Source organism: Athalia rosae, chromosome 2, assembly GCF_917208135.1.
Source record: "Athalia rosae chromosome 2, iyAthRosa1.1, whole genome shotgun sequence".
Lineage (NCBI taxonomy): Eukaryota > Metazoa > Arthropoda > Insecta > Hymenoptera > Athaliidae > Athalia > Athalia rosae.
The window spans coordinates 3178172-3322350 of NC_064027.1; the positions used below are offsets into that span (position 1 = coordinate 3178172).

At 48.6% G+C, this 144179-nt stretch overlaps 3 protein-coding genes across 6 annotated transcripts; all 3 read right to left on the reverse strand.

Moving 5' to 3' along the window:
- Positions 1 to 725: 725 nt before the first annotated feature.
- On the reverse strand, positions 726 to 28301 carry LOC105691894. Of its 2 annotated transcripts, none has more exons than XM_012410702.3 (6): positions 27736 to 28301; positions 24771 to 25134; positions 5438 to 5581; positions 2897 to 3228; positions 2504 to 2778; positions 726 to 2383 (listed from the first exon to the last, which is right to left on the reverse strand). In XM_012410702.3, exons 2-6 carry the CDS (start codon positions 25081 to 25083, stop codon positions 1669 to 1671), a joined length of 1779 nt encoding a protein of 592 aa, XP_012266125.2. In that variant the 5' UTR covers positions 25084 to 25134; positions 27736 to 28301; the 3' UTR covers positions 726 to 1668. The 2 variants fall into 2 exon arrangements, with proteins under 2 accessions (XP_012266125.2, XP_048505273.1); XM_048649316.1 differs by having other exon boundaries at positions 24771 to 25163.
- Positions 28302 to 39403: 11102 nt separating this feature from the next.
- On the reverse strand, positions 39404 to 41788 carry LOC125500094. Its single transcript, XM_048651450.1, has 2 exons — positions 40985 to 41788; positions 39404 to 40889 (listed from the first exon to the last, which is right to left on the reverse strand). The coding sequence occupies exons 1-2, from the start codon at positions 41382 to 41384 to the stop codon at positions 39583 to 39585; spliced, it is 1707 nt and encodes a 568-aa protein (XP_048507407.1). The 5' UTR covers positions 41385 to 41788; the 3' UTR covers positions 39404 to 39582.
- Positions 41789 to 52344: 10556 nt separating this feature from the next.
- Positions 52345 to 97654, reverse strand: LOC105691958 (nucleolar protein 4-like). Of its 3 annotated transcripts, none has more exons than XM_012410814.3 (9): positions 96514 to 97654; positions 68292 to 68346; positions 66658 to 66879; positions 62224 to 62561; positions 61364 to 61567; positions 60649 to 60795; positions 57365 to 57579; positions 57052 to 57233; positions 52345 to 56724 (listed from the first exon to the last, which is right to left on the reverse strand). In XM_012410814.3, the coding sequence occupies exons 1-9, from the start codon at positions 96556 to 96558 to the stop codon at positions 56558 to 56560; spliced, it is 1575 nt and encodes a 524-aa protein (XP_012266237.1). In that variant the 5' UTR covers positions 96559 to 97654; the 3' UTR covers positions 52345 to 56557. The 3 variants fall into 3 exon arrangements, with proteins under 3 accessions (XP_012266237.1, XP_012266229.1, XP_012266245.1); XM_012410806.3 differs by having other exon boundaries at positions 57043 to 57233; positions 96514 to 97653; XM_012410822.3 differs by lacking the exon at positions 66658 to 66879 and having other exon boundaries at positions 57043 to 57233; positions 96514 to 97653.
- Between the last annotated feature and the right edge of the window lie 46525 nt (positions 97655 to 144179).

Consider the following 144179-nt stretch of genomic DNA (forward strand, 5'->3'; position numbering starts at 1 on the left):
CGCTCGGAACCTCAAGATCTCTCGAGATAAAAGTGAAATCCGAAACGCGTAACGTGTTACTCCGCGCAATCCGAACGACCATGAATCTTTTGTGCTTGTACACCTGTAATATATGCATACGAACGTACGAAGAAGTTCTCTGCCAAGGAAACCGCGAGTCACAAATTCTACACCAACGGCTGCCAGGGGGGTACAGGCCACCTGTGGTACTCGCGAGTAATTGAGACTCGCTTACCGAAGTTAAAATTGAGCTACTCAGCTTGAATCCTTATCTAGATTTACTTTGCACGCGATGTTGATAGCGCACAAATAAATGCCGTCGCGTCATCCCATCGACTGGAATATGCGATCGAATTGGGGGTACGATGTCGAATTTTTTAAATAAATTAATTTCATTGCACTTACCGTAGCAGCCGACGGATCGATCGACGAATTGAAAAATATCGCAGCGAGTATAGTTCGATCCGTTATAAGGACGAAATGATTTTATTTCACAACTCTGTCTTGAATATACATAATATACAAATATTACAAATTCTAAGATGAAAAGGGTTAGAACAGTGTTAATCATGAAGTGCACCAGAGCGGATGATATTGCAAATTTATTGCTGTTACTAGCGATGTATACCTGAATTAAAAATTAACATTTACTACCTCGAGTAACCCGGAGGCATTTTTATTTATCGATTCGTTTTTTTTTGTTAGTTTTTTTTTCTCTTCTTATTTTCTTTTTCTTCTCTCTCTTCTTGTATCGTACGAATTTATCCATACTTCGGCAGATCGCACGTCGTCCCACTGTTAGTTTCGAATAGATTCGATCTCTCCAAAGGTTCACCGCTGACTCGCAACGTTATTTACTCGAAATCAATTCGCTCATGGATATTAATAAACGTGCTCATGTTCAGGATGATTACATAATCGTATCAATCACATACAGATACATATATACGTTGTATGCACATTATCATTGTATACGTGTAGAAAAATTTGAGCAGAACAGTTTTAAACACAACGAAAGCCGTCCCGTCCCGTACGATGTAGTCGAAAAAAACAAAAAAAAACAAAAAAAAAAAAAGAAGGGTAAAGGAAAAAATGATTTCTGAGCCCGGTTCAACGCGGTAGTTGAATTTAGAAAAAATCTACTACGGCCGCTAGGTTGATAAACCTACAAGACACACCGCGCAGCTATCCGTGTACAAATCTTCGATACACATCCAGGCGGGGAGGCAGAAATCAATTCAGCCGTGGGACCGTAATCTCGTTCCACACGCACACACAATCTCGGCAGAGGTACGTACGTGCGCTCTGATATATCCAGGCGTAATTATACGTGCACGCATTGCGTGGAGTAGTTCTCGGACAACCGGCGAACACGGCACTCCTATGCGCCGTTAGTTAGTCGTGCCCAATTAACGGGGCGTTTCACAGTGCCAACGATTTCATTCGATTACTTATCTGTCCCGTAACGCACCGCGGCTCGTCTCATCGTCGCCCGATACCCCGACACCCCCTCGCGCCGCTCGAGTCGAAAAATTTTCGTCAACCCGTTCGGCGTCACTCACCGCACGGGAACATCTCGTCAACGATTCCCTTCGTAGTGCGAACGTTTTTTTGGCGCTAAAACACTTCAGTTTCGTCATAACAAAGAATTTCTCACCCCTCGGGCCCTCAACACACCGTGTTGTAAATCCCCTCTTCGTCCTCCGTGCTTCCGGATGTATCGGAGATCGCGGAATGCGAGGCGAGCTTCACGTAACCCGTGTCCCTCTCCTTGGTCCCTTTTCTACCGGGTGGCGGGTGCTTCTCCTTGGGCGTGTCGTGGATAACGCTTCCGGTCGGCTCGCATATTTCCGCATAAATTTCCTCCGCTTTCGGCGGCGGAGTGGGCGGCAGAGGGGTGAGGCTGTCCCTGACTCTCGAATAGGGGGGATCGAGGTCCGGATGGTTTTGCACTTCCAGTACACTGGTCGACACCGATCTCTGGACCTGTTGTCTGTTCAAAGCGGCTCCCGGTACCAAGGAATGCGCCTCTGACTCCAGACTCGCGTATCTCTCGGGCGACCTCATGCCGATTTCCGGTCTCACAGCGAACGTGAAAGACGCCGACTTTTTCGCGGGGTTTCTGCTCCTCCCGCCGTGCGCTATCCTCGAAATCCTCTCCAAGAAACCGTTGCCGCCGTTGCTGTTGTGTCGCGTTTGGCTGCGATCCCTGATGGTCGTCTTCTTGATGTGTTCCAGACCTTCCTTAAGGCTTTGGAGGATCGGTTTCGTCTCCGGCTTCGATTTTATCTCCTTCAGATGAAGCTCCTTCAGCTCCAGGTTAGTCGCCACGGGCTTCGGCGGGGCCACCCTCGGCTCGGTCGCTCTCTGGTCCAGGGCTCTCCTGCGAACAAACGGACGCACGCGCGTCAAACGACCCGAACGTTAATAGCCTCGGGGGTAACGACGAGCCCGTTATTCCCCCCTGTCTATCCTCGAGCGGCGGATTCGATAAGGTTCTTACCTGCAGGCTGATAAGAGTCGCTGCATCTTCGGCGAGGCCAGAAGTCTGGCCTCCGAGGGGCATCCCAGTCTGGCTCTTTTGACACGAGGTGCCGTAGGGCCCGTAGCGACGAGTTCCAAGAGTTCCGGGATCGTAGATCCCGGCAGCGGCCTCTCGGGCATCAGAGGAACGGCGCAGCCCAGGACAATCGGCCCTCTGGTCGCTTCTTCCAGCTGCATGAGTCCCGTGTAATCGCGGGGAAGAGGAATCGGCAGGGGTCCGGCTACGAGGCGAACCTGCACCGCGGGACCGATAAGAAAAAATAACGCAAAAAAAAAAAAAAACATTTTTTTTTTCCCCGTCCCCTTCGGAATTTTCGACGCTCGCGAAGTACGTCGAGTTCCGTTACGTTACCTTGAGAGGGAGGTCTCTCCTGGCCAGCTGGTGAACCCTGTACAATACCGCGTCGCTACCCGTGTCCAGGTTTCCACTTTGACAGGTGGCGTAAAATTCCCCCCTGGCAGACAGAGGTGCGAACAATTCGTGACCGTGAGAATCCAGGCATTGAGCGTACTGATCCCTCTCCGATGACCTGGAACTCTTTCCCTCGGGCATGTTGCCGATCACTCCGGACACCCCCGTCGATATGGGGGCGCGTCGGGTGTCCTGAAATACCGCAGCCAATCGGAGAACCTCGCCAGCGCGAACCGTGGTTTTCGTGTAGTGGGCCCTGAGGTTACCGTTTTCTGTGAATGGAGAATATCGCCGGGGTTAAGAGGGGTTAAAAAGGCCAAAGGAATCCGCCCCGTGTCGCCGGTGGTCACATCGGTATTCAGCCGGTGCCGAGGTGCCGTTCGGATGCAAATATCCCTCGGTAAAAGATAGTCGAAAGATAGGGATCTCGGTGGAAGAGGTTTGTTCGTTCAAGTTCGGTAGTCGAGTACGTAGTAGAAACTCGAGGTATCCTTACGCGACACGCGGATAGGCAGTCGCTTATTAATCATGCGGGCTGTCCCATTTGAATATCTCGCCACAAATATCTGAACGACGCGATCAAGCGTTTGAATAGCGTGCGCGTTTTACGTACGTACGTACGCTTCGAGCGTAGCGAAATGACGTATTTATACAAAAAGGCGCTACCTGAATATACGTATACACGTGTGTGCGTGTGTAGACGCATCGGCGAACGAGACGGCGTATATCCCAGACGATCGAAAGCCTCGAGCCGAGAATCATTCATCTTCAGGGACTCTTTCTGGAATGCCAATTAAGTGAAATTCAAGCCATCCTTCGCGCTCCGCGTGTCTTTGCTACCATATACGCGCACAAATGAGCGTATATACATATCTCTTGTTCATTTTATTATTCATTGAAAGTGAAAGAGATGAAACGCCGTTCGTATCGCCGTGGAGATCTAGATTCCACTATGGAATCGCGATTCCAAGAGATTTTCAATTAAAAATAACCGCGTCCTCGATAGGCGTGATACCCCTCATCCCCGAGCCCAGGTGTCATTGGCCTTTGATGTACGCGCTCGATAGGCGGTTCTATGAAGTCCAGCTTTCGCGACAGCTATTAAGTCGCGCGGGGGCCTCTGCATCGACTTTCGTGTCACGGCGAACATCCGCGGTGCTACGAGGTACCTACGTACAACGACGAATTGCCTACCGCCAACTCCAGCCTCGGGATTGTCTTCCGCGCGTGACGGAATCGCCGTGTGGCGAATAAGGCGCAACGCGCATTCTCCTCGCACAATATTTTCCTACGTGCGTTGTGCTCGATAAGTATACCGCCGCAGCGGTTGCTGCAGGGGTGCAGCGACACCCGCGGCCGGCCCCTACGGTCCGGACGAATCGTGATGCGATTCGAAAATAAAGACACCAAATGATTGATTATCATAATTCTCGAGAACGTTGAATTTTCGTTCACACCTCACTCATTTACGAGTCAATCCCCGCGCCGCGATTCTCGGCAAACGTACATTCCGAGCTCACCGCGTAGGTGTTTCCTTCCACGTTTCTTTTATTTTTTTTTTTTTCCTTTTATTATTTCTCGTACAGGACGACAAACCCTCTTCGCCCTTTCCCGATTACGGTTTGCGGTCGCAACAAAGTACGCGATTGATGTGACAGTCGAGGACCCGATCCTACCCGTTCCCTCGGGACTCTCGAAGCGCGCGGATCCTGGAAGACGGGAATCTTTGACGATGTTGCTGCGTTAACTCGTAAACGCAAGCCGTTAAAGATAAAATAAGAACACGGCGCGCGGAGAGCTTCGAGCGGAATACATTACCGCTCGCTTCTTCGGCTTCGTCCTCGTAATACCGAACGCATTTTCTATTCCTCGAGAAAATTGTATTACAGGTGGTAAAAAAAATTCCGTAAAATCGATCGCGTACCCTATTGTATTTCGGAGATACAGGTAGGCGGTTACATTCGACGCCGAGAGGAAAAAAATCTTCACCCAATCGAGAGCACAATCGATGGAACGAAGGTGATGCCGGTGCGAAGCCGGTGTTAAGTCACATTTCAATAGACTTATAGTACCCGATAGCGGACACCTCGGCACAAGAGACGCGAGGCAAAGGTGTCGCCGGTAACCGTTACGCGTACGCCACGGTCGTCGATCAAACTTTGAATAGAAGTTTAACGAGTTAGTTCCCGGGTTTACCAGAGCTATGAACTTTTCACAATGGTATCTAAAATTGCGTCTAACTGTCGTTCGTGAAATAAAGAATTACGCACAGATACACGCACATACGTATACTCGTAGCGACGGTTTAACGCGTGAGTCACTTCGTAGAAATTGTGCACCGACCACCTTATAAGCGCGACCGGGTACCTACAGATCTCAAGCATGAATTCGAGTGGGCAGGGCGGATTGACCAGACACGGAATAAAGCACAAAAATACGTGTCACTTCACGATTTCAAAAAACAATCAATCAATCACTCACCCATTTTCGAGTGCGTGAGGGTGTAAGCTCGGAGAGGTTTAGCCAAAAGAAAAGCCGGAACACCGGCGCGCACCAGAGCACCCACTCTCCTGTATACTCTCGCACTTCCGGTTCCACTGCTCGCCGATACGACTGAAAACCACCCTGTAACAGAGGCAATGAATGAAAAAAATAAAAAAAAACGATCGTCGTATAATGCGTGTAAAGTACGTATGTACGGGTTTTGCGCGCGTTGTACCGGTCGTTTCCGATAAAATTCTCAGATTCCTTAGGACTGCTGTTAAAACTGAATGCAAAGGTTATTGTACGACGGTATGGTATAAATGTAGGTATACCTATACCACCGGCGTACATTATACACAAGATCTCGTACCCTGGGTAATTTAAATAAGAAATTTACTACCAACGTACCACAACTGAGACAGAACAGGTCAAGATAATCGCGACGTAATTTACAATCGAAGGTACACATCCGTTTCTTGTCATTCCTATTTGCTATTTGGTATTAGTATATTTACAGGGGGGGCATACGTATAAGATATAACTTCGAGGGACCGATTAGCGAAGCGGACTTGCGGTTCAAACCCTATCTTCGGCCATCTTGGATTGATTTGTAACGCGGATCGGAAATGAATTGCGAATTTTTTGGAAAATCGGAATCATGTGCGATAAATTGGACCATTGTGGATTTTCATTGAAAAATCTGGAAAATTGCATCGATCGAATTACGAATGAGAAGATTAGAGAGGAGTCTTTCGGAGCCAAGGTAAACGCGCCCGAGGCGTTGCTGAGGTACGAAAACTTGGGGAATTTCTAATTGGCTTGCACAAGAAACCGTGCGGACTCCGTATCGCTATAGTTGGTCGAATCGATGTCGAGTGCATGTCGGATTACGTTTTAGCATTTCGTGCCCAGCTGCACCATATATTCAAACGAGGGTTGCCATAACCGTTGGGAAATTCTACCGGTGCGGTGTTGCGAAATGGATGGAGAGAGAAAGAAAAAAAAAATGAAAAACAAAAATAGAATCGAATTAGAAAAACAGCAAACGCAAATATCTCCACCTTCGTGAACCATTTACCCTTATTGGCTCGTGATAATTGTCGAAGATAACGAAACCGTATGTACGGTATACCTACACACACGATCCCGCTGAAATAAATAGCTTTGACTCAGTGGCGCGCACAGTCGCTAATCAATTCCAGCTTAATTGCGAGCGCCAACCGAGTGTTTCAAATATTGGTGGTTATATGGGCAGCCAATCAACTTGCAATTTGTGCCGCAAAAAGCGCACGTAGAAACTGTGCCGATACACGAGTATAATTCGCATAAGCATGGAAATCCAAGTCGCGCGGTACAGGCGCTGTCCCATAATTTCCGAACCCTCGGGACAGGGGGATGAGCGGGGTTGTAGCGGTGCGCCTCGATGTCACCCGGGAGGATTGGGTTATCTATCCCGTGGGTAAGAAAATGGGCGTGACTTTTACGGTGGTAGTTGGCAATTAATTTAATTGCTCGAGGTCGACCAACAGCGGGGTTCTTATTCAAAGATAGAAATGTATACACATGTACGCGGTCGTACGTAGCGTAGCGTATAGGTATATATATAGGGTCGGAAAAGAGAGCCGTACAGTCGGACGATAGAGCGAACATCGGAGAAGCTCTTGCAAGCGGTGGAGCAAATCCGCAACGGTCAATTTTTACGCTGTCGCTAACAAGCTGTTATAAACTTTATACAATCTCGGTGTTTATAGCTCGGCAAGTAACTTTTACGAGGCTCGAACTTTGCTATCATTTATTTTTACGACTCGTTGTATACGCTGGAAGGCTTTAAACGATACACCGCGTATATACGACCCGGTACAGCCCCGTATTATACATATACCGACGGTGGTCGAAAGTATCCGCGATGCGGGCGCGGTGCCGCCGTACGCGAGTTTCGCCGCATTAGCGAAATTATCAATTCCCGAGCTGGCGGCGTCAAAATCAAGTTCAAGCTCTTGGGAGATCCGAGATCGATCCGGCGCGTCGCCGAAATCTTGTTCGCCGTATCTCGAAACGAGATTACAAAACACCCACGCGTCAAATAAGAAAGAGAGAGAGAAAAAACCGTGATCAGCGTAGGCGACGTACGATCGCTAGATCAAAATGCAGATTACCGTCTCGAATGGGATTTCTGTCCAGGTGGAAGAACCCATTAACGTCGACCAGTCTTTTTGGCGCGCGGAGAAAACTATGTATATATATATATATTCAAATCGGTAGGGCATCGTTGTGGAACAAAAAAAAAAAAATGTCAGACAAAAAGAGACGGTGGAATCAAAGAAAAAAGAAAATAGAGAGAGAAACCACCTATCCCGCGAGATTGATCGATCGTTGATTCGGACGTTCGTACGCATAATTTATCCGGTGCGCGGGGGGTACGTTTTTTCACGGGCTATTCCGTGAGCGGTGCATGTCATCGCCGATTGTCTGCCCCGCTTGGCGCACCTTACGTATAGTCGCGAGATAGTCGCGCACGTAATATACATATAAGCCATAGGTTTTCGCCTCGCAGCTTATACGCGCGCGATATCGGGTGTTACGTCCGCATGTAATACGTCCGATGCATGAATACACACGAATCGAAGGTGTACGATCGACCGGAGGTAGGTATACGTATACCGTATAACGTTACGCGTGTAGACATCGAGTCAACGGCTCGCGACCAAATAGACTCGAGGAGGCTCGAGGCAACCGACTTTTCAATCACGTTAACACAATGAGATACCTGAATCTGGGTCATTAAGTAATACTCCCCGGTTTTGCTCGTCGACTACCGGCTATTACTCGGGGTTCTCTCTCTCTCGGACGCGCCGCACATATCCGCGTCCGACACACCTACGGTGCGGCGGTAGCGCGAAACCGATTTTACAACGACTAAATGCACGCCACGCGGCGGTTATAATACCCCGTGGTAAGTGTAGCGTACACACGTATACGTATAATGTAAGATAGACGCGTGGATCCCTAGGAGCAATGGGCTTACGTAACGGTGTTGCCTTGTAATTGGTTAATTGTAAGTCATCTAATAAGTTAGTTAACGGGGGTCTTAATCGTTCCCCCGTGTAAATTAACGACGACAGACCGGACAAGTACGCGCTGCAACTTCTCGCTCCTTGTTATCACTTCGGTAGTACAGGACGAGTTACATCCACGAATACACGTATGTATATCTATATGAATATTTACCGGCGAACGGGCAGCCGAGATAATTTAGAGTCGACTGTGAGTTTGTTTGGCCAACCTCAGTTTCGGCGTGAAGGTTTTCCATAAATTTACAATGAATCACGCCTTTATATATGTCCATACCGTATCTTCTGAAGACGGAAATAAAGTTTTCATAAGTAATTTTTTGCTCCTTGAAAAGCAGCCCGTAGGCCGTTCGAACTACACGGTATTTTTAACGTCTGTTTTGCTGCTTCTCGTACGGTTCTCATACTTTTTTTGCTTCTTCGTATACGCTAGAATCTAAATGAGCGAGAAATGAAACTCGCATGAATTAGACCCGCTCGCGGTACACGTAAACGGAATTTTTGCCTCGGAAGTTTCGCGCTATCGAGAAACGTGCGGAGGCAATTCACCGTGTTTTTACGACTTCATTTGCTCGACTCCGCTCTTACTTACCCGTAACCGTGAGCTTGTCACAATGGTTGAAAACTTTCGCTGCTCGTCAAACTGTTCCGCGGGATCGACTCCCCGATTCACTCTCGCGGCACAAATAAGCGGAGATCGCGGTCGTCGGAACTGGTCGGTTACGAAGTTCGTATTGTAATCGAACTAGTCGAAACGATCGTAAAGCGGATCTCGAGGATCGACGAGTCATTCCGGTTGAGGAGAAATCGCCGCAGATTCGAAATGCCTACGACGAGGATTTGACGGACGAGGGTGCAGGTCTTAACGATCCGCGGAACGCCACCATATTGTACGGTTGTTAATAAAATATTTTCACTCGTAGTGACGTTACGCAATTTATATTGTTACGTCGATCATCCGTGACGAGTGAGAAGCGTTTAGTCATGTTTAAGGTGGTAGAAAACAATTAGCCTCCAGCGGTCACGACGATCGGACGAACGAAACTCGATTTTTCAAACACGTGGTCGCATTATCGGCGAACGAGACACGGTTGGCCGTCGCGGGATCGTGTTCGGTAATCCACCGTGAGAGCTGAGAAGATGGAGAAGCAAAAAAAAAACAAAAAAAAAAAAAAAAAACTCGAAAAACAAAAGAAAAACTAAAAACGGTCGATGGGAATCAACTCAAAAAGCGGTATGTATTAATCTAATGATTTACGACGTTATTAACGCCTCGTCCCGCTCTAATGAGTTCCTCAAAAAGTTTTAGAAAAAATACCGGTCATATAATTATAAGGAATAATATAATGAACTTTGCGTAGAGCAATAAAGAACTATAGATATTGCGATCCGATATACCCGCCGAAAGCTGCCGTTTAGGAGCATACCGAGCTAACCCGTTTCTCAACTTTTATGTATTATGCAATAGAAATATAATAAACCGATGAAAATATATCGGGAGATCGGCAACGGATCGAAATTTAATTCGCTTGTAAATGTCGATGCGAACGATGCCATTAATCAGTTTCTTTGTAATGTAGTGGCGAGTGACGAAATGAAATTGATAACAACTTCGTCTCGATATGTATGTACATATATATGTATACGAATCCGAATGCTCGTGTACGCAGCTCTATACCCGAGCGCGAGGTAGGTATGCAATAGATACAATTTAATATATGGTTTACCGTGGGTATAAATAAAAACGCATTTACGAGCCATGATCGCGTACGGTTATATGGAAACATACACCTCTGTTACATGCGAGTTAAAAGGAGTGAAAAAAAAAAATCGAAAAATATGTAGTCACGATCATATTCATCGCGGTCTGGATGTTCGTGGCGTAACCTTCGGTGTTTTAAGATTAACCGGTAAATGGACGAAAATAAATCACACTTTCTTACAATATACCGTGTATTGTAACAGCGGTCTTTGTAAATGTAAATCAACCACGGTCAGCTATGTAACTTCGCGATGCCAAATTTGCGATTGTAATTATTGCGAAAGAAGCCGCCGCACCGACCGGACTCGCACCGGCTACCCGAAATGGGGATATTATGAGCAATTCGACGCGAGAATATCCACCTCAATCCTTCCATCCGAGAGCTTCGAAAACATCCGAAGTAAAACCGGAAAATGGTGTAATGGTATCGCGATCCATTGGGGCCACGGTATCGATTGCCCGTGCAACCAGAAGGTTATACATCGCATACAACTAGGCGTTCCGTACGTCTCGATAATCACCTAGGGTGGGTACGCGTAACTATACTGTATATATATATACCTATGTATGTACGTACATCGTTGCATCCACGCGAACTGCCTACCGGTGAAATACAGTTACCGTTACAGTTTGCCATTAATATGCGATTAAGTATGTACGGCGTGGCCGAGAAGAAGACACGCTGGATAACTAACCACGCTAGCGGTAAGAGTGTGTTTGACTTTTGAACGAAGCTTGAAGACGCCGGTAAGAGCCGTTAGAAAATTGGAAACGGAAGACGCAGAGGCGCAGCCAGGAAGTATACACACACACACACACACACCTATCGTATATCCCGATATGCGTACGCGTGGTGCAGGTCTTACTTTCGACGGAATTTACGGACAGCTGTATCCTATGTAACACACATCCACCGGCTCTACGGGAGTTTCTCTGTACGTACGTACGTACGGTACGCGTATCGGTGGACGAGGCACCGAATTACAAAACCTCCGGCGATATAAGCTTGTTAAATGATTCCTTTCGGAGAACGATCATGTGTCCATTACAACAGAGCGCGAGCTGGGGTACGCGGCGGAGCTGCGGAGGTCAGGGCGATTGGCGGTGAGACTAAATTCCTTCGTTCACTTTCTCGTTGGGAAATCGTTGCAGCCGGCTTATTACATGGCGTACGTACGTATACATATACACATACGCGAGGGTAAGAGGACACGAGCCCGGTGTACGTACGTACGTTTGTTTTTTTTTTTTTTTTGACCGAAGGCGAACCGCGCGAAGATGAATAAATTTTTCCGGGTCGATCGGTAACCCGGCGATTCCGGCGATGAACTTGAAAAGTGAATCGTCGCGAATGGAATCAGGCGACGTCGCGACGACGATCGATCGGTTCGCGATTGGAATTGTAAGGTGGAAAATCGCAGGCGAACTTTGCGACACGGTTGTACCGTGCATCGTTGCGGTTGCGAAATTCTGATCGGTGGATTTTATTTAAGCATTTTTGAAGAGCTTCGGCATGCCGCAGGTGCGCGTGTTCCGTACTGTGTATAGGTCGAAGCAACAGTGAAAATGGGATGGCGGTGGTTCGCGAGGATCGATCGCGATCGGTTTATATCGCAAGGAGATTCCTGGTAGGTTTGACCACCTCGTTAGATGATCGTCGGTTGTGGGTAAAACAATTTCTTTCATAAGCTCCCACTTGGAAGATCGGGATCACGTTGAGCGCTGCCCACTGTTCGGTAGTATACGCTTATTGCGTAAGATCGTAACTAGTCTCTCTCTCTCTCGCTCTTTTCCTATCTTCCTCTTACTCTATTTGTCTCCGAGCGATTTAAGCTACTTGCGATTATGGTATGAAAAGCGATTTCGTATGTTAATTTTGATTCAGTATGAGAATGGAAAAAAAAAAAAAACATTTCGCCTAGGGGCAAGCGGAACAACCTTGGAATTTTACGATGCGGCAAGTCACATAACATTAAACCGTTCGAATGGAAATGTCAGATATTCGTAGTACGAAACCAGTTAAAAGGCGGATTCTAGGCTGGTGTACGTGAGTATCGGGAGCAGGGCGACGCGAACGTGTGCCTCAACTTGTCGTATAACGTATGCCTTTCTAGGAGGAATGGGCATGCCCGTGCATTTGTGCCAAAGGAAACGCACGCAATACTCCAGAGACTGAAGCCATTGACCTAATTTTAATGGAAAGTGGTTCGACCGCCGCGCGACAGTTGTAGAGAAAAAAAAAAAAAAAAAAAGTTAAATAAATTTAAACAGACGAGTAGAAGCGGTGAAAAAGAATACATAAATGAATAAATAAACGGAAGGTACACGCTTAGACGCGGAACGCGTTTAATTGAGACTACAAAATAAAATTCTTACAAAAAAAAGAAGGCTCCCAGTAAGGTTCAAACGTCGCCGAATACGGTTCTCGAGTACAACTCGTCGTGAAGCATAGCTTGTATCTTGATTCGCATCCTGATTCGTTTGGACGGCGGCAAACGCGTCATCTGCTGGTACAAGGACAGTAGAAAATGATAATCTTCGTCAAGGTGAAGGGGGTCGTTCATAGAGTTTGTTGTCGGTCTTTTTATTTCGCGGATTTCCAGAATTTCAACCTCAGGATCTTCACGTGGTAAAAATATGACTTCGTTATCGTTATCTGCTTCGCGATTCTTTACTGAAACACAACGCACTTTTCTGTCACTGATTGACCGGAGATCCCCAAGAGTTCGAGATTTTTCATGCGGAGCAGATTCCGTTGTAATTTCGTTCAAATTCCGTGCCCTTTTGCGTAGGTCCGAATAGACATTCTCGCTGAATACGGCGTCTGCCGATCCTTGATCTGCAATAATTTCTTTCGAGGGGGAAGACTTACAATTAGCCGAATCAACGCAATGCTTATTACCGCAATTTCCTTGGAAGTAATTTTTTAGTATATTCGCACAAATTGAAATTCTTTCATCTCGAGAAATTTCCTTCACGTGACGTTCCTGATTTTTCTCATTTATGCTCAATGTAGGAAATGCTTCCGAATTGCCGTTGTTCGCACCAGAAAAATAGACTCCTGTTTTCAAAAACCCTACGCGCTCTTTGCCAACAATTCCGATATCGGAAAACAAGAGCAGCAATTTTCGCTTGGCAAACTCGATTAGTTCGAAAACGGAATGTATTTCGGATGGCGAATTTTCACCGTCGGAGTCGTCGACTTCTAAAATTTCTCTCAAGTCCGGGGCAGCCCGTTCTTCCGAAACAGGATTCGGAGGGTTCAGTTTTTCTGGATTAGAATTCGTGCGACAAAAATTGAGACCACGAAGTTCTTCGTCCTTCATAGTTTTTGGAGGAGCCAATTTTGATGCAGCGGATCGTTTTCTAGGCGGAGACACGGCCGTCATTTTCAATGTAGTTCGGGTACTCCTTTTCCTCGTACGTCTTGAAAAGCAACCTTTCCAAGATCCATTTTCGTTTATATTCGTTGCCGAAATCGAGGAAAACTTCGCATCGCGTCGCGAATCAGAATCCACAGTTTGACCTCTGGTAGAACGTCTCAACGTGAACTCTGACAAAGAGTTAAGAATTTTACACGGCGTGACGTTTTCTCCCAGCCGGATGGGGGCTCGCAATTCGGGAGATGACGTCGATGCGGAATAGTTTTTCCCAGTTTCCTGCATGGAATTCCCACCACAGAGAAGCGAAGAACTGGTAGACTTTACCGACAAAGAATCCAAGGACGTATCACCGGGATACGTGGACGGCCGAAACGCGTCGATCCAATGAGAATTTTTTACGGCATCTTCCTCTAATCGTATGACGGACGAGACGACGCATCTTCGAGTTGATCTCCGTTGTGGTCTTGCCCACGCTCCGTCGCGCCTTAGAAACTCCAAATTTCGGTAATACCGACAACCGGACGTACGTCGAAATTTTTTTCTCAATGAAAGCTCTCTGGCGTGTGATCTGCGGATGCTGTTCCAATTGTTTCTCATTACTTCCGCTGAAAGAGAGTAAGTCGTTGACTCTATCGGCACTTAAATACCCATATATGTGCAGGTGAATCTGAAAATTTATTTGCGAATCGCCGGGGTACCTGATTGGTTCAAGGCGACGGCTATGTCCGACCAGGTGCTGTCGCGTATAGTACGATTTTTGTAATGCACGTGAGCGGGGTCCCAAAGCACGTTTCTTTCCCTGACCTTGGCGATGAGGTCAAGGTTTTCTTTGGGGGTTAGAAAGCCTGACATTTCACACGATAGTTTAAAGAAGAGAAGGTCGCGACGATGCGGAGCGTGAACTAAAAGATGGCTGCCAAACGTAGAAATAGAATCGAGCGCAAGCGGCGCAATGACAATCAGATCCGAGCTCCTCCTCTGTTTTTATAAGAGGTCTCGTTTCGCTCCATGTTTTATTGTCTAGTCATAAGGTGGTGTTGTAGCTCTCGTTGTCTGGTGCGAAGTGCACGCTGCAAAGATGCAGTGTCATTTGTCAACGTCGCCGCTTGAACCGGACTAATTGCGGTGTCAAGATTGCAGCCGAGGCGTTTACCTGTGTCACGCGAGCCGTATCTTGAAAGCCTCTCACATCTCAGTCTCGAGCGATCGTTTCCACTTGAACAAAAGCTCTCGGCATTGACGCTTGAAAAAATACCAGACATCATCGCTTACGGTCCGAGAGATTCAGCGCTAAAGCTACATACATCTACGTTTTCCCAGTCAAGGACTTCGACGCGTTACGTGACAGGGGTGCGCGGCGAACTTTTCAGTTGCGTAACGCACGTTCGCACGCACACCCCGACTTCCTAGTTAACCTCTCGCGTCACCTTGTGAGAGCGGGGAGTGCATTGTGCGTACCCAGGTTGCGTGGGTGTCTCGCAATAACGCGCTACCAAAGATCGTCGAACTTCGATTTTACGCCGCGCGTACCGAGACGTGAATCCCAACGATAGACGGTCCAACGAAAGTTTCCGCTTTCGAACGGTCTCCAAACGGCTTAGATCCAGTTTGAGGAGCGTCGACCAAAAAGCGAGGATCCAACATTCGTTGCCACGAGGTCACCGGTGCCGACCTGAAAATTTACCGTAACGGGCCGCTTCTTTCTTTCGCGAACGTAACGAGTAGAGATACGCGGTGCAGTTCGTGCGGAGGCGATCGTGGGCTGTTTTGACGCTCCACGAACGAATAGCTGCCCCGCGAGGCTGTACGGCGTTTGCCCGTGACATAACGTTGTGATCGGTCGTTACGAGGTAAAGATTTTTATCGAGGCGGCGGTAACCGAACGTCGTTGTACACGCTAAATATACTTTCTCCCTCGTGCAGCCCGGAGCCAGCTCGCGAGACTTACGGAATGACCTTGTGCCTTCTCCGCCTCTCGTTGCGCCACTTTCCATTTCTTCCGGGTAAGCCGATCGATCGGTCTTCGTTCTCGCAACTCACGGCGCAACGCCTTCGCCGCCTCGCTCCCAACTCGGGGGGGACTTTACACCGCTCTTCCGAAGCCGCTCCCGACGGAGTTTGGGTTGGGTTCCCCGTAATTGGTACGCCCGAGTGCCACAACTTGCGTCGTTCGGGCGTACGAGAGGGAATGAAAAAAAAAAAAAAAAAAGAAAAGGGGGAAGAAAAATATCCCCCACGCGTTTCGAGAGGGATCGATCGCGTTCGGGGATCTAAAATTTCAGCTCCGTTTCGCCTCGTGGACCACATGATCCGGGATTCCGAGGAGCGGCATTAAAGCGTGGAAGACTTTCCTCCTCTCGGGAGTCTCCTGGATTCTCGTGACTCTGTCGCCGTTCGCCCGGAGCCTCGAGTGCAGGCAGGCATTTCTTAGAAAGCGATCCGGCCGCAGCGCGGTGGTTACGCACGAACAATGCCGCCGCCCTCGGCCGATCTCGAAGGAAGAACCTCCTCCGGTACCTCGGACCCCCCCCCCCCCGTTTCCCTCGCCGGTCGGCCGCCGATCCGGACGTACCCACTCTTCCGTTCCCCTCGACCACGGGGGACCCGTTCGGTTTCAATCTAAACAGGATACTCCGGCCGGCGCCGTTTTTTTTTTTTTGTCCTCAAGAGGCCGTCGTTCGTCCACCCTGGTAACTCTCGGCGAACCGACTCCCAACGATTACGAATACGATGCCCACGAGCACGACGTGCTCCGTAGCGTTCGTTCGCATTTACATTTCGATTATACCACTGCGGGTAGGTACGTATATACGGCGGAGGAACAGCACGCGGATCCTCGAGATCCCCGCGGTATTCTATATACTTAAGCGTTCCCGCTGGATACCTTTCTCAAGTACTTATTCCGCGGCTCCTCGATATTCCAGACTTGTACATACATATATATATATCTATATATCTGTATGTATGTATACGTCTACCGAACCACTCGAATTTTCTGAAGCAATGATAGACTCGGTAGACTCCTTCCTCCCTGCCGTGAGCACAGATAAAAGGATTGTGCCTCGGTACAGCACACGGTTTCGCATGGCGAATAGAGGCTGTCTTAGAAGCCCGAGGGAACTTCGTGCCATTAAATGACGCCCGACCGTATGGTTTTCTCGAAAAGCAAACAGAGCGCGGTACGAAGCTCCGAGACTCGTTTCTTCGCAAACAAACCCTCGGCCTTGCGAGAGTGCACATTTTTGGTGCGGATCGTTCGAAGCACAAGCGGTAAACAGTGCGTAGATTATATACACTCGGCTTACAAGCCAGAGTCGAGAGTCGAGAGCGAAGAAGTAACGTTACTTCTTCGCGTTGTGGGTCCGTACGCGAGACACACACGTTGCCCGTGGAGAGAAGTAGAACCGGAAGCGACGACTTGCCGCTAGGTGAGCCGACGCGTTACACCGTTGGTCCGCTACCGTTGCCGTGGATCGTGTTCACGCGGTCCTTGCGGCGCGTGCCTAACGGACGTGAATTGAGGACTTCGAACAACCTTGACGATACTCCATGCGGTTAGCGCACACGCCCGGAAAATTGTTACCATTTTCGGGATGGAGCGGAAGTCGTTATTCTCCGCATACGAGTGGTTCGTAATTTTATTAAGTCATCGGCGACGCGCTTCGCATAATTCGACTAGCTCGTGATTCTTTCGGACCACAGTTCCGACAGGTTGAAATCAAGCGTTAGTCATTGATACAAGTTCGATAGGAGACAACATGTTCGAGGTAGCCCTGACATCGCTAAACTGGGACAGCCCGTTTATTGAGCGCGTATGACCTCCGTCACGCAAATAACCGATCCGCCGAAAAAGATAATTAGCGAACACACCGAAACCGGAAGCCGTTGGAGATAAGAGCAGATTTCGAGAGAATTGCGATGAAAAATCGAGATGACTCTTTTTGTCGATTAAAAACTCCTTGTGGACTTTGTGTGTCAGGGTAAGCCGATGGAAACGCGTAGATAAAAAGATGTGAGAATGTCGGGAACGTAGACACCGAACGTGTAGGTAATATGCCTACATAGGCAGGTATATACATATATGTATACCTTTACACGAGTCACGATCGACGAATGTAATGCACGAATTACCATAACCACTCCCTGCGCCATGACACAGGGCGTGACCAAAGTAAATTGAAGTTGCCCAACTTGGTGGATTGATCGATTTTTTTTTTCTTTTTTCTTGTTCTTCGTTTCTTCTTTTCTTTTTTCAGGATTATCACAGTCAAGGACCTTATCAGAGCGCCACACGTGCCATCCGAGTCACGTTTCCACACACGGGCGTCAGAAGATTTCTTCCGAATCAAGGTTCGATGACAATCGGGCGGGTATAATACCGTGAAACGTCGACGTTTATTTCGTCTCCGTCGAACGACGTCGATGTCGAGAGGATTAACGGACTCCCGAATCGAATCGATCCTCGAGATTGCCCGGTGGAACTAATAATTAGCGGTGGTTATACGGAGGGACGAATCGAACGATGGTTATAACGAAGGTCGATCAGTTTCGATCGAGCAAGTGGACGCAATCTTCGTATACAACGAGATAAGAAAAATAAAAGATCAAGTTCGAGGTCGATGTGATCTTCTACATTTCGAGTCGCTAGGCCGGCTCTCGACTGTATTCGTTCGATCGCCGTGTAGTCTAGTTCCAAGTATTCCTCTGGCAGAAGCACTTTTTACACGATCCTCGGCGATCCTCTACCACGTTCGATGGAGATACTCGGGGCCGCTACTCCGTCTCTTCTTCTGCCGCGTAGACGAAAGAAGTTGTTGTCCTTGCGGACGTGAGCGCCAGAGCGGAGATCTCCTTTGTCTGTAGGTCAACCATTGTCTCCCGTTCCTCAATTTGCTAGGATATATTCTTACATCATCGATCGTAGCAAATAGCTGCGACAAACAATGAGCCTTTGCAGCGTACGGTCGTATCTTTCATTCTTCGACCTCCGTCCGATATTTCGCCAATTTTCCTAACGTCTGGAGGGTTTTTCCGCTGAAAACCGATAGAGTTGAAAACTCAAGAAGGAGTATACGAGAGACCTGCATTCGGATGACTTTTTGCGCGGCTTCTCGGTCTCGATAGTCTGACGCGTTACAATGCAAACTCGTATTATACCTCTCCAGCTCCAGCTCTGCAGAACTCGGTAAATAAATTATCGTGTCGTGGAACGTAAAAGGTGCGGCTAAGGTTATGCAATAACAATAACGACGGAATCGTGGCGATTCCGTATTCCGAGCTGTTACATCGTCGTCGAAAGCTTCCCGATTAGAAGTGAGAAAAAAATCTGAAAAAAATCGTCGATTCGGCATTTCAAACACGGAAAACTATAACTTGCTGTGCGCACAACTGTAGTAGATAGAATGAAAAAGAAAAAATAAATAAACATATCAGTGATAAAAGGAGGGGAGAAAAAAAAAAAAAAGAGAGCGCGGTGTAATGCGGGGATTATTCGAGTTCCCCGTTCGAGGGAACACGGTCTCGCTGGTTGTACCATGGGATGTACTCGACGTCGAGCATAACTACACGGATAGGCGAGGGGCATACTGTATACGTGTATCCATTATTTTCTCGGGCGTATTCGCAACAGATGTAAATACCTGGGGGGCATAAGCCATCTCCTATTAAATATACGTTATCGTGCGGACAAATTGCTCGCGCAGCCTAGAATAATTAGCATGGGGGTTGGGGCAGGTCGGATGTGCCCACCGCCGTAGCGCCGTAACGTAGCGTAGCGGCGTGATACTCTTATTGTGCGACGAAACCGGCTGCATTTAATCAACACACTGACTTAATATATTAGCGAGGCTGGTTAAGAATGTAATTTAATATGTGACGTCTGCCTGGCAGATTCTGCCAGCTCGTGGTAAAGGCGGATTCTTAAACGGCTTAAAATGCTCAAGGGTTCGCCGTGCCGAGATATCCGCTCCGCGTCCTCTCCGCTCCCCTCCCCTCTGCAGCTTCCCGCTCCTTCCGAAGTAGTATCCACTACCTGCAGCAGATATCGTTGCTGTTATTATACCGCTCCGTACCGCCTGCACTTCTCCCGCAGTTGGTGGTTGGTCGGTCGGTCGGTTCGCGGTTGTTGTTATTATTATTACACTTTGTCTTACGAGTTATTTCTGCATTAGCACGAACGTGGCACCTATAACGAGGCGTGTAGTCGGCGCGGCGCAATTAACTGTTGCAACTTTTCAAGAATTTATCCGCTACTCGGGTTGACTAGATACCGAGATAAACGGAGATCGATCGGTCGATCTTACGCCAAGAATAGCGTCCGCACGCCATCCGATACCTCCGACTTCGGCGGCGACGAGACGCCGAACGGATTCGCTCGGCAACGGAAAGTAACCATACGTACATATTTCTACACCTAGTTATAATTGAAATTCGGCTCTCGACCGAATTAAGCACTCGAAACCGAAAGCGAGAATTTTCTTTTTCATTTTTTTCTCAGAACAGCATTTTTCGGTTTCAGGCTTCCTCTTCCAACGCGGCGGGACTAGAAATTTCGCCGGTAGTGATCTCAGCCAATTATTATCGAACAGCTGGCCGGTCGGTTCGGTGGTTTTACGAATCGGATCGGCGCGGGTAATCCTAGACTGGAACCGAATCCTGAGTTACAGACCGGAGCCGTGTTCGCAGCGAAATTGCGCAACGGGGCGAGAAACGTTCGCTCCGTAGGCTATCGTCGGGCATCGGAACGTCGAATCGTCGATGTTATGGTAAAGGGTACGCGGGTACCTCGGTACAGATGCAAAACGACTCCGAATACAGGTGAAATTGCGGAGAGCCGCGGAGGTTTCGATCGTAACTCAAACTCGGCTCGCTCGTTGCGTCGGGTATGCCGTACCTTCGCGCGTCCTTTTTCCTAGCGACGCGCCACGTCGTAAAAGTCCGGTGCGGCGGTGAGACTTTCGATTTCGCGCGCCTCCCGGGTTACCTGCGCTCTCCGCGCTTCTTACGAGCAGACAGTGCGGCGAACCAGCCCAGGATTTATATGCGAATCCTACGTCGGCTGCTCCCGCGCTCCCGCCGTTGCTCGCGCTCGAGCGCGTTCGACGTTATTTTAAGCATCGCGCTTCACGTTACCATCTCGCGTCGCGCACACGCGAAATATATGTATATGCATTACCCGATTCCCTAGCTCTACGTGGCAGCGCGCGAGGTATGCGGCAGGGTGTTCGCAGCGGGTACGCGGTATAAGTAGCCGTTGTGGGGGAGGCGCGTAACAGAAGGGCTAACCTACTCTCAGCCGTACGTTTCTGGTTGTAAATCAACGGTTTATGCATAGGAGGATAGCAGCGAAGCTGCTTCCGCAGCGGAGTCAATAGTCGTTTTCACCCATGGATGAACCTTGGCTCGACTCTCCGCCGCCGCCGCCGCCGCCTCTTTCACCCCCGCCCGACTTGTAACGCGCGCCCGACTTGTACATCGTCGATCGCGCCGGTCTTACAAGCTCTATCCATTCTCGACACGCTCTCGCATCGGTCGCATACTACGCCAGGGTAATCCTATCCCTGGGAAAAAAAGGTAAAATTCAGTCGTGAGAAATACCGCGATATAATGAAAAGTCGATTTTCGCCCCAGAATCGAAGGGAGTTCGCGAGATCCGGTACCGCCTCTTCGGATCGTTTGATTAAATTGGTATCGCCATTAATCGCGTGTATACGTGAATAATTTTTCGCGATATATCTCGCTCCTCACGCAAATTCAGCGAATTGAATTAGCGGAGAATTACAGTCAAGTTCTCAGCCGCGATGCGAAAGACGAGACGACAGCTGCCTTAGAGGCGAATACTGTCCGGACCATTTGACGTAAGGATGTGCGTGCCGTCGTTAAAGCAAACCCCCTGGAACGGCGTAGAACTCGGGATAGACGGTGTACGTGTATAGTATAGCATATATTCCTACAAGGTACGCGGTGCGCTCCGTTCGCCTCGGGCAAACTTCTGTTACACGTGAACTTGGATAAGTACGTGGCAAACTGGCCTATCTGTTCCACCGTACGTCACGCCCGGTGACCGGTCTGACGTGAAATCAGCCCAAGGAGGGAAATCGCTTTCATAATGCCAACTCGCGGATCGCGGTTACGGCGAAGTACCGGGGGTTCCGCCGCGTCGGAGAGTCAACAAATTAGTCGAAAGTATCCCGGGTCGGACGGAGGTGAAGAATTAGCGGTGTATTAAATTCATCCGACGTAATTTGCCTCCGTAAATACCGCGCTGCAATCCGATCGCTATCGTTCGTCCGTAACGTCGATCTATCCGGCTGTTAAAGGATCCAAAAAGCGGAGCGGAAGAAATGAGTAAACCAAAAAAAATTGAAAAATGAACGGCGGACTCGGCCAGGTCTGTCTGAGTACAAACATAAAGTTGAAGGCACATCACAGATACGAGCCCCAGCTCCGACTAAAAAAATACTAGGGGATCGCAAGCGATAACGTTTAGCTCGGGTGCAGCGCGCTATGTAAACCCGGCTGAGTGGAGTAAATCAGTTTTCAACGTTCGTGGAAAGTGTTTGTAAGAAATTGTGACTAAGGTCAGAGAACTTGGCTTCGTGTTCTCCGGTATACCGGCGTACGTGTGTATACGTTACATATATACTTTACGAGGAGAAATTTGTTGTCGTAGGTCGTATATACCATACAGTTGCCGGTACGAGCGTTTCGCGCCCATTTGTCCACGCTCGCGTTGAGTCGTTGATCTCTCTGAAACGGTGGTGAGATTTTTCTTCTTTTTTTTTTCTTTTTTTTTCTTTTCTTCTTCATAAAATTAACCATCGCAATATTCATCACGCGAACACATTCGTCCGATAATATCCCGTCGCAGTCGCAGGTATATATTTTCTACGTGCGAACGTTCGCATAATAATAATAACAATAATGTAACGTTCCCCGTAGTCGGTAAAGTGCGCGAGAAAGCCATCGTTTCGCAACGTTATTTATAGAAATATGGAAATGATTTCAATTAATTCGACCGCCCACCATCGCGCTGCCGTTGATTTATATTTCATTCATTTTCATTCACCCGTTCACCCGTAAATAGTCGGATACAGGGGACTCCGTGCGCTCGCGGTAGAGAGCGGGGTCGTTTCGTCCGTCCGCCAGCGCTCACCTATGTAAGTTTTACGTTGTTCGCGGGCAACGGTGAGTGTAAACGCGATGCTAATATGATGGCTTATCCCCTTATCCTTTACCCATACGTCACTGACCACCTACCACGTACTTCCACACGACTGAACAGCGGATCGCCGAGGGAAGATATAGAAGTAGGTACGTCGGTGAGCGGTGGTTGCAGCTTGTGAATATTCACTATATCAACATATGGAAGTCGACAATGCTCGTTCCCGATATTAAATTATAATTCATGACACGCTCGCTCACGTTACCTCATACTTTCCTTCCCTATTTATAGATAACACGCCCGTCCGCTATATGGGCGTTTTCTTCGTAACTCACCCGCGGATATAGTAGCGATGGCCACGAACCGGCGAACGCGCCCCCCCGTGAACTCAGCTTCTCCAACATCTTCTGGTCACGCTAGAATTCCCGCTACACGTACGTACGTACGTACGTTATCGCGGTATATCCCCCGGTGTACACCCCGCAACGTCGCGTCGCGTCGCCGCGATACTCGTAGGAACGATTAAAATCGGTTCGAGTGCGTGGGCGACATCGGAGAAACGGTCGACGATACTTGGGGGAAGGTCGCGTTCCGGAACCACGGACGATCTCGAATCTCAGATATAATTCTTGCGGGAGGCGCGTACGAGTCCGTCGAAACGCGGAAGGTGGACGTAAATCATTGTAATCGATGTTTCCTATCCGTTGATCGGGATCGCGCGGTGCTCCTTTCCCTCGCTAGTAAACGTATAAAACGCGGCACGTACGTACGTACGTACATACGTTGTCGCCCCTATCGTACGTACGTACGTACGTACGTACAACTTACGCGTATACCTACGTCGTATTCGTTATACCGGTATACACACGTATAATCGTTCGTTTATATCCGTTTGTTCATTCCTCGTGATCGTTCCGTATTTCATTATACAAACCTTCGCCGCGACTCCCACATCCTTTTGTACGTCCATCCGCAGCTACTTTCGTCCCGTTGACTCGGGTTAAATCCGTGCCGTATACCTACGTCTAATCTACCGGTTGTCCGCTACAACGGGGTATTCATCTCGAACGAGAGATACTTAGGACTCTGTAGTGTACTTGTGCGCGAGCCTCGACGTTTCGTATGCAAAAACTCATCGACGTAGCGAATCGCGGCGCGATCGGATTTTCGAGATCGGCAGCGGATTTTAAACGAAACACCTGCCGGTCTTCCGTACGTTGCCCAAAGGTTATCCTTTGTAATTATTATTTGGTAGAGAGTTAATCTTGAGTTTGATCTAAAAAAGAAACTAAAAATGAAAAAAAAAAAAAAAAGAAAAACTAAACCGACGGGTGTGTATTATAACAATGCTTACGCAATGTGTCGATGTGTGTACACCCGATTCTTACGGTTGTTAAAACAGCTGCGCGCGTACAGTCGATAGTTTGAATCGGTAGCGAATAAACCGTTAATAAATTGTCCTTCTACGGTATTAGTTTTTTTCATCGCGACAGCTCTATTCATCTCCGACTGTCTCGGATTTACCCGCACAACGCGAACGCGGCCTATTTGTTGTATACAGTTACTTTTAGTGCCGGAGCTTTGATAGTCGGCGGATCGGCTTCCGTTCAATGCAGATAGGGTAGCTCTATACACGGAGGAACGGACCGTCGCTAATTTCTTGTCAAAACGAATCGACTAGCCTTCAAAGAGAAATTACCATAGTCCAACACCTCGTAATAATCGTACGTATAGTCTGTTTTTCTCCAAACTTTTTTGCTTCCTTCTCATCTTCCTTTCTTTTTTTTTTTCGCTTTAATATTACATCGAGTCGATGAATTCCGGAGTGAAACGGTTCCCCGAAAATTTTTTGTGAGAGGACCCTTTCGAAAACGGATGGTACGATCATATTTGTGATTGAGAAAAAATAAAAAAGGCAATTAGAATGGGAAAAAAACAAAAAAAAACTCACCTGGATATCCCTCGGGAATGACGATTTCCGGGCCAACTTTGACGTCATGACGATAACGGTGCATCAGTAGGGTCGCGGTCACTCGGAGGGAGCGTTGCTGCTGTTTGTAAAGGAGGATCGGTCTGCCCCCGGCCCCTTCGATCCTGACGACTCTCGGCAGTGAGAATCGGTCGAGAAATTCGCGAAGTGTAACGTAACCCCCGCCGGAACCCACGACTTCGGCGGTGGCTTCCCTCGAGCTCGGAAGCGAATCCTCGCCGGTTCCCGTTGCCTCGCCGCTCGAAAGGGTTGAAAACTCCCCACTCGACGACATCTCTCTCTCTCTCTCTCTCTCTCTCGCTTATCGGATCAACTCTCGTCCACACTGCGTTAAATTAATCTCTTCATTTTTTTCTGTACGTCGATGAACATTTTTATGAACGTTCGTTGCGTCGAGACGCTAATTGGTTATTTCGGATCGCAAAGAATCGGTGTAACAACGCAGTTTTTTGGTATTACTCCGATCGGTAGTTACGTATTATACGTATATACGTTGGAAAAAAACTAATTTACCGATGAAAATGTTCTTTCTAACTAGATCAACGGTTTTTCTTATCGCGGGAGCGTGCGTGCGTGGAAACTATACATATAGACGGGAAGGTAACGCGGTAATTTCATTTTAATTTTAAAACTGTTGTTCGCAGGCGTTATATCGTAAAAATTTTACACGGCTGCACGGACACCCGTACGTCAGTCTTCAAGGTTTGATAGTTTTCTATGGAAGAAAAAAGAGAAAAAAAAATAAAATAAAACGCTGTCCATGACTGGTCTGGAATCTACGTGTATGCAAAGGTTGTGTAACATCGTCACGCTTGAAATCAATACTCTTGCTCGATTGGCCGCTTTCATTTGTTAGATTTTATCGAACGAATCACACGACGTTATCGCTCGTATTAACTGCACAGTTATGAGAATGATTTTAATATCCTACGAACATATTTACGGGATCCGCGGTGCCTGACGGTGGCCAGAGTCCCAAATAATAATTTTGGGCAAGGAAATTGGAACAACAATTTTATATCATTAATCATTTCGCACCCGCCGTAATTACTTTCTCCGACTGTGTATAGTCGGGTTCACCTAGTTCGCCGCCTCTGGCGGTAGCCCAGCGCGAGTAACGTTACCTAATTTATTAATTACCATTTAATTTTCTGTTGCACAACGCCGATCTACCTGCGCACAGATTTCCGAAACATCTTTGCCCCGAAAACTAGACGACGCTGTTTTCCGAATAACTGACAATGAGAAAATCGTGGAACCGATTACGCGTAACAAAAGTTACCGCACCAAGTTTTTCAATTCGAACGTACCCGTTCGAGCTTTCACTCCGCAGAGTATACGGACCCGATGAAAAATATGAAATTCAATACGGGTGTGTATTCAAGTATTCAGGTCTTCGAGTCTTCTTTTCAATCGTGAAAATCACCCCTTGGCAGCTGTCCGTTGAGAAAGACGATTCTCCGCTGGAAAGCGAGACGTTACCTCGTTCTACCTCATTTCAATTTTATCAAATCCTCCTCACAATCGATCAACTGTTTTGTATTCTTCGCGTCAACGGTATTCCGAAGTTTTACCTGCATTCAACAACTGAATTAAATCGCTCGGTGAATAACCGCTGCAGCTCCGTTCGAAGAAAACCAAACACTCGGACCAACATTTACGCAATCGTATCGGGCTTCGGGGAAACCCCTGGACATCCTGCAGATTCGCTAAAAATTGAGTACATCTCATCGCGGAATTTAAGCAAGGCAAAAAACTCGGTATCTAATCTTCGCAGCAGGAAAATCTGATCGCGAACGAATCTTCGTGATATTCGAGAATGGTATTTCCGAAAGAAAAGAAAAAGAAAAAGAAAAAAAAAAAAGGGTCGAAAATGTGGGATATTCAAGTTGGTCGAGAAAAAGGGCGATGCGTAAAAATCAACCTACTGCGGGCTACGTCAGCTGGGTAGTTCACGCTATGATAACCCGACCGCGGTCCCAACGTCTACTTTTTATCACCCACTTGGACCTGCCCGCGGGGGCTTCGGACCTTAAAGAACTAAGAACTCACTTTCCGCGTACACCTATAATTTAAACTCCTTCAGTGGAGCAAAAAAAAACTCCCCGTAAGCCACGACAACGAGGCCCGTAGAAAATTCCACGGGAACAAGAAAAGACGTAGGTTACAAGCGTTACGTGAAAAAGAGGGGAAATATTCAGGTACGAACACCGGTGTACCGCTATTATCTTTATTCAAATTGCTCGGAAATTAAGTAAAAACTTGATCCGTCGTCAAGAGGTGCTTTTCGAAATCTCTCCCCGACATATACGCTCTATGATGTACCTTATAAAAAGCCTCCAACAATTTGCAAACAATTTTTTGGTCCTTTCTCGATTTGAAGTAAAAGAACAGCGAACAACAGTTACTCGGTCGATGAGGCTGCGAACTGCCGGTAACGTGAAAAAAGCTTCCGTTCCATCTCCGATGAGAAGAGGGGGTAGCAGAATTTTCGAATCTCGCGCCGAACGGAACAGTTCATTCGGAGCTTTTCATTTCGGGGCGGGGGGTAAGTTCGAAGTGGGTATTATTAGATGTTATAACGTACGTGACTATTTGCAACTATAAAAGAGAAGTTACGATTGAAGTGGTGGGTAAATAGTTAAATACGGTTTTCCTTGTATCGACATTTACGGAAAGCCGTAAATATTTTTACGAGCGTAGCTGTCAGCCCCGAGCTGCCCAAGCACGAACCTTTCTGACGCAATAAATCGGCATCACCCGTCAATTATCCGAATGAAAACTTGGCCATGTTAAGAGTATAACCGTTCCGAGCAAACCTAATTAAAAACGTCAAGTATTTACAGTCCACGGCGATCCGTTACACCGGTAATACCGCGCCTCGCGTTGTCACGCACAATTCTAGTTAATAAAATTTTAACGTTACCTCGATATCTCTCACATCCTTGAAAATAGTATTGAAAAGCTATTCGCTGCGACGTTGGTTATTCATAAAAATGTTCAATAATTATTCACTATTTTACAACAGCTATCGTTCAACGTACAAACTTTACAACTGGTGGCTAACAAAATTCGCAAACCCCACGATCGAAGATTTGGTCCATTTTCAAAATGGGAGAAAAATAATAACCGATCACCAATGAATTACGACGGGGGACTTCCTTTTACTGAGCCCACAGATCACGTATTTTTCTGCGTTTTGTTAAAAAGTACGAAACTCCGTATAGAATTCGATTATACACAAGCCTCATTAACGATCATTTAAAATACATGTTACGACTATTAGGAACACAATTTTCAAATGACTCGTTCGGCGACAATTAATCACGTAAACACAGGAGCTCGGTATCGATGAATTTTAATTTTTAGTATTGTTAATCTTCTTATTTTTTGTTTTTTTTTTTCGTCAAAAAATCTTTCCCGATTCGGAAAGCGCGTGTTGTACCGCGACGTCGGGCGCCTCGACGCCCGGGACGAGATTGTGCGACTGAGCTTAGAGGACGCGAGTCACCGTGACTACTACCTCTGCCCCCCACTTTCATCTTGCGAACCCAACTAAAGCGTGATGTTCAGGTAGACACGTGTGTACGCATTACGTGTTTACCTGCCCCACGTATAAAAGGTACTACTCGGGTACTTTCGCGAGGTATAGCGCGAACCCGCGCCGCAAGGACTTGCCCAAATTTGTATTTAAATATCCATTACGTCCGATCCGCCCGTTCACCTTGGTCACAAAATCTCCGCCGTCGCTACGAGGGGAGTCAGAGAAAACTCGCCAAGTTCTTCCGATAAGAACGACCGTTTCTCGATCGGTCGGAATCTGTTAGATTTTGGAAAAACCAAAGTCGATCTCCTCACCCGAAATACCGCGAATCGCGGTATCCCGACGCGCGGAACCAGTCGGTCGGTTTTTATCGCAAATGCAAAATATTTTTGAGTATTCGAAGACGCGCACCGTGACTACGAAAGGTTCACTCGACGCGTCGTCATCTCCTGACGATAAAATTGGCAAAACATGGACTTACCCGGCTCGCTGCGAAACTAAAGAGAGGTACAAAGGTCGGCACATCTTCTAAGGATGCGGTAGAGGCACCGTTGGAGTCGGACCGGGATTCAGTGACGGATTATCAGATAAGTCGATCCGAACTGGTACGGCGCCTCGCGGCGCGGTGCAGCCTCGCGAGCTCCAACAGCATCAGCATCAGCAGCGGCAAGCAGCAGCAGCAGCTGTTGGATACTCAAACGAAGCGCACCGGTCCCTGACCTGACGCACCGCGTCGAAATGCTAAGCTCTGATATAATGACACATTTCATCACCGCGGCCTCTACGCTCGGGGTAGGTATCCCTGGCACTCGGCGAGGTGTAATCAACGACCCGGTAACAATATGCACCGCTCGTCAATTACTGACATTAATTCTATTCTTGCGCGTCTCCGTTAATTATTGGCCATTACGGGGACAGCTCGACCATTCGAGGATACCACTGATTAACGAATACCTCACGTCCCCGTCTATACGTGCCCCCGCGCCCGGTGATCCTTTGAGCTTGAAAATTCAGGCGCGATTTCCCGGACGTATCAGGTTTAAATTAGCAAATCCAACGGGTTCTCCGGCGAATTGTCACCGGCCTTTTTTTGTTCACCATGCGGTGGAGGGTGACCGGATCTCGTCAACCCTCGAAGACGTGATTCTTCGGATTCTCGACACATATATTTCAGCTCAAACGTACGATAAGAACAACCACCCTGCGAATATCCAACGCAGTTTGATGACGCGAGTCGAGCTTCTGTAGGCCGCACACGTTACGATCGCTTATTATCGAAGTGGCGCAGCACCTGTCGCTGCAGAAGAGAACGACATATGGTGTACAAAACCACAGTTTCTTTGGTACACGCTCTTCGTAAGTCCTGAATAACCCACGGCACTGTTTTAACTCATCTCGTACACACTAGCGAGTAAAGTGTTAGGTCGCGTCTTCAGTTTTACAGCTAATTGCACGAGAATCTAATTTATATAAATATCGCCTCGATTTTTTCTTTTTTTTTTTCACCCTAAAGTACCGAACGATGGTAAAACGACGTCGACCTTCTTGAATATCGTAAAGATTTCAATCGAAATGCAATTATTTGGGTAAATGAAAAATACGGCTGCCGATTTTTACGTTGGCGCGGAACGCGTGTGGTTCGTGAAAGCATGGGCATCGGCATGAAGTTGGAGTGTTCACGTACAAGTATGTATAACAGTACAGTGATCCCGAGTGGAGTCCCGAGCGACTAGAAACATACATAGGAAGGTGTATATATAATATGGAGGTCCGAGCGTGCGATTCCAGCAACGCGTAGAATTTCAATATTTACCATAATCGAGCGTGAACGCGGAATACGCTGCGTCGAACATCGCTGAAGATTCATCGGTACCCAGAATTCAAACTCGAGAATTCGTGATCGCGCGCGCTCTCGTACGTCTTCCTGGGCCGAAGATCAAATCATCCAAATAATTAAATATGGCCGCGTGCGAGCTGCACCGGCCAAGTGACCCCTGCGAAGCCGTTACGAGTTCATTTTTACCCCCCAAAAAAAAAAAAAAAAAAAAAAAAACATTCAACTCGTTATTGAAAAAAGTAATCGGGAATTGGGCGAGGAATATATCGACGGAGGAATCGACCTTCCTAGGCGTTCCCGTATTTCCGATCACGCGCGTAAATTATTGACGCTCAGGTGTAACGTACGACGCGCGTTACGTTCGAACCACCCATGTCTTCCGCTACGTGCGAAGGTGTATATGAAGCGTGAGCAATATTGTAACGTATACGTGATAGAACGACATGAAATATACAGATAATATGAACGATTTGTCCAACTTCCGCGTTGCTAAGGCCGGTCATTAGCGGGCTTCATTAATTGCTACCGACGATGATTCCGCCCGATCCCAATTAAATTCTAACCTACTATTTTTAGAAGAGAAAAAGAGAGAAAAAAAAAAAAAAAAAAACTCACCTCGCTACCGCGCCGCTCGTACTCACCGATCGAGTTCCCGCATCACGCAGTGGGTGCCCATCTCATCACGTGGGAGTATATTAATAACGTTCGCGGCTGGTTTCCTCGCTAAGCGAATGGAAACAATGAGAGTATCTCGATCGGTGATCTTATCAACGGTCTCTCAACTAAGCCTGATTGGAGGATGAAAGACAGAGAAATGGCCTTGAGCAGACGCAGAACTTTTTCGAAGCCTTTTCCGATCCACGATGATCGAACGACGCGTGGGCGACGATCACCCGGAGCCCCGATCGTGCGGTAACTATCGCGCGTTGTCTTATTACCTTCCTTGGATCGGCGGATCCGAAGTAAAATTACGTTATCGTTGCCGGTCACGATACCGAAGAGTAATCGAAATCGATTCCGGAGAGTGACGATTTTATTCGTCGATTTATTCGTTTCTATTTTCATACCGAGACGAAAATCTTTTTTGCACCGGTTGCGATCTGTTCGATATTGTTCGATGCAGCAGTTCGACTTCGATGGAGATTTCATGAATTCTTTTTTGATCTCTTCGAATAACTCACGTTCCAGACTGTTCGTTGCGCGTGTAAACTTGTACGATTGTTATGTAAGGATTGTAAAAAAAAAAAAAAAAAAAAATCGAATAAATGGCGACGTGCAATCCGACGGATCGATAAAGAGAGAGAAACATTTTCTGGCCTTGGATAATAATCGATCAGAATTACGAACTGATTTTCATCAGCGGCTGTATTGAGATATAATCGCATTCTGCGAGAGAAGAGAACAGCGGGGGAAAAAAAAAAAAAGGATAAAGAGACGATAAAAACGAGGACACGACAAACGCCCAGCAGCAAACTACCTAAGATGTATATGTATAGTTATGCGAACCTTCGTATTGTAAGTACGTAACAATATGCTGCATCTCGTAAAATCTCAATACGGCGCGGTGACTTTTGCAATATCTTCGGTAGCCAATCGACGAGGTTTTTCGCGGCCCCCGTCGATGCCCTTACTCTCGAGCGATCCGATATTTTTTCAACGTTGCGCGTAACGCGAGTGGAATGAATAATAGTTGAAAAATGTTGACGGGGTAATGATAATTCATCGGGACAAGTTGTCGTAATTCCATTATATCGGATGAAAAACAATGTGTACGGGAATGAAAAAGTGTTGAATTGATTTTTTTCAAAGAACGTTTAAACGCCGCAGTTCTTTATTCTTCGGCATCCGACGTCAGGAAAATTTGCATCTCGGGAACGGAGCTGCGGCGCAGTTGCATTCAAAATGTCGACTACTTTGAATATCCCGGCGTCCTCAGACCTTAGGGAACAATTGCACCGTCTGTGGGTGGGTAATTATACAGTCTCCACAAAGATTCCTCTTCCTTTGTTTCGACCGTCGTCGGTACTGACCGGGCGGCGGTCGTTGCGGTCGTTCGCCGCCTTGTATTCCGGATAATTTTCACCTCCCTCTTCGCCGAAACGAAATTTCTACACCTCCTCCCGCGGCCTGCGGTCTCGAGGGAAAATAATCGGAGTTCGAAAGCTCGGGGGAAAAAGAAATCATCGGCTCGTAGAGCGTTTATAATTCAAAAGTGCGTGTTCGCCGATAATAAAATAGGATCGCTACCTCGCCCCCTTTAGGCGTTCATAAATATTTAACTCCGAATGAATTTCTCTCCGCGTCCGCCATGTTTGGACCGTCGAGTAACCCGAAGCGAGTCAAGTGCATCGTTTCGGTCGCGTTAGCGTTACTTCTCCGGCCATGGACCGCGCGGACTTTTCGCTCGTTCTTTATCGATTACCATTTCAGCGTTCTCGATCGCTCTTTTCTTTTCTCTTCGACGCGGCTCGTCGAAGCTTCGTTAATTCCGTCGGACCGCGCGCCGCGATCTCACTTCGCAAAGGTCGAGCACATTTGACCCCGAGTCGACGTACACCCCTTTCCGAGTAATCGGCGAAAAGGAATTCGGTAACAATGCACCGATTACGTATGATTAATACGTCGATAAAAAAAAAAAAACCCCCTACGGAATATTATTTCTAGCCGTATTACAGCGATTCTATCTTACTCCGATTACGTAACGGGGTGACTCGGCCGGACAATAATCGGGCAGCTTTTCCTTTTGCTCGAGTATTTTGATCGGCGTTTTAAGATGCCGCATATCGATTACCGGGGGCCACCGTTCGCATTCCCAGGTGTCACCTCAGCTCGCTTGCGTGAGTCCGACAAATCGGGTTGACCGAGTAGACCGTTGTGACCGAGTAAGTCGGAAGCTGTGTTTTCGACAACTGTGCATTTCGACGGAGTTTGATCGATCGACCAATTAAGACTACCGGACGGCGTACGGAAGCTACGGTGGACATTTTCGCTGCGCACCGAAAGCTACGCTGCGGATCCTCTCGACGAGGGGGTAATAAATTCCCCGTTAACCACGCGGAATTGTAATAGTTTGAAAATTAATTGTATCGCAGAAGCCCGCGAGTCTCGAGAAAGTTGTACCGAGCTTTGTATTACCACAGCTACGTTGAACAGGTATATTGCTGTATATTTTGACGTCAACTATTTACGATGTATTAATTATGCCGATATGCTCTTGATCCCCCGTGCAGTACTGTAACGTAATCGGTTGTCTCTGACTCCGGCACCATAACTATATACCTTCAGAAATAACGACCGAGCGGAACAAAGTACCTTACATATATACCACCGACAAAACGGGGAGACATGAGACCGGAGTTGTTCCGCGTGCTCCGCGTGTCTGGTAACCAGACGGCCGTACGATATCGTACTTGATCTCTGTCTGTCCGTGACTACGATTCTGGGTTCACGTTCGTAGGCATATCGCAATAAACTTGGAAATATTTATAAAATACGCGATCGTCCGCTTTGATAAATGTGAAAGAGGTGGAGGGAGAATTTTTCTTCTATTCACCGGCGGCGTACTCTGTGCCTCGTTAGAAATTCGGACGGTTTCTGATAAATTTGACGAATTGGTAGGCGAAACTCGGCGATGCCCCGTCACGTTTTTTTTTTCGCAAGTGACCAGAACTCGGATGTACCACGACCGTAGCACGTATTATAAACTCGTTGAAGTTGCCGGGACACGCCCTTTGACGCTAGTTATGGATATTCTTTATTTGAATATTCCCCACCCCGCAGCCGTATTATAAGGAGGTATATCTTTACGAGCGTCTGGTATTATACCAACGATAATTTGAAGCAGGAGATAATAATACTTGTTCTACGGAAATACAGCCTATTTTCTAAGTTAATAACCACAATTGTATCCTCACTCTCAGTTGACCGCAGTCAGCCAACGCTGCAGTTCGTACGTACACGCGGGTGTACACCTGTATGTGGGGTATTCCACATCGAACGAGCCATTTTTTACCAAAGATTTTTGAACTTGAAACAGTATCGACGTTTGAAGGGCCTCAGAAACCATCGTCCGAGTAAAAAATTAAGGATATCTCGATGAAATTTTTTTCTGGCTCCATTTACTTGACAGATTCGTGTTTCTGAGGTCAAAATACGTTAGAAAAGTGTCATTCGATCGATTTTAAAAATACTTCATTTTTGGCCCAAAAATCGAAAATATCCAAAGGGGTACCCCTTGAAATTTTGTCGATTTTGGGTCAAAAAAAAATATTCTATTTTATATGGTATTTTAATGTATTTGGATCTCAGGAATCCGAATTCATAAGTTAAATTGATCTATCTAGACAATTGATCGAGTTATCGCCAATTTTTCACTTTTTGGAGCAGAAAAATCGAGATAACTCAATGGGAAAAATTCGTAGCTCAATTTGAGCAACGGATTCGTGTTCCTGAGGTCAAAATACGTTAGAAAAGTGTCCTGCAATCGATTTTAAAAATACTTCATTTTTGGCCCAAAAATCGAAAAAATCCAAAGGGGTACCCCTTAGATTTTTCTCGATTTTGGGTCAAAAAAAAATATTTTATTTTTTACGCTATTCTTGTGTATTTCGACCTCAGGAATCCGAATCCGGAAGCCAAATTGGTCTATCTATCAAAATGATCGAGTTATCGCCAATTTTTCACTTTTTGGAGCAGAAAAATCGAGATAACTCAATGGGAAAAATTCGTAGCTCAATTTGAGCAACGGATTCGTGTTCCTGAGGTCAAAATACGTTAGAAAAGTGTCCTGCAATCGATTTTAAAAATACTTCATTTTCGGCCAAAAAATCGAAAAAATCCAAAGGGGTACCCCTTGGAGTTTTTTCAATTTTGGGGTCAAAAATCAAAATTTTTTTCATCGGAGTTCTTAGGGTGTTCCGTTGAATTCTGATCTCAGGAATCCGAATCTGGATGCTCAATTGATCTAACTGTAAATTTCTGAGACCCTCGAGTCGTCGAAAAGGTTTCATCGAGTCCACAAAATGTTTTGCAAAAAAGCGTCCCGTTCGACGTGAGAATGCCCCATGTGTATCATCCATATAACGAAACAGCGATGACGGTTCTACCCTTCCAAGTTCACCTTTTGAACTTGATGTGTGGTATTACCATCCGAATTGATACCGTATATATTAGCGGGATTAAATATATCCGTTCCGTAAGCCCAATCGATCAGTTTCAATTGTGCCGAAATCACAAGGACCGTAGAGGGACTTACGCTCGTGTAGAATCGATGAACGTTGTATATCGGATAATGTTCGATGGTGATTAATGTCGAATTCTAACGCACAGCACGAGCGCGAACGTCAATTTTTTGATGAAGTATCTACCTGGTCGGAACACGTGACACCGCAGCTGGTTAGCTGAAACAATCGAAGAGTAAACTAACGGTATCAGAGTCGTGGCGCATGTCGGTATAGTCTTCGGCTACGTTACACGAGCATCCCCATGGAATTGAATTTTTCAAAGCACATCCAACATCCCGGCAAAGGTGGCGATGCTTCGACCTTTTTCGTTACATCAACGACTCGTAGACGTATATCAATTCCTTCGACAGATTCTCATACCAATATGATTCGCCCGATCCAGCTGTGCCGGTAGTTCAAAGACTCGGGTATTGATCTCGCCGAAATTATTTGGCCCGACGATGTATTATGCAATACACGTCTTATTGGCTACCAATTTAACGAATTGTGACACAGCAGTTTCAACGTTGTGGACAGCGTCGACGTGTCATGGATCGATCGGAGACCGGTCGAGTCGTAAGGACTTGATCCGGTTGCTGGTGGAAAATTGATGGAATGTTGACGATGCATGGATTCGTTCGCGATCGTATTATCTCACTCACAGAGTTAGGAGAACGCGAGTATCCGATTTACCGATTTGGTAAATGGGACTGCAGAATTCTCGGTTAATACTTTGCCTAGAAATCGTCCCAATTGTAGCTGAATAAAATAGTAATTAAATCGTAGGTTGAACGTCGAGCTCGTGTTCTACCTTGAGACTCGATCGAACGCCGGTTGCACGTGATCTTAGACCGAGCGGGCATCGACGTGGCCGGTCTAAAAAAAAAAAAAAAACCGGCGATCGGTCCGCTGAGTTCCTTTACGGCAGATATTCGTTAGGCGTACATCCGACGCAGCGTCAGGGGGTTCGCGATAGCGGTGGCTTTGCGCGGCATAGGGTGAGGCATCCAGACTCTTCGAGACTCTCGAATCCCCCACGACGATGCTTAAATCAATCAATGTAATTAACGCTCGCTTTGTACCGCTATAGAAGTCGGATTAGAATGTTCTTATTGCTGAGACGTGTACGGAAGGATCTCTGCGATACCGACGCGGACGCGACTGATATCAGCGCGGAGATTGTCCTGTTGCACCGATACGCGTACACACCTCGTACACCTACTCACTGATACCAGCGGGTTTTGCACGTGGGAAGCAGTCGTATAGAATCTGGCGACTCGGCAAACAGTAAAGAGCGGGAGGCTGCGGCGGGTTTCGAAAGAAGATGCAGCGGGCGACGGAGATGCTGATGCCTCGAAGATCGCCGAGGTGACTTCCTCCCGGGTGAAGGTGTCATGCTTGGAATACCGTGAGCGGTTTCCTATACCGCTTCGTGCGTGCAACATGCTCGACCACTCGTGGTCGGTTCTTCGGGTATAATAAAGTCGACGGCCCGCACCTCTGGAAATGCACACCCCCCCGCCCCAAGTTTTTCGCCGCGCGGAATAAAAGACGAAGAACTTCGCGTCTCTTTTTCAGGTTCTCCTCAGAACGAATGGTTGGAAAAACACCACTTTAAACTTTACAACCTACCGAGCTCGTTTAGAAATAAGGTCTCCCCGACGACGCTCCTTACAACTCGCGAGATGAACGAGGTGATTTACCACTAACGTCATTCTCCAAAGTAGAACACGTGCTTCGCAATAAACAGCACTAATGCGTACCGCGTGTTTCCGCTAATTGGAACAAGGGCTCCGCACTTGTTGCACGGTACCATGGAAATGGTCTATTCCATCATTCGAGAGATACCGCGCGCGCTCGCGTTGATCCGGTCGACGCGGACGGTTTTCTATCCCCGTTCGCCGACGAAAGATACTTCGAAAGACACTGCCGAAAAGACGGATACCGAGTGCGCGTATCTGGGGCGCGAATGGTGCTGATCATTTTAATTGCAAAATCTTTATTACTACCGGGCTGCTTTTTACCCAGGCGAGATGAAAGGAAGCCCCCACTGTACATCCGAGCGCAATTCCGAGAGCAGATCGCGGCGTCGCCTAAAGAACCGGTTACTTACACGCCATGATCTCGGATTTTCTTACATTCGAAGGGATCTTCTGTCCCGCGCCGTGGAACCGACAACGAGGAGAGTCTGGTATAGGATGGCCAGATGCCTCGATGGAGTAACCGGCAAAACAAACAGTCTAGCCAGTCCAACAAATTACCCACACTTAGTCCTATACGCGGAGAGACATCTTCATCCCGACGTCGAGGATACTGAGAATGGAGTCTCCCAGTCCCGGTGTCCCGTTGCAAAAGGTTTTTCCCCGACACCACTACCTTGTCACGTTCGTCGCGTTACCTCGCGATCTTCAATAATCGCACGCGAGTCTCGTTATTTCTCAAGGTTTACGACGTTTCGGTACCGTTTCGTACACATTCCCACCTCGTCGGAGAATATTCGGTCGAAATTAACCCCAATCGAAGATATTCTCCGGCTTCCTGAAAATTAAACGTTACTTTTCGAATGTAGATGAAATCGATTCTGGTGAAAAAGAAAAAAAAAGAAAAAAAGGGGTAAGGAAAAAGTCGTCGGAGAATATCCTCGCGAGGCAATTAAAAAGTACAATTACCTCGTGAGATTTCAATCTGTAGATTGGAAAAATTGATTTCACGTGTAGATGTACGTACGCATCCGCAGTTGAATCGCGCGCTTCGAAACGTGTTCGAAGTTCATTAGCGATCGATAAAAATGATAATGATTCTGTCAAGAGAATAAAAATCATACAAGGCTGTAATTGGATTGCTCCATGCGCTGACCTTTATTGTAATTCATCCTTGAAATGAGTACTTAGTACTCAGGTATTCGAGGCATCGTGGCATCTGCGCATGCAGCCGCGATACATCATGACTAGGAAAACCTGCGAAGCTAGGAGCTGCAGCGCCTCGTTCTCCACCTCCGCTAAGCGAACGCTCCCGCCCAGTACCGACCACCTCAGCCCACACCCGATCCGTCGAATACCGGCCAACGGTCTCGGCGAATTGCTCAGAAATTCGCACCACCAAAAATCCGACCGCTACCTTCGCGATACGAGGGACTGAGAAACGAATTTCGTTCGACACGTGAGTGATAATTTTCGCATTGCGACCGTATAACGGCGTGACAGCGGTCAGTGCGCACACGATATTATTCGTTCCGTATAAAATTTCTCTGGAGGAAAAAAATAAAATGACGATGCAATGGGAGGAGAACGGGTCATGCTTCGCACGTTCGAGTCGCGCCTTTGTAAATGGAACGAAGTAGTTCGTAGCGTAAAGGTCACCAACCGGTGTCCTCTTCTCCTCCGCGTTTGCGAGCTCGTACGAAACCCCTCGATACCGGTGCCTAGGTCGTTGAAAACCACACGGTTGTTACCCTGGCTAAGTGGGCAGCCGTTACCCCGTCTATAAGAGCTCCATATTCTACACCCGGTGTACCGAACGAGATAATACTTGATGCAGATGGCGAGCTAACAATTTCATGCAAGGGTCAAGCGTACCACTTATCAAAGTCACTGTCCGAGTCCGACCTCCTCGGTGCATAGTTTAGCGATGATGTATTCGCTGCCCCGTAAGAAAAGGAGTACGCTGAGAAAAACTTTCGACGCGTGTGACCGTCGAGATCTTTCGATAAAAATATATCTTCTGCTTACCACCGGCGAATGATCGTTGGCGAAACGAGGGCAGAAATTATACACCCCGTCATCTATGACCGAACAGCATTCCGCGTTAGTAAAATCGATCGCCCGAACAACGAATACGTACATGGTCAGCGTGTATCGCATGTCGAACCACGTGTGAGACAGTTATTTTTTTCTCGCTTCACTCTGCATAATTAGCAATCTGGGACACGGTGGATGAGGTTTATAAGATAAAAGAAAAAACAACAACGACAAACCGTTGCAGTTTCAACGGAGACTACACGGGTGCTTATATATTTATACTCTCTTTGCGTACATACCTACGAAGGTGCGAAAACGTACAATATAATGTAGTCCGAGGACTGCGAATTCAATCGCACATTAAGCCATGCGATATACCATAACACGTGAAGTGGCCCACGTAGACCGTAATCCTGTACAGTCGAATTCCTTTTCATCTGGTGAAGTTCGCGGGATTTATTAAATTCGACGTACGTGAATTTTTAGCGGCGGGAATTATCCGTGGGTTTGACACTCGTACGACTTTTTTACGGTGGACGAGTAATTCTATTACGAATGCGAGGATTGCGAGGATCCAACCGATTCCAATCAGCCAGAAAACGTAGTGAATATCGTCGAGATCGATGTCCGTCACAGTAAACGCATCGTTGGATTCGCTTCGTATCATGGGCAGGACAGATTTGACGTTGTCGTACAGGCTCTTCTCGCCGTAGAAGAGTACGCAGCCGGATTCCACCAATCTCAGCAGAAGGGTGTCGAATCTTTCGATCAACGACCAGTCCGGCTTTGCGACAAATCTGCTGATGAAATCCGGACTCCTCACCGAAGCGAGATGGAGCCTTTTCATGTGTAAAGCTCTCACCACGAGAGTTTGACAATAGTGGGTACAAGCGGTATGTTTGTCCCGGTATATGTCTCCCAAGCATTCCTCCAGAGTAGACGTAACGAAGCGATCTCCGTCGCCGATCACCGTGCCGGAGTATTCTTTGAAAATGACCGGACCTTGTACGACGTACTCTGCGGGCAAGTCCCTGATATCCTCGATATTCTGGCTACGCAACGGATTCTTGATGAGAGAGAGTATTTTCCCTTGTATAGTCGAGTTGAATATCAGGGGTACCAATAATACGAAGAACAAAATTATCCTCAATGGAATCCTCGGAGGAGGTCTGAGGTACGCCGAATTGTAACTTACTCGCAGCATGTTCAACAACGCGAGCGAATAACGACGCCTGTCGAAGTAACCGAATATTATCACTCCCATGAAAATGACAAACACACCGCACGCCAAGGTCCACACATCGAAGACCATCGATAGCGCGATCAGCCATGGAACGTATCCGCGATCTTTGGTTACGAAGCAAACGTTCAGCGACGTGTGCGGGTACGTCGTTGTCACTTTCCATATCGGCCCGAGAATCATACTGTTCAACGCAATGTCAAGCTTTCCCGAAGCGATGTCTATCATGTTTCCGTAAAAAGTCCCGTTTTGGCCGATCCAGCCCGCGATAGTATTATCACCATTGTTTCCTGTACCAACATCGACCATCGAGGCGTTCAGGAAACTCCAAATCGTTATCATGAGCCATCCATCCTCACCGGAATACCTAGCGGCCATATTTGTTTCGTCGGTTCTGATTGACAGCAAAGGCGGAATCTCGTTGCCGCTCACAAAAATTGGGTAACCGCCGAGAGATTTGGTTTTATCAAAGTATACTTTTCTGCACGCGATACGGCGACCTGGAAACACGACGTAACGATCCGGACTCAGAAAATGGATCACGATCGTCGACCGATGATTGACAATAATCGACGAATGACTTGTGGCTACTTACCGTCGAATTTTTCTATTTTGAACAAATTCCACGGGTGTCCTTGCAGTCCTTTTACTTCGCGAACCATGACCCAAGGCTGAGGAGCGGTGCTACCGAAAGGATTGTAAGAGTATACCGCTGGGGTGTTATCCTGTTCCTTGCACATGAATATCGTCGACAGTAAACCGTGCTTCCAGGCGAGTGACAAAAAATCATAGGCGTTGGTGCAGTCCTCGCCGGGAGCGGAGTACTGATTGATCAATAAAAATCGCGACTTCGAGTTCCACCAACGAGTATTCTTCAGCCTGTTCAGCTGGTCTTCCAGATGCGTCACCGCTACGGCGACCAGTAACGCACCTTGAGATTTCCAGGAGAATCGAAAGCGACGCTCGTCTAGGTAGGTTGCCATACTGGTCTGCATAGCTTTGGCGTACGAATCGTCGGCAGCTAATTTCGATGCTGCTATCGACGTGATGCTCGTTTTCTCCAGACGGTGAAGATATCTCAACAAGATGTCGGGCGATCTCGGGGTCACGATCAACGGTTTGACATCCTTTTGAATGATGCACCGCCGCGCAACATCTGCCTGCAAGAATTACGCGTATCTACGATTAACTGGAACTATTTTACGAACGTCGGAGAACGGCGGGCTCACCGTTGCTCGAAATTTCGAATCTTTTCCTTCCCTTTCGATGTTTCTCAAAATGTCTTCCCTCGTAGCTCGGAAGCCCGGTGCGAAACTCGCGATAAGAACGGCAATCGCGAACGTTTTCACCATCTTGTGCTCGACCATCGTCGTTCGGTTTTTTTACCGCGAATGAAATACTGCTCGAAGAAAAAACCGATCGAAAGTGAGATATTGTCCGTCGTATCGGAAGACTCGTCAAATTTTTCAATAGCTCTCGCGTTAATAACCGGTGTCGGACAACTCTGGCGTGTCAGCCGACAGTCCGTACCCCGAGTAAAACGATACTTTTGACTGCCCCCGAGCAATTTTCTCAATGTACCGCAGATTGCACATTTCCTCGCACTCCATCGGCTGAGTGCAGTCAAACAAAAGCTCGCAATTGTAAGCCACCTGAAAGCGCGAGTATATCGACTCGTCCGGAGACATGATCCAAACTGCCTGATCCACTTTCGACGAGTGAATCCAAATGGTTGTGCGACCAGTTCTACCCCAATCAATATTTCGAGTAAGAAATGAACATGTGCAACGAACCTGCTATCTGTAGCGAAACGAAACGGTCTCGACATTCCGTAGATATGTGAAATACGTCAAACCAGAGGCGAAAAAAGAATGCGGCGGCGTTGATTCTCACGCGGAAACGTTGTTGCAGTCGACGATAATAAAATTGCGAGATTACCGCACAGTCAACATTTCGTAATTCATTGTTGTTTAATCGTGAGATTGACCCGCGCGTAAGTATACACAGTGTACGTCGGATGAATAAAGAAGTCATTGTCTTTTTACCAGTTACGCAACGATTGTCGAATCGTACGTTGAGTTCTTACACATCATAGTTACGCTAAGAGTGATTATCATAATATCATTCCTTTTAGTCGGCGCGATACAAATTCACATAATTGTTACACCGAGGCATGCGACTGGGTCACATACAACGAATAGAAACTGAAAACTAGGTAGAATAGCGAATTCGTCACGACACCCCGCGGTTCGTTGAAAAATTGGTTCGGAAATCTTGCATCAGCTTGCAGTCCAACGCGCAAACGTATACTCCCGATGTTTTAGCCACCAAAAAAATGCACAAACTAGCGCATCATACATGTGTCCATCCTTTGTGATCCGCGCAGAAATTAATAGACCCTCGGACGATTCGTCATCCGCAGGAGACTCGCGGTACAACACTTCCTGATCCATTCAACGGATCTCGCAGGTGTTCGGTATATATATAAATTGTCTGAAAACAGAAAGGAGATATTGGCATCGAAAAATGACGTTCTCGACCCGCTTTGAGTTTGAATCCGTTCGGAATTTCGCGTTGCACTCTCATATTAGTTGCACCGTCGTATGGATTACGGCGAGCGTCAGCATCACCTGATCATTTGTTAGGTCAGTTTCTTCAATTCCGAGGACATTTGTCTGTCTCGTTTGAGAAATGCTGGGACGTCCGACGGCGGAACGGCGTGCACTCAAGGTTGTGGTTATACCCGATGCTTCGCGTGGCTCGGTACTCTACTTGGTACGCCATGTATACTTGCGGTAAATTTCCTACGACTGGCAGTGATTGATCTGGTCAGGGTCGCTCCTGACACATTTGCTCTTCTTAACAGGCAGGTACATTATGCCGCTGACAGAGATGCAACGATTTTCTCAACGTCGGTATTCCACTTTTGCGCAGATTTGTGTATTTCGAAAATTTCAGCCATTTTTTGAGAAAAAAATATCCTCCTCTCATAAAATGCGTCTCTCGTACACCGTACCACTAAGGCGTCGTGCACGCGACATCGAAACTACACCGTGGCTTCGGTTTTCATCGAACGAACTTGATACGCGCGCTAGTAAGTCGTCTGGACGATTCCGAAGCGATAAAATCTCTACGGTCCGTGTGTTTTATTCATCCTTTAAATGGTACCGTCGGTCGTCCGTGCCGTATAAAAATGACATCTACTTATGATTCTTATTTCGTTGCATCCGTCATTCGCGGAGATCGCCGATACGCGGTACGACCGGAGGATGATCTGGACGAGATGTTGTCTAATAAGATTAAAAAAAAGTAAAACTTATCTTCTACCTATTACCTGCCACCTTTTACCTCTTGGAGTCATCGATCAGCTGACCAACGCTGTACACGGACCGAAGGTCGTAAAAAATCTCAGCCTACTAATAGCATCACTTAGTGCCGATACCTCGGACGTTGCCTAGGAAACGACGAGAAAAAGGAATCGAAGAAGACAGGTAAAAAAAAAAAAAAACAAATGAACTAAAAAAGTGGAAGTGGACGAAGAAGGAGATGAAGAAAACGAAAGAAAAAGCTAAGACATAAGACGAAGAAAATGAAGAATCCGAGCTCGGCGGACTACCGCCGAGCGAAGCGACTCGGGAGTAACAACGGGCAACACACAACGGGAAAAGCAATGGAGCATCCACACGGCGTCCGAACATCGCTTGGTTCATGGGACTCGGCCGCAGCGATGGATATAGTCGGCAATGTGCTTCAGGTTATATGTTTATTTACGGAGCACGGTTGCACGTGAGTTCTACGTTCGCCTCGGTTCTCCGCCGTCTATACTACGTACGTACGTAACGTTACGTACGTACATAACGTACACGCAGAGGTAACGTCGAAGAGCCTCACCCGCGCGGTGCCGCGATCCCGGGGGCCCCTTGGGCGGGGTGGATGCATTTTACAGTTAGGAAGACTGCGGAGGATAATGAGCAGAGCGTGTTGCCCTCTGGACTCGAGTTTATGAGCGTTGCATCTTGTCTTTGACGCGTCACGCGTCGGCTTAATTTCATATATCCCTCATCGGACCGAATTCGGAACCTCCTGCGGTATGATAAAAAAGACGGAGGAGGAAAAAAACGCCTCGTCCATCAAACCGGGCCGTTCACTTAGCCCCTCCAAAATTAACTTTGCACTCCTCTTGTTTTTATATCAACTGTTCCAGCCGTTTATATACCTTTTAATTTTATTACCTCGCGAATATTCTCAAAATACCGCCGCGCTGATTTATGGAAAGGTCTATGCCGCCGACCCGCTCCGGGTATAACGTTGATTCGGAACACCTGGAGGTTCAGAAGTTCGGAGGGAAGCTCAAATTTCACAACACTTTCGAAATGCTCACGCGTTTCTCAATGCTGCTGGTACAGATATATATGTATACACAAGGTATACGAATCCACCGTCGCATCGTTAGTCTCATTTCTACTCTCACATATCATTCGACTCACGGGTCGCTGCTGGGATCAGATGCCGCATATGCGCGGGATATACAGAAATGTATGAATTCGATGATATTTTCACTCCGCCAACAATTAATCCGATCGGTCTCGGCCTCTCCGCGGCGGCGGCGGGGATCCGGAGAAAATGATTACGTAAGTAACTCGTACGGAAATCGAGTTCTCGCAAAACTTTTGCCGTTTTTCAACTAGAAAATATCCACACAAGATATTATCGCGTAATGTATCCCGATGCGGTGAAACATTTGCATTAGAGCGTGAATTGCATGAGAAGTCATCGGGTCAGTGCAATTCTCGGGGATCATTCCTGTACCTTAATTTGTTCGTTCGAATCCCTACTTCTCGGAATTGGATCTTGGTTTTTTTTTTTTTTTTTTTGATTTTTATTTTTGATTTTTTTCATCCGGGCGCAGTGTGTTACGTTGAGACGTGTCGTACTTTTCGCGAAGTTCGCATAATAATTCAACTGATGCACAATCTGCGATACATCGGGTTGCGGCGCAGCGGATATCGATGGGAATATTTCGAGTGCCTCGCATTCCGTGGTACGTACGCGGTGCAGGGCTCCTGTGAGAATCGATTGATTGCTCACGATGCAGCTTTGAGCACAAAGGTAATCAACAATCTTCGGTCGTACGACGTACGGGAAATCTGCGGATGGCTCCGCTTCCTGCCCGCTCCGGCTGCAGAAGAATTCGCTCACGTTGTGCGCTGCCTCATATCGCATGCACTTACGTACGTACAATCGGAGTACACCGAGAACCGGTAGGTAGAGCCAAACGGTAGTGGAACGGATCAGCCGCAGTTAGACTAAATAATAATTCGCCGGCGAATAAGCGAACGATGTTGCGGTAACGTACGAATATATGGTCGCGGATGGAATCTGGAACTCGCCGACGCTATGGCCGATTTCTTTGCGGAACACATTCATCATTCCTATACCTATAATGAATTACAACCAGACGGCCGTGATTGACTTTTAGCAGCGTATGGTATCTACTGTGTATTTACGGGTGGATATCTCTGCGAGCCTCGAATACGAAAATAATCACCGTTTTAATTCACAACATCGAGTCAATTACCCGGTGAATTATATCGACATCGATCAGTAATTATTATCGATATTATTAAGTAATGTGTCCGGACCGTGTTTCCTTTTATTTCCCATACGACTGCGACCTTCGAATAGGTCGTTCGCGATACGACGATAAGGGTGGTCCGCCGCAGAGCTTATGGACGACACAGGTAGGTATATACCGGTGAGGGAAAATTCCACGGATAAACTGTATGTGGACTTTGAGATTATATTCGTTGCGAAATTTAACTTAAAACTACCTGTAAAAAGGGGAGCTGCTCCACTGTGAAGTTTATTGCGAAATAAAGTCCCGCAAAGATGTATAATACAATACGTTTAGCACTGTACATGTGGTACACGTTCGCTAATGATTCCGTGCGACGCCCGCGTTGACCGAACGCAACCATAAAACCTGTCATTAACGTACGTACGTATGTTACATCAACTGCAGCTTCATAAAAATTCCCCACGGCATTTTTAAATATGATTAACAAAAAATCAGACAACCGATCCGTTTTGGCAAATTACATGTATAGTTACACGGTGTATCAGCATTTCCTGCTGCATGATTTGATTTTTTTTTTTTTTTTTCTTTTTGTGTTTTTTGTTTTCTTTGAGTCTCAAGCGCGGTTATATAGGTTTCGAATCCCGTCGAAAATCAGAGTACGGTGTATGGTATATATATATATATATATAGAGGCAATTATTTACTACTTCGTTTAAATACTAAAACGTTTTTTTTTTTTACTCCCATTCTTTATGATACATACGAAGCAAATCCCAGTCGGGAATCAGGAAATGGTGAAGCAATTCATTTTACGTTATACAAGTCAGTGTATTATACCAAATGCGTCCTCGGTTAAATTTGCAATTAAACTTGACTAATAAAGCGTACGCAAATTATTTCCCTCAAGTTATATTATTACTTTACGCTACATACAGATATACTTGGTATAAAATATACCCTTCTGGCAATACGATTCTTTACGGTAGACGAGTGTGAAAGTGCTCACAATTAGACAGCTGTACTCCGCTACTACGCCAACCACGTCAAACTAATACTCTCCAAGATTACGCCTCTAATTAAGTCACTCTTATATTTCCCTCTTTACTCAAGTTTAATGAACGTATATACGCAGCAGACGTATACACATATAATACGTGTACGTACATATGTCTGCCCTCCCCGTATCCCATAAGGTACCCCGTTCGCCAGGCAAATATAGGCAAGTTACGAACACGCGTGTCCCTCACTTGTGCGTGTAACGCACGCAGAAATTATGCGAACCTACGACCCGAGGTTCTATTCGTGTTCTGTCGAAAATGTTTGCTCAACGGGAAACTTTATACCATAGCCTACGACCTTATTTATAATGTTCACGTACGTTGCGGGTTCAGTGCCATATAAAGAAGTACTCGTACAATTTGTGTAGAAAAAATTTAGATGATATTATATAACAGGGAATTCACCAGATTTGTCCATCCAGTCGCTGTCTTTAGCTAGCAGAAACTAATTAGTATAAATATTGGTGTAATTTTCGGATGAGGTACATAAGAGCTATTCACTATATGTACATTTGCAGTAAAATCTTCAATTGCAAGAATTATCCCGACCGATCCTTGGTAGCCGTACCAGAAGTAAATCCTGTGGAAGTCGGTTGCTTCGCGGTGCCTGCAAATAACCCGAGAATCATTACTGCCACGCCAAGATCGTTGAACGGAAATAAATGAAAGGTAAAGATGGGGGATCGGCATACCGTGGAAAAAAAGCTCACAATACCTACCCTCGAAAAAATCAAACTTCTACTCTTCTAATCGATTCTCAAACGGAGGTATATCCTTCTTTCCTCGAAGTTATACTTTATATGAAAGTAACGGGGGGGGGGGGGGGGGGGGGGGGGGGGAAATAACGCAAGAAGTGGTAAAAGATTGGTAGTCGTGCCGTTCGCGTGGACTTTTTTTCGTTGTACAAAGTACCCCGTGTGCGCCAGGACACGCGATGCGAAACTCTCTAAAATTACCGATCGGTCATCTCACAATCGGTATACAGATTCGAGCAATGGTAGGCCGACCTTCGCGTTGCTGTAGGTCCGGACAAGCCGGGGCGGTAACGGAAATGGTTCGTTAAACCACTGCGAACATGTCAATTTGAGAAATTGCCGTAATTGTGGTAATATTTTCATCAGTTTTATCGAGCCGACGGAGAGATGCGTTACACAGTTCGCAATTCGTGCTGAATCGCGATAAATCCGAACGAAGAATTATTCATAAAATGATCAAAAATCGACGGTTGTTGCGCGGCGATATCGTTACGCGATCTCGATCGCGTCTTAGATCTGATTCAGACATTCCGTCGTGTTAACAAGCATCGGAGGCGCCAGACTCGATAGATTTGCGAAGAATATCTCCACCGCGGTGCAGTATTCGCGGCGAAGAAAAACGAGGGGATCCATGCACGTGGAAGGTAATAAAGCATGAAGCAAGATTTAACGAAGAGCATCGCGTTCGGTTAACGTGATATACGCTGATTGGCCTTTGTAATGGATTCTCCATATTCCAGCTCCCCCCTGTACCATTTTTTCTTTGTTTTCTCGCCCTTCCACAACCGGGTCATTTTGATCGGACAAAAAATTAGCAAAAAATATCTCATTCCTGCCACTTTTACATCGACTCGTTCTTTTTTCTCGTTCTTCGTCGGACCCTGCAAGCCGTACACCGACTTCGAATTTCACGCATGCATCGTGAAAGGATAATTCATGAGTGTTTAGTTTTAAGCGTGCGGTCGAGCTCCTGGCCTCTGAAATTCAGGTGAGCTTAGCGCAAAGGGTATGATTATAGTGATCACGTGGTATTAAAATGCAAAGTCTAAGATTCCTCGGCTCCCGAACTCGCGAGTATACGTATAAGGTCCGCGATCTGCAGCCTCAAAAACTCACCTCGTAATATGACTCTCGCCCGAAGGGGCTTCCCCGACGCATACGTACACCCGTTAAGCATACCCGCGCGTTTGGATATAGTTCGCGGAGCAAAACTTCGTATCGAGAAAAATCTCAAACTTTTCCTTGGGCAGCATTTTCGATCGATTTTAAATCGAAGGGCAGACTTTGCGGATCGATCGAAGGGTCGAGATTCCCAGACCGATGGAATGCGAATATGCAAGAAATAATCCCCGTTGAAGTCGACGTTGAAGCAAGAAAGGAATTATCACCACAAAGACATTTATTATAGGAACCCTTGGTGGCGTGGCTCCGTCATTTCGTTTCTCGGTGTCTCCGTGAGGCGCACTCTGCACTTCGCCGGTCGCCCCTGCAACGACCATTCAAATGCAAAGTCCCTCGTAAACCTCCGTCATCGGGTGAACGGAGGAACGGAACGACGAGAGGAAATGTTTTACGACTTTCGGAGGAACTCCCTACGACCACGCCGCGCACTCCGTAGACACCGAACTCGTTCCGCGAAGCGCGAATGAAGTAGTTATCGCCTTTTTCTACTTCGGAATTACATATTTTGCCTGCGATCTTTTTCTCCCCTCCAAATGACCGCGAACGCAAACACCTAATTTCTCTCCTTGTATTTGAAATTTGAACAAAACGGCCCTCGTATCGGCTCAAACACGCGCGTACGCATAAATGATTTTCATTGCGCCTTGCGTACCGCGTCCCGGACCCGCGGATATAAATCCGCATTTTTTTACGTGCGCAGTTTATTTCGTGCACACATAATCGAATGACTCGATATACGTGTACACATCGTAGTCGGGGTAACTACGGACTGTGTATTACCGTCGTAAATATTTATGATACGCCATCATACGAATATAGGTACGCCACGATCTTGCAACTCTGCATCGAAGCTGTCGGTCGCTGCCGGCGGTAGCTGGGGTATGTCCTTGGGCAGAATAAAGTACGCCGGAGTCCCTCCTCTGCACCGAAATGCTAAGAAATAACGTAAAACATTACGAGGAGTGGTAAATCCAATGCGTGTGGATATCGGCTGCCTATAGGAGAAAAAAAAAGGGATACAAAAAATCGACAAGGGAAGGAAATCTCAAGGAAATATTTCTTCTCGCCGTACCGTAACAATTTCTCGTTAATTTTTTCTTCCGCATTTATCTAATGGAATATCGTACACGTAAACCTTTGCGACCATGCGATGTGAAGAAAACACACGGCTCCGTGATCATTGACGTTTTTTTATTTGGGAACTGGTTTCATTTCGCAATGATATCGGAATTGTATCGCGCAAGGACCTCATTTGACTTTCTATTGTTTTTGATCCGGGATGTTTTGCGTTTACGTTCACGTGTTCGCCACGTTACGGTACCACGTGTATTACCGAGTGCCCCAGAACCCCGACATTAGCCGCATTGAAGAAAAAAGAAAAAATATTATGCACAATTCCGCTTCTTTCGCTACGTTTCCCGTATCCCCGTTTCGTAGAGGGGTAAATAGACGTAGTTATCGGGATAAATAATGCGAAAGAAGCAAAGATTTCTGAGAATTTGCGCCGAGTTTAATAATGGGAGTGAAGTGATTCGTTCCTCATGGGATTCGAATGTTCGAATACAACGGTCAAGTGTCAAAGATCAACGGCAAATGTTCGACAGCGCCCCGCAACGGAGAGTCGGTCGCACCGCTATTTTCGCAAGTACAATAAGATCTCTAGCTCAGTGCTCCGGGGAACCTGACAAGCTGACAGTCGCAAATCGGCCATTAGCGAAGTTACACTGTTCCCAAGTGCATATACTCGAATACAGCTATACAATTTCCATACATAGAAAACATTTACCGTTTTCACTCAGGTAATACACTCCACACATACCTATACATTGATTTGTTAGCCGATCCGACTTCGAACACGTTTGGAATTTATTTCTCGACCGAGGATCCAGGAAACTAACATCTGGATCTCCGTATCTCTCTCTCCAACCGATTCGTATGTCAACACAATAGAGTGACAACTTTTCCACCCTAATTAACGATTTCACGATCCCACTAAAAATCGAGAAATCCTTCCTGGAGGAAGAACAATCTTTGAAAGTCATTAATCTTCGTTGCCCTCTTTTTTCTCTTCGAAACTGAAATTCCGAAAACAACGAATGATCCAGACATGCGATGCCAATTGGTTCGCAAAATAGTTTCGAAATCAAATAATCGATGTATCATACGCTCCTCCTTGTGTTCCACCTAGTCGCAGAACGGGTATGCTAATAACTAATTACGTGGGAACGACCCGGCCGGCTAATTGCGAGTAACCTGAGATCAAACGATGGAGGTGCTAATTGTCAAGATTTAGGCAATTTGTACGCGTGATAATCGTCAGACTAAATTGAGTTATAATCCCCACGTATTAAAATCGACGCAGGTATTTAAGACCTCGAGATTGCCCGCCCACACGCATAGATCATCGCTCTATGCCTCTTCTAATAGCTCCGAAATATATTTCAAAGAATTTTATTCGCAAAATGTCCCGCAGCTGTTTCGTACGTATCATAGGATAATACCATACCCGCATGATGTACGTCTTAATCTTCCTGTAATTGAGTCTATGGGATGTGTATCCGAACTCCTAATCTGCACGATCGGCGATTCTAATCGCAAGGAAATGAAACCAATCAGAACTCCCTTTCCTACTACAGCTGGAGCTGAAACGGCATCGGCATCGGCATCGGCATCGGCATCGGCATCACCGGCAGCAGCTCTCATTATTTGTTATTTTCCGAGGGTAGTGATCACGACTCCAATTGCCCTGGACGGTAACAAGTACTCCGCGATTATCTTTATGCTACTAATTTAATATCAGAGATGAGCTTCAACTTTTGATAGCCGGAATAGTATACCCCCCCCCCCCCCCCCCTGCACATGTAATAAAAACGCTCTCGAATAACGACAGAAATTAGTTGTATTTTCAACCGACACTCCGACCTGGAGATAGCCGCGACCGTTGCTATAGGTCCGTCCGAGTCGTTTTTTATTCAAAATCGTATACCCAATCATTCATAGGTGAGCTGCCGATGTTGGAATTCGCGAAAAAAAAAAATACCAACAAAAAATAGCAAAATGGAACGCAACATGTCAGCCGAACAGTAGAATAAGTCGCATTCCGTCTTGGCAATCCAATTCGAACGGCAAACGCGGCGTGGAAAATAAATCGACGCTGTGCGTCAGTCGAGTTGAAATATAATATGTATAGCACCGCATTGCAACAGATGTAAATACTTACCTGTACCTGTTGCACTCTGACGAATACAATTGATTAATTGAAACGTTCGAGTGACTCGTATATGTCGCAATCTCGAATCATACCAGATTATAAATTGAACGGTGTCGAGGAATCGTGCGGATTTTTCCGCTGCGACAGGTCTATGGAATGATGAGAGTTCAATTTATAAGTTGAATAGTCGATTATATTTGGTAAAACATTTACAAGGTAGTAAGAGTTTTTTTTTTGTTTTCTTTGTTTTTCATTCAACGTTTTGTTACATTTACAGGCAAGGCATCATCAAAGACCGTACCAACTCTATAATAATATAATCATAATATTATAATGTTATTTATATAACGTACCATCAAATTATCATTACCATTATTATTATTATTATTATTATTATTATTATTATTATTATTATTATTATTATTATTATTATTATTATTATTATTATTATTATTATTTCTCAGGAACAAATACAATTTTTATTTTATTTTTATTTTTACGTTATTATTTTATTTTATTATGTTCTGTTCTTTTTTTTTTTCATTTTTCTTTTAATTTCTTTATCAATATACATCAATTCGCAATTATTATTCATACGCAAATACTATAACGAGCGGTACGAGACAATTTGAAGGAGGGGGAGGAAAAAAGAGAAAAAAAATCGCATCGAAAATAGATCGGTATTGGATTATACGCTATGACCGAAATCGTTTCGATATTACGTACATAAAAATGCCGCGTAACACTCTTTACCATATTTGTTATACTTAATTAGGTATTACTAGTCATGGCTATTTAGTAAACTTGAGAAAAAGCTTTACGATACAGCTCACGTGAAAAATGCACTTCTGATTTTGTTTTATATTTATGTAGAAAAAACTTTCTCACATAAAATACGTGAGATAAGTAAATCTGCGCTCGAGTGGACCTTGAATTACGGGAAGTTTTGTTATAACTTTGGAGGAAAATGGGCAAACCTATATAAGAAATGGTAACAGCGTATTTCACGTATCGGTAGTGAATTTTTTAACTTCGCGCAAATATCGTCCCTCAACTAATCGATGGGTCGATTGGATCCTTCGATCGGAAAATTGCTCGAGTGAGATTAGCGAATATGATCAACAGAATAATTCGAAGCCCACTCAATTCGCTTAAGCGAGCCAATTAATACTAGATGAAAATATGTTTAACGTTAAATAAAAACTAAAATATGGAACGTTCAATTTCATATTAATTCACCAACGTACCCGAAAACCAAACACTGTTAATTCTATATCATTTTTTTCGCAGGTGATGAGAGTCGGAAGATGGAGACATAATCAACGAAACAAGTTCCGGCGATGCATCGATGCATGAAAACGATTCGGTCCTCAGGTATGTTTAAAAAAAATTCTGATTTCTTTTTTTCATCGAAAAACAAACAACAAAATAAAAATTTTACTCTTTGAATGCCTCAAAACGAAACAAAAGTTATTTTTCAAATATTTATCATTTTTTTTTTTTTTTTACTTTTTTTTTGGAAATATTGTCTTTCCTTTCCGAGATGGAATGTACGTTCTCCGTGGCCAATTAATTTTCATTATTTTAAATATATATGTGTATATATATTTATATGTATTTTTTTTTCTTATCATCATTTCATAAGCAACTTAATTATTAATTCAATATACTTTAAGATATAACTTATTTACAAAACGACATTTAAAACTAATGTACATTTTTATGAAACGAATCCCAGTGTAGGTCGATGTTAATTTTACTTTTGTTTTGTTCCTTCGTATTTGTTTGAATTCTTTTTTTTTATATATATTGCAAGTGGGACAGCAAGGGGTGATTGCCCGATACGCGGGAGCATGGGTTTCTATATTTTATTTCATACCTTTTTTATCTGTGGGAGCACCATTTATCGTCATTACGTTTACGAGAGAAACGTAAATAATAAACTTAGCTTTTTTTCTCACGTGTCAAAATCGTCAGGAATCCGATCAATCTAAAGATTCGTGATGCTGTACTGTGCCACTTGACGATCTACTCTATATATTAGTATTCTTTGGTAACTTGGTGATGCTACATTGGAGACCCTACACGATCAAATCATGACACAATGCTACCACCTCGTAATCTATCACGCATCGCAAGTATGTATTCCCGAATTATGTTTTATCGAGCAATCGAGTCTAGTTTCTAACAATGGTAGCAGCATTTTGTCACGCCAAGACGGTGCAGTTTACACATTGTGCCACTGCGAAATCTATAAAATAATATTCTACCTTATCATACAGTAATTTACGCTATATACAATGTGACTCAAAAACATTGGAGTTCTTTTAAACTTGAAATATTACGTTATTTTAGCCTGCAGCTTGTATTTTTCATATTTCTTTTTAACATCTTTCTTTTCTTTTTATGTACTATTATCGCGCCCGGTGCGTAATTTACGCATAGCGCTATTTCACACACATATTATGTGTTATTTCTTTTTGCAAATATATGTGTACGATATACACACGTAACTGAAAGACATGGATGAGATATCCATTGCGTCGCGGAGATCCAGTTTTCGTTATTTCTTTTTCAAGCCGTCGTTATCAATTATTTGTCATTTTTTTTCTCGACTCTTTGAATTTTATCTCGCGATTTTATTAGCGCGAGCCCAGCTGTAATTATCGATAAGAATTTGTACTTAAAACAGATTTTCTCGATCTTCGCGACACCGTTGAGAAAATCGATTATTGTTTTAATTTATTTTATTTTATTTTTATTTTCTTACTCGTTTTGTATATCTATATTATTAGTTCGTTCAATGTTTTGTGCCGATCGTATAACTTTTTAGACTCGTTTGAAAAATACTAGTACTTTCGAACCTTAATAATTTTGTATGATTTATCTTTCTTAACTTATTAATTAAGTAAATATTCATAATTCTTTTTTCTTTTTTTTTTTTTTTTATATACACCCTGTTTTTTAAAGTTTTCTTAATCAATTGTTAATGATAATAATAATAATAGTAATCATAATAATCATAATAATCGTAATAATAGTAATTTTAATAATAATAAATCATTAGTAATTCATCAATAATTCTTGCGATTTCATACTATATAATATATTTCAATAATATCATTTGCAATATTATAACTCCTATAGCTTACGCGGAACTCTTTTCTTTTTAGGTTTATATATATATGCATATATATATATATATATATTTTTTTTTTCTTTTAAATTTGTTTTAGTAAATCGTCGTTATATAATAATAATAATAATTCCTTAGACGCTATATGCATGTAAACAAATTTACAACAATATAATAATAATTATATTCTAAAAAACTCTTCTCGATGCAGACAAATTCTCATAATTATTTTATATTTTTTATTTTGTTTATCGCGAACGTATTAGGCATGTGCATTCAAAGAGTTCTGGTTGCCAACCGCGAAGAGCACAGGGGGCAGTTTTGGTCGATAACACAATCATATTTTAGCGGGATGCTATTCACAAACCTCACCAACAATGGTTTCAATCCTTATACTCAGTTTAGTCACTTCGCGTACATCGACGTGACCGTTTCCAACTTGACCGCAGATGCCCTCTGCCCTCGACGCGAAACGATAATTCGAAGAGGTTTTGTGAGGACGGCCACCGTAACGGCGCCCGATGCGTATAAATTTGTGAAAATGAACGTCGCGTATTGTTCTGAGATCGATGAGATTCGTGTTTCAACAACCACCTCTATCGAGGGGTGGCTAATAGTTGAAAATAATATATTTTACCGACTGGTTTGGGACTCTGAGAGCTTAATTCAACGTCTCATTTTCGGCTTCAACTCGTTCGTTACGTTATTCATCTGTAGAATAACTCGTTGAATATGGAATCATTCGAGAGTTGTTAATGAAATTGTTGACAAACGAGAAACGAAATGAAAATGAGATAGATATTAGGTATTACATTAGTTTCTCACGTTCTAGTAATAAAGTGTCCGTTCTTCGAGGGCGCAAGCGATAATTGAGGGGATGGTCGATCGTGTCACGTGCTTTTGTTTGTTATTCGTTTGGCTGCGATCGGTATAACGCACAATCATCGGCGAATTTTTCAACAATATTTTCGGATTTTATCCGTCGCAATTCCGCTGATCGTAATCGTTAAATCCGAGGCTACGCGATTGTGCGAAAACGTCAGCCTGCACCCCATGAAATAAATTCCAGAGGAAGTTTTCACGATCAAAGTTTATCACCGCTAACTCAATGTTTTTTGTTTTCTGTGTTTTCCTCCAGCTGCCGCGTAGCACACAGCGGTAGCTGCTGTGGTTTCGGTTTAATAATAATTAGGGTTGTTGTGACAAAAAACCTAGCTGTCGCATCGACGCTGTATAGATCGTATAGTTCTACGGCTGCTGGAGCAAAAGTTGTTCCAATTCATCCGCAGATCTTAGAAGAAAGGCGGCTGATTCTCGATATCCAGTTATCAGCTGTCTCACCGCCGTCATTTCCGTCGCGTTCAATTTGTGACTAAGCAAGGGTTTCGTGTTCTTCATACTCAGATCTGTCGGCCCTGAAAATAGAAAATAAAAAATCCTGATTAGACCGACGTACAGCGTAAAACAGCGTGTACAGTTCTTATCGAGGTGAACATCACAATTGAAGGAGGTTCGGGCGTGGTACGAAGTATATCGAACCAAACTCAAAAATCGTGCGATTTTCAACACAAAAATTGAAAGAATGATGACTGGATGCAAAATTTAATTTTTTACTATCGAATCGGAACAAAGGTAATATTGATAGACAACAAGAAGAGAAAAAAATAGAAAAACGAAATTAATGAATGCCAATTAAATTCTATAAGAAAAAAGACACCAATAATCAGTATTACTTTGTGTACCGTTGCTGAGCAGCCCGGAGGTGAAACTCTGCGTAGGGTATAGACCGGCGGAGAGGGTTGGTGGGACCGTTGTTGGCCCCGCGCGTTGGAAGGCCTGACTGAAATTTGGCCTGTACATAGCCGTAGGAGCTCCTCCACTGGCTACTCCGTTCACCACCGACGAACTGACTATCGTTGCTTGGCTGAAAATCGTAATCAATGATCAGACGTGACGAATTTTTCCGATTTCCCGGTGATCATCGTCTCCGTCGTTTCGCGCGACGACATTCGACGCGAAAAGAGAGAAAAAAATAAGATCGCCTCGGAAACTCACCTCATGAGCCCCTTGTTGTCGGTAGGTGTAAGTAGCTTCGATGCCGGGGTAAGAGACAACGGTGTCGAAGCGATGGTGCTGTTCGGTAGGTTGGCTAGACTCGTCAATGGCGCCAAGGACGTCAACGGTGCAGGTGGCGTGTCTTCTCGTTTTCCTGGTAGCGACTTGACGGGCGTGCTCGAAAAATGGTCCAGACTGGCGCGTACGTCCGTTTGCTGAAACACGCGATTATAAAAAGGTCAGTCGGGGGGTATTTATGATGGCGGGTAAATGAAATTCTCGGAAGGTTCCTATACGTCTCTCAGCTACACACGCTTACGCGAAACACATCCACATCAGCACATGGTGTGACTAGATTTTACACGTGAAACCCCCCCGCCCCGTCCCCTCCCCTACGTAAGTCATCATCTCGCCTGGTAGATAGAAAATATTTTCCGGAGTCAGAACTTTAATCTATCCAGCACGTGTTCGCGCAACCGTGTACACGTACAACGATTAGCTTGACACGATTTAGACTTTCGAAAAATATTCAAAAAGTAAAAACAAAAGCGCGACCATGAAATTAAGGATAAGAGAAAAAACTTGAAAAATGTTGTATCCAGTGAAAACAACGCAATATACGAGTTTTCTTTCTTAATTCCTACGCCGAACGGATCTAATCATTTTCGTCGAGTACCAACGCCACCTAATATATTCCTAACGAGGCCAACACCGAACGAAAAAAAAAGCTCTGTGAGCAATCCGTTATCAATCGGCGATGCAAAGCTCGCCCGACACTTTCGGCGCCAGGACCAACCGTATCAGATTTTTATTCGCATTCGGTTCAATTGGTTACATTCTAGCGCTCGTTCGAACGAAAAAACAACTGTAACCAGTTATAATTCGACGCGTTCGTTTTCTGCCTATAAATGATAATTATCAGTTCGTGTTTGCGACTCTGGTCGCTGTGTGTCCACGTATAATATTGTATTATGGAAGTTTTGCGGAGCACGTGCATGCGCGCAGAGTTAGTATTTGATACAGGTGGGACGATGAAACGGTTGAAATGAATAATAAGAAATAAAACAACGGTGATAATAATATTTGATAATATATAATTAAGACGCTTTAAGAGAGTGTGATGAGGTACCTGTTGAATCTGCGCATGTTCGTAGACTTGCTTGTGAATTACCCTGAGATTCTTCTTTCTCATGTTGAATCGTGTGTACGAAATGACACCGCGAACACGCTTGGGTATACCAAAAAACAAACTAAAACTCCCGTATCGTTCACTGAAATTTCTCATATAAAAGAAATATACATATACGACAGTTTATCGATCACTTGTCCATCGTTCGAAATAATTAAACTCCGCAGCACGTTTGAAAATCGCGATTGTTATAATCCTTAGTTTCTCGTACCCCGTGAATTATGGAGGTTGAATGATAAAAAAAGAGGAATAGAACAACGTGTAATATCAGTTGTTCCCGCAAGCGCGAAGCCGACGCGGACGTCGTAAGGCGACAAAACGCTCAAGGCGTCGCGACGACGATGAGGACGAAGACGAGCACCGTAGATACAGAAGAGACCCGAAGCAAGAGCGGCTGAAGTTTGCCTGTTTTTTCTTTCCTAGTTTAATTTTTTTTTTGTTTTTTTTTTTTGTTTTTTATTTTTTCCCTCCTTTTTCTTTTTTCTTTTTTGTTTTCTCGCTTTCGGGGAGGGGATTTTTGTTTTGCTTTTTGTTGTTTCCTTTTTGTTTTGTTGTTTTTATTTTAGCGCTTCGCCGCCGGCGCGGTACCAGATGTGTAACCGTGTAGAGCCGAAGCGTGAGTAAGACTATCGAGAATTCAGAGCAGACCGTAGGGGGGAAAAAGAGGATCCAGGGAGACAGGGGAGAGCGGAGGACAAGGGGGAGGCCGGAGGAGTGCGGGTGGTAAGTGGGGGGATAAAATCTTGGAGCGGATGCAAGGAGGTGTTTTTATGAAAGGCAGGCAGTGTGTGTTGACGTCAATTATATAGGTGCCACGGGAGATAGCCGCTTCGACTGCGTAGGGAGATCTTTTTAATGGGTTACGTTTGGGTCAGCCGGGTTATCGCGGCCTTCTCAGAGGGATTTTCAAAGTAGATAGCTCCGCTCCCGGTCTAGGGTGAAACGCGTCTATACTTCGACGATCGCCACCGCTACCGACGTACACGAGTACGAAAAATGATGTTTCGCCACGAAAATTGGACTTCCGCGATCGAAGGCCGACGCGGGAAAATCGTCGATTGTCATCGCGTCCGCATAATCGAACGGCGCGTACGTTAATCCGCGATATACGGGTGGATGTGCCGCCTCCTCCACCTACCGCAAAGCTCGTCTCGATTACGTACGAGCGAGCTTACATATTATTATGTACGGTCGAGGCTGTACCCGAGACTCGTTAATTATAATAATTCTTATCTCATTGCGAGAGAAGAAAGACGCGCATGATAGCAAACGGTCGAGATACGTTTGGCACGTGCCGAGAAGCGAGTTTTGAACAAGTAAAACTGGTAGTTTCGATGTGGACGAAGCTTTAACGGTAAGAGAGGTGCGGCGACCTCAGGGTTATCGCTGTAACTCGTCCACTACCTATTATCAATCCTAGCTAACTTACTCCCGATTTATGTACGCACATTTTTCACTCGAAACGAGTTGAAAAGAACTTTCTGCTCGGTATATCGCGTAATATGCGCGCCACTTACGTCCGACGATATCTAGCTCGTTAACCTCACCCCGCTCCGTTAATTCTCGTCACAGCGACCCCCCCGCATTTGCCAAGCTGCCGGGGACGTCCCATCCCCGTGTTTTTTTAATCAATTAACGAGATTAGCCGGCTTTGGGTTATTGGCTTCTGGGAAGACAATCGAAGTGTTTTTTCTAGAAATTTAGCACCCCTGATCGACATCCTCTCTTTCTCTCGCGTCGATATCTTTGACTCGGTTATCTTACCACTTGTTGGTGTCGGTGAATCGATCGTTCCGCAATTCAACCTTGATACTAATTTTTCTCTTTATTCGTTGGATCCGTTCGAAGGCGGAGGGGTTGGGAGGAATCTCTCTACTTCGTCGATACGTCCGAAAGTATTATTTTACCGGCGTACGGTTAACGGCCGACAAATTGTTCGGTAGATTCGTATCCGAAGGGCGTTCGTCATTTCTAATCTGGTAGTTGAAATCTACCCAATTAGCAAACGACCCGGAAATTGATGGGCGTTGATGCGGTAGGTATATATAATAATTCCGCGGCGCTACCGTGGAGCGCGTAACGTTTGTGGACTTACCGTTGCTGCGGGCAGCGTTGGCATGGGTTGAGAAACTGGCTCCAATCCGACTCTCATCCGCTTTGCGTTGTCGCTCTCGTTCTCGCAGGCGGTAGCCAAGATTTGTTCCGCCTGGACCGAAGTCAGATGCGCTGGTGTCGGCCGAGCCTACGATTTGAATAAACAATCTTCAAACTATGCTAATTAATTATGAGTAAAACGAGCGACTGATGTCGGTTCTCGGTTAAAGAACCGTAACGTCGTTCGTACGTACAGCCGGACACGCGGCGGTAGGAGGCGTTACGCCACGTGGTAAAATACACGCATACGTATGTTACACTATCGGTATAGATGCAAAGAATCGAACGAACGACACCTCGACATGCGGATGCTCTTGCGTTGCACTTGACCAACTTTATACCGCGGCAGTTGTGAACATCGCTATAGTCGAAGAAGGGAGGAGGGAATCGTGAGAGGAGAAAATATCGAGTGGCCGAACTAGTACGGGGTGGGGGTTGGGAAGAGGGGCGCGAACAAGAGGAGGAAGAAGAAGAAGAAGAAGAAGAAGAAGAATAAAGGGAGAGAGAAAAAAATCTGTTGGGGACTATTACGAAGTTAAACGCGTTGCGCGACGAAAAGAATCGAAGGGTCTGAATACCCCCCGCGGCGCGATGACACTCGGAGATGAAAATTAATATGCTGTAAAAGGTTAAGGGGGAAATTTAAAAGGACTCACCGCGTCCCAGGGCGCACCCTCCCGCCCGCGTTTGTTGCGCCTACAGCTTTTCAGGTACGTCCTGATCCTCTTGCGCGCTCTCTCAGCGAATTCGGGAAATTGTCTGGTGCAGCTGTCAATTATGGCCTGAATTTTTTCCTTCGGTTGCTTGGATATCGGCACGATGCGGTCCAGGTTCTCGTCGACAAAGAGTCGCACGAACATCTGCCAGGAGAAGAATAAAGCAACGATGAACAAGTGGAAGTTAGCCTGCACGGTGCTTAAGGAATTAAGAATTAAGCAGACAGGAGGGAGAAGAGGCGAAGGAGAAAGAGAGAGAGAGAGGGAGAGGGAGAAGAGAAAAGGAAAGCAAAACGGGGCAGGGGCGGGGGAGGGGGGGGGGGGGGGGCGGAGGTTGGCATAAGGGGTCTATTAAACTAATTGTAATTAATTAAGAAGCAGCCGTTACGAACGACGAACGCGATACGGGAGAGGGGGGAGAGTGAGGAATAAAAAAGATGGAAAACAAAAAAAAAAAAAAGAGGAAAAAGATACGGTAAAAATATACGTTCTCCGAAGCGTTTCTGCGCGGAGTCTCTCGTCCTCGGATCGTAGAGTCCGGCGAGGTACGCGGCCCTGCGACTTGCGTCAACGTCCCTCGCGACGGATTAACTCGGGACATGAATTATACTGAAATTTATTAAAAGGGGACAGCGCCGAAGGACTTCCCCCGGGCAAAACGGTGACCCAATGCGCGACGCAGGGCCGTATACGGGGGCTCCGACACTATTCTGGAGAACGGCGAACCGTCTCATAGGTGCACGTAGACCGCACCTACACTCTTTCGCATCGAGAATTTATGCGCTTCGTATTATACTCACGTTGAACGCTTTGAGACGTTCCGGATCGTGGTGTCTGGGGTCCAACCTCTCGTCGGCATCTTCGTCGTCGTCGTCCTCATCCTCTTTGTTTCCACTGCTGCTCGTTTCGTCGTGAGCGCTTCCGGTACCCTCGCCGCCAGCTGGACTCGATTCCCGGTCACGATCCATGCGTGACGGAGTCGCGGACGGGGCTGGCGGCGGTGTCTTCTTGAGACCCATCGCGTAAGATGCCCAGAGAGAGGCCATGTCCTCGCTACCGACACCGGCGACCGATCCCAGGCTCGGTACGTTCCCCGAGCCCAGTTCTCCGAGCTCGCTGCATCCGCCGTTTCGCGAATCTGGAAACAAACGTTGAATACCACGGTCAGGATTGCGACAAAGTTAGACCAACTGTTCCGATGCTTAGGTCAGGCGAATCGATTTCTGCAATATTTGCACGTGTTCACCAGTTGCAATCGGTACGACGACAAACCGGTGCCATTGCGAATCGAAGGTCGGATTTGTTGTTATTTATTTCATTTTATTCGATATTTCAATACGTTGCATTGATGTGTGTCGCGTGGTACGACCTCTGGCGAACGGAGCCTTTTACAGATTCGCTGCATTACGTCGTGGGAAACTCTGTACCGCTATTAAAACTCTCGAGTGATTTTCGAAAATTTATTTTTCATCCGCAAATCAACCGAGAGATCTCGAGATTTTTCTTTGACTCGATAACTCCGTCTCTGGATCAAGCCGAGCCAACCGACCAAAAGACGAAGTTTTTCGGCCGAATCGCCTGTTGTTTTTTTTTTTCTCTATCATCCGGCGACCGAAGTCCCTTAGAGTTGCACCCGGATCGACGGCGAGACGACGCCAACGCACCGTCGCACACGGCCGACGATTGCGCGGCCACGCGTGGCAGATATTTATACACGTGATAATAACAACAATCTTAATGGTCGATTGCCTTGCGTGACGCAATTGATTAAGGAACAGTCGGCGCTTAGGAGTCACCCGAGAGTTCGAAGCGAGTCGTAGCACACGCTCGGAGGAGGATTGCTGCGGCGATCTCTACGGATCGGATCGTTTCGCAACCGAGTCGACCCCTCCCGGTGCCCTTTCACCATCCTATCCTATCCTAGCCCTCCTATTCTCGTCACGCCGCGGCTCGGTCTTCCTACACATTTCAACGATCGTAAAACCAGCCGGGTCAAGATTGCATCCCCGCAACGAAGCGGACGACGCAGGTTCCCGAGGCAAATGAAAATTTCAAAGAACTTGTTCGCCCGAATCGTACAGCGACGGATAATTTCTGTTTTCCGACAAAATCTAGCCCGCTAATTGGACATAATTCGAACGAATATGATATCGCGGGCGTATAAAGACGTGTAATCGCACGTCGACTGGTGAAAATATAATCGCTCGAACGCACTTCTTGGCTCTACCATACGTAAACCGGAGTCGAAGAGAAGCTGGGTGTAGCGGCGAAAGAAAGGAGGGAAAGAGAAATATCGAGAGAGAGGAAACAAGACGGTGAGAGATCCAGCGCGCGGAGCTTCAGGTTATTTCCGTATTCCTCCCTGCGCAATGTATCTCCAGCGGACGGGTTTCCCATCAAATTAATGAGGAACTCGCGTAGCCTGATCCCCGTAGCTGTGTGGCAGCGCCGAGAGCCCAGGGGGAGGCGAGCCTCTTTCCCCTTCTGAAACTCAAGTCGTTCGGTCCTTCTACTTCTACCAGGACGAACGAGAGAGCTGCGCGGTCGTATTATCCGGACCGCTAGAGGCTCGCAGTCGCCGATGGGGGATAGAGCGGAGAAATATCTGCGCAAAACAGGACGAGGGATCTACCGCGGTAAGGAGAACGTAGAGAGGAGATGGGGGAGATGGCCGCGAGGGACCCTAACGAGGATACCTGCCCGGTCGCCTACTTCGTTCCTCGTTTCGCCTCGCTTCGCCTCTTGGGGGAGCGAGGGGACCCGCGTTCCGTTAACGCGTCGGTAGATGAAAAAAAGAAGGAGAGTCGGAGGATAAAAACGAGGCAAAAAAAAACAGCAAATAAAAAAAACAGAAAAAAATAAAAAGAAAATGAAACGGAGAAAAAACTATGTGCGGTACGAACGAGATTCTCCTCGGCGGGGGCTCCGACGCGGGATGTGCACAGGAATAACCTGTTCCAAGAGGATCGCAAATTCGCGCGACGCGGCGCCGACTACCAAGGCTAATATTCTTGTTTGCGTAACTTTGTCTCGATAACGGCTCGGCACGCAGAGCCATCCCGCCGATATACACGCGCGGCCGCGTAAAATTCCCCCGTTCTCCGTAAAAGCGGCCGCGAGGATAATTCCCAACTAGCGCGAGCGACTCTTCCGCGGCGTGCGGACGGTCCCCTCTACCTTACGCGGGATCAGCTCAGTTAGCGGGAGCTAAGCTTAATTAACGGCGGTTCCCGCAAAAGTTATCGCACCACCGGTAGCGCGTATATCTGCTCTATCTCTACCGCGGGTGTAGCCGAACGAAAGTTGCGAGTGGAAAACGTCGTGGTACGAGCGACGTTTCGAAAACGTTGAAATTCGATCGCTCGCAATAACTACTGCCTACGTACGACACGACTACGGTGGGAGTTGATACGCGAACGCGACGATGTTGTTTCCGAACGTCGAATATCCAGCTGTACGTCAGCGACGTCCCGATGCGCTACGTGGCGGCGGCCGGGTAATCACGGTGCCGTTGCGCGCGGTGGGCGAGCGCAAAGAGGACCGGGACCGGACGGTGCTCCGTTCCAAAGCTAAAGAACACAGCGAAGCCGGCTAGAAAAGCCGGTTGTGCCAATTCCAGTCCCCGCGATCATCTCTTTCTCTCGCTCTCTCTCAGCGGGGGCAAGCTCGACCTGAAATGATGCACGCAACACGATACAACCCCTCCCTCCCTCCCTCCCCCCCCTCGATCACCCGCACCTCGCGAGACTGCAATACGTACGGTACAAAAAGGCGGCTACCCGATGTCTTCATCTCCGGATAGCTATGTATTTCGTCTCGTTCGCTTCGAATACAAATTCCACAGTAGTTACACGCGCCTCCATTGTCGTGTATGTAATGCAATAGCGGCGATATCGTAGGGATTAATTTCACGGACGCGAGTATCGTCTGATTCGAGTCTCTACGTCTATCCGTTCGTCGAAACGGAGAAGAACGCAAGAGATCGTTTAAAACGAACAGGTGACGCGTACGCGGCTAATCGTACGGAGCTCGGTTATAAGTTAGTTCGTAATTTAGCGGAGATGTGTGCGTGAAAAAAACAAAAAAAAAAAAAGAAGAAGAAGAAGAAGAAGAAGAGGAGGAGGAAACGTCGGGTCGCGGGTAGACCGCAAAAGCCGGAGGCTCGCGAAACGGCCGTTACACAGGTCGGTGTGATTTCATTCCACCACTTGGCGTCTGAGCGTACATGATGGATACGTGATACCTACACCGATACGATACACCCGAGGAACGTCGAGATACATAATGCATGAAACGAGCGAGGGGGCAAACGAATGACTGCTGGGTCACAGCTGACAATTCATCCGATGGTTTTACCGGCGTAGCTTTCGAAGGTGCGTCGAATCTGTTCGCGTCCGTGACTCACATTTCTCTCCTCCTCCCGACTTCGTAGGATGGCTGCTGCTATTTTTTTTTTTCTTTTTCTTTTTCTTTTTTTTTTTTTACTTTATTTTTTCTTCACTCAAAGTCGCAACCCAACGCGTCGAGAAGTACCGTTCGCATGATATCCCGAACGTCGAGCTACGTTCGCATGGGTGCTTTTCCTCCCCCTCCGCTTCCCCCCTGCCCTGCCCTTCCGTCGGCCCCCCGTTCCTCGCGAAGTAACTTTAACGCATCAACCGCACGATCTGACTTTTCCGCATCGCACGATCTAGTAGGGAGTTAAAAAGCGAAGCGGGATGGAAGGACGAAGGGACGCGCAGAGACCGCTGGAATAGAACGAATGAGTAGAAGAAAGAAAAATAAGAGACGGAGGGAGAAAAAAAAAGACACATGCGCCAAGTTCGTGACGAGTGGCATTAAACGGTATAGCTATGTACGCTGAAACTCTTGTTACCTACGCAGCGCGGATGCAAACTTGGTGCTATAAACCTGAGACCCCTGAAATCTGCGGACCCTTAACGATTTCCTCGCCAGAGAAATTATGCGAAATAAAAGTCAAATGAAAAGGGAAGGGGGAAAAATGAAACGATAAACTCATCGAACGGGGGTTGTACGGGGGAGTCGGGCGAACAACGCAGGTGACATTGTGGTTTAGTGAATGAAATGAGAGAGAAGAAACAAAAAAAAAAAAACCAAAGAAAAGCACGATTCACTTTCATTTATTGATTGATTTTATTGATTGATTTTTTTTCTTCTTCTTCTTCTATTAGCGAACAAATTAAAACGATTGCCGGAGAATTAATGCGTGTTACCTGTAAGTGTGGAGTTGTTAATCGTGTTGTTTGCCGTGGATATGACCGATTGGCTGGTGACTGTTGTGGGACAGCCAATTGTCGAGGCAGTCGTTGTTGAAGAATTATTTGGCGAGAGAGCAGCCGTTGCCGCCTGTGCCTGTGCCTGCGCCTGTTGTTGGAGATTATAATTCCACGCGAGCAGCATCAGCTTCAGCTTGTCCGCGTCTTTCATGAGCGCGCCTGCCGAAATTAAAAGTGCCAATTGGTTTTTTTCCTTTTTCCTTTTTTGTTTTTTTTTTTTGTTTTTTTTTTTTTATCATCATCTGTCTTTTTGCTTCCAATGTGTTCACAAAAAGTTTACGATCTAACCCCAATCACAATAATGGGAAGTCCTTGCTCGTACGATCATATATATATATGTTAACACAACTTTATTAGCATGCATAAGTAAGGAGGAAACTTGTGAAAGCACTTCGTTCGTTCGCATGAGAAATTCAAAGGTCATATATTGATTCGGAAAATACTTTATTAAACTGTGCTAAAAATTACGAATAAAGTGAATCGAATCGAATCCGATCGAATTATAGAGAGCGACGTTCGCTTCGAAAATTATCGATGAGGTTTAATCGGGTTTAAATTTTAAATCGCCGATGACTGAACTGTACGGCGCTGTGATGGAATGTGTAGTAAAATTTCGTACGAGTAAAGACTTCCAGTTGGAGATAATTCCGAGCGTTACCAACTTACGGTTAAACTAATTTTACGATTTGTACTTTAAGCTTTTTCGATAATTTTTTTTTTTTTTTTTTTTGGATGCAGGCAAGCTCATTGAAATTCTGCAGGCAGATTTTAATCGTTTGCTGTTTCTCGCGGTTGTCGATCAAAAATATTTAGCCAAAACTATATCTCGACTATTTTTCATCACTTTTTCATCTCGCATCCGCGCGGATTCGATGAAGTTAATTGTTTTGAGATTTTGCAAAATCATTGCGGCACCTGCGAGGTCCGAAATCATTCACCGTATCCAACGACGTAATACGACCTCGTGTCATAACGTGTACTGCAGGACGGGCGTTTAAAAAAGGCGTTGAATTGAATTAAACGGGTCTCTGATTTTTACTAATGAAAATTCATTCGATGAATTGAGCAGCGTTGGATCGTTAATAGAGGATATATGAGTGAATGAATGAAGCTGCGGAGACAATCGATACGGTATTTTATTGTTCGAGTTTTCATGTGTGATGAACGATGATGACCGGTCATGCCGCGTGTGCGAGTGTGTAAAATATAATTGTGAGCAAAGGATTAATATACTGAGGGTGATAAAATGAGTGACAGGTTGCGACCGATGATAATTTCATAGAGTATATAAACCGACCGCAAGTCAGTCAAACGGCGATCGCAGGAATATAAGAATTAAAGAAAAATAATAAAATTAACGACATACGATGTCGAACAACCGCGAGACTGTTCGGAGCTCGAGAGCCGTATGATCGTACATGTTTAAGCGGTTACGCGTTGCGATATACACGTATACATATGTACATATATATATATATATATATGTACCTATGAAAATGCAAAGCCACCTTAAAATATTAATTCTAAGTACCTCACCGCCGGTGGAAAAAGCGACTCAAATATTTACTCACTCGAGTAATGGTCATCCTCGGAGATGTCCGATGGCTCTGGGGTGGAAATATTCTCCTGCAAGCAGAAAAATGAAAATTTCATTAAAAAACTGCGACGAAACATCGATCGAATTTCGTATCGACGAGCTTTGAGGAGGTTGATGATCGAATGACTCGCGAGCGTCCTTTTTACTTCTTAGCGTTCAACCGTCTATCTCCGGTATACTTCGGTGGTGAGTAATGACCGTCGATCGGTAGAGATGAGAACGAGAGGAGAAAAAAAAAAAAAAAAGGGGGGGGGAAAAATGAAATCGACGGGCAAGAAACTGCGATTAACTTCGTTTCTATCAATCGTCGAGGAGTCGGACGGGTAGGTATGTAACGAGTAACGGGTGTCTCGTTCGAACGAATGACTGGAACCAGATGGTTTCATAACGTGAGCGCGTAAGTTGCGGTCTCACGGCGGACGGGCGCAGTTTTGTATCTGTGTCAGGTCTCGTGTTGCAACCCGAGAAGGTCGACTGGTACTCCGATGGGTTTGTGTATAACGTAGGTACGAGGATATACACGTAATAACGTGAACGTTAACGCTCCTACGTGTACACGACGTACGTTACATACACCTAATATTACCGACTCGCTGCACGCCGTGGTCAGTAAATCGATATTACATTATTTCGGCAGAGTTTGAAAAATAGAATTTGATTTTGTAAAAAATATACCTCTCGCTCGCTTAAAATTCGACGTTTTTTCACGGAGGGATGAGAATTCGTCGGTGTTCCGCTTTTATCGTTTTACGTCGTCCCTTACGATAAAGCCGGCGGTGTATTCGCGATCTTGAACAAGCCATCGCAAGCAGTGCGGAGAAAACTCAGAATCTGTTTAATAACCGGTGGAATTTATTGGGTGAATTCCCTACCCAGGGGTATACGTGTACACAGAATGAAATTTAACCAGCTCGGGATGAACGCGACATCCCCCCGTCATCGGCACCGTCGTCGTTGCAGTTGCGAAACCCCCTTCGCTGCGAAATCCGTTATCGAGACCGAGCCCGCGCGTCGTCGCGCCGGTAGAAAATGTTATTCGAAGAATTTTTCATCCTTTTTCATATTTTATTTTTCTTGCAACGCTTGGTTTTTTTTTTTTTCTTTTCTTTTACTCCTCACCCCAGAATTTAATATCACGTGATATATTCTCGGTGTTGTATCAACGCTGCCTCCTATAACAAAGTAATTACGCTAATGGCGCCGTGAGCAAAGTTCTGTAATTAGCCTAATGGAATATTTCGAACCCGACCGAATTGTATCGCGTCTTAAACTTTTTTCGTACACGCGCTTATAGATCTATGAAGCGCCTAATCGTAGGTCAGTGAAAACGACGTGTAGCAACGCTGCGCCGCCAATGACTTTTTACCTGGGCAGCGCGCGTTTCCCCGTTCTACAATTTTTCTTCACCTCTTAATTCCGCTACACGTTACGCCATTCGCCGGCGCACTGATACGCGTACCGTAGGTACGAATGATTTATCGCAGACGCACAAACGTGCACGCGCTCGCATTGTACAGCCAGCACATCGCCCGAAGGAATTATAATTCATATTCACGTACCGCCGCGCGCCAATGCCTAGTGCCGCCGCCGCCGCCGCGCCACAATGCGCTTCTCCTGCACAGCTGCAGGCAGCTCTTTGGACTTTAGGGCGTTGAATGACCAGACTTTACCGACGTCATTATAACATAACGTACGTTCATGTAAACCGTGTGCGCGCGACCTGGTCACCACGATAAGAATTCATGTGCACGGAACGAGCGACGCTCGACGCTCGACTCCGACTCTCACCTACGCAGCGAGGAGAGGCAGCGGCATCAGCAACCCCACGTCCGCCGGAAGGCACATGATAAGCGAGAATCTCTCGGTACACGCGCTCCGTGCGTTCCGTTCCGCGCACCGCTCCGCAGCCCCGGCCCATCATCGCACACCTACAAATCACCGTAACACAATCGGACGCTCTTCATCCTTGGCTTCCTCGATCGCAACAACGTTACGCCCGTTCTTTATCAGTCGTGCGCGCGATAGATATTCGAACGAAAAAAGGAAGCGGCGAAGCGACGGAGGAGTGTCAAATTTCTGGTACGGATCTACGACGTCGGACGGGGGGGAAAAACCTCCCAACCGCGACATCCCGCGAGTCGTCGAGGTGTAACCTGCGCTAATGCTTTGAATAACGATTTTGGAAAAAGAATTCGAAAGAAAGGAGAGAAATAGAGAAGACGTCGGGGTGGTATACAAAAGGGGGAAAAATACATCAGGGAAAAGTCAAGTGAATTAGGAAACGGAATTAAATAGTAGTGTATGTATAGGTGCGGTGGCGGTGGTGCGGCGAGCACGAAGCATCGCTGTACGGGGTTACGGGAGAAAAGAAGGTGGTAAGGGGAGACACCAGGGGGAGAAACGGAGAACATTTGTTTAGTTGGCAGCAATTAAGCCACTTGGCGGCAATTGTTTGTCGCTCAGCAAAGAATTCCGCTCCCACCGTGACGCGCGTTGTACGTACTGGTGCTGAAGCAGGGGGTGGTGCGGCGTTACACGGTCTCCTCTACGCCGCCGAGAGAGAAAAAGTGAGAGAGAGGAAGAGAGAGAGGGAGAAAAAAAGAGATAAACTTTACGAGAGAAAAAGAGCGAGATGAAGACGGAGACGACGAGACAGCTGAGAAAGAGACGGAGAGGACCAGCGCGGACCGACACACAACAATCGAGGCGATAAAGGCGAACGAGTTGTTGGGGTTAAAGTTCAACTCCTCCAGTAGCTGACCGTTCCTCGGCCAATCAGCGCCTGCGGCTACGGCAGGGGACGACGAGAGACGATAAACGAGGATGGGGAAAGTCCCGGGGGCCGTAGCTTCGGTGAAAATAACATATACGAATACCGCGCTCTTTTTTTTCTATTGCACCTCGTAGGTGAACGATAAAAAGCACGAAATTATTTCGTTCGAACAATCTTGGGAAAATCGAGATGGACGCGTACGTCGCGTCGCGTCGCAGCGTCGGGGACGAAGCGGCCTTCGCGTCGCTTATTTGTTAGCTCCGGCTTTGACTGGATTCTTAACGAAGAAATGATTACAGACTCACCGACAAACAAGCGTCCTGCTCGCTGATTGTGGGGGAGAGAAACCTTCACTGACTCATATCACCGCGGGTACGCCTCGCGGACCGTACGACGTAGATACGCTAAAATGTCCGTCGAAGGGAAATTTTCGACGTTATTTTCCGCGAGTTGAATTCATCGACGCGTTCGGTGCAATTTGTTTTTTGTTTTTTTTTCTGTTGCGTCGCTGAAAAACAGTGTACCTGTAACCGTATACCGGTGCAGTGTGGAGTAGAGGTACACGCAAAGGTATTCTCCTCGACAGTGCAGCTCTTCGGAAAATACCAATCGAATATATATTGTTATACTTTTCGAATGATTCACGGTCCGCGTAACCCGTGAATAGCTGATCGGAATTGGGTTAACGGTACTTAAAATGCACCCGTAAAACGTACTCCAACCGGTATATTCCAATGCTCATAACGTGCAACGCGATATTATTCGCGGATAATTGTCATCGATTCGTTGAACAATCCGATCCAAGTTTTCATCTGGAGCAGGCAGAGTCTAAAAGTCAAGTTTACTTTGACCCGACCTTACGGAGCACCAGTAGGTATAGAATAGCGTTTTAACTTTATCTCGCATATTACGAACCGTCAATATTGCCAACTCCTATTTACTGTGTCTCGTTTCATTCCCAGTTTCTTTTCGGGGGTGCATGTTATACGGACGTACCAACGTGTCGCGATAACGGCGTGTACGCATTATCTAATAATAACACCCCAGATGTTGTTGTTTAATTTATACCGATGAAATATTGTCATTATATACCAACTTACGTACGTCAACAAGCGATATACATGTATATATATATATATATGTATATACGACATCTATGGTAGCATTATCATAATGATCGTATCTCTCGACTCCTCGATCGAATCATGACCCCAAACCATATCGTGCCGTAGGTAGAATCTCTCGCCACCGAACACATGGGGTCTTTTTTCATTCTTTTTTTTTTTTTTACCGAGACACAAGGGACCAAGGGCGAGGGTGAGGTATAGCCGAAGGGATGCAGCGGGGCCGAAAGAAGGAGAGGGGATTTTGTAGTATCTGGGAACCCGATTCTCGCTATAGGTGGCTAGGGTCGTACACGTGTGCAACACAAGAAGAGATGAGAAAGAGAGAGAGAAAACAAAAAAAAGGAACGAGAAACGAAGAGAGGAACGAAGAGAGGAACGAAAAAAAAAAAAAAAGGTTCGACGCAACGAAGGGCGATGGAGATGGACGTTGCCGCCTCGAGTCTTCGAGTGCAGGTCACTCTCTCTCCGCTTGTATATCGTGAGTTGTAATCTTAATTTACCCTTCCACCTTTTCTCCTTATTTAGATCTTATATGTACGTAAGTAGATGTATATGTATGTATGTATATACATCGCGGTCCGCGGGCGGCGCCAAATCAAAGCAGCCTCAACGGCAGTCCAAGGGGGCGCCCACACGGGCAACTTCCGGGAAGTCGATGCCCGGCCGACCCCAGCTATGCCGCGAAAGGTCCCTTTATTCTGGGAACACGGGGTACATGAGAACATGTAGGATCCCGCAGAGTATTGTACGCGGGCTCTGGATACGGCGATGGTGGTGTCTGCCGTATCTGGCTACCCGACTACCTTAGTTGACCCCTTCGCAACGAGGGACAATTGGGTGTAACAGTCTCCCATTCGTCCGTCCGCTCGCCCGTATATACACGTCTGGACGTTCGTTCGTTCGTTCGTCCGTCCGGCCAACCGTCCGACGTTCGCTCCGTCCGTGTTTCACTGGATCCTCTCTGCCGTGTGCAACCGACGCGCGGTCCATTATGCCCGTCACGTGTACGATAGTGCGCGTGTGCGCGAGCGAGGCGAGGCGAGGCGAGGCGAGGGCAACGCGAGGTTACTTCGCGTCGCCCGTTCGAGGTGCGGGAAGAGGAGACGAGAGATCGGGGGGTGGTTCGGGGGAGCTACGGAGGAGAACGTTGGGACGAGGACGAGGCTGAGGGGGGTCGTAAGACGCTAGACGTGGCGAACACATGTGGCCCCTCTCTCTCTCTCTCTCTCTCTCTCTCTCTCTCTACGCCGTGCAAGCTCCCACTTTCCTCCTCCTATTCGCCGCTCCCTCGCCGCCTCCCGCGTTCCTCGCACCGTTCCCGGGGTTCCTCCTGTTCCTCGGTACACACGTCGTTGCACCAGGCCAACGAACGGATAAACTCGTTCCTCTCCCCCGGGTTCTATGTATCTCGTTTTCTCGTAGCGAACGCAAAAACCAACTTGGATAAGGCGATCCGAGAGAGCGGGGGCTCCAGCCGAGCCCTGAACACAGCTATGATCGGGCGAAAGAGAGGAAAATAGGTAACCGGTCTCTCTTTCCTCGCGATTAATAAACGAAGAATTATTACGACCCTTTACGAGCATCGGCTTTCTCGTCACCGCGTGTATGTACCGTTGGACGTCCTACGTTCGAGGGTTGGAAAAAGAATCCTCGACAAGCGTGTCGCGGAGGGGGTGACCGAAGCCGAACCCCCCCTTTGCAAAAAGAAAAATAGGATCACAAAAAAACAACCTCTCGTACTTTTTTCTATTGTTTCTTTCTTTTTTTTTTTTCACCTCCGCGGTTCCCCCCTTTGGGGAGAGGGGTCCTTCCCAGAGGGGCGCAGAATGCGGGGGCCCTCGTATACCTCTTCGACTCCTCGTAGAGCCGGACAGAGCGCGCGAGTTCGGTCGCCCTTGGCTATTCCACGAGAATCCGGTCGGCTCGCGGCTCACGGCGTCAGGCAACGACGACGACGAATGAGAATAGGAGACGGGGAATATTATACTCGGCGATGACGTAGACGCACCGCAAGAAGACCGTCATCTTAGATCGAGGTAGGTCTCTCCTACAGATGTGGGTACGTTGTGTGTATATATATATATTGGCGCGAGACTGCCGGAGTAGTCTCTTGATGTTGTACACCACGTACGGAGGAACTGTTAGAGAGACCCGTGGTTTAATCAGAGCGTACCATCTACCCCGACGATCCGATGCCTTTGTTTTCGTGCCGGTACAACGGTAGGTACACATACGGAGGAGGAGTGGTGTCAATCTGCCGGGGCTGTAAAACCGCGTGTTCGTTCCACGTATATACACATGCCGCCGTCGAACACCACCCGAAGTAGGTACGCACATACCGACGTAAGCTACGCGATATACGTATAACTACGTACCTGGCGTCACGTACAATTTTCAAGCGCGGACTAACTGTAAGGTAGATAATGGCCTCTGTGCACAATTTATATATATACTTATATATATATTTGCGTCGAGTTACGTAATGAGATGGGCGAAAGGAATCCTGGAAGGATATCTGTTTGAAATATTTTCATGCTCGAGGCGCGATGGGCAATTTTTATCCCAAGAACGGTGGAAAACTATAGAGTGTACATAAATGTGATGATCGCGTAAGGCGTAGCGAGAAGATACACGTTCGACACGATGTTTCTTGAACACGTTTGCGACAACCAAGACACGACGCCCCTTTCTTTCCCTCACCCTTTTTCTCATCTCTGGCACCCTCGCTGCCGGCGTGTACTTCTCGGTCGCTTTTTGTAGCCGGTCTGTTCCCCTGGGTTTTTTCAATTAAGCCTTTTGTACCGACGTTCGGTCCGCTGCTCCGTTCGGGTCCGCCCCGCGTCCAAAACTGAACCTTTCGCATAGGGGTAGAAGGGTCGTTAAAACACACGTGACGTGTCTCTAACAATTTTCAAACCATTTCTATTCCTATATAAGCGTTGCCCCGCTTCTGCGGGGAGAGAAGAAACGGAACCGGGGGAGGATTTTGACTGCGGGAACTTGACGAGCGACGATTAGCGGGGACACCTCGTGGCGAGAGAAAAATCTCCGGCTGTTGAATCGCCGCAAACTGATACGGTTTCGATCATTTTCATACCGAGCAACATGATAATTTAGCAATGCGAAAGAACAGCGGAGAGAACGAGGATGAGAAAAGAGAACGGAGGGAGGGATCGCAATGAAATCGGATAGAGTAGCTTGGCTGTTCGCCAATCAGCTGATATTGTCCACCCCCTTTCTTCGGTGTACCCCGTTGAGGCGGAGGAGACACTTGTATTATGTATACGTGTAAATAGGGGTGTATACAATCCCGTATGTACTACGCGTTCATATATACCGGTGTTCGCGGGATCGTCGTGACGTTCGTCGTTAGAAAAACGACGGTCGAAGGCTGCACATAGTTTAAGCCGATGCCGATGCATTCTTCGCATTCCTAACCGTTCAATTTGTTTCGCACCCGCTTGAACACACGATGTCTATACTCCCACCGCATCTCCCCGAGGTATTCGACGACTCCCCACCGCCTGTCCTCCTCCGCGACGACCGCTCCCGTTTTCCTCTTCTCGCCTTTTTGGACGAACTCCAATTCCCGACTTTCCATTTCTTCTATTGTACGGATTTTGCTGAAACTCAAGCCATACCGGGGACTACGAACACCGACGGTTTCGAGTACATATATACGTATACTTTCTACAGCTAATAACTCAATTACGCGGCTATAATCTGCATCTTCCCTCGGTTCTTCATTTTTTCTTCATCACCTCCGACCGATCGTTCGAGAATCCACTATCGCCGTAGTCCCTGATGCCGACGAATATGATTCGTAATTGCTTTGGGTGAGATCGGTTCAATTACAGAGCGGAGCGATATACCCGGATTATCAGTATCAGCGAACACGTGGCAACCCGCTAGAGGTTCGCTTTTTTTTCTATGTTGTTATTATTATTTTGTAGATTTTTATTATTTTTCATTTTTACGCGAGCTTATCTGTCGTTCGCGCTTCACCGCCTCGTGAAGAGGCTTCAACTTGCACGTCAGCTGGCAAAACCTCTTCGGAAAATCTCGACGAACGTCGATGCCAACCGTGTGTACCATGGCGTCCCTTTGTTTTTTGTTTTTCTTTCGGAACAAAATTACCCGCATTTATTGTTCTACTCTGGCAACTTTCGTTTTCGAAAAACATCCTAGCATCGTCCTCGGGATCCCGTAGAAAAAATGGCGATCAGATTTGAATACAAGCTTTTACACGCGAGTCCGTTGTATCGCGTATATCGTCGGGAGAGAGACTCGCGGGATTCCGTTACGAGCCGACGGTTGATCGATCCTCCGATTAATGGATTATGAGAGATCGATGGAATCGAGATAGGGTTCCGTTACAGCGAAGCGCGGCGATTATTAGGAAAAGGCGCGCGGGTGACCGCGGATCGTCAGGTGGCGAGTTTCGGTTGCGTAAATACCGTGCGAAACACGTCCACGCTAAGGTTCCACACAACGCGTACATCCCGTGGAATCGTGTTCCACCTCGGCAGTTTTCCTCCGCAACTCCGAGGGCGCTCTAACGGTTCGCCTCTGAAGATTCTTGCCGCAATCGCTGCGGCAGTACTCCTCAGTCCTTCTTCGCCGCGCGCTACCGCGACGCCCCTGGTAACCGGAACACAACTCGGTACGGTTGTCACGCCCCCACCTCCACCCCCCCCCCCCCCCCCTGGAACGTTCCTCTTCTCTTCTCTTCTCTTCTCTTTGGTTCTCTCCGCGCCGTTTCCTCCCCCCCCTCCCCCCCCCCCCGCCCCCCTATCGCAGCCCTTCACCCCGGGAGGGAATCTTTTTTTTTTGTTTTTTTTTCTCTCTCCTTTTTTCGTTTCTCTCGGAGACCGCGACGAGACCGAAGTCGACTCGCACAGTCGCCGGGCCCCGTTCCCTGTGTATGTACGGTACGTACCGCGCCTTCGCCTCTGCGGCGTCTCGTCGTCGTTCTCCTGCCAACGTCACCCACCTCACCCTACCCGTTCCGGCCCCAACTGGCGTCTACTCAACTCACACCCACGCACATACAAAAGCACAGAGAATCTACCGACACACAGACTAACGCCCTCACACATCCACCACACTTACGAATACCGCTCTCTACAGCTAAGGTCGATACACGCGCTACTCCGCTTCGCCTTACTTACGTTCTATAGAGAAGATACGGTATTGAACTAGCGATGGAAACGAGCCGCTCGTGTTCCGAACAAGGAGGGTAGTTCGATCGGCCAGGTGCGCTGCGAGGATTGACGAGGGTACGAGTCGTCCCCGGATAATGGCAAATGTTGGATGGTGATCGGAGTTATTTCCAAGGGCGAAAACATCGAGGTTCGACGGCGGATGAAGAAGCGCGAGAATCGGGGTACGGGAGCTTTTCGATTCCTCGCCCCGAAGTCGCTCCGTTCGTAGCTATCGCTGGGTACAGCTGTACAGGCATACAGCCCACGGCGGCTTTTGTGTAAGAGCAAAACACTGAAGGAGAGTTTAAGGAGTGAGGACCGAGGCGAGCTCCGAGAGAGATCATGAGAGAGAGAGCGAGAGAGCGAGAGAGAGAGAGAAAGAGGGTAGAAGTGGGAGTCAAGAACCCTACAAGGAATTAAGAGCTTATTCCTAACAGGCACCAGGCACCGCGACGTTGATGCTCGACTACGGGGCGCTCTCACTTAGCAACTCGGAGATTCCAATGAGGTAGAAAAAATTAGTTGCGTCAAGTCGCTCGTTACCCTATATAGATGTATACGCGTAACTCCACCTCCGTAGGTGCACACGAATCTACTCGGACGGACCGTACGATCTACGGCGCGTCGAATGTGACGCGAGTCGCGGAAGCTCGATATACCTTCGAATGACCGCGTGTCACCTATAAGTCGAGGTGTATTTCGAAAACGGTAAAAGCTCCCGTTTCGTTAAACGCGTACAGATGTACGCGAAAGCGTCGCGCCATCGGAGCCAAGACAAAAATATACAAGACACTTTGGCCCCTAGCGAGTCAAAGTTGGTACAGAGTATAAATCTCATTACCCAGTCCCGCGTCGCCCCAGCCCTTTGGACACCTAGCGTTCGTTCTACTTGTTTACGAAAATTTCAAACTCCGAGTAGCGACGGAAAGGAACAAGCGCCCGATCGGATCAAAACCGTTGCCCGCGTTCCGAAGACGCTGAGGAATCCAGCCGGTTCCGAGGTAGGGGAAACCGGCGAATCCGGGAAACTTGGAGGTGTACCGTTGTACGCGAACCGGGCCTCCGAGTAAGTGCCGCATAAAGGCAAGATCACGGGCAGTTTGCAGGAGATGATCAGTCTCGCGGAAGCGTAACCGGCGACGAGTTACGAGGAAGGCTTAAACTTTTACTGGTTTCGGAGCGTCAGCGTCTGGGGCTGGGGCCGTCCCCTCACGTTTCCCATCGCTTCTTCCCTCGCCCCGACCCCACCTACTCCGACCTCCGTCGCTACCTTCGTTTTTTACACCCGACGCCCCGCACCGCGTTCGCCGCGGCCATCGGATGGCGAACGTCGCTCGCCGACGAGGTATATACGAGATGAAAAAATAAAAAGGAAAAAGGAAAAATGAAAAAGGAGAGAGAGAGAGAGAGAGAGAGTTGCGGGGAAGGAACGAAAACTACTTCCTCTCGTCGGAGGGGTTGCATCCCCGGATGCAGAAACGAGGGGTGGACCCTCGAAGCGTCGAGGTTAGATTTTTATAGGAGTTTATCTTCCGGAAGCTAAAGAGTTCGGGGAGAATAGAGCGCGAACTGTTTTAGTTCGTGCTCGTAACCGGCTTCTAACCCTCGAAGATTTGTAACGGGGAAAAACGGTTTACGAATCCGCGATATGAATGACGCGGAGCGTTCCAATTTCCCCTCGATATTGCGGGTGATGAAATTGTTTATTTTTTTTCGTTTTGAAGTTTGCTCGTTCGCTCGTTCGTTTTCCGTGAAAATGAATCGACGCACCGACGATGGCGCAGTGTCCATTCAGTCGAGCTTTGCCGAAGGATAAGAAACGGTGCGGGGACAAAGGACGGACAAAGATCTGGGGCTTCGGGCATGTGTCATCGTCCCACACTCGGAAGAACGCTGAGTCGCCCGCAGCCCGCCTTTCGCAAACTCTTGCACAGCTTACACGACCTACGTGAGAGCGGGACGTACGCCTACTCGATCTGGTTCTTGGCTTCGCCGGTTTTCTCGCGACTACGACTACGACGTTGCCGGGCCAAGGGCCGAAGTAACACACTTGGGAAGAAGGGGACCGAGAAATAGGGGAAAATATAGAGTAGGGAGAGAATATATAATATACGTGCGCGCGGGAGATGCGAGCTGCGGAGGTCGATGGGGAAAGAGATGTGTATATATACGAGGGGAGATGAAGATAACCCGATGATCCCGAAGCGCGTGTGATCATTCCGAATATATATATATATATATATATATCAACGCAGGGAATATACCGTCGGGGCAAAAACTCAATGAACTTCTATCGATTCGTTCGTCATTTGATTTCAATTCGAATATCCATCCCTCTGCTCTACGAATGTTATGATACGATAATTTGGAAGAGGGGCAAACATTACCACCCACTCGTAAAACAAATCCAACCGCCGTTCAATTTTACATGGCGACCGCCGCGCACGGTAAAGCCATCGGGGCAGGTGGTCGCGATCGACGCCGACTTCCATTGAGTATGGACTGAGAGAATTAACGAGATTCTATCGCCGATGGGCGGGGGATGGGGGGGAGAGGGTGGGGGGCTAGAAACGTGGGCGGGGGTGGCAGGAAATTTAACTAATTTGAGATTTAATTTAACAAGCAATTGAACGATTTGGACGAGCGCCAAGCGCTGCGCTAAGGAGAGGTCGCGATGACGAGAGAGAAAGAAGTCGAGAAAGAGACGACGACGACGACGGCGACGGCGACGTGGAAACGAACGAAACGGGAGAGGAAAAGGTGCGTTGGACTCGAACAAAGGAATATAATTAGAAGCGTTTACAGTGGGGAACGTTGGAAAGGAAAGAAAAAAAAAGAAAGATACCCTCTGACAAACGAGAGAGGGTCGCTCCTATCCTGACCTGTCGAGTATCGGGAGGGGAACGGGAACCGAGTCATCGGCGTTGAGTCCGTGCGTCGACAAAAGCTTGAATATGAAGAAGTCGGGCGTCCGACGTCGTCGGGCTACGAGAGTCAGATAAATTCAAAAGCCCGACGTCGCACCTTGGCACAGGTTTTCAAAGAAACGCCGCGCCGTACCGACTCTCGTCATCGTCATCAACTGAGAGAAATTACGCCGCAGAAACACACGTGCGATAGGTACGAAAAACACAACGACCGAAGCGAGCGCCGATCTTCTCTGGCTCCGCGATGCTCGAAATCTCGATTCAGGATACCACCACCTATTTGCGGATGAGCTGGGAAAACCGTGCGGTCATCGGGTTACCGTGTTCCCCGTTATAGACTAGATATGTTGACATTGTCGCCCGACTTTTTTTCCCCCTCGACGCCGAGAAAAATAATACGACCGAGTGCGTTACGTCCACCGTTTCACGGGCAGACTTGTAACCCCGTCCACCGAGGGTTGCGGCCCAAATTTCTCTCTCTATCTCCGTTTCGTCTCACCCCCCCCCCCACCTTTTCGTTTCGATTCTCTACTCGCCCTACCCCTGCTACGGACGTCGGCGAAGAACTGATGTTTGCTCATATGGCTTCGTCAATATTACTTTACGGATAAAACGCTGTGGGGTGGGCGATATACACAGAGAGGAATAGATTTATTATATTCCCGATGAATATCATTAACTCTCGCGCCTGACCCACATACATGTAAACTTGAAGACATGTTGGCGGTCGCAAAGCGGTGGTAATTATCATCAGATGTACCGCGTCGAGTCGTACGGGAGCGTAGTTAACGCTCGGGTAAATGTCAGGTAACGCAATTAGTACAGGTATACCCGAGTGTACCTGAGTCTCATTGACGAGCGGCGACCTTACCGTTCGCGTGTATTCGGCCTATCTACGTAACGAGATATTCGATCGAACGGGTACAACGCGATGAATTCTTAGATCCGAGAAACTCTTCGAGATCCTCGCACAGATATGAGAAATCGCCGGTATAACTCGCGACTCGGTTTCCGCGCGAGCTAGGAGCTGCGCTTGTCTCAGTGCTTCTACGTGTCAAACATTCTTCACAGCCATGTCCTACCCCACTGCGGTATATACCCGTTACGCGTGTGCGCGCGCGCACATATATATCGCACGTATATATGTGTACGGTATATGGGTGAAAATTGCGGAGGGTGCCCGAGGGCAAGGCAAAGACTGAAGGAACTCCGTGCAGTCCCATCCCGAAGGGGAGAAGAAATGCAGGTCAAAATGAACGAAACTCCGTTATTACGGAGAAAATAAAGCTCGGTGTGGACGAATGCGGACGGCGGTACCGCGATATTCTGCTTCTTTGTTGTTGTTTTTTTTTCTCTCTTCTCCCACATTTCCCGTTCCCCCCCGCGAAATCGAACGAGAATTATTTTTCATTCATCGTCATTTAGCGTCAACTCGACGGTCGTAAGAACTATTCAATAATTTTTTGTCGCGTCGATAACGTTGGTACATAACGTATGTATATACGATATTTTCGGCTGCTGGCGTCGGATTAGATAAAAACTTGGGGGTTTTCGGTGTAATGACGCATAGGTTTCAGGTCGACGTGACGAAATGTTGACCGGAATAATCGCTCGCTCTTCGTGTGGGTCTCACAACGGTGTGTACGTTGCGTTTATATCGCGTCGCCGTTGCGACGCCTTATATCGATCCTATTTACCGGAAACTGTACCGTGGGGACGCCTAGGATAGAAAAGCCTACGGGGGTCCGGGCGACCCTTTCTGCGGAGACGTACGAAGGGCGGCCCGAAAACCCGGAACACCTCGCCGCCGTAGACCCTCGGGTGAAAAAATATGCTCGGACTGGTTTTTCGCCGTGAGCGAGCGTGTAGCTCGTCTCACGTCGGAGCGGAACGATCGCGAGAGTTTCCCCATCTACTAGATGTATTCCACATCCACGTGGACGGACGCGGTATCAGAGATTACGCCCCAGGGTCTGCGGAGTGTGGGAATTTCGTTGTAAATCGTCGTCGTCGTCGAGAGAAATCGAGAATTTTTCGACGACGACGAGTGGTGTACAAAATGAATAATTGGATAGCGAAGATGCGAATAATCGATTTATTCGCCGGTCGTCGAATGCAGCGACGAAAAGAAGAAACGCCGACTGTGTGTGTGCGCGCGCGTGAACCTCGGTATTCGAAGATCGGCGAATATACGTGTCGAAGTCAACCCCCACCTCCTCCTCTCGGGTGGCGATGCCTTTACGATAACGAACCAATTTCGTTAGGCGGTAATTCGCTGCGGCGTCGTGGCGCAAATGATAGGGGAGAAAAAAGAGAAGAGCTGGGAATGGGGGAGCGGGAACGGCAATGGAAATGGGAATAGAAATTGGAGGGAGAGGGGGGAACGATGCCTTCGAAAACCGCCAACTTGATCGCAAAAGATAACTGCGCGGTATATAATCCGCGGTATCTCTGTAACGTCTGTAAAAGACGGATTATTCGAGTTATCGTGGTAAAACAATTAGCGATTGCGATGATCAATCGACTCGTTTACGGGGTTCGGGAGGTATATCAGCCGTTGCAGTTCACGGCGGCGTGACGGATGAATTCGGCGTACCCCGTTATATACTTTCACGGGGACAAGTACCTCCCGCGTCTTCTCAACGACTCGGTCGCCCGAATTCGTGCACGCGCTTTACGCGTCACCCGGTAGTTTTCTTCCCGGGGACAAACGACGGACGTGCGATGTCTTCAATTATTGCCTATTGTTAACGTCGGTGTTTCCAACGCTTCTTCCGCGAACGAAAATGAAAGCAAAAAAAATTCACACGTATACGTATACTTGTACACAAATATATGTACGGCTAAAAACAAGCCAACCGCATCAGCGGTGTCACCGTTCGCGGTCAGAGATCCGAGCTCGCCGGTTTTTACGACCGACGATACATGCAAACCACCGTCGACTCTCGTACAACGGAATGAAGCTTTACACGTCCCTTTAATTTAACGCCGGACCCTCCCCCTCCCTCTCTCTCTCTTCCCCTTACACTCGCGTCGTTAACGCGTGGATTATTTTTACGCATCGTTTAAATTAACATGGAGAAAACGAGCGACGCGTGTGTCTTTTTTTTCCTGGACCACGTGAAACAGGACTCCGTGCGTTGGATGTATAGTTACGTGCTGCAGGATCTCTCGTACCTATACCTAATAGCGATTACTGTTAGGAAACTTGGCAGTGGGTATAGCCGGCTACCATACGGGAGTCGTGTGTAGTCGCATCGTGAGGATTGCGTGAAAATTAGTTTTTCCTTTTGCGCGTAGACCGCGAGCCGCGATAGAAAGTCCGGCGACCGGTCGCTCGGTCGGACGGTATCCTTGCAACGCGAAGTGGGACGAAAGGAGGACCGCCGATCGGATCGTACCTCTGCATACCCGCGGCGTCGAAGGCCTCGACGACGCCGCGGCGTCCGCTCGAACGATCGCGGTACGGCGGCGGCGGCGGCGGCGGCGTTGGTTCGCGCGGTGAAACGCGGCCTTCTCTTACGCCGGGGGGGAAAAATTAATCCTCCCGAAGATGACGTTCCCACGACAATTACACGTCAATCCTCCGCCTCCCACTCGATCCCTGGTTACGTACGTCCGAGAAGGAACTTCGATTTCGCCTCAAACGCCCGCGTGTGGAATTCCACCTGAAATTTCTTCGCTGTTGTTGATTACCTATCGGACAACGCCAGTTTTTTGTCCCTCTGAATGGACCAAACACATCGGTGGAAAAAAGGGATCGCCGAGGTCTCTTAAGGATCGCACGCTCTCCATTCTTTCGAACTCGCCTAGGTATGGGAGCTAAATACTTTCCGGGTTGATACGTCGGGGGGGGAGGCGGGGGTACGAGAGGAGTGGAGTATAGCTTCGGTCAAAGTTATGCAACAATTTGTAGTTCCATTAAGCCGACCAGTAGCTCGCGTCGTAGAAGCATCTCGCGCGCCTTGGACGAGCGCCACTAAGATTTCAATTAACGGTAATTATTTTGCCACCGTACCCGCTTCGCACTTGGACTTGTCTGGCATCTACCAAGAAGTTGGTGTACGAGGACGCGCGTCTACGTAAGAGGAAGGTGGAGTTTGAGGTAGAGACGAAGGTGGAGGTGGAGGGAGGGGTACGACTCGGTGGCAAAGAGCACGGAGGGAAGGAGGGGAGGGAACCGAGAGAAATCTCGTTGCCAGGAACTTTTCGGAAGAGCCATTTGGTCGCTCCTCGCGCTGCCGCACCCTTTCCCCTTTTTTCCTCGCTCCGCTCGTTCCACTCGTTCCTCCCGTTCTCCTCTCCACCACCGCCACCACCCCCCTACCCCCCTACCCCTCCCCCCCGACGGTTTCGCCTTCTCCGGGAGCGATGGTTCCACGGAGAGCGCGGACTTAATACCCGCTCGAGGATTCTTAAGAATTGGCAGGAAATTTCAAGTTTTTGCAGAACGAGCCGGGGCGAGTAGTAAGTACCTACGTGCGGTTGCCAAATCCTAGATTATACCTACCTACACTGCTTGCTTGCTTGCTTGCTTTCGCAGCCGTCTCACTTTACGCCCACTACTTTATAAAGGATCTAAAAGTAAGACACGCGATCGTAACCGCAAATCCTTCTTTTCTTTAATTAGAATCACGACCGGAGTTCGTTTTCTATTTTGCTTTTTTACTTTACCCCACCCATGAAACGTTCGACTCACGTTATGCACCGGAGCGGCGAACTATTACCCCCCGCAGAATCGTCCGACGATCTTCGCGATTTTCGCAAGTTATTTAACCAGGTATATACATACATATATGTACACGGATCTACGAACACACCCATGCACACCCGCGATGTATAATGGTGATTGTGCGTGCGGAGTACCGTACCGGTAGAGATGCGCATCATTCACCCGTAGCCGCTCCCATAAGGACCAGATACGTACGTATACCTGCCCGTGTTTACGTCGTGTACATCCGTGTCTCGCTTATATGTACCAGGTGTACACGTATACAGGTACGTGGCAAACGATATATCACGCGCGCCCCTGCGGTACCACCGAAGCGGGGTAAGGATTGTCAGCTGTGTGATATTCGCGAGAGCGGGCGGGTGTCGTTGGGATATGAAGACGACGTTCGTATATAAGCACGCCGAAGTTGCACGCACGCGGGCGTGTGCGTGGTACACGTCCTACGTGAATACGTCATAGCTGCGCGTGTGTGGTGTATACCGAGTGAAGTGCAGCGGCATTGTTCTCCTCGCACACAGTCGGGTGGACGGCTCGGCATACGTGAAATAAGTCCTCGTGGTTTATTAGCGATTCCAGTCTCGCTGCTAAATTGTGACGAGTATTACGGGAGCGCAGGCTACGCAATGAGCGCAGTATGGAGTGATCGGTGATCGGTGATCGGATGGCTGCGTGCGCTGGGAAATTATGTTTGTTTCAATTATATATTTCAGCGAATTTTCGGCGACGCGGTTCATTCCGAATGCAGCGACAACGGTCGACTCTTGATTCCGCCCGATGCGGTATAGATAAAAATAATGGATAATCGAACTTGAAAACGATCGCTCGTCACAGCTCTAGACTACATTTGTTTCCGCGTTCGCGGCGCCGAAGGTTTGAATTTCAAATTAAACCCCCCCCCCCCCTCGCGGACCGACTCGGCTTCGTAGCGCGAGATCTACACGGGAGGTCAAATGTTATTAAAATTTTAAATCAGCCCGATGACACGTGGTGCCGTGAAGTTTTGCTCGCGGTAAAAAGGTGAGGGTCACCGTAAACTACGGGCAATCGACGGCGGACGACACACGCTAACGGACAGTTTGCATTCGACGTACAGCGAACGAAGGTATAACGTACGGTGGATGCACCTTCGCATTATTCGCGATTCCTGTAATTTCCAAGGGACAGCAATCTCGCCATTTTGGCCGCTGAATTTTTGAAAAAAAAAAAAAAAAAAAAGCCGGTGGAAAGGTCAATGGCAGCGCTACAAATGAGGTTGAATTATTTGGAAACGACTCGATCGAACCCGGCCTTCGTGGATTTATGTGCGCCGGTTGTAGCCGAAGGAGTACTTGTTGCATTAACGACAATGGCGGACCTATTAAGCATCGATTCTCGTGAAACTACGCGGGCATTGTTTCCCCGCTGTATACACCTCTACATATAGACGAACGGTCGTTTTACGCCGAGTATACGTGTATTATAATATAGCACAAAACACGAAGGTGGATCGGGGGGAAAAACACGTACAGTTGACGGGCGATGTGTGTGTTGTTACACGTACGAAAGCACGTTTCGCACACACAACTACGCGTATTCGTCTTATATTCTGTTTTCCGTAAACATATAGAAAATCGCGATTCATTCATTTCAACGGTTTCATTCATAACTTCGCTTCTGAATATGCATGCCGTACACTACCGTACCCGCACATACGTACATATGTCAGGTACATGAATCCTATATACCCGTATGCAATTCGGCGATCGTCCGTATAACGGATATTATACCCATCGCATGATTGGCGAGCGCTAGCTCAACCCGCCGCGTATCGAACTTGAAGTTTAGTTCGCAAAACTTTTCAACGCTCCGCGTCGCGCCGGTGTGTCGATTCGCAGCGGTTTTAAAAATTGCTGCTTTATTTTTTTTATTCTTTTTTCTTTCTTCTTTTTTTTGTAAATGCGAGTCTGCTATTTATTACAATTTATAATATCTGCCCGCAAACGCAACTCTTGCGGTTTTCTGTGCGTACAGCGTCTGCGGGATAACACGTGCAATGCCGTACGGATCGCACGTTCTACATATTTTCGCTTCAGACTGACTCGGCTTTGACCGATCTATATTTGTTCAGGTGGACACTAAGCGGTAGAATACTATCAATTTATCGTTCAACTTTATTGTACTTTATAGCCATGTGTCAGGTACATGTGTACGGAATATATATATGTATAGACCTATATTTTAATCGGTGAGGTCAACGCGTCTGTACATTGTAACTATAATATTTAGAAAAAAGCGAGAATATCCTCTACTTTTAGTTACAGTGTTCGAAATATCCACTGATGTAGGTAAACCCTAATCATATCTCGCGGATTTTCGACGATTTAATTCAATTTCAAAAAAAAAAAGGAAATTGAACTTGACACGACAAAATTTACACCTGAGAAGTTCGAATAAAATGTTCGACGTCTGTTCGAATTGAATTGAACGCGTAATTCAACGATTCGTCCGTAGAAGCGGCAAAAGGTATCTACAGAACCCGGCGGATACGCGAGCACCGGAAGTGGTCTCCTGTGCCGCGAGTGACCGCTGGCAATTATAAGAACCCACACACGTTCGGCCTATCAAAGTCAAAGTGTAGTTGTTGTTGGTTATCCACCTCCTTTAGCCTTTTACACGCCACGCCAGGGCGACGCGGATACCGGAGCTCTTTTTTCAGAAATTATTACTCAATTTTTAGTCCCGACCGCGGTCACAGGCTACCTTGATAGCGGAGCGATATCGCCTACCAGACGACGAATGCCAACGCCTTTTTTTTCACTCGATTATTATACCCACGTATTTCGAGACCCTCGTACGGGGACTCGGTTGTTCCCATACCTCTTCTAAAAATGAATTTCTATTTTTGTACCCTTGTCTTTTTACTGTTTCTGTTCGTTTTCACCTTACCTCCGTCGAACTCCGTTCGAGATTGAAATCCTCGAATACGTCGAAAAAGGAGAGGAAAAAAAAAAAATCTTTCGAGTAACGGAGTGACCGCTGATCGTTGTACGAATGGTCCGTATATATTCGACAGCGGTCTTTAACTTAATTTTAAAAAAAAACGGACTCCGTCCGACAAGCTGCCCGTTTCACCGAGCTAACGCGACGTCCGAAACTTGTACATCTCCGGCGGTGTTGACCACTATCCGAATAAATCATAATATTCGCTGCAGTGGTTACACGTTGCCCGTTCTTCGGCTGCACTCGTGCGGGCAAACTTTACCGTTATGATATGTACGGTAAGGTGCAAAATGTCCGTGCGGGTACGTGTACACGCGATATATTTTCGTATTTCGCGTCGGTATATAGATTTTGAAACTATACCCGGGGTTGACGGGGCTATTTCGAGTGTACCGTGCACAGTCCTGCCGGACTGGCAACACCCGTCAATAATCCGCTGAATAAACTATCGTCAGTCCGCCCGACCGCCCAACCGCTCGCTCTCGCCCACCCGAGGTCCACTCGACCGCCACGTACAGATACAGATATACGTGTACGTCATACGTTCAACCAGTCGCCAGACAGGGGCACCGGGCGTAACTAGCGATGAAGAGGAACGACAATGTCAACTACGTAACTCGAATTCCACTCGAACAAGGAACAACTTCGTTTTTTCCAATCTTTGGAGAATTTTTCCACCCCTGTTTCTTATTCGCCGTGCGGATTTTAGGGAGAAATTTCCTTTTTTTTCTCTCTCGAAGAGCGTCGTCGATCGCGTGGCGAATTTTCTCCAACGAGTTGATTTTTCTTTCTCCTTTGAAATTTTTCGTCGCACCGGTGACGGTGTAAAACTTTTGAAAAAAAAAAAAAAAAAATGTGTTTGATCGAAGGATCGAAGCCGTCGCTATCAGAGAACGCGTCCACACTAACAGCTCGATGTATTATTGACACCGCAAGCTCCAGCGTATAGAGCTGCCTGCCACTGTCATTCCGATGTGTGTATATATATATATGCGTCCTATACGAAATCGCGCCTATATACCCCGTGTCGAGCGAGAAATTTATCGAATTTCGGCGCTGTCAAAATTTCGGCGAACCCGAAACGCCGGAATGGAAAACTAAAAAAATAATTTACCGATACCGTTATCAACGGGGCCGATTCAGATATTAACGAACCATCGAAAAAAGGAAACACGTTCGTCATTTCTATACGTTGCGCGCACATAATTAATTAGCTGCTCTTGTCATGTAATTATTTAAACGATAATAGCTGCTGTACCGTTCTACTACCTGCACCGCTGTCGCTCTCGGTGCGCGAGGGCGAAAAAGAAAGAAAAAAAAAAAAAAACGAGTTAATTGAATCTCTGACGGTGAACGTACAGTGGTCCGAATACCCCTTTTTTTTATGGTCAATCATTTCAACGACCATCCGCGTTCATTTTTTTACTCTCTGGATTATTCGATCCAAAAAATTTGCAAATCATCATTTCATCTGTAAAACTTTTGGGGGAGAGCTACCTCTCGCGATATCGTGTAGAATGTCATGCATTAAGGAGGTTCAGAATCAGCGCGATCGGTGGAACTTCCACGTACGTATTTTTAGACTGATTTAATTACCACATCTAGACACGTTCCGCCGTCTCTTCTTATATCTAATTCACGTGTAGCTGTCGACTTTTTTCCATAGCGTTATTATAACTGAAGTTGATTCATCTCGATTAGACTAGCGAGAGGGATCGGAAGATAAAGATGCGGCGAGAAATAGCGTTAGTGGGGAAAAGAGAAAGAGTAACTACGGAGGAAGTCGGTTACCCTAGGTCCGGGACTCCAACGTCACCGAGTGAAATTATTTCATTATAACGTCTAATTGAGTATTCTATGAAGGTGAACCAGGTGAATCTGTCACATTACGGCTATTTAATAATGTCTACTCCGATCGTGGGCTGGATCTGATTTTCTGAAAGGAAGCACACATTTTTTTTCACGCAGAGCGATCCAATTCACCAGGTGGTCCGATAATTTCAATTTTTTCCCACATAGGTATACATGCATGGATCACATCTGTTAGACTTATACTATACCAATAGCGAGGGGATATATGCAGTGCCCTCCTTGTTGGCGAATGTTAAACTCCCACGAAATACGAACAAGATTGATGGAAGCTAGTCAACAAAATTTGGGTTGGGTTTCCGAACACCTTCGCGAGACTTTTGGCGACGTCATCGTCGTTTTGCACCGATCGAAGTCGCCGGTTCGATTTCGGTAAAGAAAAAACAAAAAACAAACTTCTCCTTTTTTTCCGTTCTAACGTCGCGTGTATGATCGATCTAAATGAGTAACGAAAAGAGAAAGAATAACCGAAACTTTTCGGTGTGGCTGGTCAGAGTCTCAAGTTTTCCAGACTTTCCGCACTCTGTTTTAATGTCCTATTATTTTTCGTTCGTTTTTACCTCCATCGGGTGTTTTTTTTTTTTTTTCTTTTCATCGGATCTCTCACCGAGCTTATCTGCTATCGCCGTTATATTCTTCGAGAAAAATATCTGCCGGCAAGTGTAATTCACGCTACACGTAAGAAGAAGCCGTTAAATACGCGTGCGACGAAAATTTGAAACACATACAACGTTTCGAAAACTGCAGACCGATATACATAAGTATAGGTACAGCGTACCTGACACGACGCGGTGACTGACGCCTGAATTTTTCGCTTTCGTTTCGTTGGCCGAGTTTCAACGTGTTTATTATATCTTTCGATCTTTGTACGGTATATACGTATAATGTGGTATACGTGAGTATCGCCACTTCGCAGGTAGTGTAATAAATAAAATAAGCGCGTATCTCTATAGGTATAAGATTGTAAGTTGTGAACTTCGAACGTTGACTCATTTATTTTGTGACCACTACTTCTGACGTCTGTAAAATATTTTCGGGGGTCTCGTCGGTCGTCGTCCCTTATTTTTTTTTTTTTCCGTTTTCTTACTCACCCGGTGCGTTTTTCGTATTACTCGAATAACGATCTCAATTATATCTCGCCCGTAGATAATAATTGAAAGAAGTAAAATAGATAAAAATAAACTTTCGTGTCTGCAAACGAATCAAATGAGACTAATAACGAGTGTAATTTTAGCGATCGGAGACACGAGACGGGGAGATGAGAAAGAAAATGGGCTTATTGCCGAGTGTTTTCGACGCGCACCCGCATATCTCGGTTGAATGGTGAAAAAGCTCGAGTCTACCTTTGGAGCCCCGTAACGTAACGCAACCAACCCACCCATATTCGAACGTTACGCACGACGATGGCGGTTTTAGGTGCGTCGGGAGTTGCGTGACACGCCAAAGCTCACAATGGTTGAGCACATGCGAATACACGCAGCATACATCAACATAAATCGGAACGGCGGAACGTACGCCGTATTCACGCGACGACCGAGGGGACTCCGCATGCCGCTGTATGGAGAGGATAAAATGAAGAAAAAAAAAAAAAAAAAAAAAAAAAACGAATCGAGAGAAAAAAAAAAAAGAAATAACGAAAAAAAAGAAAGAAACAGATACACAAGCCTCGCGCCTGCTGTGTACCTTGACACGGATGTCTCCCTGAATCACCGGCACCATAGTCCGTCCGTTCGTCCGACCGACCGACCGCCCGTTCCTCTGTCCGTCCGACAGTACCGTCCATTCGTCCGTTCGTCCGTCCGTCCGTCCGTCTATTCATCCGTCCTAGTGACGATGCCAGATAGGCGCACATACGCCTCCTCCTCGGTGTCCGAGCTTCTGCGGTACGCACACGAGTCCAACACGCGGCCCTCGCCTGCCTGCCTGACTGCCTGACTGCCTGCTTGCCTGACTGCCTGACTGCCTGGCTAGATACAGTCGGTAGATAAATCTAATACGCCAGATGAGGGTAGACCTCGGTAGCCATTCCGTGTGCGATGCGTTGAAATTTTCACGATTCGTTTGACCTCGCTGCGGTGCGGTGCGCGTCGAAAAAAAGCTGATAGGTAAAGGTGCAAAGTACACGTGTATCGGTACGCAACGTCGACGTTAAGGGAGAGCGAGATAATCGCTTTTTTGGAGGTTGCATGCTGCGAAATAGCGAGGCGCACCGGTAAACCAGTAGATACGCGTGAATAAAATTCTGCCCCTGCAGAGATATCAATTTGTCGAGTCGACGTCGTGTATATATATATATATGTAACGGTTGAAATCTTATCGCTCAGATTCGCCGATAACGTGTACATCGCTATCGGAGGAAAGTTTGAATTTAGAAAATAGCTGCACCACTTGTTACAACGCGGTATAATAAACTTGCATCGCGCACGCGGCGATGCAGCCGCGTAGGTATACAGTTCGACGAAAAACTTTTAAGCGAACAATCAGTGCGCGGTGATTCGATAGCGTGTACGTGAAACGATATTTGCCGGTGGAATCGCGAAAAATTGTTTGCGTGTGTTTTTTTTTTCTCTTTTTTTTTTTCGTGTTTGTTCACGGTAAACTGCGTAATCACGTATGCAGGTATATCTACCTGAAACAAGAGCTGCAGGTGCATTAACGGCAGGGCGCGAGCGGCGCAGAGATACAAGGTTGGCAACGTTCGCGGCAGGCTGGTCATCCAGCTCATACGACCGGCCATTATAGCCAGTTTCAGACACAGGCGTACCTGGCCTTATGGGAAATCCATACTAGGCCTTAGTTTAGTGGGAATATGGCCGGGGGGTTCCCGCACCCCGTCACCCTCTACGCTGTCCTCCCCTTCGCCGCTCCCCGTACTCCCCCACCCCCGTTGCCATTTCCATTCCCATTTCCCTTCCCCCCCCCCCTCCCCCCCGTCCGCGTAATACGACGGGCACTATACCTATACGGAGCGAACAGCCTTCGTCCCTCCACCCTCCACCCTTCTCTCTCCCTCTCCCTTTTCCACCCAACTAACTCCCTTTCCGAGCCCTTTCCACAGCCCGCCACACACTCGTGACAAAGCCACCCCCGTTGCGTCACCCTCTTTCACCACGACCTCGTTTCGGAGAGACGCGATAACTTGAGTAATTTCGAATCGATCTAAGCTCAACTTTACCCCTCGAAGATCACATTATAATAGACTTGATAGAAATGCCGTTGTTATAACACGACCGCCGAGCCGTTCGTCGGACGACTTTGGATCTTACCAAATATTAGCGACTCCTCGAAGGTGATTCGCGATCATCCCTGATCTCGCGAATGACAAAAGAAATAATGGCGAGAGAAGAAAGAACAACGGTGGTTTGAAAGATTCGACAAGAGCGCTACGGTGTGTATGTGTTGTACGGGTGACATGTGACACCCGATAGAGTAGCTGGAAAACTGCAAGAGTATAGCTAGCTATCCATTTATTCACTTTACGCAAACGTAAAAAGTTTAAATCTACCACCAGACGCGAGTGCGCGCGCTGTTGGGAACGAGACGTAACGTATACATATATATAACTCGCATTATACGTATAGGTGGAGGGAGAGGACGGGGTACGAGCGGAGCGCGAGGGGGAGAGGGGGGGGGAGGGAGGGAGGGAGGGAGGGAGGGATGGTGATGCTGTGGGAAAGAGATGAATGCGGGAAAAATATAACCTGTTGGACGGCAACGAGGCGACGGAGTTTCGCGTGAGCGAGTGCGAGGGAAAAGGTGCCCGCGTACGGAGCGACGAACGAGCGAGGGAGATGAAACGGTCGGGGAAGAGAAAGAGACGAAAGCAGCGACGAACGAGGGCAGAGGGACGGACCGACGAACGGACCGCGTATAAGCGCTAACCCAGACCTGCCTCAACTTCGGCTCAACTTTCGCGGTTCGAATCAGATTAGATCGATTTGAATCCGACGTGAGTGGCGTTAGCGGTACCGAAGAGCGCGCCCGCGCGCGCTATCGGCTTAATTTAATCCTCGTAAAAATGTAATTAACGGTATCGACGTAACCGCGTTTATACGTTCATCGTTTCACCGACGCCCGACGCCACCACCCCCCCGAATAGAATTTCGCCTATCGCTGAGGAAGAATGAATTTTAAATAACGAACGACGAAAAATAAACGACGAGCGAAGACACCGGGGGGAAGCGGGCAAAAGGCGCTCAATCTACCAGGAAACAGCTGTACACGTCACCGGAGCTATCTCTAGGTAGGCAGGCGGCTAATATGCGTGCGGGCATCTAATTAGTTTGACAGAAACTCTCTGGGGAGGCGTGGGATTGTATTATACACAATAAACTTTTCTAACGCTGTAGCGCGTAGTTCGCAGTTCCTTCGTTATTTACGCGAAACATCAACCCAATTTCGAAAAGCCGCGACGCGGCGTCTGTCCGGTAAGCGAATTAACCGATAATTCGCGGTCGAACGAACGGCGATGATACGTATGAAATTATACGGATGCCGTTAGACGGCGTGTTCAGTTTTTTTTCGCCGCGCGGGCGATACGACCGGACGGGATCGCTTTCAGATTTATCGGCGAGAAAATATTACGGACGATGATAAATAAAATAATTCAACGACGAGCCGCGACGATGTGTTATTAATATACGGCCGGCGCGATGAGAAATAGGGCCGGAAACCGATAGATATTTTCACGCCCTGCGAACCGGCGTGATATTATAGCTCGCACACGTGCTAAATCGGACAATGGTCAAGCGACGATTGAACAGTCTTCGGTAGACAGCCACGCCGGAATTGTTGGCTCGAAATCCCTTTACCGATTACCACCGGCGGGGCCCTTCCGTCAATAGAAAAATCAGGTAACAGCCCCCCTCTTCCCTCCCCTCCGATTCCGGGACCCGGAGCCGCAGGACCCGAGGCCGAATACCGGATTCGAAAAACCGGGGGGGGGGAGGCCAGGGAGGGGGAAGGAAAATAGAAGAGAACTCGAGCTGCAGGACGATTACGAAGAGTGGAATTTTTTCTTTCTGCGCCCATCCCCGTTTACGCACACCGTCACGGTAGAAACTCGTGACTGATTGTGAGCGTGTAGCGGCGGAGAACGGAGAGATCGGATGCAGGGAGAGGAGAATACGAGGGTTCTGAATCATCGTCGTCGTTCGATCGTATGGCGTTGGAGCCTGGTATGTTTTGCGGCGCCTGGATCCACGGCCACCGCGTCGTGACTGGCGCGTAGTATAAATCGTTACGTTGAATAAATAAATTTCAAATTGATTGTCAAAGGTGGAGTTCGAGCGGCTGACGTCATCGCGCTCCGAGTACCCGCGACCGGTCTGCGACGATCCTCTCCGCTCGTTAATCACGAAAGCTCCGGGCCACCGGATCATTTTTTCTCGAGAGACTTTTCGATTTCGTATTTATTATTTGAAAATGCCGAGTTCATATTTCTTCTCATCGAAAGGATTCGAACGCCGGATTTCCAAACGAAATTCGAACACGTGTTACGGACGTACGTTCGAAGAAAGCACACCGCTTATCGTCTCCGCTTCGCCGTCGATTCTCTCCCACCGCGCAACGCTATTTTTCCCCCCACCATTCAAACGGCGCGTTTAAAGTCAGCTGTTTATTCATACGAGAGATTTAAAGTTTCCCGGTCAGCCGCGATGCGTGGTTTCTTTTTCTTTTTTTTTTTTTTTCTTCAATACCGCGATCTACCTGCCCTTTGGAGAACGTTGCCGCGCGATGGAAAATTATTCGCGGATTCCCTCGTTCCCATTTATTTCCTCTACTTTTCGACGATACGTCGAAATTCGTTACACAGAACCGGAACGATTTCCATATTTTAATACGTACGGTATACTACGCACACGTCACGATACGATGCGATGCGAATCTCCCGGCGCGTTAGGATCGGATCAAAAGTCATAAGTCAAAACCATCGGCAACCGACTATTTGCGCGTCCAAGTAAATACAATAATTCAGCTTTGCGAAGCGCATAACGCGACCGACGTATATATAATGAGATTCCCTCATATTTGTCCGAGCGATGTGAAAATGCACATGTATATTTGAATAAACCTCAAATCGCGTGCCACCCGTGCGGTGTCTGATTAAACACGTTACGTACGTTGTATACGAATATACGCCTATAGTATACGTGAATTTCCCAAATGATTTTGAAGGATTTTTCGATGACGCAGTCGAGTATCGCTTATACTTTAAGATAATTTTCGGTTATCCGCATCGCAAGTCATCGACGACTACAGCGAATGATTCTGTTCTCGCATATCCATTCACGTGTGCGTCAAGATTGCGGCCACATTTTACCGCCGCGCTCATTAAACCGTCAATTAACGCCAGTCGTTGCTGCATACCCGTTACGATCATCGCGCATCGGTCGCTCCAAAATCGTCGTCGGACGGTCGCCGTGCAGAAGTCAAATACTTTGTGTTACATTTATATTACGCCTAATTTGTGTACAAGGACATGCTCGCACGAGAAATTTTTCGTCAATTGCAAACTGTTTCTTTGTTTATTGTTATTGTTATTATTATTATTTTTTGTTTGTTGGTTTTTTGGTTTTTCTTTACCTTGTGATGCTGCATGATAGCGGTCGCCTTTCGCTTCGCAGACATTTTTATCAACTCGGTTCGCTACCTGCCGACTTCTTTTATTTCAAGCAAATCACGCCTCCAGCTGTCTCAGGAGCAAAACAAACGTCAGCCGTCTCCTAGCACATGGCGCCTTCGCGGCGTATACAATTGTTGCGCGTTTAAAGGGTCCAGAGTAGGAAAAGTCTCGGAAGAATTTTTGTCATCTATTATTTACTTTTGGTGTTTTTTAACTTCGTTTCGATCAATCGATCAATCAGAACATTCGATTATTCCTTTTCTCGTGTTCTTTGTCACCTTGTCAGGTACTCTGAGGTAATCGGAGCTATTTTAAAAAACAACTTTTTTGCACGTTGACTTTCGGCGATCGGTTATCGTACTTCTGTCCGTATCACTTATCTGACGATGTTTCGCCTTTTTTTTTCTCGCAAAAGATGGTGTGTTTAAACTTTTTCAGAACTGTCAAAATATCTTGGCACTGGTCAAGCCACTGTTTGACACTTGGTTAAATATCATACACTATGTTGTTCATAACAATAAGATCCGATGACGGAACACGAGTTTTTACAATTCCTTTCCACTGTCACGGTGCTGCAAAGTCAGTTCGGAAAATTCACTTTGTACGGAATTAACGACGACGCGTTTGTAAAACCCGATGAAACTTTGAACACGCGCGTAAGCGAATAACCGCGATCGGTTGCCGCCTCTCGATATGAGCTTTTTTTCGTCACCGCGTGATCCGCGTTGCAAGGGTTGCTAAACGTCACTGTATCACCAGTCACGTGATTTCGATCGCGACGAACGAGTCACCCGGGGTTAATTTTTTGGTAAAAATTATATTCTCCTCTCTCGCTGTCGGTTCGCCCTGATTCCCGTTCGTTATTTTATCGAATTCGTGACAGCCGAGCGAAAGATCGCCCCACCTCGTGTTTCGCGTCGACGTGTGAATCCTGTTCGACGAATTATTTGCAAAAATCATACACGACAACGAATCGTGCGACGACGCATAGAACGGAGGTGCGTATATATGAAGGCTGCGTATTTGCAGACGATTTGTATTTCAGCCTTGGGAGCGTCGCAGAACGTCCTCACGTTCAGAGCGCTCGCGGCAAACTGTCGACTGGCGTCGCGACGACGAACCCCTCCCCTCCATCCGTCCCGTTTCGCTCTCCTCTACCGCCGCTCCGCTCTCTCCTTCCCGCGCTTCTCCGCTCCTCTTCTCCCCCTTTTACCTCCCCCCCCCCTCCCCCCTCGGCGTCGCTCTCCCCCCATCGGACCCCCGCAGCGTCGGTGGCGGTAAGGTAGGGTCTGTCACCGTCAGAACACCGCGAGGGGCCGATGGTACGACGACGAGGCGAGCGAGCGAGCCAGAGAGAGAGAGAGAGAGAGAGAAGGCGAAAGAGGTCGTCGGAGGAACGAGGAGAGAAGGACAAGGAGTGGGACCGGCGAGTACGGGAGGCATAGGGAGCGAGGAACGCGATACGAAGAGAAGGAGGGAGCGAGAGGAGCTTGCGAGAGTAGCGAGGGTCGCGAGCCGGGGGGGCGTTGGGGAGAAGTGGATGGCAGAGGGAGGAAGAGAGAGAGAGTGATAGAGAGAGAGAGAGAAAGAGTGGGAGCCGAGAGAGAGAGAGAGAGAGCGCCAAGGGGCGCCAACACACTCGTCCTACCGTCGACGTCGTCGCCGGAGTCGGTTGTGCACAGGGGTCTCTCTCTTCACGGGTGTGTGGAGTTAGGCTTGCTTAGAAGGAGGGTTACCCAAGCCTGCCGGGGCACTGCGATATTATGCCTACGCCGGCTATAGGAAAGCCACCTACTCACCTATACACCGGTGTCCTACGACGGACGCACACGCGCTCCCGCAATATATCCTTGCCTCCCTTCGCGAGGCGAGGCGAGGAGACGAAGAGGAGGCGAGAAGGCGAGGAGGTTCCCAACGCGGTTGTATCCAAGCCGGGAACAAGGTGGAGCCAAGAAGCCCGGTTGCATTGCGTAAGAGTCTCCGTCGACTGCATGGACATGGAATGATACGAACGGCTCGCGTCCTCACCGCGACGCCCGGTTACAAGGCCCTCGGTATTCCGCTGCACAATCTCGCCTACCTATACCGCGATTCTCGTCTCTTTCGCGTTCCGCTTTATTTTCTCTCTCTCGTATTTTTTCGCCTCGTATCGTTCATTTTTTCGTCATCGTCGTCGTCGTCGTCGTCGTCGTCGAGAATAAGAGGCGAGAGAAGAGGAGAAGATAGAGCCGTGGCCCCCCGATCTCTGTCCGTTCAGGGACTGCTAAACAATTGCGTAACCGCCGCGCTTCGCTTTTGATAACGACGCATTATCGTCCGACGTGTGCGAGCTGATGCCGAGTAGATCGATTGATCGAGCGCTCTTTCGAATATACGTCTATCGCTTATCGGATACGACGTTCCCACGGAATTATAGATCGGTGATGCAACAGAAGTTGTTCGGAATTATTCACCCCTTCGTTATTCGTTGTTATCCTCCTCCTCCTCCTCCTCATCCTCATCCTCCCCCTCCCCCTCCCTCCGTTCGTCGAGTGCGCAGCGCGCGGGCACAGGGCGATTAATGTGCCGAATAATTTCAGCGCCTCGAACAAGAAAACGGTGAACGGGTACCCGGAGTCGCCTCGGATCTTTTTGCCGCTATTTCGAAGCAAAGCTGCTGCACGCGTACACTCGAGAGAACCGAGCGACGCAACGGCGTCGTAAGTGGGTGCATCATTTCGGCCAACAATCGGTCACGTACCACTTAGGGCCGGCTGACTATAAACAACTAAAAGCGAGTGCTTCGTTTCTGAAGTATTCGTATTCCCCTCATCCCCGCACGTCGTCGGCTATAAGCGACTCAGTAAACTCGTATACGCACAATTAGGACGAAAATTTTCTACCATTCACGCGCCTTCTATTTCCATTACTCTCAACACCCTTTTTTTGCCGGACGGGCGATTGGATTCTTCCATCTCCTCGTCAACGCGGCATCTCGTCTGCTTCCGGTTTCGACCAGCGCTCGCGAATCGCGTAATCTCACGGGTAATCCGAAAGCAAAGACGAGCGAAAATGCGACGCCACTACATACGGTCGCGGACGGGTCCAACAATTAGCTACAGCGGACCAATGTTTATGGAAACATTGAAAGTTTGATCGCGTACGTGTTGAGGAAGCCTCTGTCGTTCCGGGCAGACGGTCATACGTCCGGGGAGAAGAACGTTAGACGCCCGTCCAGGCTCAGCCTCGGTCTCGGGTCACGTCATTCCGTCCCCCGCGCCTCGTCTGCCCAACCCCTTGCCAGAGACCGGAGGAACTATACCCGGTACCCCTATGAATCCTCCTCCCTCCTCCCTCCTCCCTCCTCCCTCCTCCCTCCTACCCACCCCCCCGCCACCCCCTCTAACCCCCTCGCTACTCTGCAGGGAAAGAGCTCGGCTTTGCCACCGGTCCCTCTTCCACTCCCGCCCCGTTCTTCTTCGCTCCCTCTATACTATTTCTCTCCCTCGTTCCACTCTCACAAAAAGGGGAAAAAGGAAGAAGGAGGTAAAAAAAGGAAAAAGGAGAAAAAAAAAATAGAAAAAGGGAAAAAACCCGTAGCCCAGTGTGGGCGCAGCCCCTTCGTATCCCGCATAGACACACGCACACGCCATACCAGCTTCGCTATGTAACGAGTATATTTTTGTAAGTATATACGCGCTCCGCGTCCACGTGTTTGTATACATATGTATGTATCCTAGGTAATACATACGTACAGTCGTGGCGTATACGCCCGTACCTTTGGCAGAGAGACCTCTACCATTTCGAAATTCTAGGGAGCCGAGAGCTCGGTGGAGCGGACGATCGGTCGAACAGCCGAGAGAAGGACCGCCGCCTGAAAAATAACTCGAACCTTAACACGCGTCTTACCGAGCATTGTAATCACTGCGCTGGCGGTCGTCCAATGGAACCGACCTTAATAACTCAGGATTCGAAAGGGAGTAAAGTTGTCAACGCGTGAGGGGCGGGAGGGGGGAGGTATAGGAAACTTGATCGTCATACCGTAAGAATCAACCCCGATGCTCTCGAGCGTCGAAAGCGCGGGCACGCGGATCCGAAAAGTTTTATTGGCGGAAAACAGACGCGACCAGTTCTCCAACCGGATGCACACGCCGCGTATATTATGGCTCGCGATATACACGCAATCGTACAATTTTTAATCCCGAATTCGAAAGAGTGCGGACGATAAGTCGACCGTCTCACGTTCAACGGGACGCGATGACTCGACTGCCGCTGCAGTACGATACGAAAACCAGGGGGATATGATCGTTTGCGATTTATTTATTTATCGGTAACAGCTTTTTCGTTGAGATGCGTATAATACGTAGAGGTATTAGCGCGGTACCGTGTACGAAAATTTAACGGGAGTTGGCCCGATCACGAAACGTCCGCGTCTCAACTGTATCTTCGGCTTTGGACTGCATGATTGATGACCCATAAAACTCAGGTGGTTACGGGGGCTATACGTGCAGGTTCGGTATAGTCGCCGCAATATCTCTCGTTGTTTGAGAAGCTCTACCCGAATAATAACATTATGTAGTCACAAACCGGCACAGTGTTATTCGAGTTAAGAAGAAAGTGAATTGGACCCTAACTTTACCCTAGCGGAAATTCTTAGTTTTTTTTTTTTTCGGTTTTTTCTGTTTTTTTTTGCTCGCAGCAACAAGTGATCGTTTTATTTTCCAAGGAGGGATCGTAAAACATTTCGAATTCTAAAATAGTCGGATATCGTCGCTCGTTGCGCGTTCCCTTTGATTGCGGTTCGAAAGTTTATAGAAAATTGATCAGTCGTAAGGGTTGGAAATACCAAATAAAGACCTCTCGGAACATATAATTTTTACGAGCTCCTCGGAGTTGTGTAAAAAAAAACAAAAACAAACGACGAAGAAAATAAGGGAGAGAAGAAGAAAAAAAAAATATTTTTCCCAACTTTCTTCACGGCAATACAGCGGCGCAATTTAGCGTGAAGCTTTAAGCTCTGGTCACACGGAAAATGGGGTGACGGATCGACGTTCCGATATTCCCTTTGGACGTCTTCCCGTGTTCAAACGTGTATCACCGATCCCACGTCGTTCGACTGAAGCGCTGCATCCTTTACAACGTGCCGCTCGCGACTATTAATAACGTAGAAAAAGCGGGCTCTCGCGATTTTCTTCCGTTGCGTCGTTTTTACACGGTTCCCCCCCCTCGTACGCGCGAGTCTCTTCTCGTTTCGGAAAATAAAAGCGTAAGAAATATGGAAAAAGAAACGCGTATCGCTACCTCCGTATTAATTTGCGTGGCATTCGCCGGCTCTCCCAGGCCGATGCCACACCCTGGCGGAAAGACGTGCGAAGGTCGCGGGTGTACGGCGAGAAGCGGACCTCCCGGACGTATTTTCACTCGACCCTCGCCGCGGCGCGAGGGGCTGCCGCGGCGGAGTCGAACAACTCTCAGGGCTTAGAATTAGATGTTTTGCGGGATCCGTAAGTACCGGGGACCCCGTGATATAAAACTTTCTACTCCCTCGCACATCTGCGGTGTTGTATATAGGTACGCGCGGACGAGGAGATGGAAAATTATACCTGTGTGTACGTCGTGGTATATAATACCCACTCCGATCACCCCGTGGGCGTCGGGAACCCCTACCTCGTACTCAACTTCGTTCCCTCGACTCGCGCGACGGTGTCATCTCGTCGCGGGGCAGCTGTATTCCTTTTCTCCCCCTCCCCCCTCCCCCTCCCGCCCCCTCCCGCCCCCCCGTCAGTCTTTACTCCCTTTCCACTCTCCTCCTTTTCTCGGAGGCTGCGACTCCTACGTGCCGGTTACCCTGACGCTACGCTCCATGGATACCTACGTGGCAAGACCGAAGAAAGAACTTTGCTTTGCCCCACACATGGTGGCCACGTTGCCGTCTCCTCCTCTCTGCTCTTCTTGCCACTTTTCTTCTCTTTCCCTCGCTCCGTATAGGTATCCGGTTCTCTGTCGCTCTCTACGAACCTCTCCCACTCGGGCTCACCCTCGTCCTCATCCTCGCCTTCGCTCCGCTTCTGGTCCGCGCCCTCTCAGACTTCTTCGGCTCCTCTGACCCATTCCTCCTTTAATGCATTCCCGTCCCTTTTCCGATCCCGCTGGTTATTACCTTTGAGCGATGTCGCGGTTATACGCCAGATCATATCCTGCGGCGGTCTGCCGAGTGATATACATACACAAGTGAGAGCGCGACGCGATGCAGAGTAGCCGAGGCGTGTATAGGTAGGAAGGAGCGAGTCGTTGGGTCAGGTCAGGCCGCGATGGTATCGAGCAAGAAGCAGCTGATCGCGCGATTCGACCGACCTTTAAACTCGCCGAAGCCTACCGCGGCGGCACGAGGGATCGAGTCCCGAGACGAATTGCCGCCGAGGCATCGTCGAGCGAGAAAGAGATGCGGACTTTGTACTTCGTCGATGCGACGGGGGGGTATGCATGCGCGCGTAAAAAGTGGAGAGGCGGTTGAAACGGGTACACGGGACCGTCATCCGGCGAGTCGAGGCGGTGCGGTGTTTGGTGTTTTTTCCGCCTCGTCCGCGAAGGGAATCCAATCGGAGCGTAACGACTGCTAATGAGTATACCGCGTGTGCGCCGTACGTAATCGCTAATCTTTGGATTAAACGTTGGGCCACGTGTCGCCGCGGCCCTTCGTTCTTTGTCCGCTGGTGAAACGTTGAGATGACTCGCTCACCGAGACGCAGTAGCGAAAAGCCGGCCGATTCTCCTTACCGTTAATCTGGCGAACGTTCGCCGGTTACGCTAGCCGCTAAACTCCCCTCGGACGAACGACGTCTCCACCTCGTCGTATCTTCGAAGAACGTTGTTGAAGAAATTCAAGTAGTTCTTTTGGGTACAGCAGCTCGACCTCGACTCGCGATTCGATCAGCCTGCGGTGCAGATGAGACACCGTCCTCCTCCTCGTGTTCCTCGTTTTCTTCGTCGTCCTCTTTTTTTCTTCTCTCTACTCGTCGTCGTCGTCGTCGTGGTCGTCGTCGTCGTGGTCGTTTCTTCGCGAGGAGCGAGTGGTTTGCCTTCCACGGAGACTAACACGAAGCTCTTTCTCGTAAGGCGAGTCCGCGCGCGGAGCTATCAAAGTGGACGACGGTGGTACCGAGAGACACCCTCCCTCTCCTCCGCCGTCTCTTCCACCCCCGCCGCCCTTCACCCTCTTCGCCCCGCCGCTCCTCTCGCCCAGGCAGGGCCCAGGTCACATACCGTTGCCAACACGATAAAACCAATCACCGAAATAACCGCGGAGCACCTCTACCGGCTTCCCGCCGTGGACACGTGGCACTCGACACACCCACGTACCAATACCGACGACCAGACGCCCGCTGAGGTCCACCAATTTCTCTCTCTCTCTCTCTCTCTCTCTCTCTCTCTCTCTGGGCCATGCCCTCGATCCGGAGGGAAACAAAGTCCGAGGAAAATGCGCGCTTTTTGCTCTTAGCTTTTATTTTGACGCGAGATTAATTATAAAACCGTAATTTCCTAAACCTAGGCGATCGAAGGTCGTTCGCACACCGGACGTCCCGGATTTATCGTTTATTCTAGAATCTGGCACCATGCGGAATCGATTCTCTGACCAGACGTCGAAATTTTAAGTTACGAGATCGCCGTATTGACGTATTTACCCCCTTTCGGATCGAGTCGCTAGTCTACGTTAATACGGATCCACACAGATAAATATGTATATATATAAATTGTGGCAGCTGACACGCGGAGCGCGGAGGATATACCTGGCGAACACATGTGGTTTCGGACGATCGGTGTTATTTCGGGACTACTTTCGCGTCGACGCCAGTCGATACGCCGCCGTTATTCGTACACAGAGACCCGTGTCCGAAGGTGTCACCGCGAGGGTCGAATAGACAAAGAGAATCTCCGCGGAGGTGGTTCGCGGCCTCTATACCGCCGCACGTTTTGGACACGCGCCTCGCGAGTAGCCCCCCCCCCCCCCCCCCCCCCCCCCCCCGAGTCGGAAAATATGAATAAAAAAAGAACTCGCCCGTAATTCGATCGAACACCTCGTTAAACGTCCGTCGCCATTTACTCGTCGGCGAGATCCGCGACGACGAATTATGTATGAAAAATGTTGTTTCGGACTCGCGACACATCGGAGCGAGGTCGCGGATGTACGAGTTAAGATTTCACCTCGCGCGAGTCGAACGGAATATTCGGAGATGAACCTTACACCGATTCTCCGCGAACGGTCGAATACTCCTGCAACTTGCGGAGCGCTTATACATACATATATATTCCCAGCGATCTCCGACTTTCCAGCGGCGTACGTTCACCGAACACTCGATCGAAGCACGGGAGCGATTTCGGTGTCCTAAAATAGGCGCAACAATTTATACATCCGCCGAGCTCCACCTGTACCGAAAACACCGCCGGTACCCCCCCCTAGCCGCCCCTACTCCGACCGGCTTCACCAACGTCAACGTCAGCGTCAACGTCAGCCTCCGCACCGTCGTCGCTCCCGTTGCCGCCGTTGCTGTCGCTGCTCTGCCTCCGGTGCAACGAGCGGTATATCCTCCGAGCGCTCGTCAAATCCCCCCCCCCCCCCCCTCGCACCGCGATTCCCCCCTTCGGAACGACCTCATCTACGTGACCCAGCCGTAAGCCGCGTGACGTCACTCCGAATCTTGTACGCCCTCACCTACCTAGGCAGAAGTGCACGGTTTATCCTCGTCGCCACGCCACCATGAAGACCGTGGAGCGTGCAGGAGGGAGTCGGAGGAAAAGGAAAAGGAAAAGGAAGGAGATATTATTACCGAGACCCTCGTTCGCCCGTAGACGGCCACACAACGGATGCAGATATATACGCTGTGTGGAGATTATTTTGAAACAGGAGAGCCGTGTTACTGTTAGGTGCAGCGGAGATTAGAGGAGGCGAAAGGTGCGGCTCGAGGGGTATCTTCAAAAAGATGTTTTCTTTCGAAGTCGTAACCACTTCGAGCCAGGTCAAACCCTCTTCTCCCTTCGCCTTTCCCTCCTCCTCTCGTCTTCCCCCCCCCCCCTCTCCCTCTCCCCAAACTTCGATGTCCTTCGACATTCAGAACTCCGTGTAGGCACTAGACGTTCCAAACGGAAGGAGATATCGTACCCGTGATGATTCACTTCCTTTCACCGTTTACGACGCGCACAAACATATCCAGACGTATCCCCATCCGATTCACTCTTCCATTACCGTTGGTTAAAAAATAATCAAAGGACAAACGATGGAGGCGATCCAACTCTTGGACCGATAAGTTGACCCTCCAAGTTTTCAAATTTAGAATCTCATTTCTTGCAATTGCAAATTTAAAAATTTGGGGGGCCGACTTCACACAGATTGTTATCATCTCTGATGACGAGTACGAAAAAAAAAAAAAACGTAATAACATCCATCCCGTTTTATGGGAATGGATATTGAACATTATGACGAATTCGCATTGAAATCAGATACGATATATTGATACACGAAACGTGATCGATCATTGTGATTTTGGCCACGGATTCGGATTCGTCGCGTTGAACGACACGAAATGGGTGTACGAGGTAATTGCAGTAGAGATACCGTTGACCGTCATTTATTTCGCTATGCCGGGTCCCTCTCTTCTGCTGACGATGAATGATAAATTTTTTTCTCATCGTTTCGCAACGGCAATTATTTGACACCACCGTTTCGCGACGATCCCGACGCGTTTCAAATAAGTTACAAGTTACGTATGATATGGGTGGTTGACACGGTCGTACCGTCCATGGCCCGGCGGGCGCCTAGTGGTTTCGATCCCGTATAGCCTGCGCCATTGCGACTGACCGTGACACACATATTTTGTTACGCGCACATTCCAGTCCTGTATATTTAGCGATCTTTCGGTCGCAAGGAGCGCACGGGACTCTCTCATCGGTAGGGACTCGCAGTCTCTCCGCATCCTATATACATGTATATCCGCTTCGTTGAACGCTCGCTCGCTCCTCTTCCCGCAGGACGAAAAAGGGACCCCCCCCCCTCCACCGCCGCGTTACCGACGCACCGCGAACCTTTCCGCCCCTATAAAACCATACGGCTATAACTCAAAGTTCGTTTCACTTCACTTTCGCCTTCTAAACTTTTTCAGGCCCTTCTCCGCCCTACGCCCTACGTCCTATCTTTGTTGTTTTGTTTTTTTTTTTTTCTTTCTTCTCTCTCTTCTTCTTCTTCTTCTTCACACGCTCCAGCTCTCCGACTCGCTATCCCCGTCCTCTCCTCCTCTCTTTCCGTATACCATATAATCCAGTCTCAGGCCCACGTGAGCTTTTTACTGCATCCAGTATGTATACAAACTGCACACCTACACGGTGAACACGTATACCCTGTGTAATGTACATAGACATGCGGGGCAGCATCTACCAGGCAAGCCGGGCAGACGGGCATCCGAGGCACTAGCCTGTCGTTTAATTATTTCCACGGGAGCGCCGCGCAGGCATCGCAGGGTTAGCCTCGAGCGTTTCTCGGCTCGTGGAAGGGGCGAGAGAGGGAGAGAGAGGGAAAGAGAGAGAGGGGAGAGAGAGAGAGAGGGAGGGCAGGCGGGATGGGTTCGAGTCAACGCTTCGCTGTTGACAAATTGTATTTTATTTCGTATTAGTATTCCTCGAAGGGAGTCGCGCTAACGTCTGCCCGTATGTATACCGGGGTAAAAAGAGAGGGGAGAGAGAGTCAACTCTATATTCCTCGGTGAATGTTGTTGAACAACGCGGCGGTGCAGTCGATATCATATCCCTGATTCATCTGACCCGTATGCCTCCGAGCCGCTCGAACGGGCGAACGTTACGCCGGCGGTCTTTGTTTTCTTTTCACGGTACAACCGGTAGCCGGTGGCTCCGATACGTACCTATGTACAACCGCGTATCGTCTACCTGACGACTAATCTGCAGTCGAATGTATTTCCTCACGGATAACGGATAACGTGTATACGTGGACGTTCCCGTTTGGGCAGGTCGGTGCGTATAGGTGGGGGTGGTAGGTGTTACAGGGGAACGTGAAATGCGAGTCTAAGAATAACCGAAGAAAGGCGTATAGGTGGACGGACGTTGTTACAGAGACGTAGGAAGGTCGAATGTATGTCCGCGGTACGGCCTCGTATACACGCGGTTCGGGAGAAGATGGTGTCCCGCTCGTTTCTCGGGAAAACATCTTTCGCCCGCGGTCTTCGGACGGTTGGCGGGGTCGGATATTCTCTACGGCGTTGATCTCCTTTCGTACGGAGGTTATCGCGAATAGAGAAAAATGTCTCGTCGCGGCAGCTGGGTGAAATCGTATCTTCTGGTGAAGGGGGCCGACGGAGTAGGGTATCGCCAGGAGCAAAAACCGGCGAAAGGGTAGGGCGACGAAGGGACGAGGAGCGCGGCGGCGGCGGCGGCGGCGGCGGGGGACGCGGAGAGGGGAGGCGACGAGGGGGCGAAGAGGGTGGACCCGACTCATCCCGCGATGCGAGAGGCATGCGGGGGGACCTATATTACTGACGCGGAGGGGAACGCGAGAACCCTCGCGGCTCACGGCGGGATTGAGGATGCTGGATGCTGGGTGGATGCTGAATGTGTCCAACGCGGGTTGTCGCGGAGAGCTTTACCCCACCCCCACTTCCCCACCCCCACCCCCCGCCTCCCTCTCTTCTCAACTCAGCTCTTCTTCGCCGCTCCACTCCACTCCACTCCGCTCCGCTCCGCTTCTCGAAAGCCTGGATGTTGGATATTAAAAGAATCATAGGGGCTACTAAATCCCCGTCGTTGTTGAGGAGAAAAACTTCGCTATACGGCCAACTCTCTCTCGGGTGGGTCAGGTTTTGCTGAGTTACGGGTTACCGGTTATGGGTTGCGGGTTCGTCGTCGTCGATTCAACCCCGCGACAGTCACGGGACGTCAGACGTATATACCTAACGGTGACAAAGGTCCGCCGCGATCTACGTCTCTCGATAGACGCCGACGCCCTTCCTCCCCCCCCCCCCCCGGATTAAGTCTCACCTCCGTTCGTTCGTCCGTCCGTCCCTCAGCCCCTAGCGATACGCCGGTGCCGCGATCGACGATAACCTCCGGCGTGGCTGACGCGTTTTTCCAACTTCTTAACCGGATGCCCCCGCCCTCCGCCCCTCGCACAAGTTTCTAATGACTTTGTTCGTTTTGCTCGGGCGAAACGGGCAACGCGACTGAGAGGCATGCCTCGGTCGGGCAACGCCGTACCGTACGCGGCGTATACTGTAAGAGTGCTAACCGCAAAGCCGGGCTGCGAGTCCCTCGGCAAGCCTCTTCCACCTTTGAGGCGACCGCATAAAATATAAATCTTTCCCTGCAGTCGGGGCACCGCGCGTATTTTTAAATCTGGAAGACATTCTCCTCGCATACGGCGGGTATAGGTCGGTACCCGGTACGCCGTAACGCCGGTACGCCGTAACCGCCCAAGCCCCGGGGTGTTCCACCGTGACAAGATTTTAATCCAAACGATAAATCGACGCTCAACTACCTATATACCTACAAGAACGAATTCTCCCCGGATCGCACACGGCTAAATAATTATAACGATTGTATGTTTGGCGCCAGCTAAATGACTAGAGATTCGCGCACGCCGCACACCCGGTCACGTGTACATACGTGTGTACGTATAGTTTTGCCCTGCGTTTCGAATAGCTTAGCTACGTCGAATGGAATGCGATATCAACTCTTTCCTACTCTCGGAATTGCGGACAATTTTGTTTAACCCACAGAGTCGCCCAATTAGTCGAGGCTAAGCGGAGAGCATCGAGGTTCCTCCTGCACGCTCTTTCGCTTTCATTCGCTTCGAGATAAAGCGGATAAAGAAAAGGAGAAAAAAAACGGAGACGGAGGGATGGAGAAAATTCGAGCGAGAGCGCGCACGATCGGCGGTAAAGGTCGTCGTAGGAGCGGGAGACGAGGTACGAGAATAAAAGCTCGCGAGTATATCACAGGGCTGACCCTCCTGGAACACACGTGCGTCGACCGGGGAGGAGAAAAAGGGGGTCGACGAGAAGAGAGGAAGGAGGAAGAGGAGGAGGAGGAGGAGGAGGAGGAGGAGGAGGAGGAGGAGGAGGAGGAGGAGGAGGAGGAGGAGGAGGAGGAGGAGGAGGAGGAGGAGTAGATAGCTGAGGTTACCTGGGCTGCGGACGAGCTGGCCGCGTTCCTGTCCGCTGCATACTTGGGTGTGTTCCAGCACCGTGGCTAAATCGAGCCTTCTGCTTATTTGAACAAGATGGGCATGACGAACAACACGGCAAATCGCGTATTGTGCGCAGTTTAGATTTTAAGTGGAAGCTCAAGGTTGGTTTGATGCCGCCGCCGCCGCCGCCGCTTCTCTTACCGCTCGCTGCTATTGCCCCCGTCCCTGTATTCCGACTGCCTACGCCGCGATTAGGCGTGCTGTTTTTCTACAACCGAGAAAATTAACTCCGACGTCGCAAAACACGGGAGTCGATCTCAACTCGGTACATACACTCGCGTCTGTCATACTTATACCATATGTGTATGTATATTTGCACAGAGGTGAGAGAGAGAGAGAGAGAGAGAGAGAGAGCCGCGAAGTGGCCGAGCGATAATCGACGAATCGATGGATTGATTCTGCCCTACCGTCCTACGTCGAATTTAATTAACTCGATTAATTGCGCTGCCCTGAAAATTGGGATGAAAGAAGAAGAAAAAAAAAAAAAATGAAAACCAACCCCTCGCAATTGACCTCCGACGACTTACCTATCGGCGGAATTTCTCCTCCCGCAGAATTGCGATTGGTCGTCGCGATTGGTCGTCGTTCGCATCGGCGGGGGATAACGCGCGTCCAGTCTTCCGTGCGCGAATGTTCCACTTTCAAAAAAATGCCACCGTACGTGTCGGTTGTAAGTCTCGTCACTGATAAACTCCGAAGTTATGACACTTTTTTTTTTCGTATAACGCGCCCAGCGAGTACCGTACACGTCATCGCGTTGAAAACCAAAGTTAGCGGGGTGGCTCGTTCAATGCCCGGCAAACCGGGGGTGTCATATTAGGTTGCTTTTTTCTTTTTTTTCTCTTTCCTCTCCTAAAAAAGCCCGCAAAACTTCATCCGGTGAAATAAAGTTGGGTTTAAATTAAAAAAGTTAAAGGTCACGCGAGATCGAGGTACGTGATTCGTAAATTTTTAATTCAGGTGTTACCTCATACCAATTCACCTCGGAACCGACCTACGTAGCGTATTACGCCGTGAGAGGGCCGGTTTTTCGAGCAAAATTTTTTTTTTTCGACGCGACGATACCTCCGCGAAATTTCCGAGTGACCCGACGATTTTTGTGACCGGGTGGATTTTATAACGTTAAGATGTGTCGGGATCGGTTTTGGGGTTGCGTTTAAATGTCAAAGCGATCTTACGTCTGTAGTGCGGGGCTTCAGGTGATCTTATGTAACGAGCGTTTACATCCGATACGGTGTATTAGCCGACTGCCGGTGTCAACAAGAAGTACGTGGCAAATGGAAGAACCGCCAGACCCGAGTAGGTAGGTGTATAAATTTGTTGACTAAAGACATTCTAAGTAACAGGGCCGACGAGGAGCTAAGCTGTTCCTAATTTAATGCTTTCCGCACCCTACCACCGCTATTCTCTCCCTCTTCGTTTTCACCGCTCTCTGCCCCCCCGATCCCTCGCCGGTTCGTGCGTCGCTCTCCTTCTCTCTTTCTCTCGCTCTCCACCGCGTTCGAACAACCGTATACGGCTATCTCTTTCCGTCACCCGTCTTCCCTCCGTAGCAAACTTGACTCCGTTTTCATTCCGAATTTCGAACTTTAAACAAGAGATCTTATCTATCTTCCTTTTCCTCCGTTCGCTCTTCAAGATACACGCAAAGTATTCGCCTTTCGTAAATATTTCTTGTCCTTCGGGGACTTTCCTTTTTCCACATCGGACTTTATTAAATTAGTCTTAACGCCTCGAAACTAATTACTACATCTGCCCCTCGGGTTTCCCGCTACCGTACACAACCGTAACAATGGCGGGGTAACTCTCTCTCTCTCTCTCGGTTTGGTATAGACGGCTGAGCGTCTCCGGGGGGGGAGGGGGAGGGAGGGCAACCAACCTCTTCGACATCGCGCCACATTTCGTTTTCATCGGAATCATCGTCATGAAAAATGTCAAACTCCTAATCAGTATGCGACGCGAGAACGTTGGGCACGTCGCGCATTCGGATATTCGCGTACCGACGAAAGGATTACTCGTTAGCCGGTTGTTAAAAATTTCCGAGCATCCCCCGGAACGTGATTTTTTCTACGATCGGTAGGCGGTTTTCGAGTGTGTTCGGGGTGTACACGGTACTCCGAAAGGCTTTCCACGGCGTCCCCGTAGCAGCATATTCAGGATTCGCAGAACGAAGTTGCTGATCCTTTGTAATCTCGTTGAAGATGATCCCAGCCACCGCTGGTGCTAGTGCCGCTTCTACGTTGCTTAGGATATTTCAGGGTCTAAACCCATATCCAGGAGCCCGGCAGCAGACGCACGACGGAGGCAAAGAGACACCCTCGTCCCGTGGACCCCTCGACTTACCCCCTCGCCACCGGCATCCTCAACGCGAACATAAATCACAATAGCGGCGGAAAGTGGCGAGGAGAAGTTCTACGGGCGTACCACCTCCCGCCTCCTCCCTCGTCCCTCGTACCCTCGTCCCCCCTCCTCTAACCCCGCTCGCGAGAGCCCCCGAAGTCCGTGCGCGGATGGTCGCTGACGTGTACCTAATACCAAACGAAGCAACTGCGAATAAACATGTTTACACGCCCCCCCCCCCCCCCCGAAAAATTCACGGATTCTGGAAAAGGTCGAGGATCGGAAAAAACACCTGCCCGACACCTGGACGACAATGGAGAATTGACCGCAACCTGATCACCTGGTACGAGTTCCTTGAATCTTCCACTATTTCGTTGATACTCCGTTTGAGGTAATACTTTTCGAACCTTGAAGTTCGACCTTTGTTCGGTCGGAATGGACCGCGAGATTGGAGACCGAAGAAAGACAGAGAAAAAATGCACGGAACGGAGTCTTGAACTCGACGATTGTCCGCAACTGCGATTCCACAAACGGCGCAATCCCCGAAATGTCAGGCGAACGAGGAAACCGATTTTTCCCCCCGCGTCCACCTTCTCGGTTTTCCTCGCTCGCGGATCTCTCGATCGGGATTTATCCCGGTACCGCGGGGTCATCGAAACTTTATACCCGTACGCCGAATCATCGGAGGTAAAAAGCGCGCATCGACCGTACCGCATTCGGGGATTCGACTCGACCGGGTTACCAACGGGTGGACGGGGTGGTGCGAGGGGTAGCTTTTAGTATGGCAACGCGAAGTGCGGAAAGCCTTGGCTGAAACGTTGAAAAATATCCCTCTATCCGCCCCCGCGACCTCAACCTCGTCCTTCTCTGTGCCGCGCCCGTCCGGGGGTTCCCCCCTGCCGCTTTTACCCCTCGCCGCGGGCGCCGGCAGGTTTTTTTGCCTCGAGCGATCCACGGTGATACGGAGCAACGAGGGAACGAGGGAACCGACGAACGAACGAACCAACCGACGAACGAACGAACGGAGGATCGAGGAGCCGAGGGGGAAGAACCGAGCGAACCGAGAGCGGGAGATTTTGGGGCAAAAGGAACCGAGATGGTGTGGGTGGTTTCCTGCGCGAGGGTAGACGGAACACGTTGGGGGGATGAAAAAGAGGACCACGGGGTGGCAAAAACCCTACCTAAGAGACCGGAGAGCGGAGAACGAAGAACGATAGAACGTAGAAGGTAGGCGAGCGGCAAAGGCCGGAGACTACGCGCACCGAGGGACGCGCGGGAGGGACGGCGGTGGCGGCGGCGGCGGCGGCGGATGGTGACGGTGATGGCAAAGGGGAGAGCAAGGGCGAAGAAGAAGAAGAGGGAGGAGAAGGACGGTAGCTGCTCGGGTCGGGTCGGGTCGGGATGAAACGAGGGTAGAGCCGCGGATCCGAAAAGAGGACACTGCCAACATCCACGGGGGACCACCTAGGGTGGTGCGGGGGGTTACTTCGCGGGGAGGGTCGGGGGGGGGGGAGAGAAAAGATCGCCTCCGGTGCGGATAGCGAGAAACGAGAATAATATAAGTATATATATCGAGTCCCCCCCGCAACGTAGGTAATCCACGCGTGTGTGCGCGTCCCCAGCTCTATATCTATCCGGTATACGTGAGCCCGATTCTACCTGAACGTCGCCGGCTCTCGCAGGAGAATGCCAGTATGTAGGTATGCGATTACACGTTGCGTGTACCTGATTCCGAACACCGTTGGCTTCCGCCCGCCGATTCTTGGCTCGAAATAATCGTTCTTCTTTCTCACCTTAACTCCCCTTCCTTTATACTTGGCCTCTACGCCTCGTAACTCTCAACGATCGAGAATTATTTGGCACTTGACTGTGTCTCGTGGATTTTAAGACGTGCGCGCTGTGGTATCCACGGCTCTTACGACCGCCGTACCTCCTTTATTCTTCGGCATATGTAAGCGTCGTATAGCCGGAAGTCGTAGCCGGTACCTCGGGCCAAAATGTTACAATTCCTACATAAGAATGTACAGTTGTTATGGATGGCCGTTTCGTCTGGAAAGAGTTAAGAACCACCTTAAGGAACGGGGAGCCGTAGCTGTATAAATATCGTGCGCGATATCGCTACGGACGTCGGGAGGGAGGGCTCGACGTACTTACATCCCTCCTAACGTACGAACACACGCATAGGTATATATGATCTATCTATCTATAGGTGGACTCTCATTGATCTGTTAATTACTATCTTCGTTGTAGGAGCTGGTTCTCCGTCAGTTTGTTACCGAGGTGGCCCCCACCGGCTCACCCGGTGTATTAGAACCCCCTCCTCCCCCCCCGTCAGAACCCCCACATTTCCAGCGACGTATCTTCGCGTGGCTTCCATACTTTCTCCGGTATCCCAGCACTCATCTCTTAGCTGATGCTATCGGGGTAGTCTCCCTGGACTTCCACCCTTCGCAGTCTCCCGACTACCACCCTTTTCCATCCTCTCAGGCTACCTCCCTATTTCTAACCCCAAACGAACGAAGTAACGTAACATTGCAGAGGCCCAGAGGGGTGGTTGACGACGTCTTGGTGGCAATGGTAGTGGTGGTGGTGGTGGTGGTCGTCATCGTCGACATCGCAGTCCTCCTCGTCGTCGTTCGGCTTGGTAACGTCGCAGGGGCGATATAGCGGTGGTGGTGGAAACGACGTTCGTGTTGGTGGTGCCGATGGTGGACGGGGGTAGTTTCTTGTTAGGGTCCAGACTCACTGGCGACTCCGCAGTTGCTAGGTATGCCTACGCCAGGAGGATGGGAGGCGAGTAGTAAAGGGTAGAAACAAACAGCGGTTTTGCCTTTTCAAACAAAATACCATGGTTAGCTTGTCTTTGCCCGAATATCGAGACGTGCCGTTCAAACAATCGAAATGTAGACACACAAAAGCGAGGATATTTCCGGTCTGGCGGGATAAACGTTTCGCTTTTATAGTTCTTTCTTTGTTTTTTGTTGTTTTTTTTTTGATTTTTTGTTTTTTTGCTTTTTTTCTCCGACATGCCCCGCATCCAAAAGTATAAATCTTCGAGCCTCGTGAGGACTACGTGAGGCGGTACAACGCGCGATTAACGAAATCCATATTATTCATTCTTCTTTCGCTGATAAACGAGAAGAAAACGTTATCTCCGTTCTGTCAGCCGTTAAACTGAAAAATCAACTCGTTCAAAGGAAAGGAGGGACAAAAAAATATTGTGTTTCTACTAAGGCCACGGGTAGGTAGGCCGGTTTTGAGTAAAGATAGAAAAGATTAAAGCGGACTCCCTCTTCTTATCAGCAAAAAGAGTACGGTAGTCCATTCGAATATTATCAAATACACCAGCGGCAACAAAGGCAGGGTTGCTTTGGGTCGACGGTGACGGCGACGGTGACGGTGTGGTGCGGGAGGGTGGAAGGAGAGGGAAAAGAGAGGCTAATTTTTTCAGGCGGTCGTAAAAGTTTAAGAAATACTGAAAAAGAGGCGAGTCACGGGCAGGCTGCGGACAAAGATAATCGGGTACTTAACGGTACTTAGCTCCTGGGGGGTCAGAGGGAACTGGAAGGGAACGCAGAGGGGGAACGCTGAAGATTCGTGACGACGAACCAGTTCTGTATCTCGAGTTGCCGGCGAGAGCTACATACATATACCGGCTACTTCCGAGTTGATCCTCGCTGATACCCAGCTGGTACCCGCTTTTCCACCGGCAACTTTGTGCCTTCGGTACAAAGATTGTACGAACGGACAACGTCTCCTACCCACAGGGCAGACGCTCGCGCGCGCACACACACGTACCTTACCGAATTGAGCCCAGCGAGGTACGTACGTTCGACTAAAAATATATTTCTATGTGTAACACGGGCGTTGGTACGTCAGGTCGAAAGCCACGGCAGACGTGAAAGCGACGGAACGGTGGACGGGGATACGTGTAGAGGGAAAGCGAGAGAAAGAGAAATACGCGGCGGTGGAGCTCTGTCACCTCCCCTGCCCTTTGCGCTGTTTCGCTGATAGAGCGCGGACCACAGGTTCGCGAGGTGGGAATGTGTGCGGAGGTGTTTCACGGATAGCCCGCATCCACGTCCATATTCGCGTCCGTGTCGGTTGGTGCATCCAGGTATGTTTCAATTTTGCGGTCTCGGTACCGTTGCACTCGGTACGTAATACCGCGTAGAGACGAACGGCTGGTAACTTCAGATACACACCTACCGCATAGGGACGGTACCCACCCATCCGATGGTTCGCGGTAGCGGTCGCGACCGCGTCGCCCGTGTGCTCACTGCTTACACAATCGAGAGGCTGGACGGCTGGACGGACTGGTCTTCGGTTGCGAGGACGAACTGGCGAGTGGGATGGGCGAGGGCAAAGAGCTGCGCAATATGCCTACCTGGGACAAGGACCGCGAGGTACGGTACATACGTACGTACGTACGTACGTATACTACTACCGGGAATCTCGATTACGGCACTCCCGATGATACGAACGATCGTGGAAGCGACATTTCTAATTGAAAGACTATAGGGGACTCGGGGCGGCTCGTTCAATTAGGTAAATGGTTAGGAAGTTACCGTGTTAGTTAACCGATTCGAGAAGACGAATTTATCGTCGGTTGGAAAAATTGCTTACCCTACTTTTACGAACTTTGAGGAATTGTGTGCAAGAAATTTGAGTTTCTTTTATTCCCTCCTAACGTTGTGCCACGAACCAACCCTTCGGACGTATAAGAGCTAAATGGCTCGTACCATAAATCCAGCAATAAGCAGCCCCTTGATACCGGAGCCTAATTCACATATCGGTTTCCACGTCGTTTGGTTATTGGCCCCGCGACACCCCGACCAAAGTATAGGAGACCAAAAGATCCGCGAACGATCGTTCGGCGTTCTCGGCATACATCGGCGTGTTACGCGATTGACACACGGCCGCAGCTTCGTAAATAAATTTTCCTTCGAACGCTGACTTTTATGTCGAATTTCAAGATATCGTATCGTTTCGGGATTACGCACTGTTACTCGCTGCCGTTGATATCGTCGATAGAAATGCCAAAATAAGGCATCGGCGTAATTTTGAGGCTCTCCATTCAATGCGTCATGCGAACACAAAACTCTTTACAACCGTTTCTTTAAATTACCGAGTGATCGAGACCAGACCCCTTCGTTCCATTCGCCACAATGCTCACGATTCGCCAAAGAGTTACGAAATACCGCTATGGACCCAAAGTAACGGATAATGAATAGATACGGATCTCGTATCTCATGGTCTCAATTTGTTATTGAAGAGTACAATTCAGGCGGGAATTCACCAATGAATTATAACATGTTGAATCGATAATCGCATTTTCAAATTGAATCGCTTCTTTCATTACGTTTGCCGATTATGCAATCTTAACAATTCTACTTATCCCTCGTCAGAAATGGGTAAATTCGGCACACATCAAAGAAGCCGGGTCCACGTACAATCCGACAACGTAAACGAAACGAGAAACGAAAAAAAAAAAAACATTTCATCGAACAACCCGTAGTCGCAGGTATTCGGAGAACGTTTTTCCACCACCCACGTAACTAGCGCATTTGTGACACCTCCGTCAAAAACAGAAATTGCTTGAAAATTTGAACGCGTTGTTAACCCCTCGGTCCCTCGGGACTTTTTCTACGGTTACTCTTTCCCCGTGCGCTCTACGCGCCACTTTCATTCCCACCGAACGGTTAGTTGGCCGTGCATCGCCCTTTCCAGCTATACCGCACGGCTGTAACGACGTCCCTGCAGTAAGATATGCAGTTCTCGCGGATGATACCGGTGGGTCGATTACAACATCGAAGGAATGTGTAGCGGGTAGTGTGTTTATGGGTTTATGATACGCGATTGTTTCAGTCAACGAGTCGGAGCGACTCTTCGTCCACCCTCCCGTAAGCTAACGTGCGAGGATAGACGAGGGAGCGTTTGAATGAAATTGGACGAGATCGAGTCGAGGAGCGATGAATTAGTACGGAGATAATTTTATTAGGGTGCCCGGCGCTTAGTGGAGATTTTATGGACCGAAATGGTCGATATCCGTTACCCGATACTTCGGGCTCCTGGCCAATGTCATTCGTGCCAGATGTACGTACCTAGGGTGCGTGCTCATTATCTGGCGTACCTCCGCTACGGGAAATGTTTTCGTAATATTCCAAAGAGTCTCCGAAGTTTGACGGTACCGTTGAAACTGCGGGTCTCGCTCCTCTCGATGATTTCTACATTCGAGACTGACGGAAAAACCGTTCGATCTTCGCACAGTCCCAGAAAAATAGAGCAACGACGAGTGTCAATCGGAGTGTTTCAAGAGTTCCGAGACTAATAACCGGCGATCGAGGGGACTGCCGGTTCCCGCGCGACCGGACTCCCGAAAATTGGGGTATTGCATTTCGGGACGTTGAGTATTTAGCCGTCGGGTGGATCCCGTTGGCCTAATCGCATACTGATCGCCGTTTCAGGATTCCCCATTGTGGAGTCACTCGGAACACATTGTGCCCACATCCAGCGTATGATCTTCGTCGGGCGGTCCCGACGCGTGGAGAAGTAGTGTGCCGATAATAGCGTTGGTTTGTAGGACTGACAATGCTCTCCTAATTCGTGGCCCGCTGCGGAGGATATTGTCGAGTCCAGGATGCCGTGCGAGGGCACTTCACCGGATAGCGTTCCTCCGGGGTGCGGGCGGACGGTGGTTGGTACGAGACTCGAATGGCGGTTGCCGGTTCGGAGTGCCGGAGTGCCGTAGCATCGAAAGCCCTTCTCGTAACCCTCCGCAACGGAGGGATATAGACCGACGACGGGTGGACGGTCGGACGGTCGGACGAACGAACGAACGAACGAACGAACGAACGAACGAACGGACAGGATGGCGCGATGGCATAGCTAGCCCCTGGCGAAGTCGGCCATTTTGCCTGCTTTGGCCTTGCGGGACTCACTCCGCGAGGGTGAGGGTCTCCGGCGAAGGTGGTTATATAGATATACACCTGCCTCGCAACCGCTACCGCCAAAGCCACCCCCCAGGAAGCCTCTCGCTCCTCTCATCCCCTTTCCGTGCAACCCCCGCACTCCTCCACCGATCCCCGCTGAGCCACACGGTGCCACGGTACACGGCGGTGGTGCCTCTCGGGCGAGATGGCGATGCCAGAGGTGCTCAAGTTCACCTTATCCGAGGCGAGATCGTTACCAGCATCCGCGAATCGAGATATTCACCGGTGTTCCGCGCCGTTGTAACACCGAGCGTTTTCCACGCGAAATTGATTTCAGCGGTAGGCGATCGAGCGTAACTATGCGGAGTATTTTATCCTCGGCGCGGAGATACGACGAGCGGTGGAAGGACCTCGGATTCTCGGAAGTGGTGGTGATTTTCCAATGGGTCGTATTCCCATGGTACGGTGCGCGCTCTGCCGAAAATGGCTTGAAATTTTCGATCGTGATTCGCCGAAAGGCGTACAGAGTCGTTACGTAACGCGTATCATCGAGACAGACTCCGGAGAGACGAGAGTCGGAGCGAACGGTTCCAGCGGAATAATACGACTTTGATTTTCCTTCGCGACGTACGGCGGGAAAATCGAGCGCCGACGAATAGACGGAAATTCGGATCAGGATAACCCGTTTCGCTCCGGTACCGCCACGCTGACACGCTCCGATCCTAGCGTCGCTCGGCATGAACTGCGTTACGCCGTAAATGACGACATGTACATGCCCCACGCACTACTGATGCGACACAAAAACGTGCCCGACTCCGACCGCTCCGCTCGGTCGTGTACTCCTCGCCGCGTAATCTCTTGTCGTGTTCGCCTTATTATTACGGCGGTATGCTACGTACCGATGCGTATCCCCTAGGTACCACGAATTATGGAAGAAGGAAAGAAAAGAAGAAAAGTCGAACCCGGTAACACGGAATGCCGCGGCAGCAGCTGAACGACAAAAAGAGTAAAACGTACGGACGTAGGTCGGTGATATTTATTTTTCGAACAGCCCGCGGAGATCCTTAAAAAAAAACAACTCACCTAGAGAACAAGGCGGAGAAGACGGGGTACGTCGAAGCGATGACACAGTCCAGACGTTGCTCTGGGTTTTCCGTGGGTCCCATGGGGGCGGATGCGTTCCACCCACGGGCAGCCGGCGTAACGAGGGAATAAAAGCCTCCTGTTAATGAAACTAATTAATTAGAGGACGTCATCCGCCTCGGCAACGGAGCGTCGGGTGATACCGAAAGGGGCGCACTTAAGAGCTACGGCCGTATAAAATTCGTGAAATCGCGGGGGCCCCCGTGCACTCTGCGGCAGCTTTACATATATGTATGTATGTACGTATATCGGGGGGGACCCGCCGTAGAGCATCTAGATTCCGAACGGGAGCGCACGTCATGTTATCGAGGAGCGTCGAATCTCCCGCCAGCAGCTCACCAGCCCGAGGCTAGACTCAAGTCTGAAACTCAAGCGTGGAAGTTAGGTTTTGCTATACAAAGGGACGAGCGGGTGCTACGTCGGTGCGGAGACGACGGGGGAAGGGAAAGAGCTCCCGGAGGTGGGCGTCCTCCCATCCACCCGTCCACCGACTCACCCACTCACCCACCTTACTCACCTACGGAACGGAGCGACTGCTCCCCGAGGGTGAGCGAGCGAGTAGTCGGACTCGCTAAAGGTGGAATGGGAAAGAGGAGGGGGGTGGGGTGAGGGGGGGGGTGGGGGGGGTTCAAGGTACTTTCTACCTCCGGTACCAGAGGCAGAGGCAGAGGCAAAGGCAGTGCTAGAGGTAGAGGTAGAGGTAGCGGCAGAGCCAAAGGCAGAGGCAGAAGCCGGAGACGGCTTTGCGGGAAGAAACTCTCCGAAAGATAGGAGGGGTGGTGCTACTGATGGCTCCGAACCACCGTCGAAACCGAGAACGATGGAACAAGAGCGTGGAACAGAACGCGAACGTCTTTTTATTTTAACCCGGCTGCCAAGACCCCAATATCGTAAATTGCGGTAATCCAATAATTCCCCCGATATTACCTTGACTGCGTTCAATATCGACACTTGTTGCCTTCGCGACCCATTCATTCTTCGGGGGTATAGCTCTCAAATTAGGGTCACGTTCGATCGGGAATTCGGCCGCCCTTGACGAATGATATTCGACGAGTCGCTCGAATTAGTCGTCCGTTGATAAAACTAGTCGCGGCGGCGCTCGCTAGGGTCGGGATACGTCCGTTGAAAATCTGCTGCGCGGTCAAAACGCGAATATTAAGAAACTCGGGGAAAATACGGTCGTTCGAAATACCGGGGTAAGCTGATACCGCGATTTATACCGGGTACGCGTCGCAGATGGCATCGCGGCGGGCGTCGTCGAAACCATTCGAAGCTCCCCATGTCTTCGTAGCCCTCGCTAGAGTCGAGAAACCCAAAGAGGAGGCTCGAGAGGATTTCGGTCGGGTCGTCGGTGGGTCGAGTTGGGCCTGCGGAGTACGGGAAAGGAACGGAGACCGGGTTTGGGTTAGCCTCGATCCGAGGGCCGTCGCGAGGTGCGTGCGACGGTGAAGCGAGGAGGAAAAGAGGCTTTCGCCTTTCTCCCGACCCTCGGAGGGTCTCCGGACCATGGAGAGGGACGCGAAAGGCGGGTAAGGGACCGCGTCGTAAAGTATAATGCCGACCGGGGGCCTCACCGAACCCGCACCGGAATCCCTGCACTCCGAAACCCTTCGACCTTTGAATGGTACGCGGGTCCACGCAATTCGGCCGATCCATACCTAAGGTCGCCCTGGCTGCTCCGAGAATCATCGCCGTTTGATACATCGTCGAAGATAGTTGCGACCTGCGCGCGACCAACGTGACGATGCCTATTGACGAAGAACGGAGGACGGGGGGAGAGAAAGGAAGAGTCTTTTATGTTATCCCGTATTGCGTTTCGCATGCGGCGAGTTCATCCATAACGAAACTCGACTAATCGGAACGCCGGATCCGAAGAGATATGTGTACGAGATGAAATAATGTGGAAAAAAAAAGAGACGGGAAAAAAGGGCTGGAGGGATGCGGCACGCAGGGCGCGATAATATCCACCCGTTTACGTGTTGTAGGAATAATAATTGTGTAGATCTAAAGACGACCGTAATTATGAGGGAAGTTGATATCGCGGGAATAAAGTTTCAGTTTGCGGAATACATGAAGGCTGGTTGTCACCAGGTTGGGATGTAACATCTAAATTAGCTGGAACAGTAAGGACAAAGGGTAGAGGAAAAAGAGCGACAGAGAAACTTACTCGCCCTTTGAAGGTATACTACTTTGCATGCAGGTCGTTACTATAATGCGATAGGTCGTAAAATTGTGTCGCCGATGAACTTTTGATGTAGGGCCCCTGCAGAGTACTCGGAGACACGCCATTATACCGTGGATTCGGTAAACACTTTCGGTGTTTTTAATACGTATTATGCTTTTTATTTTTATTTTTGCTCAATTTTATTTTTTTTTTTCATTTTTTTGTGAATTGAACCGATTTCCAAAAAGTTGATGAAAATAATGAATAAGATTTTCAGCTTTGGACGACGTGAAAGTTCCGTCAACCCTTAGATTTTTTCGATTTTTCGGTCGAAAAAAAGCATTTCATTTTAAAATGCTACTCTAACGTATATCGATCTCAGGAACCCGAATCCGAGAGTCAAATTGATCTATCTATTAAATTGATCGAGTTATCGCCAATTTTTCGCTTTTCTGAGCGGAAAAATCGAGATAACTCGATGGGAAAAATTTGTGGCTCAATTTGAGCAACGGATTCGTGTTCCTGGGGTCAAAATACATTATAAAAGCATCATTCGATCGATTTTAAAAATACTTGATTTTTGGCCCAAAAATCGAAAAAATCCAAAGGGGTACCCCTTGGAATTTTGTCGATTTTGGACCAAAAAAAAATATTTTATTTTATATGCTATTCTTATGTATTTCGATCTCCGAAATCCGAATTCACAAGTTAAATTGATGTATCTATAAAATTGATCGAGTTATCGCCATTTTTTCACTTTTTGGAGCAGAAAACTTAAGATATCTCGATGGGAAAAATTCGCAGCTCAATTTGAACAACGGATTCGTGTTCCTGGGGTCAAAATACGTCAGAAAAGTGTCATTCGATCGATTTTAAAAATACTTTATTTTTGGCCCAAAAATCGAAAAAATCCAAAGGGGTACCCCTTGGAAAATTTCCGATTTTGGAGTCAAAAATTAACATTTTTTTAAATTGGGTTTTATATGCTATTCTTATGTATTCTGACCTCAGGGATCCGAATCTGGAAGTCAAATTGTTCTATCTATCAAACTAATCGAGTTATCGCCAATTATTCGAACGAGAAAGAGTAAATCTCGATGGGAGTTATTTTTTGTTTCATCCAATGTTAAGAGCTACCGTACGCTAAACACAAAATTAAAATTGCGATAACAATGGCGCAGACTGACGATGAAAAGACTCCTTAAATGTGTATGAAAAATGATCACATGAGATCGTGGAAAAAATCACGAGACCAACATTTAAACTCTCGAATGAAATGAAATACCGCGCGTACGTGCGATTCTAGTATTAGTCGAAGTGATAGTCAAACGTGGCAACGATTGATACGTAATTTACGATCGTCTTCGCATCTACTCGCGAATCTACGGGGACTTATCGGTGACTGCGCGAAACGGGAAAAAAGTTCACCGCACCCCGGCAGAAAATTCATTTCACTAATCGCCACGGAATTATCGGACCATGGTCGCACGATATTTAACCGGGTGGGTTTCGGTCGTAAGCATCCGCCGACATACAATAAATGCTAATCCTCCGCGAAGAGACGGTCCTGTATGAAACAGGAGTTGGTTTTACCGCATGGGGTGCAGCGAGACTGGTCAAGCTATGTATATACTCTCTCTCTCTCTCTCTCGGGTAGGTCGGCTGTCAAGAAACCAGAGTTTGACGCAGCAGAAAAGTTAGGACGGCTGATTTGCATGAAATAATTCAACTCCGATGATAATGGGCGCTGAGTGCCGCTCCCCGACAAGCGGCTCTCCCCGGAAAAATATGAAATCATATATTATATTTTCCATGGAATATTCAATCTGCAGAAAGCCTCACCAGCTAAGCTACCGTTATTGTTCCTACCGTTAGGGGATGGTTGGAGTCAATACGGGGTCGCTGTTACGAAAGTACCTACGTACAGGGGGGGGGGGGGGGGGAGAAAGTCTAGTGTGACGCCGAGGGAACGATCTCCTACTCGGACTACGTTAGGCAAATGGAAAACGGAAGGAATGAAAAAAGAAGAGGGAAAAAAAAAAAAACAAAAAAAAAAACGAACAAACAGGAATCCGGTGGGGTGGAAATCGCATCGCAAGGTCGCTGCGGCAGTCGCGGAGTAACGACCACATGCGATACAACCGCGGGTGGAAAAGGGTGACGTTGGACGTTATACGCGATACGTACGTGGGTCGGTTGCAAAGGTGTCGCGTTTTGTGCCTGACCCTATTTAATTACGTCGCGTTTAACATTCGCGATTAAAGAATCAAAAAGTTTATTCGACTCCCTCGCGGTTTTTTTTTTTTCCATCGCGATAAAGGAGGGACAAAATTTTCGGGGGAGCGTTTTCTCATGCCCCCCCCCCCCCCCCACCGGCAGCTCCTTCCATTCCAACTTTTACGGATGGAATTTGAACCGTGCACCTCGGAATAATTTAGAGCACTGGATTGTAGCGTTGCCCCGGTATAGTTGGGTGGGCTGCGGTGTCCAGGACTACCTTCCATATCCACCCTCACGCTACCTCGACGCTACCCACTCGCCAGCCCGAACCCACTACCACACCCGCTCACCCATCCATACCACCTCTATCCCAGCTTAGTTCAAAGCAGCGTTTTCAACCCCCTGCCCACCCACCCCCACAACCCAATGTACCCTTGCGTGCTCGCCTGCCTGCCTGCCTGCCTGCCTGCCTGCCTGCCTGACTACCACCCTCCACGGCGCAACCTACCTACCCTACCCTACCTACTCTACCCTACCTAACCCAGCTCCAGCCCCGGTACCTATACCACCGAGTTTCCTGCTACCACCGAAGCCCGAAGCCCCGATCCCCGTACCCTGTCGCAACCATCACCGAACCGAGAACACAGCTGAGCCAACGCTGCGAGTGGAAATACCTTCTACCTTGAAACCCATGCCGAGGCTCGAGGCACCCATACCGGGTTGGGAGCAGACTCTGCCCACTGTTCGTGCTAAAAATACACGGGTTGGAAAATAATTGGAGATGTTATCCCTCATAACGACTCGCCCCGTCTCTCTCGTTTTTCTTTCCGTTTCTCGCGCCTTCTTTTTTCACTCCCGCCAACGACTCTCCACATCTCTCTTTCTACGTCCGTTCATCCGAGTCTTTGTCCTCCGCGGACCTTTCGATTCTGCCCTAAATTTTCTGGCTAATCGCCGTAAACCGCGCGCGAATTAGACCGGCGAAAAGCTCTATAATACACCCACGCGAAAAGTATCAATTTTACCATATAGGAGCGTATACATACATCTCTCTCGCATACAATTAGCTAATGCACGATATATTAAAAGTATTGTGCGTACGCGTCGAGGGGGACCCACGCGTCGCGCGTCGTACGTACGTGTACCGTACATCTGTGTCCCCGAGCGAACGAGACCGAATCGCGCGGTACCCCGTCGTACCTTCGCGCGGCGAAGCGTCATAAATTCACGCTACGTAGACGTCGAGGAAAACTCGCGACGAATGTGGGACGCGTTTACGTACTACGCCTCGGATGGAAGTTCCTCTAATTAGCGAGTAGATAATTGAGACGGTGACCAAATTCGAAACCACTCCCTGCAGGCGTCTTCGTGCCGAGTACGTACGTACGTACCGAAGGGTTACGCCGACGGTGTATCGGAACGGCGACTCGCAGCGCACCAGCAGCTCTGTCAAACGCCCTACCTGCCCGTAATCTACGGACTAAACGCGCCCATCCTATCCCATCCCATTTCATCCTACTTCTCTTTCCTCCCCCAACAGCATACGTACCTACGTACGTACCGTACGTACCGTACGTACGTACACCAGCGTGTACGAGCCGTACTACCATACCGTACAGAGGGACCGCGATATAATTCTCTCTCTACGCACACGGAACGAACGCTTCTACGTACGGTAGGTGGGCACAGGTGTGCGTGTCGTACATACATCCAGGCCACAGAGTACCTAGGGGGCATGTTACATACAACCCATCCGCTATATACTACATAGCAGTGGTATATATATCGTCGTAGTGAATACCGAGCTGTTTGCGAGGCACACAACCTCGACTCACACCGAAACGCACTCACGCAGCTCACTCTCTCCCGCGTTCCCCCTTCACCCTCTTTTCGTTCCCCCCCCCCCCCCCCCCCCCCCCCGCCACCCCTCTTTTCCCCACGTCCCTCTTCGCCTCGCTTTCCGCCCCCGGTTCACCGGCGACGAGGAGACGGGGATCGCGTCGGACGAGCGTCGAGTCCCAATGCGACTGACACACAAACACCGGGGCGCGCGCGGGCGCGGGGTGAAGGGGAGTTCACCTCCCACAGCACCGTGGAAGCGGACCGACCGACCGACCGAACGACCGTACGTACGTACGATCGGGACGTAGCCACGCACCCGAGGCTACCAACGCGCGAATAGATCCGGCCACGTAATTACTTGTAACCACGTCACGGAATAGGTTCCTACTACACCTCTGTACGTTACCTACTCAAGACCTGATTAGAATTCGCCCCAAAGAATCTTCGCCCGTGAGGTCCGGATGCGAGCTTAGCTCGAAAAATTTGTAGTCGCTTGCTCCGGTCGTTTCGCAACGTCGAGAATTCCCCGACTCGGACTGTGACCATCGGCAAAAGCCACTCAATCGCGTGATTTGGCCGAGTCAAGGGTGAAAAACAATCTGCATCTCCGATACGAGAATCTGACCAAAATTTTGTTACGTCGTCTCACCTGCGTTACGCGATATGAACTACTTCTCTTCATATCGGACAGACTATTCTTATTCCCACGAGTACACCTCTGAGACATCTACGGTGTACGACGTGTGTGTTGGTACGTATATATATTTGTGTATACGTACTCGAATATGTGTCGGCATTTATAGGTGGATATAAAAGAGTATAACTACTGGGTAACACAGGGCGTCGCGCGACGGGTGAATAGGTAGGAAAGCGCGGCAAACATCACGACTCGGTGATTCGTTTCGGTTCGTTGTCGAAGAGAAGAGTTGACGTTACCAAGGAGAAAAGGAGTATACACGTACGTACGTACGTACGCGGTAAGCGACGTCTTTTCGAAGCGGTAGCTGATCGCCCCGACCGAGATGACATCGGAGTTGGAACGACTCCGGCTGGTGTTGGGCGAAATTTTTTCAGTCCATCGCCTGGAAACGGCGTTGTAGGCGAGTGTCTGGTAACGCGGCGAAGAACATCTGTAACTATCCTGCGGCAACGAGAAGAACCACCTAGAGTGTTGTAAAAGAGGTAACCACAGACGTAGTTTTATCCCGCGACTATATAACCGGAGCGTCGCGAACCTCCGACGTCGGCGGAGAAAGACAATCCGTGCAGAAAAATGTCGGTAATGGTTTACGGGTAACGTACGCCGAACGAAACGCGGCGTTTCGTTATGAAAAATGAAAGTTGGGTCGACCTTGAACTTTTGTCGATAACTTTGATCGTCGATCGATCGTGGGGTTGATCGTCGGACGTGCGGATCTGAAAAATCGACGGCTTTTCCACCTTTCCGCGAAATTTCTTTCCCGTTTTCGCCCGAGCGGGGTAAGTTTTCGTACACGGTATACGTACACAGAGACCACAGTCGTTGCGCGTGCCCACCCGGAAGTAGATATGATCGTTATACTTGTACTTCCGAGCGGGAAAGTATATATAAACGTATGATGTTTGCACGAGGAGTCCCGTGCCTCGTTGCGACGTGCACGCGATCAGCTGATGTGTTTTGCCGGTCATTCGGTGTCCCCAGAGCGACTCTTGACCCTCTTTACGGTTGGAAACTTCAACCGGCCGCCCTAATTTCGGTCTGGCGTCACGTCGTATACCTATACAATTGGCTTCGAGAAACGGAGCTAATATTTCGTTCTCTCCGAAGGATCGCGCGATTTCTCGCCAAATATTTTGGCAACAAACGAAAGAAAAAATGAACCCGCGCGTTCACGAGATTCCGAACTTCCCTCGGTAAACCCCCCCCCCCCCCCCCCCCCCCCGAATCGAACGACTCGTTCCACGCATAATTAAAATCATAAAATGCGTTCACCGCGATTAATCATTGGATTCGGGGTACCGCAGCACCGTTCCCGGGGCGATAATGCAGCCCTTGGGTAGTACGGAGTTCAACGCACTATACCAAAGCAACCACATTTTCCCATCCTCGGGCAACCTCTCAGCTACCTACTTTTTCCCCGCACCCCTCGAGGTACACATACCAGAGCGTACCGCACGTTGGATACCGGGTGATGTACGCCAGCGGACTAGAAACCTGCAGGTACAACGCCGAGACTACGTTGGTATTAGTTGGTATACGCACATATACACCCTAGGTACGCGCGTGTACAGTTCTGGAGATAGGTCGGGAGGGTACATACCGAACCCCTTTCCATCTGTACCTAGACGCGATATATAACCACACGTACGCTGGAAGTACATTGATGTGTTGTTACCGGGCTGATTGTGGGTGCCGTATAGAACGGGATAATATAGAATAGGATTGGATGGGATAGGATAGCACGGAATAGGGTTCCAGCTCCGAGGTAGAGCTACGTGCTGATAATCACAGGTAGCGAGGTATCGCATGGCTCGGGTCGTTGTTAGGATCAAGACTGTGAGTCATCGTTGTTCTGCGAGTTCACTTTTTGCCGAATGGGAAGGACGGGGGACGGGTGTGGGTCAACCTCGCTTTTGCGTGAAATATAACCACTCGTCGGATATACGCGATGACCCGACAAAGCGCAAATCTGTCCACGACGTGAGAGCGGCGGCGATTCTTACGAGTCCGGCTTCCTCCCCGAAGCACCTGCATGTAGAGCCGAGCGACGAGACGGTCGCGTTGGCGAGGCCACGAGGAGCGAGCGACGCCTTCGCCGCGAGGTAGGTAATAATTTACGAGTCCCAAATCTGGACACCGTTTTACATGGAAAAGTTACGCGATTTCGTCTCATTTCGCTGGTGTGACAGGGAACGGAGATGTAGAGAAAGAAAGCGCTTCGCGCTGTGAATTATTCAAAGTGTATGGGAAATTCGACGGCGTATCTCGACAGATCGAAACAAAGTCCACCCTCTTCGATTTTTTCAGCCATCGTGAACAAAAAAAATCGCTGTAAAAATTGAAGAGGGTGTACTTTTTTTCGACTCGTCGAAATCCTTAATACTTAAGAAAAACGCGCAATTACAAAAGAGGTGGAACCCACCTTAACGATGATCACGGATTCTAATATCCAAAAGTTCTTATTTCTTTTATTTCATCCGCACCGCTAGTCGTATCGTTGTTGAACGTCGGCTTAAGGTTACGTGAGTCGAAACGGCTCCCTTTTCTCTGAAAGGAAGGGTTCCGTTAATCTAGGGTCCAAGGGACGTGCAGGGTGGCGGCGGTGGGGGGGAGGGTGGGGGGGGGGGGCGGAAAGCGGGCGCGTTTGCAGCGGGAAAGCAGGGAAGCGGAGAAACGGGTGAAAGGCTCCGCGGGGGTGGCCAACTCGTGGGATGAGGTGGCATGATGGAGGAAGGTGAGAGTAGGAGGCAAAGGAAAGCCGGCGTGGGACGGCTCGGCGGCAAAGGGTGTTCGGGGGGGTGGCGGGGGCGGGGGCGAGGGAGGAAGACGGAGGGACGGAGGAACGGAGGGACGGGGCAGAGAAGAGAAACGAGGAGAGGAAAGGAGAGGTAGGGAGGGAGGGAGGGAGGGAGAAGAGGGTGGCGGGCTCGGCTCTGGGGGTTCTTGATAAAGGTGGGGTTGGTGGTCCCCTTGATGAAGGTTCAGGCAGGAGGGTTACTTCGCTCTGCTACTCTGATGGCTTTGGGGGAAGGTATAAGGGGCGCTCGAGGGTGGTCGAGCTAGCTCCCGAGCTCCGCTCGGCCCAGCCTCAGCCAAGAAGCACTGATTCATCGGAGAGGCATGCGTCTGACCGCCGCCTAAGACATAATGACGAAGTATTCCGCCCCGAAAAGAACCACCTTCTCTCGCGCGCCCTCACCAAAACCCGCAACAATGACAAAATGCCCTTGACGCGAACTGTATGTGTGATCCGGGGAGGGAACGCGTCTTCGATGACGGTAAATATATCCCTGTAGCTACGTAACGCTCTTGTCGTAATATCTTCATGGGATCACCGATACGATCGCCGAACATTTGAAAAATTGCCGACTCTTCTTATTTTCAAAATGATCTGAGATTCTTTGGAAATTAATTCTACCTCGTTAACGCCGTCAGATTAATCGGCTGCGTCTCGAATCGGTATTCGTGTATCAATATTATTCCCATTAACTGCGTAGTTTTGATTATGAATACGATTATCATAGTTATGTATCGACCTCATGGTTGGTTGAATATGTACATACTTCCTTCGCGATCGTAACGACGTCTGCGTTGCAGGGGATACGGCCCATTAATTTCCCTTATGTTTATCATATTCCTCGTGCGATACGACGATCTGTGTATCCGCGCCAAGGAATATGTTTATGCATACGTACGACGTGTTACGGAGGAGTGAATAAAAATTTTAACCCGCTTAAAATTACGAGCATGAGAGTTTTCGTACTGAAAAAGAAAAAAAAGGTCATTCGTCACGGACGAATCGGAATTTTCACTATTCGCTTTAATAATTTTTTTTTTGTCGCCTTCGACCGACTTTATTTTGACGTCGGAGGAGATCTCCGGGGACCTCGGTAGAACCACTGAAAAAGATGGGAGAAGAGTAAGAAAGAAAGAAGGGGGAAAAAAAAAAAAAAAGAAAAGGAAAAAGAAAACTCGTTACCGATTTTTTAATCACTTTACTTTCTTTCTCCCGCTGGGCAGGTAATTAGCAAGCCCCGGGTAACTAAGGGGTAAAACTTTAAGAATGATTAGGCGCTGCACCAGCTTATACCGTGGAGCCAAGGAAAACTGAGAGGGGTACGGAAGCGGCGTAGTTTACGACCTGTGAAAAGTTAAAAGTCCAAGACTATCTTTGTTCTATCGTTGCCTAAACTCACCGCTCCCTTGAATGTGTACGTACGAAGACAACCTCTTTGTGAGAAAAAAAGAATTACTTGAGCTCGAGGATTTCCGCGAACTTACCCCGCACCCCCGGAAGGCCAGCGCCCCTTCCTAATTATTAAAGTCGCATCCAGACCTGAGTCACCTTTTCGAGAAAACATGCAAGAACTGCCCACATCGGTCGGCCGTATCACAAATCCGAAGTTCAACGCGATATCGAGGTGAGTCACTAAGCTTCGGCGTGAACAATGCAAGTGTGATTTTCTGGTGGAAAAGCCATCGTGATTCGGAGAACCTTTTTTCCCGTCTAAAATCGGTCTTCCTCCCCTCGGTATTGCGAATTGTTTTTTTTTTTTCTACACGCTGCCGCGACGCGAGGCAGGTGAGTTTTGAACAAGGATCATTTCTACCGCCAACGGGTTGACTGGGCGTAATTCCGTAATCTTCGCGTCGAATCTCTGTACATATTTGAACGGATAATTTCAATATCCCTCACCGGAAACTTCCCTCCGCATCGGTGTCTCCTTTACGTTTTCACTAGGTATAATTAGCGGCCGTTGCCTCGATCATTCGGTTCGTGGAATGCGGCCTTACCACGTATCTTCGATGGACCGTATCTAATGTCACCTGACAGCTGTGCTACCGGACTTTTTGTCGATCGATAAAAACGACGGCATCAAATTGATTACCATAACGTAGCACCCGTTCGGTCTGACCAAATTCCGAGCATTTCCTGCCAAGTAATCTGATCTTCGCTCGTTCGTTGCGACACCGCGGGTTGACGAAATTTTCTGGAAAAGTCCCGGTTAGGTGAAAAAATCATCTGTTTTTTTTTTTTCTTTTTTTTCGTTCGGAATATTTCACGACCCGTTCGACTCGGGTCAAGAATATGACGAACCGTCGGATTTTCTCAACTTTTCATACACTTGACTTTCATGTTCGGTTATCGCGCATTTCTTGACGTGCCGATGTATTTCCTATAAATTTAGTACGACGAGCGACGCGTTCGCGTGAACGTGCAATGCGAAGCCTCCGACGATGCGAACGACAGATGGTAGGGACGTTTATCAATCCGTGCTCGATTGAATCATTGCGCTCTCGTAGTTCGATAATCGTCGTTGCATTTTCAGGGAACTTCGGGCGAGCGGCTTTTTCGGCGTGGACCGGTGAAATGGAGGAGAAAAAAAATATCGCGAAAATTCTAATGATCTGCGTGTGTCCCGTTCCCGTTCGTTCGTTCAATTTCGCGTAGTTTATTAATGTCCTTAAGATCCCTAATGCGAAGATCCGGGGTATAATTTTAGGCAAATTCGTCCTAATTCCCGCGGGATGAACCACCGGTTCTGAGGGTAAACAGGCGGCATGCTGCACAACCGTAGTGAAATGTGACGCGGCACCCGCGAACAAATAGGTTTGGCCGAGGCACAGTCTAACCTCACTACCGTACAGGTGTAGCGTAGAAAGTACAGGTGTGGTAGGGACCTCCGCAGAATACCAGCGAGCGCGGGACGAAAAGCTGGGTCTCCTTGATAAAGGAGGATTTTCGTTCACCCTGATGAACATGGTGTGGCCGCGTGGGTGGATCTGGGAGGGTTGCCTCCCTCCCGCCTCCGACTTCGTTCCATCTCCGCGTCCCTCCGACCCTCCGAATCCTTCGAACCCTCCGAGTCTCCGACCCTCCGACCCTCCGAGCTTCGCTCCCTATATTGGGATGCTTAGCTTCAGAGAGAGCGCTCCTCCATCTCGAATAGAAGCGGAGGTATAGGTGCTGCTTGTGGGCCGCGGGGAAGGCCGAGGGGGAACTAAGGGGATGCTCGGAGGATGAGAAGATGGGGCTCTGGATGGCGATGGGTGGATGAGAGGCGACCGGGTGGCGCTGGCTGTTTGGAAGACGAAGGGGGGTTCGCGGAGTTTCAGAGCACCACGTCATCCTACGCTACCCTTACTTAGCGAGGGCTACGAACGGACGTTCACTTGTTCGATTTACCCCCGAAGATTCACCTGCGACGTTCGGAAACGTCGCTTATTCGTCCCTACCGATTCGTTGCGTGAGTATACAACCCAGAAATTGTTACCCGCCAATTGCGGTGCGACGACATCGGTCTGTTTATCGAATGGGTTTTATCAAGCGATTCATCTTTGAAAGAGATATGTCAAGATTACAAACTTTATTCCGCCGATGGTTTCACCCTATTCCCCGGAGTGAGAAGTTATTTACTTATCGATTTTACTTTTTCCGTTATTTTTTTTTTTTTTCACTTCCTCTTCTTCTTCTTTTTTTTTTCCTACGTCACGTATCTCGGGATAGACGTGAGTTTCACTTCGGAAGTCTCATGTTAATGCAACCCGAACAACGCCGGCTTCTCGGGATTGAAAAAAGTTATAAACTGTGGAACATCGCGAGTAAAGGGGGCCGAGGGGGGAGGGGGTGGATGGGGTGGATGGACGGGGGAACGGTGTTCGTCTCCCCGACGCCGGTGGTTGGCGAATCAAAATTCTGGTCAGCTCTTGAACGGCTGCGCGTAACGGCTGGTGATCGTACCCTTCGCTACCCCTCGCTATCCTCCGCTACCTCTTCCACCACCCTCGATCCCTCCGCTCCCCCTGCCACCTCTCGGGCTCGGCCGTCTCTCGGGCGCCTTCCTTAGCCCCGTATTCCACCTCTCACCCCCCGGGGGGGGAGGGTCTCTGGCTGGATATCTCGGCGTCCTGTCCGTAATATCCCCTTTACCGCCCTTCGTCGCTCCTCTCCGCCCCCGAGGCAGCGTTAGGCGAGGGTTTGCTCGGCGTCCGACGTCCGGTGCGCCGAGTCTCCCTACGCCACTTCCACCCCCGTCGTCGTTCCGACGACTCTAAGGGGGTCGACGCTGGAATAGGGGCCACGGACCGGAGGATATGAACACTGGATGCCGATGACGCACCGTTCCCGAGTTTCGTGCGTTATCTCAGGGTTACATGCCTGGAGACCGGCGTAGTCCTTCCGCGAAAACCGAGAACAATATCTCGAAGAAAGTGGAAAAGTCACGTCAGCCCCAAGTTCATTTATTTACCCCACATACGTGTACGAGGATATGCGTATAGCGCGTTGAAATGAAACGCTGGAGGAGAGCGGGCTCTCGGTTGAAGACAAATAATATTTATGTGATTTTCAGCTTCTCTCAGTTCACGTTCACCTAGGTATGTATCCGCTATGTATATATGTATGTGTACGTAAAAATGTAACTACAACCCACATACACGTTCTGGCGCTACTCCAACGAAGCTAGTACCGCGTATTAACCGGCTACTTTACCGAGGGTGGCGCGTATCGCGGAGGTTGTTAGACTTTTGGCCTCGACACATTTTTACCTAATTCCTCGTCAATGCCAACGGTGCGAGCGACCTCTCGTTTAAAAGCGGAGTCGATCGGCGAACCGCATCTCGCACAACGTCCGATCAATTAGCGATCAACTTGACGGGGGTTACGTCTCCGTTTTCGCGAGGGGGTAGAAAATGATGATTTGCATACGGTCAGCCTAAACGTCGATGTACGCGGTTCATTGATTTCCGAATAAAAGCCACACGTCCCCTCCTCCGTGACGGTATACCCTGTGGATTACGTCCCGAACATTCGTTCCCGTCAAATAGAGTGAAAATATTAGGCGACGGTGTACTACCCCGTGCAGGTGATCACGCGAGGCAAAGTAGGTACCCGTATAGGTATACAGTTATGCGTGATACGTACGCGGCAATTTATCCACGGTGTAATCGGTCACCCGAATTTGTTCAACGGACAAAAATGGTCGCGCGAATCGATCTCTCGGGTAATTTCCCTCAGGCAATGAGAGTCAGCGGCAGAGGTAAGTAACTAGAAGTGGTATCAAGCTTTCTCAAAATGGCTTAAGGAGAGCCACGGACTTTTTCGGTAAAATCCCTTTCCCCCCCGTTACCGTCACGGCTCCAACCCCCGCACGGTAGCAGCTCCATGTATATATATATATATATATATATCTAATATATCTGGGACTCGTCCCGCAAGCCCGGGTTTCACCCTTGAAGCTTCGCGTCGGACACCCCTCGTCCGGTTTCGTCTTTCGCAACGGTATAGAGGACTACCCAACCCAACCCACCCCACCCCGTTCCATTCCATCCGATCCCGTTCCATCTCCTTCCCCCTTCTTCTTTCCTCCCCCGTCGTTCACCGCCAGTCAACTCCCGCGCGGATACGCGCCCCAATATCACCCTCGGGCCTTGCAATCACGGCATACAGGGAATAGGATGGGCTGGCACGGGAACCTCGACGTCCCTGCGTTCCCCACGTGTCCCACCCCCCACCCCCCCACCCCCCCGCAACCCGACAACCCCACACCCCCGCAAATTGTGCGTCGCCGTTGACAGCCCCTGCACTACCGGTGTGGGAGGGGCGAGGGGGGCGAGGGGGGAGGGGGAGGGGGGGACCTTATTGTTGCGCAGCAAACCGAAGAGAATGATATCCCTTCGAAGCTCCGACTCTGCGGGCGACAAAGTTGCGGATTAACCGTCGTAGAGTTTACTCGTCGACACGAGGTCTTATATGTATATGTATACGTATAGGTGTACCTAGCGAGTCGTGCACGCGCTACACGCGACGCTCCCTACGCCGATCATTGCAATTTATTACATATGTATAACTACTCCGTCAACGAAACGTCGCGGTGTTCGCTCGCACGAAATTATTCCTCGTTCCGAGCAGCGGTAATGAATCGATCCGCGAATATCCGTTTCGGAAAAACAGGAGGATAGAGAAAAGTTTCGAAGGGCGATCTTCGTCCATCCGTAACACGTGCGATAACAGGAATTCGAACGTATACGAGGATAGCGAGACCGTCGGTTAAATAGTTATGCGCGTGGGAGCGGATGCCATATGCAGATTGCGGATCCTCGACCGCGACTCGAAGGTAGGGAAATTTCCGCAGTCTCGCGCGTCCTGCGGTTCGTACGATCGGAGCTATTCGATGCGAATTCCATCGGCGTACGTACGAACGCGCGTATCGAAAAAAAGTAAATGAAACGAAAGAAAGTCATACGGGGCGAAGCGAAGACAATTCTTACCGCCGGCGTATGACAAACTAGCGATGAATTAGCACCCGTTGAGTTATGGCTGCGGTGGGAAGCGTCGCGGGCGTCGCGGGGAGCAGCGGTCGCGGGGGCGGGAAATCCCCACGGGTGGCCGGACCGTGGTCGCGGATGTCCAGGAGAGCTCCGCGTGTTCCCGGTATCGACCTGGTGAGGGGTGTGGAGACCCTCCGGCCCGAGCCTCGCCAGGGGTAGAGCAATGGCTACCGTCCACAGGCGTTATCCCACTACCGTGCTTCCTGGGCCTTCGGTCGACCACCCAAGAACTGCGGCGGTCCACGCGAAACGGAATCGCGTCGCGAGACCCCGAGAATCGCACCGTCAACGGGGAACCGTAGACGACCGGCGAAGTCCCCGCCGAGATCTACCTTCAAGTTCTCGTACTTCCTCGTCGTCTGTTTTAAAAGTTGTTTTTTTCCTCCCGCTTCTCTTTGTTCTTTTCTCTCGGCGCTGCCCTTGGGACCGTAGGGCGGGGTAATACCTCCTATATACTGCGAAGAAATTAAGGGAAGAGAGAGAATTAAAGGGGGAAATGATAAAGGAGAAAAAGGAACCAAGTGCAAAATGCTCCAATTCCGGCAATGTCGGGCAGCTGCTTCTGCCCTGTCCACCCCTACCCTCGGCCCTCCTCCCTTCGTCGTCCACCCACTGCCCCACTCATCTACCCTTAGTTTAATTAAAATTAAAAGACGGCAAACGCCAGATTCCCCGCGCAATTTTCGTCCCTCCCCCGGTGCGCCCCCAGCCTCCGATTTATATTCATAATTGCTGCCGCCCCCCAACCCCTCCCCCCCCCCTCCCCCCACCCCCCCGATTCTCCGATCTTTTCCCTAGTCCTTCCTCTCTTCGTGCGCGCTTCTTACGTTCGTCCCCCTCGTATCCCGGGATCTCCGAAAACCGTTTTCAAGGGTAAAACGGACCGGAGTGATTATTCGCAGATGATGGAAACAAACTGTGAGTGAGACGGTAACGAAAAGACTCCTTTCAATCCGCAGGTACGACACGCGTACACCTGATACCTTCGCCAGGTGCGTACACAACTATATCCGTCGTATATATATAGACGGTCATGTAATACTTATTCTGACCTCTGGATTATCACCGTGCGGAACGACCCGGGCCGGTTATCACATTTATAAAAACCGACACACGTCCGCAAACAAGAGTCAATCGAATCCACCGCGAATCCCGATAATCTCGGAACTCTATCTACCACAATAAAATTGCCTCGGTCACTCCCGGCTTTTTACCTATACCACCTATTTTATTGTGTACACAACCCACACAGGTTACGCGCGCGCGCGTATCAAACGAACGATCCGTACCCACCTACGTATCGGCTCGCATATTCATTCATACGCGTAGGTCGTACGTGTGTGTTAGGAATTTATTCGCGTGCAACGCCCGCGCTCGCGCTCGCGCGCGTATAGGTGTACGCGACGTACGTACGTACGTATTATAAAAAGTACGTACGCGAATGTGTTCGACGACACGCGGGAGTTGGAGACACTCAACGCGGCTGAGTGACATTGAAAATATTATGATTTTTATTGCGCAGGTTCCGCAAAACATTCGCATCGTCGTAATACGTGGACGCGTTAGGGAAGCTAGATGAGAACCACTTCGAAGAACGGAGTCTCCCAACACCCCACCCCCACCCCCACCCCCACCCCCGTTCCACCGTGACACCCCACCGACGACGACGAACACCCAACCGGCCGACTCTTCTCGCATACGCGCACACATTGATACACGGAAGCCCACGCTCCGCTAAAGGATCATCTGAATTATGCCTGACCGTGCGCGGCCACGTGTGAATCCACCTACCCTACGCTACGTACGGGGTGTCCTTACTTTTTCGTATCGATTCACGATACGTTGCTCATTTGCGGAATCCGAATACCGGAGGTATCCTCGAAAGGGGGCGTTCGAGCCGATTGGAATGTTAATTTTTATCGTCACGCGTCGCACATTTTCGTGACTCTAATTGGGATATCCGATTTTATGCGCGAGCGGTAAAAAATTGACGGAAACAAAAATTAGCGGAGGATTAAAAGACTAGTTATTCGGTTATAGCGAATGCTTCCCGCAACCGCGTTCATCGATGTACGAAACTGCGAAAAATCTTGTTCGCGATGGAGACGAGGGGATGAAATTTCCCGGTTATTGTGCAGGTGGATGTCGAGGCACCGGCGGATACTTCGAGTCTGAATAGTTGAAATATCCGAGAGGGAAATATACGTGGCTGGTGAGAATCTTAGAAAATTTGAACTCATCGAATATTTTTTGAGAATCCTCCCGCATTCCCAGCACAAAAAATCAGAGCAACGAATTGATTCCTCGCGGAGATCGACTGGTTCTCCTAAGACCGCGTTAAAAAAAAAAAAAAAAAAACATCCTTGGATTTTGTCGTATAAGGATAATCGAATGCAGCCGTAAAAATGTAGATTTCTTTCGATCCCGGTGTAACGGGAATTTTCGTGCTCATGCAGTCAAAAGTTGACGAACGAATCTCGGATCTACTGAACCCGTTGCGTTGGAATTTATGTTCAATCAATTCCCGATTTTCGGCAGATTTTCCATCTCTGATATTAATTATGTAGAACAGAATCGACGGCAGTTCTTGATCGCAGAAGCGATCGACCGACTCGATCTTCTTCGTTGAACGTGTGAGCTGGTCGTATTTTAACGGAATTTATAACGAAGTGTGAAGCAGAGATTACCGTTTTATTAATTGCCCTTTCACCGCGCCGTAAATATCGGGCGTACATACATACACGAAACGGTTCAAACGTTTTAATTGACGAATGAGCAATTAGAAAGCGACGCGTTGGGGAACCGCATTAATAAAAAAAAAAAAAGGGCCGCAATTAACCCAGGTGAGGGCTAGTTGTCCAATTTCATCGAGCTCCAGCTGACAATACTTAACCCCTCCGCGGTGAATTATGCGAAAAGAGATTAACTCGCTCGAACACCTTCATTTTTATTGGTCCGATAACTTTTCCGATCAATATTCACAATAGATCAGGAATAACTGAGGTTACCGCACGTGAGTCTCTACGGTGGGAAACTAGGAGCTGGGGAGTGAAAAAAAAAAAATCGACATGGTAATGAGACGTAAAGTCGGAACGCGAAGTCTTTCCGTGTTTCATTAAAAATTGGTGTAGAAGTGAAGTTTGTCGTTAAAAATTGAGGAGGTCCTCGCTTTCGGAAAAACGTATAATCTTCTCGCGACGGTATTGTTAGCGGTAAAACGACATTAGTCAGTGTCGAAATATGCGGAAAGTGAGTAGACCCCAAATTTTGTCCCTGATTATCAATCATTATCACGTTTAACCGTAGGTGTACAAGTCCCGCAGGCGAACCCCGAAGCTTGGGGCAATTAACCCCGGGGGTTCGACATTCCGCTTTTTATTCATCCTCGTTATCGTCATCGTTATAGTCTGCGTCGCGAATTTCTCCATGTCTCTCTATAATGTACGTATATCCCCACGCGGACAACGGTGCGAAAGTCGCGAAGCGCGTGCGGGTCTCCGAGTAGAAAAGACACGACGTGTGAAGTAAAGCTCGAGCCCGGCTGTACGCGGAGCTCATTTTTATCCGATGGTCCGATCAAATATTCAGAAAGTTATCTATTTCGCACGGGGCGTAGGTACACCCTGTATCACGCCGGCAACACACTCGACACCATGCGGAATCACCTACATGCTCCCGTGTTTCCCACCCGTCGGGAGGATCGGAGGGTTTCGACCGAGCGTTGCACGGGGGGGGGGGGGGCAGGAAGGGGGGTCGGAAGGGGTGGGTGATACTCGTTGGTGACTATTCAGGGCTGGGGGATGGTATAAATTATACCGTTCAATCGATTTACTGTCAAACCCCCCCCCCCCCCCCCCTGCCCACCGCGGCCCCCCTTTGCCGAGTCGGGCAACGGTGTGGCGTAGGGTTTATACGGGGGTGGTAAAAGGGAGACGGGAGATCGGGGACGGGGGTGGAGTGCGTTTAGGTGAACACGTGTGTATATGCCAGGGGTCATAGTGGGTTAGTGGCAAAGAGGCCTGGGAGCGGGCGATGGGGGCGGCGGAGTGGGAGTGGGGGGAGTGGGGGGATTGGGAGTGGGAGTGGGAGTGGGGGTGGGGAATAGCGGCAACGAGAAATAGGGATAGGGATAGGGGTAGGTGACGGAGGTACGGCGAGGGGTCACCGAGGGCTAGCAACGGAGGTGGGCGAACCGGGGTCCTAGCAAACATGCTCGGTTATACCGTGATGGGAACTGACAGCGCGTTGCAGACATCTGCGCTGTGAATAGACCTTTATTATTAATCGAACCATACGCGATTAAAATCGATCGCATGTTCTAATTAACGAGGATATCCCTGCAGGGCAACTACCTGCACCCTCGAACCTCCTTCTCCGTTTCGACTCTCGCCGGGAGACCGGCAACCCACCCAGGTACCCGATACTTCGCCACTTTCAGCTATAATTATCGAGATAACCGACGGTTGACCCGTTTCTTCTGATACAGTTTTTCAAACTTTTCGCCGTGCAAAAGTCCGGGCGGAGAGGAAAATCCAACTTTTTGCCTTTAGAATAATTTCCGTTTTTTCTTCAGACTGCCGTCTGGCTTTGGTGGCTCGCCCACTCGCTCTATACACTTTGCTCCCCTATATTCTTCTCCCTCTCTCTCCCTCCCTCCCTCTCTCTCTCCCTCCCTCTCTCTCTCTCTCTGCTTTTACTGACGGAGTCGGTGATTCCCGGTTTCAGGAGTTTTCCGTCAATTTCATGGCATCCTGTACCATGTAAAATTTAACGCGGACGCCTGCCTGCTCGCCTGTTTGCTTGCCTGCCTGCCTGCTTGCCTGCCTGCCTGCCTGCCCGCCTGCCTCGGAGAAGCTCGACCTGGCAGCGTTACGTACAACACACTAGGCAATGTGTCGTGTCTACGAGAGGAGACCTCTTGGACGGCGAGGTCTGGAGGGAAAAGGGCGCGAAAGAGAGAGGTGGAGGTAAAGGAGAGAGAGAGATCGAATCCTGCGAATCCTCCGTAGCTCACTCCTTCCTTCTTCACCGTCCCTCTTTCCACTCTCCCCTTTTCAACCCCTAGACGCTTTCGCTACCTCGCAGGGACGCATAGCGCGACAAAATTCCAAATTTGTTACCCAAAAGCATACCGTAGACTGTTGAATTCTTTGCCGAAAGGAGCCTGGAACAAAATGTTAGGCCCTCGTCTACAGAGGGGCTACGGCGGTAGTCGAGGTATAATTTTTAACAACGAGGACGACCGTGATAAAAAAATATTCAGGCAAACATTTCCGCAGAAAATTTTAAACGCCTCGAATACCGTGAAGGATTTTAGGAAATCACTTTGTGCCAGGTTCTCGACAACTTCTTCTTCCGAAAAACATGGAATTCTCGAGGGGTAAGAACTGTGTCAACCGTGTACGGTAAATTTTCACCTCGCAATGAACCATTTTATGGAACTGCGGTGATTTGAGATTTACCGGAAAAAAATCGCTGTTCAATTAGTGGCTACATTCCACGAGATTCGATCGAACGGCCGAGCGTAAATAATGAAGTGAGAATTCGATTCGATCGGGGGGTGAGAATAAAAAGAAGAAAAACATAGGGGGGGGGAATATAATTTAAGGAGGACAGGTGCATGTGACGTGGTGTTTCGTCGAGAGGTTTTGGTAAGCGAAGTCGTCCAGGTATGGACAACAATTAAGACGGCCCTGAATCTCCCCGCGAGTTCTCCGCATCGGCCCCTGGCTACTCCGAAACCTCTTTCCCCCCATCACTTTCCGCTTCTCCGTGTTTCCGTCCCTCCCAACCCACCGAAACTACCTTTCCCCTTCCGCCGTTCCGCCACCCTCTAACGTTACCCTTCGGCTTCGCCCCGTTTCACCCAGTTCTATCCTCTTCCATCCCAAGTTCCACCCCGTTCCGCTGAACACGGACCCTCCGTCACTCGTTCCCCGGTCGTTCCGGTGGCTGGCGGACGAGCGAACGAACAGAGAGTGCACGTCACCGTCTTATACCATCCCCCGAACAAATATATCCCCTCGCTCGGAGTTTCGAGTTGCCCTCCCCCCCCCCGACTCCCCCACGACTCCCTCCGCATCCCATCGCGAACCACGTCTGTTATCGCTTCGCCGTTCCACGGAATCCAGAGGTATTCTCTGAATGCGGTATCAGACGAGGGGGGGGGGGCGGGGGGTAGGTATTTACCGAGCATTTAAGAGAAAATTTTTACAAGTCCTCTAGGTGGCTTTCGCCGATATAGCGATACGCTTCGGAGAAGAGGTGGATGCCGGAATGGATGTAATTGAGAAATAATAAATTGCCCCTTTATCGATCGACCCGCAATTGTGATCGCGGTGGTTACGTATTTTCCCTGTTTGCCCTGAATGCGAGGCGTAACAATAACCGCCGGGTAAAAAGCAACGGAGATAATGAACCACATGACAATGACATTCATCGGGATTTTCACCGGTCGATGACTCAACTGTGACACGTTTCAGACGCCGTGAACCGAATGGACATCCAGCCCCCCCTCCCCCCCTCTCTCTGCGCGTTTTGCACGGGGGGGCCTCGATCCAGACGGTGAGTCGTTACCGAACGAACCTCGAACCATTGTGTCCTATACACCGGGTAGGTATAATTATTTCGTCAAAACTTAACGTAACAATTTTCGGTCGTGGAGCCGCTAAAAAATTCATGTCCTTCGAAGGCGTCGATCGCCAAATTATCCGAATCACTTGCGGGTGTCAAACGTCGAAACATCAAAGTGTATCGCTGACATTAATCTCTTAATAACACGTCGACTCACCCTCGAAAGCTAGGCCGGTTGCTCGAGCACACAATAAGCAGGCGAATTTAATTCCCGCAATCCAACCCTCTGTCCCAATTCTATGAATACGCTTACCGTGGATAGGTACTGGGAGGAACGAACGTGTGCGTGAGTTTCACTCTGCCCTGTATTTCGAAATGCTTCACCATACGCGCTCTCCGTCCCCGTCTAGCCTCCGAAGGAAGGATACACCCTTATTCGCCATGTGGCACCTCGCTTCTATTTGCGTAGGCGCGGAGATACATTGCGTTTATCCCCAGTCACGCCCGACCCGAGTCGAGCCCACCCCGAACCACCGCATCTCCGACTCCCGCTCCCGCTCCCGCGCCCGAAAACCCCGACGCCGACTCCTCTCACCCTCCGTCCCAAGACTCCTGGCGCAGGGACCGAGGGAGGAATGTGTGCGCTCGCTGATATAATTTTACAGCGCCTCTTAGCGAATAAGGGGCAGGAGGGGGAAATAAGGGGCCTTTCTCCGACGTCGCTCGCTACCTTCGGGCTTCAAGGGGACTTCGCAACGGGTTAAGTACAACAACCGTTCGCGTCTCGCCTCTTATATCCAGGCAACTTTCTGGCGAACGTAGTCGTCCCCTCAGCTCCGAGGTACGGATCCGCGACGTCCGATGTTCCGAGAACGTCCAACGACGATCGGTCAAAAATTGCGAATGACTTTTGACACCTGGGCAAACATTGCGAGCGGAGTGGGAATGTTGGGAAAGCGAATAATATCTGTGACGGAGGTAGACAGAAATTAGTACAGATCCGTAGAGCGTGTAGGTATATGCCCGTCTCTTGGTTCGACGCGAGCAGAAAAAAGTGCTTTAAACTTTCTTCGACTCGATTCCCAAGAAACGAGATCGGTGTCCCGGTACTTTTCGTTGGTTCGACTGTTTCACGCACACTCGAGCGAACGGGGCGATCC

Bases quoted from the DNA above. Each gene is read 5' to 3' on its own strand.
- LOC105691894 (XM_012410702.3), bottom strand. From the start codon at position 25,083: ATGTCGTCGAGTGGGGAGTTTTCAACCCTTTCGAGCGGCGAGGCAACG. The intron at 2,779-2,896 runs GTAACGTAACGG...CCCGCGGTGCAG, and splicing joins GGAGAGACCTCCCTCTCAAG to GTTCGCCTCGTAGCCGGACC. The intron at 2,384-2,503 runs GTAAGAACCTTA...GTTTGTTCGCAG, and splicing joins CGACTCTTATCAGCCTGCAG to GAGAGCCCTGGACCAGAGAG.
- LOC125500094 (XM_048651450.1), bottom strand. From the start codon at position 41,384: ATGCAGACCAGTATGGCAACCTACCTAGACGAGCGTCGCTTTCGATTC. The intron at 40,890-40,984 runs GTAAGTAGCCAC...TCGTGTTTCCAG, and splicing joins CAAAATAGAAAAATTCGACG to GTCGCCGTATCGCGTGCAGA.
- LOC105691958 (XM_012410806.3), bottom strand. From the start codon at position 96,558: ATGTCTGCGAAGCGAAAGGCGACCGCTATCATGCAGCATCACAAG. The intron at 61,568-62,223 runs GTGAGTATAATA...TTCTCCTGGCAG, and splicing joins AACGTCTCAAAGCGTTCAAC to ATGTTCGTGCGACTCTTTGT. The intron at 57,580-60,648 runs GTAAGTCCACAA...CGCGTGTTTCAG, and splicing joins CAACGCTGCCCGCAGCAACG to CAAACGGACGTACGCGCCAG.